At 35.5% G+C, this 144,179-nt stretch overlaps 3 protein-coding genes across 18 annotated transcripts; 2 read left to right on the top strand and 1 right to left on the bottom strand.

Annotated features, from left to right (window-relative positions):
• The first annotated feature begins 3,727 nt into the window (after positions 1 to 3,727).
• On the top strand, positions 3,728 to 59,888 carry LOC121418809 (neurogenic locus notch homolog protein 1-like). 16 transcript variants are annotated; one of them, XM_041612957.1, is made up of 46 exons: positions 3,728 to 3,832; positions 7,884 to 7,952; positions 9,020 to 9,043; positions 14,233 to 14,331; positions 15,720 to 15,818; positions 16,241 to 16,345; positions 18,908 to 19,006; positions 19,426 to 19,524; positions 20,656 to 20,757; positions 21,299 to 21,397; positions 21,817 to 21,915; positions 22,310 to 22,411; positions 22,958 to 23,056; positions 23,477 to 23,575; positions 28,010 to 28,111; positions 28,653 to 28,751; positions 29,171 to 29,269; positions 29,662 to 29,763; positions 30,328 to 30,426; positions 30,854 to 30,952; positions 31,328 to 31,429; positions 32,000 to 32,098; positions 32,514 to 32,612; positions 32,985 to 33,086; positions 35,839 to 35,937; positions 36,360 to 36,458; positions 37,840 to 37,938; positions 38,242 to 38,340; positions 39,001 to 39,099; positions 39,528 to 39,626; positions 41,377 to 41,475; positions 41,935 to 42,033; positions 44,147 to 44,245; positions 44,943 to 45,047; positions 45,799 to 45,897; positions 46,668 to 46,766; positions 47,945 to 48,043; positions 48,826 to 48,924; positions 49,927 to 50,039; positions 51,354 to 51,567; positions 52,876 to 52,923; positions 53,517 to 53,627; positions 56,282 to 56,383; positions 57,133 to 57,146; positions 58,107 to 58,220; positions 59,447 to 59,888. In XM_041612957.1, the coding sequence occupies exons 2-46, from the start codon at positions 7,904 to 7,906 to the stop codon at positions 59,699 to 59,701; spliced, it is 4,539 nt and encodes a 1,512-aa protein (XP_041468891.1). In that variant the 5' UTR covers positions 3,728 to 3,832; positions 7,884 to 7,903; the 3' UTR covers positions 59,702 to 59,888. The 16 variants fall into 16 exon arrangements, with proteins under 16 accessions (XP_041468891.1, XP_041468892.1, XP_041468895.1 ...); XM_041612958.1 differs by lacking the exon at positions 18,908 to 19,006; XM_041612961.1 differs by lacking the exon at positions 22,310 to 22,411.
• Positions 59,889 to 69,236: 9,348 nt separating this feature from the next.
• Positions 69,237 to 84,428, bottom strand: LOC121418808 (probable inactive tRNA-specific adenosine deaminase-like protein 3). Its single transcript, XM_041612955.1, has 9 exons — positions 84,084 to 84,428; positions 80,955 to 81,041; positions 78,775 to 78,829; positions 78,296 to 78,384; positions 77,289 to 77,496; positions 76,480 to 76,591; positions 74,172 to 74,334; positions 72,483 to 72,582; positions 69,237 to 69,708 (listed from the first exon to the last, which is right to left on the bottom strand). The coding sequence occupies exons 1-9, from the start codon at positions 84,235 to 84,237 to the stop codon at positions 69,534 to 69,536; spliced, it is 1,143 nt and encodes a 380-aa protein (XP_041468889.1). The 5' UTR covers positions 84,238 to 84,428; the 3' UTR covers positions 69,237 to 69,533.
• Positions 84,429 to 93,237: 8,809 nt separating this feature from the next.
• On the top strand, positions 93,238 to 123,121 carry LOC121418807. Its single transcript, XM_041612954.1, has 18 exons — positions 93,238 to 93,364; positions 99,483 to 99,573; positions 100,396 to 100,498; positions 101,202 to 101,334; positions 103,006 to 103,148; positions 105,630 to 105,896; positions 109,042 to 109,269; positions 111,255 to 111,452; positions 112,223 to 112,426; positions 113,018 to 113,668; positions 114,206 to 114,439; positions 114,933 to 114,995; positions 115,457 to 115,714; positions 117,756 to 117,965; positions 118,743 to 118,892; positions 119,503 to 119,700; positions 120,890 to 121,108; positions 121,371 to 123,121. Exons 1-18 carry the CDS (start codon positions 93,322 to 93,324, stop codon positions 122,463 to 122,465), a joined length of 4,488 nt encoding a protein of 1,495 aa, XP_041468888.1. The 5' UTR covers positions 93,238 to 93,321; the 3' UTR covers positions 122,466 to 123,121.
• Positions 123,122 to 144,179: the final 21,058 nt, after the last annotated feature.

Genomic DNA, 144,179 nt, shown 5'->3' with positions numbered 1-144,179 from the left:
ACGACATAAATCTCCATTTATATGCTCTTCTTTCTTCTCATCTTCCCCCTTATCATCCTTGTTTCCGAATTCTCCACTCCCCCATTTATTTTCACAGACTGACGGTCCCTACCCCCCCCCCCCCCGGCGCCGTCCCGGCAAATGATTTCAAAACTGATAAATACATAATTAATTAAACAACGATAATATGATAATATGGATCAGGATCAATCTCATGTTGTGGGGCAGGAGGTATTGAATAAATGCACTTAAATACAGGCTGAACAGACGATTACTGTGTTTCTGCTTTGGCAACGCTGTGATACGTAACCTTCCCGTAACATCAATGGGCACATACAACCCTTGGTACCATTTCATAAACATTAGAAAGATTCTAATTACCGACCCGCTTTCAATGACATTTACCTTTGACTGTTGATTGGCTGGTAACAATCCTGACGTGTGACAACCTGGTGTAAAGGACGGCATACCTCAAACTTTGGTGCCCCAGGGACAATTCCCTCCCACCTATACACTCTGAAAATCCCAAGTCAGTTTGATCCCTAGAGGGACTGTTGGGGGCTTTTTTTTGGGGGGGGGGGGTGACACGGAAAAGTAAGATGTGACCGATATGCTACCATTTTGACCACAATCTGCGTCTCTTCGAAGGAGAAAGTGAAATTATCGCGGGTCATTTGTTTTACCCAGATTGCAATGAATTGTCCAAAAACCTTCACTTGGCAAACTTGACATGGAATCTATTTTAAACAGTCGGTGCAGTGCGAAACGTCTCCATAACTCATGAATGATGGATTCAACATATCAAGTGGACGAAAGATGAAATCAGAGTATGATATCTCATCTTTGTTGCAAAGAGACACCAGTTATCAAAATGCAAAATGGCAGTCCCTTGGACTGGATGATTGACGAAGCACCCAAAGCGGGTCAGGTGAGTCACATAAATAAACCCACTGCGTATCAGTGTCCTCTACCCTACCATGCGTGCATCATCACATTTTGATGGGTCATACTCACCAAAAGATTAAGAAGTATACTCCATATTTTCATGTGCTGAAAAGTAATAAAAAGGTGGCATCACTTATCTCTCAAGAAACCTATAAGTCATAGTCTATGGTAATTGGATGAGTATCTTCCGGGGAGGGGGGGGGGTAGGTAAGCGGCGTATCTAGGAGAAATAGGGCCCGAAAAAGTATAAAAATTGTACCCGTTTTACTTATGGCTTCAGTAGTGACAGTACTAAGGGTAGCGCCGTAATCACGCCAGTATAAATGATAACCCTGTATTATTTGATGTTTTATCGATTTTTTCTTCCCCCTTCTCATTTTGCGTTCTGTGCATTTGGCGCCTTGGGCGTGTACAACCCTTTGCGCCATTGGCCACTGGGTGCAGAGAAAGTGTCAAGGGATTGCCCCCTTACAATTGAAATTAGCATAATACCAAAGTTAGGCCCAAATCCATTGATTTCTGCTAAAATAGTTGGAAATAAACAAGTCTTTGGACACTTATCAGTCGGAACCCAATCAAAGGCGACAGATAAAGGTTATTGTTGCGAAAAATAATGATAGCGGTTCAAAATTAAGTATAGGAACAATGATTTTCGGAAAATATGAGAAAACAATAATTTCAACGTAGGTCTCATATGCCTAAAGTACTGTTTCGCCGGACCAATATTCATTCTGCCAATGAATATATAAAACGAGATATTATGGCAATATTGCATGATGATAATCGTGATGGAAGATGGAAAGATAGGGATCAAGAGAATGTTTCAGTTGATTGCTAAAATATGTGTCTTCATGAAGGCATTTAAGATCAACGTCGGCCTGCGCTTTATGACAGTCGGGCGCCGGACCTCACTGTGGTACCACTGCGCTTTGCATATGTGTAGATCATATTGTAAGAACCAGTTTTGCTGTGACCAAGGAATTATAAATTGTTGACACCTTTTGCTTCTCATTGTTTATCATTCATCTAAATACTTATGAACCATCTGCGAAGCCATCCTGGGGCCAACATGCCACGCTGCTCTTTTATCCTTTCTTTTCAGCGTTGTTAGCCAGAGAATCGCCTTGTGTGACTTCAGCACACACCGGCAGTGCTTGTTTTATTCCATGGATCCTACTAGCATGCTTATTCTGCCCCTCTTCGAACTCTCTGACTTCAAATTCATCGACTTCCTGTATACTTCATGTATCTTTAAAGGTCAAGTCCACCCCAGAAAAATGTTGATTTGAATAAATAGAAAGAAATCAAACAAGCATTATGCTGAAAGTTTCATCAAATGAGATGAATAATAAGAAAGTTATGACATTTTAAAGTTTCGCTTATTTTCACAAAACAGTGATATGCACAACTCAAAGACATGCAAATGAAACAGTGGGTGATATCCCTCACTCTTTCTTTTGCTTTTTAAGTGTTCGAATTATACAATATTTTATTTTTTACAGATTTGACGATAATGACTAACTTGATCGAACCATATGGTATTAAACAATGCTAGTTGCACATGTTCAGGGAGGAATTAATCGTTGTTTTACACAACAGGGAGAAAATTTGAATATTTCATAGATCATATAATAAAATACAAAAGAAATAGCGAGTGAGTGATGTCATCAGTCTCCTCATTAGCATGGCTCTATACTATACATATATCAATAATCTGTTTTAAAAAATCATTTGAGGTATGCTAAAAGAGCTACGTGCATAAAGTGTGTAGCTCAAGGGCTTAAGTGCCCCGCCCGGTGCCCTGCCAAGAATTAAAACAATCTGTTGACATTTTGTTTGATTTTTGGTATATTCCCGATGAATGAATACTTTGTCAATGTAGGATTGAGATCCATGTGACTCGTGGAAAGCATTTTATCAGTTATTACAGAAACACTATATTGTGAAAATTTCACAAAGGTTTATACATAATAATGACCTAATCAGTTTCAACTACGTTGTATTTGAATCTCAGCACGCCGATATGATTAGTCCAGACAAAAGGGGGTAATGAATCCTACATACTACAGACATCCGAAGATCCCACCATACCCACAGTGGCTATAGTTTATCTTCAAATTGTGATTGCTTTAACCTTCTCAATTTTGCATTTCTTCCAGCGTTATTTCTTGAAATATTGAAATAATTTTCCTAAGATTTGGTGTATATTAGAATTGTATTAACTTTTCAATGCTGATTATAACAGAATTGTTAAAAGGGATTGGTAAAACCTAACCTGTACTAAATTTATGTGCTGGATAATAAGGGTTTGAATAAACAAAAAAAAACACGTAGATTTTGTTTCATTATAGCGACGATCGAAAAGATCAACATTTAACCAACAATCTGATTATTTCCCTCAGAGAGGGGTTGTCTCAATTTCCTGTTTTGTCCAACCCTTCCTAAGATAATATGCAGGTAACCATCCTTTGTCCCCAGCCTTATCCATTGATAATTTTCAGACTGTGTACTGAAATTACTGAAACATTCTCATGATTCCACGTATTTTTTTTTCTTCATTTTTTATGAACGTCCATTCTGCGTGCTCTGTCTCACCCTAATGAACAAATATCCTAACCGGAGGGGATGGAACATTGCACAGGTTGCTTTGCACTCATTGGTCAGTCGGCCAATAGTTGCTGAATGCTTTCCTCTTATTGGTTACTAAATGGTTGCCAATCTTGTCGCCATGGCAAAATTGATGAAGCGGTGCTCCAGTAAGTGATATATACGTGCAGAATCATGTCTTTGCTCATAAGCACGTTTTTACATATCAGGAACTTCTAAGCACGGATTCTATTGGAATTAGATTTTATACCATATATTGTACATCACCTGCATAAAGAAGGTATGGGAAGTTCTAATTACTGATTATATTTGCTTTTCCATCGTTTAAGAAATGAGGTCTTTACAAATATTAACGTTTTAATACCGTATTTACAATATTTATAGCTATCTTTAATTTATGATATAAAAACAATTTATTTACTGATTAGAGGAAAGATAAATCACTTCCGATTGAAAAAGATCTGGACCTGATGGTAATCTTTATGCTGCTTTAAAATCGTAAACTAATTCGAAATCAATATAGATTTATCTCTATTTTCCTCTCCATAGAATAATCAATTTAGCTTTTATTCTGTAATGATAGAAGTTTAGCGATAAATTTTAGTCATTTTTTGAATTGATTTCTTTCATCTCACTTGTATTCTAGTGATATAATGGCGGTACGAAGAATGTAGGGATCGAAATGCGCGCTTCTCCATTGTTTTCTGAAATGGAATCGTCCCCTAAATCTAGTCCTGTTTTGTATTGCAAGGCGATGACACTGAAGATTCCGTTCACACTAACTCCGATTGAAATCGATGACAGTAAGATTAAAACATGATTTTGTCATCCCCTACACTTAAGACCAAAAAGACACGTGAGAAGATCTGCGTTCAAAGTAATCTTAAATGGGGTCGCAAATGAACAACACATATTGCGATCGACATTGGAGATCTGGACAATGTTATTAATTAAATAATAATAGTAATAATAATAATAGTAATAATAACAACAACAACATAGGATCTATATAGCGCACGTATCCACCTTCTTAGGTGCTCAAGGCGCTCCTTGGGCTAGTCTATTCTACCAATTCCTTTTTAAATCGAGAAATACATTGAATCGCTGCATTCTCTTGCAGATGCATTCTAAACTGGCGTAAATCTAGGTGGATGGGCAATATATTCCCCACTTTTCGGAGAGGGGTGGCATGTAAAATCTCCCCCCCACACACACACCCTCACACACACGCCCACACTTTCCAAGACAGAAACGATATTCTTTTTGTCATCAAATGACTAATAATACTGTTAATGCGTGGATTCATCTGTAGCACGTTTAAGTGTCGTTAAAAGGGTTTAAATGATAAAAAATGTTCAATCTTCAATAGGCAAAATTTCTCGCACGGCCTCTCTGCTTAATCTCGAGTCAGAATTTGGCCATCGGATAGATTGCTACGTTTGGCTTTGTTGCAAATATTATATAAAATTCATTATGGGAGTATAGATCGTTTTAAGTCACAATTGGTATGATTCCGAAATTATAACTTCTATCATGAACCAATCAACACATCCCTTAAATTCACTGGAATAAATGATGAGGAGACCAGTCTTGGTACCTTCAGTCCCTTCAGTATTTTAAATATGAACAAAATTTTATTTAGAGTTTGAATCTTAGAGATTATTCAAAATCTTACCTTTCTGCAATATTTTCCATTTCCCATTTCATTTGTATCAATGAGCTTCTTGATAGATTCTAAGTTTTGGGAAGTTTTAAATTTGGTCTATGGGGCCGTATGATAATTATGATCCGATTTTTCCTATTCTTAAAGAGCCATGAAAATGATATTGATGTACGTCTTGACTATCATCACCAAACGTGATGGTGGTATCATTACGATGTTCTTGTTTTATGTAACTCCATAAGTCTATACTTGATTGATTGATTTTATTTGGCAAGTCACCATAACATATTTACAGTAGCATTAAAACAACAGGCTTGCACAGGATGACCCACGAAAGCTCAAAAGCTTATTTCCAGTGGGGTCCTGAATTAAGATAATAAAATGGTACAATTATACTATTTACATATTAAAAATGAAGAAAAAAATCAGAATATAGTATTACCAATAAATAAGATATATAGACAATAAATAAGATATATACAAGAATATAACGAAGAAGAAGAAAATAAGGAGAATTAGGAGAAGGAAGAGGAGGAACAGAAGAAGAGTGGGGACGAGGAGTAGAAGGAGACGGGAGAAACTGATAACGAAGGAAAATAAATAAGGAGAAGAACAACAACAGCAAAAATGGTGACGACAATAAAAACACGAAGAGGAGAATAGGAAGAGATAAAAGAAACACTTGAATTTTCATGAGCAATATATTGCTATCACCCCCCCCCCTCGTGCTCGGACTTGATTTACACCACTAGAGTTCGGTCACCTTTTGTGTTTTTTTGGCGTTACAACAGCAGACTCGGCAATAGCTGCAGTCTCCACCAGCTTACAGGCAATTATATTCGCTCGGTACTTCGATGCACGGGTGCAAATTTACTTCTCGAGAAAGAAGAACCTGTCCTCGGCAATAGGCAAATACTGGAAGCAATTAACTCTTATAGGCCTAATGTTTAATTACGCTGTATAAACATTCTTGCTGTTTTTATTATTTTTATTATTTATTTCATTTATTCATGTCGCTCGGGAGCGGATCCAGGATTTTCAAGGGGGGGGCACAATTTCCCAAGGAAAATTTGACAAAGAAAAAAAATGTTATCACTAAAAATTTTCACAAATGTGTTCTTGTTGTTATACATAAGGAGAATTTTAAGAGTAATTACATTAATTTATTTTAGATATTTTCTCTTTAAGCATATTCCTAGCATAGCATGATTGAAAATATTCCAGAATGTCTCAGTAAGGCTCTATGGTAAGGCTTCGTGAGGCATGTCTATTTAATATGCTGGATAATTTTTTTTATTTCTGGAATGCACCAGGAGAGACAATAATAGACTGCAACACAAATAGATTCCTAGTGGTAGTGGAAATGAACGATAGGATTAGCTATTCTGTTTACATTGTTAATTTCACTGAGGTCATTCAAGAATGTTCTAAAATTAGACTGCTTTAGAAATCGGTATACCGATATAGAATGTTCTTTATGTAGACAATACTAGAAGTTTCCAGAATAGTGAATATTTTGTCTATAAGCTGGCAGTTACTTCTATAACATTATAACATCATATCAGATCAGAACTAAGAGTTTCACGCCAGACTTTATTTATTTATGCCAGTTTATTTCCAACTGGAATACAACATTTATCTTCTGTGGAATTAATTGCATGCCATCAATGAACTGTTTGCATTTACTTTGAGAGAGGAGTTCTTAGTTCTCTTCGAGATCATCAAGCTGTTTTAATGAACGCTTTTCAACCCATGGATTGCTAAAATTGACTCTTAATCATCATCAACATCATGTTCAAGGCCATTTCAACTCGTTACAGTCACTCTTATTATTCATCGTTCTTTAACATAAATTCACCATCGCCATCATTGTGAACTTCAACTTCAGGAATCTTCGCCAACCAAATTGGATTTTATTTGGATATACTATCATAACTTTGGAAGGCACATCTGACACTTCAAGAGAGAGCTCCTGAAGACGACAACATCACACTTGTCGAAACGTCGAGTTAGGATGGGCCTTTTCGTACACTATTCTTCTTCGCCATGGAAACCTTCACAAGTTATTTGAGTGCCTATCAAAATTAAATAAAAAGAAAGGTCATTTGCAAAACGTTGCTCTATAGCAAATTACAGAATGAATCATTTTTTAATCCTTGCGACGCATGCACAGGTCAGCATTTTTTTAAATTCAAGCACGAATTAGCAGAAATAACCCACATAATGGCTGTTGGACACGCGAAGTTATACTTTGACAATCACTGGATCGTGCATTTACTTTAAATTAGGTCTATATTTATTGTAGTAAATGCAGAAAACTTCTATTTAGAAATAGTATGATAGTTTGATTTCTTAGGTAGAGAGTGGTTATGCAATTGATAACAATATACTCTTGTTCTTTTTAAAGATTCTACAACTCAGCCAATGGCATGAATGGGTGCGAATTAATTTTCAATAAACATTTACCATTGCCCGCAGTCTTTTGATGAGTATCATTTTATCATGTTAAATTTTGTCAAGTACATTTAAATACTTCAGAAGAGATAAATGATACAGAGTGACAATTCAAGAGGGAGAAATGGGAGAGGAGAGGAAAGAAGAAAAGGCGAAATTGAATGATAGGGGAGGGGATTTGGAGAAAAAATAATGTTTCTTAATTTCATTTCAGGATTTCAAAGGATAACAAGAATGCGGGTTTGCAACATGATTGGGGCGGTCCTAATCCTCATGATAATAGGTCAGTGTTCAGTTTCTTATCTGATAGTGAAATGAAAGAAAAAATACAATAACAAATTCGTATCAATTGTGTTTTCAGAAACACATTATAAGATTATGAAGATTCACAATGCGAGTTCTCTGATATTCTTATGAAAAGAAATTGACCTCTGTGTAGTATCACTGTTAAAAAACCCTGATTTTACAGAAAAATGAAAGAAGATTTTGCAAAAAGTAATAACAGAATCATACTGTAAATTCATAAAACAGGAATTTATCTGCAATTTAACAGAACAGGTCTGTTTAAAAAGGGGAATGAGTGTTTTATTAAAGGAAATTTGTAAGGTTCCATACACCAAATACCAATTTCCTGTAAGATTACAGGTGTCATCGAGACTATGCTGCAGGAACGTCTTTTATTTTAAGGATGAATTGTCTTACAGTGTAGCCTCTCAAAGCAGTATCATCCATGGACAAACAATATAACATTAATTTGATTTCTTTGAATATATGCCATTTTGAGGTCGGCATTGCCAAGTTAACAAGAATGAAATATTACCAGGAAGCAAAGAGTCCATATCTTTATTATTTAACAAATCATAAACTCTTAAAATTCATGAATTTAAAGGGAAGAAAATTCACAAGGCAACTCAAGATAATTTCCCACTTGATGAATGTCATTAGCTTTGTATATTCAGTATGAGAATAGGGCTTATGTTATATGCTCGTATCATGAATGTTTCAAGACATATGATAGTCACACGTGAACGCTTGATATAACACCTTTACATCAGTTTATTGCCTCTTTTTACATGCAAATTCCTACTGACTTTCGTCAGGCGGCGAAACAGGAATTATTCGAAACAACTTCTCTTTTTGTTTGTCAAAATAGGTCAATTAGATTAAAAAGAAAACCACATCGCCAAGATGCCTCATAGGTCAAACGATTTAACAATTAGAAATTATTATTTTGTTCTACATCAATATGATGCTTGATCTTAAAAGTAAATTGCTTCATATTTAACAGAGGATTTTGTGTTATATTCAAGACAAGATTTCCTTCCCGTTTTCTTCATCTTTTGTCCACAGGATTTGAAGGGATCGATGGTGCAGGTAATAGAACTACCATTTATTTATTCATGTGGATGTGTGTGTGGTTGGGAGTGGGTGTTTTGGTTTGTGTATACACAATTGCAACATGTCATGACTCTGTGTGTGTATATATATACATACATATATATTTATATATATACAGTTCGTATAAAAAAACGGGACAGTTTTGAAAAGTCTATTAAAAATCTGTTTCAAAATATTATATCTATATTTTGATGTTAATAGGTGCTCTTAGATTTTATCTTTTAAATGTCATTAAAAAAAAATTGTTCATGCTTTAGCAAACACGGGACATTTTTGTCGGGGGTTCAAAAAGAGGCTTGCGCCAAAATGGCAGAAATGAGAAATTTGATGATTAGACTTTTGGCTAATCAGCAGACTTTCTCTTAATCCTTTCATTATTTTGGCCATAATTTTCGATTAATGCTGTCAAATTTAATTTACAAATTCATTTTTTTACCTTAATTATTTTGTTTTTCATTTAAACTTCTTTCACCTATGAATTTTCCTTCATAAGTAAGATAAGACTTTTTGTCAACCCAAGTAAAAAGATTTGCATTATTAATTGGGAGAATTTGTAATTATTCAAATCCTTTTATTATGTGAAACAAATTATGTTATGGTACCTATAAAAGATATGAATCCCATTTTCAAGGGGTTATTGATTACTAATTGACCAAGTTTACTTGTATGCTTGACAGGACAAACAGGAAAGGATTCATGTCTTTCAATGGCAATGGTGTATTGAGTCAATTTTGAAGGAGAAGGATATAGCACATGGGGTAAAAAGTATTAAGAAGTTGTGAAACGAGCAAGCAAAAATTTCCACTTTTTTAATTAAAACATCAAATTTTGTGATTTTGACAAAATATTTAGAAAAAGAATATTTCGTTTTCTGTGTTTTCTGTTATTTTTCTTTCCACTTTTTTTCTTTGTCATTATTCTTTTTATTTCGGGGAAGGGCACCCCTAGCCCCCACCCATCAGTATGCCACTCTTCAAAGGCACCATAACCATTGTAGCACACAATGAAAGGATTTAAAAAAAAAACACGCTCTCCCATACTTCGATTAAAAAAAAAATTTCTTGCCTAAAGAAGGAATATTCAAAGCTAAAAGAGAAAATATTGAAGGGGACAACAACATAAATATTCAAGCAAATAAGTAGATTTAGACATTAGTTTTTACCGGATAATTCGAAAATTATGGCAAAGATAATGAAAAGGTTAAGAGGAAGTCTGATGATTAGCAAGAAGTCCGACCATCATATTTATCATGTTATTTTTTTCCATACTTTTGCCCCAATGGGCAAGTTTATTTACAAAAAATGAACACGTTTACAGAAGTCAAATCAGATACATTATTCAAACAAATGTTTCAACATACTCCATTTAAAATAAAAATTTTTACTTTTTCCATTCAAATCATAAATGTGACATTCATCTAAGTAATAAGTTTGTATTACCTTCTTAATCTTCTTAAAATCAGGTACAGTCTTGTTTAACCTCGAGAAATATAATTGTTGTTTTACTAAAATGATAATACAATTCAGGGCATCATTTCGCTTTTCTTTATATCCAAACAAAATATTATCTGGAGTAAATTTAAGAATAAACATAAGAGATGATATCCACGTTTCTATTTTACTCCAAATATTTCTACTAAAATTACAGAAGAAAAAAGTGTTTAATTGTTTCCTTTACAGTATAACAAAATGTACAGCACTCAGTATTGGTGATCTTAAGTTTGAATAAAATATCATTTAAAAACACAATTCTATTGAAAACTTTGTATTGGAAATACTTTATCCGAATGTCTGTTGTAAATCTGAAAATCATCCTATTAAAGTCCGATATTTTAGTGTGATCCAAAAGAATATTTGAATTCCCCCCCCCCATTTTGCTGCAATAGTTTTGGCTGAATCTTTATTTCCTATCAAAAATTTATATATACTTTTACACCCCTTTTTATCACTCATTATAGGAGAAATATAAGGCATAACAAATGGTTCACATATTTTATGGTCAGGGTTTTGAAATCTTCGATTAAACACATATCTTAGAGCCTGAGAAATTGAAAAATATTCCAAAACATTGACTTTTAAACCAAACTTAGATTCACATTCAGTTAAAGATTAAAGATAATATTTCCTTCTCGATCTATTAAATCATTAATAAATCTTATACCCTTTTCTTGCCAGTATTTTAAATAAACAGACCTTCCATCAATTTGTATTTTACTATTTTTCCATAAAGGTTGCGCTAACCAATTGATATTTTCAGATTTTTTAAATATCAAAAATAGCATTACAAAGATTACTAATCATTTCCGATATGTTATAAAAATATTCATCTCCATAAAACAGATGAAAAGGCTGTCCTAAAGAGAATCCTAATACACTTTCTACGTCATCACATTTTCTCAACAGAATTCTTCTCAACCATGTCAATTTTAATGCTTTGTTAAAACAATCTATATTTATCATTTTCAATCCCCCTTCTTCGTATGAACCAAGTTTTTGTTCCCTACTAATTTTGTCGGGTTTTCCATTTCATACAAATTGAAAAATTTAACTTGAATATTTTTCATTAGTTGAGCTGATGGACTGGGAATCGAAAGAAAAAGGTGATTGTATTGAGGCAATAAAATGGATTTAGCCACTGTAATTCTACCCAAAGGTGTAATATTTCTTTTCGACCATGAAATCATCTGTCTTTTCAATTTATCAAAAATCCTATCATAATTGAAATCTGGGATCTTGTTAATATTCACATGAAAATCTGTACCAAGATAGCGGAAATAAGTATCCTTTATCACGTTTACTTCTAATTCAATGTCTAAACTTGTCATTTTTAGGTTACCCAAACAAATTATTTGCGTCTTTTGTGAATTGAGTTTAAGTCCAGTAAATTGAGTAAAAACAGAAATCATCTCCAACACTTTTTGAAAAGACTTATAAAACTTTATTGGCAATGAAAGCATTATCTTCAGCATTATTTTGTAATATATATTTATATATATATATATATATATATATATATATATATATATATATATACAAAGGTAATTGTTGTAGTGTCGAAAATCTGTCTTTCTGACGGTCAATCGGATCTCGGTCGGCCTAGCCACTAGCCCGTCTCTGTGGTCTAGTGGTTAAGGCACCGGCGTTCAAAGCTGGGGGCCCGGGTTCGATTCCCGGCAGAGACATTTTTTCGGCATAACCAATTTTTCCAAAGGGTAGATAGCTCTGGGGAACCTTGATTTAAGCTACGTCTACCATTGTTCTCTTCATCCATTTCTTTACAATATTTAAATAAAAGAGTTGCCAAAGCTGTTGTACATGTATAGCTTCACACATTTGTACTTTCTCACATACATGTACTGTATCGAAGCAATAGCTTTGATCCAGCTGAGGCATGACGGCTTGTCATTGTTCAAAACCCACCTTCATCCGACAAAGGTAATTGTTGTAGTGTCGAAAATCTGTCTTTCTGACGGTCAATCGGATCTCGGTCGGCCTAGCCACTAGCCCGTCTCTGTGGTCTAGTGGTTAAGGCACCGGCGTTCAAAGCTGGGGCCCGGGTCTGATTCCCGGCAGAGACATTTTTCGGCATAACCAATTTTTCCAAAGGGTAGATAGCTCTGGGGAACCTTGATTTAAGCTACGTCTACCATTGTTCTCTTCATCCATTTCTTTACAATATTTAAATAAAAGAGTTGCCAAAGCTGTTGTACATGTATAGCTTCACACACACACATATATATATATATATGCAGCGATGGAAATACACATCTGAAACATGATCTCAGGTCACCTATGTGTTGTTTTACGAACAGATGTATGCATGCCAAATGTCATATTTCAAAGTCTCAAAGTGCACAAAAAGTATGAATACTTGAGATACCAAAAAAGTTTAAAAGGTTAAAAAACAGTACATGTGATAAGAGTCTTTGACATAATGGATAAGCTACTTGACCTAGGGTTGTTGATATTGTAAAATAATTGACTTGGAGTCACCACAGAAATAGGAGACCGGAATTATTAAGGATATACATGCTTTCATGGCCCCACTGATTTTTCTTTTATTTCTGGGGGTAGAGGGGCATGCATTGCATATCCATCTACAGAAATGAAACGATTCATAAATATTACGAGTAGAGTAATGTGAGAAGAAGAGTCTTTGATGTAATGGAAAATCTGGAGTCAGGTTGACATGGAGTTGTCATTATCATCAAATAATCAACCTAGAGTTAGCTGTGAATGCGAATTGTTGACTTAAAATTATTATTCCTATTTCAAAAGAACGTTCACTCATTTCGAATTGTTATAGTTGTTAAATCGTTGGTATTTGATATACTTAAATCGCATAAAAGATTAACAGGGCTTCGAATAGAATAAACAATATGGGTCTAATACCAAGGGCATTCTGGTGCCAACTTGGCCTGGAGTTATAGTTATTGCCAAATAGTTAACTTTAAGCCATTGAAAAAGGGCAGTTATTGACTTGAGGTTATGGAACAGGTTCTGCCAATTATTTCCTGTATTCTGAATTTCTGTGATGAAACTGACAAGTACACAAAAACTATGATTCTTAAAAAAAAATAAAAAGGTTAAAAGCACAACATCGGAGTCTTTAACATAATCTGTAAGCTATTTAACCTACGGTTATTTATACTGCCTAATAGTTGACTTGTAAAAGAGACGACCGGACTTGAAGTGAGAATAGGCATTCTCTAAGAGACCCTCCATTGATTTTCCTTTTTCATGGGGGGGGGTAGAGGGACATGCATTGCATATCCTTCTAGAGAAATAAAACGATTGGTAAATATTATGAGTAAAATACATGTCACAAGAATAATAGATGTAATGACAAATATGGATTCAAGTTGACCCGAAGTCGTTGTTATTTTCAAGTAATTGATTTTGGGTGCAAATGGTTGGCTTGAAGTAATAATTCCTCGGCATGTATGGGAGGTTTGTGTAGACACTGGGTGAATTGGAACAGCAGTTTCACCCTGCCTTTGGGAGCTGACGAAAAATCGAAATATGTCGTTTGTCCAGAGTCCAGGTCGAAACCGTTGTTCGATTCACCAACCCTCGACAAAGACTCCATTGTAATGTAGGACATTTGACAATATATTATTTATATATAATCCCGAAAGCGTTCTGCGTCATTATCTCTCTTTGTAGCTAACTGTACTGCCAGTAATCCTTGTCTGAACGGAAGAACATGTATGGACGAAACGTGTTCATGCGTCGATGGATTTAGTGGAGACATGTGTCAGACAGGTACTAAATCTGTACTAAATCTAATATTGATTCAAAATGCTGCGTAGCATAATATGTATATGGATATTTCTTATCGTTTAATTTTCAATTTGTTGCATCTGATACAACTATGTGAAAATAGCAGAACCTACCACAATCTGTTGTTTTGTGCTTGGACGACCACAACAGTCATTTTACTCCGGAGTTATTTTTGTATTAATTCATCATCTATAGGCGTTAGGTCAACACCTTTGGATGTTATTTTTACATTCAATGGTGTTGTGTAAAATCAATAGGATGTAATTTTAACACCTCAGGTGCGTTCCTGTTGGGAAACTAACTGGTGTCAGTTTCAACACCAAGTTCTTACAGTGTAAGATCCGAATTAGGAGGATTAGATAGAATAAACCCTACTTTGCATTAAAAAGGATATTTATATCTTTATGAATTGAAGCACATTCAGATTGAATGTATTATTTTCAATGTTAACCTCCCATAACAACAAAAGAGAATACCGAGATTTTTTTTCTCAATTATAAAACAGATTATTTCAGATATGAATTCATACTTCTTAGTGTTTCGTATAGTTTGTGTGTTTTTTACTGCTAATATTGAGGCACGGGCGCTCTCAGCACTTTTATGATAAGGACCAATATCATTTTGATGTAATAACAACTTAAAGGATGGTCCAGGCTGGATATATATATATATATATATATATATATATATATATATATATATATATATATATATATATATATATTAATATATATATATATATAAATAGAGTAAATTTCACAAAGCAAAATGCTGAAAATTTGATCAAATCCGATAACAACGAAGTTATTGAATTTTAAAGATTTGCATTTTCCGGTGAAACAGTTCTAGGCATGTATTTATGAATATTCCTTAATAGGGCTGATGATGTCATATCCCCATTTGTTTTTTGTACTCTATTATATGAAATTAGGTTTATTAAACAAAATTCTACCAAGAACTAAAACAAGTGGATTGACAACTGATTAAGTGTATTAGATATTTACTGCCGCAACTTATTTCATCATAATGGAGACCCATCATTTACACATGCATGAAAAATTAAACATTTATGATTTAATGTAATAACGTAAGAAAAAGGAAAGTGGGAATGTGACATCATCAGCCCATCGAATGAATATTCATGACGGTGTGTAAAAAACTGTTTTCACAAAATATTGATAAATTTTAGAAAATCAATAGCTTCGTTATTTGTTATCCAATTATGATGAAATTTTCCGCATTTTGCTCTGTGAATCTTATTCTATTTATTTAGTTATATTTTCAGCCCGGACCATCCCTTTTTAAACAACAAGGAAGAAGAGGTGTATTCTATTTTTACTTTTATTCGTACTATCTCTCTCTCTTTCTAGTTAACTGTACCGCTGGCAACCCATGTCTGAACGAAGGTACCTGTGAGAACGACACGTGTTCATGTTCTGCAGGATTCACTGGAGATCTTTGCGAAACAAGTATGAACTATCAACACATCGTATTAAAATCAGTGGCTATTGGTGTGTTTTTTTGTAAAGACCCAACGGATAAAAACTACTGTTTATTTGTCATTCATCAATTTGTTATTGGTTAGGTCTTAATCATTTAACCCCTGTGGAAGTGTGATATTTTTGAGGATTGAGAATGGCTTCTTTTTTTATATTGCATTACACCAAACACCCCTTAGCGCATTAATTCATAATTATGCCCCATGTAAATCATAATTCGTCTTTTTCGTGATATAAAAACTGCTATGCACTCTCAATGGTAATTGGTTAGGATCAATTTCGTTAATTTTTTTTTGTAATAACCTAGTGGGAACTATATAAAGAAACTAAAAGTTAATTTATACGGCCTTCTTTTCTGTCTCATCGTTCTTTCTCTCATTCTCTCTCTCTAGTTAACTGTACCGTTGGCAATCCTTGTATGAATGGAGTTACCTGTGAGAACGACACGTGTTCATGTTCTGCGGGATCGGGACTGACTGGAGATCTGTGTGAAACAAGTATGAAGTTCCGACACATCTTATTAAAATGAGTGGCTGTGTGTGCTTCCATATTGGTAGTGTTAGACGGATTTAATGCCATTAAAAAATGCTGCATTTAATGTCTTAATCATTTCAATTAGGCCTTAGGCTGTGTGATATTTTCGGCGATTAATGATGGCTCTCTTTTCTAATATTGCACCCCACTAAAGCACGACGTAGAACATCAAATCGTACTTAATCCCCATTTAACTTACTATGAGTCTTTTTCTGTAATACAAAAATTCATATGCACTCTCTTACAATAATTGGTTAGGATCAGTTTCCTAAATTAGGTGCAATAACTTAATGACAACTATATCATGAAATAAACAAAATATTGTTATGATCTCTCTTTCTGTCCCTCCATTTTTTCTCGCTTGTTATCTCTATTTAGGTTCTTGTACTGCTGTGCCTCATTTAATTCATAAAGCGTCTTATTTTTGTCTTTACTTATTTTGGTTTAGTACGGCCCCAACTTCCACACCTCGCGCAAATCGGACTCTAAACACGTAGTGTTGGGGCAAAAAAGGACATTCTTTATAAAACATTTTGATTTTATTTTATCATCCCCATATATTTGACCCTAAACAAGTCTATTTTTCCGAGCGAAATAGATATTTTTTTTCAATATTTTTGTGTTTCTGACATTTTTTTCAATATTTTTGTGTTTCTGACATTCTTATCACGTAACGTGCCCGATCTTGAAAGTATCCACTCGTCAATGTAAGTGCCCCCCCCCCGGAGTTAACCGTACTGCCGGAAATCCTTGTCTCAACGGAGGTACATGTGCTGCGAGTGATACCTGTACATGTATTACTGGATTCACTGGGGACACGTGTCACACGGGTACCAACTTAAATATTGATACAAAATTCTGCGTAGTATAAAAATCTTATTACGATATTTACATTTGTTTTTCTGATACAACAATGTGAATCAAGCAGAACTTAGAAAAAAATCCGCAGTTTTCATTGGTATACTGACGACCATAATCATCTTACTCTTTGTGTTCCCTTTTTAATGTTGACTCTAATAATACTAGGGGGTTGAATCAGACCCCTCAATATTTTTGATAACTCTGTAACACGAAAATCAGGAGCCACGCAGTGACTTATTCCTTCAAGTCTTGCGCAACTTTTGAGACCAAATTTGGGAATAGGATGTACACCGTCTGAAATTACACATTTCGTAAGTGCATGTCAGACCAAAAATTGCTCAAAACGTTTGTGTAAAAATCCAATGCAATTTGTGTTTTGGGGTCAAAGTTCTTGTATGAATCATTTTTGTTTCAATTGTTTAAACTATGTATGGTCAGAATAAACTCGCTAACGATTCCCATGGAAACAAAAAAGACCAAAAATTACAAAAACAAAGAAACACATTTGGAAACAATTGTGATATTGAATTTTTAAAAGTACATTTGATAGAAGTCCTAAAAAGAGTCTGCCAAGAAAATATATCACTTTGGGGGGCCTCATTTAGTTCATTAGATTTGTTTTCATTTTCCAGAAAGAATAGCGTAATTTGTAAGTATTGGGTTTTTCAGAAAAAATAGATCTTACGATTTTCTAGATTATGCCATGGGTGACGCTCGTGCTGATTGGAGTGGCGGTCGTGTGGTGGCGGCCGAGATATTAAGGGGGATGAGCCCAGTACCGCCTTCTTTAATAGGCGCAAACAAGGCTTTTTAGTGTTAGGCCATCACCTATGGGTGCTAGTACAACACTTTAGGCTGATATTTTCAATGGTGTATGTGCAATCATTAGGATGTAATTTGAACAATTCAGGGTGTGGTCCTGTAGGGAAACTGACTGATGCAAGTTTCAACACCAAGTTCTTCTTTTTATAGTGCATGATTCTAACTAATAGGATAAGATAGAATATCCCTTCATTGGGTTTAAGAAGATTTCAATCTTGATTAATTGAAGCACATACAGATTTGCTAGATTATGTTCAATTGGTCTTTTTCAAATGTTACCTTTGATAACAGAAAAGCAAATCTAGATTTGTGTTTCTCAATCATAAATATACTATTTCAAATAAGAATTCACTGTTTCATATTAGTTGGTATATGTTACTAATATTAAGTAATGAGCGCTTCAGGCACTTTAATGCTCAGGATCAATTACCTTTTAATGCAATAACAATTAAGTAGAGGTAAATTATGTATTCATGTCTCTTTCTCTATCTAGAGAGAGATGTATAAGAGTCTTCTTCAGCGATGAAGTATCTCCCTTAAATTAAATAAAAAATTAATCCTTCAAGTTCATATATTATTCCTGTAAGTTAAGCAATCCCTATTTGATTTATTGCCCTAATTTCTGCTTACTATTTTAAAACCTTATTTTCTTAGAAATTTTAGTGTACTCCGTTTAACTTATATTTCGTTTTTTTAGCTCTTTCATAGTATTAAAAGTTGTGTACAGCGTCAAAAATGATTTATTAGGTTCCATTTCTTATGGTGTAATAGCTAAATACAACAATACATTTAAAAGTTGATTGTATGATCTCTCTTTCTGTACTCTTGCTATCTCTATTTAGTTTCATGTATGGACGGCAACCCTTGTATGAATGGAGCTACCTGTGAGAACGACACGTGTACATGTTCTGAAGGATTGACTGGAGATCTGTGTGAAACAAGTATGAAGTTCCAACACATTTCATCATAATGAGTGGATGTTTGCTTTTCCATATTGGTACTGTTCGACCTAAAGGATATACAACCAGAAATGGACAGTCTGCCAATAACTTTATCAATATGTAGTCTTATTTTAGGTTTTTTCCACCATGCTAAAATTCAGTATACATGTTTCCTGCAATATGAACGACGAGGCTGAATATTAATGATATTCAATATTAGACAAATGAAAAAAAATCCTGCCTTCAAAAATCTTGTAAATATGACATACTAGATAAGTTTCCATTAAGATATTATTTTTACCACCTACTAATTTATTTTCATCATGACGATATGCAATATATATGCATACATACACACACATATTTAACTTATTTCTACCATCTATCTTTCTTGATATCATTTTTCTTTCTATCTCTAGTTTCCTGTAGTGACGGCAACCCTTGTATGAATGGAGTTACTTGTGCAAACAACACGTGTCCATGTATTGCGGGGTTGACTGGAGTTCTATGTGATACAAGTAAGTAGTTCTAATAAACCTCATTATAAAGGAGTGACTTCCTTCAGAAGCTTGACTTAAAAAAATACAATTTACAGTAGACTTAGTGCATAAAGAAATTTGAATTGTGACGACATTTATTTTCTCGTAAATTTCCTGTGGGAAACGGTTGATGGGGGCCTAATATAATACCTAATGAATGGATAATTTGCCCTATTGGAGTCAGTATATTATTTGCCTAGTAGTCATATTTTGGGTCGTATATATATATATATATATATCTATATAAATGTGTAAAGTTATACATGTACAACAGCTTTTGGCAACTCTTTTTTATTTAAATATTGTAAGAAATGGATGAAGAGAACAATGGTAGGCGTAGCTTAAATCAAGGTTCCCCAGAGCTATCTACCCTTTGGAAAAATTGGTGATGCCGAAAAAATGTCTCTGCCGGGAATCGAACCCGGGCCCCCAGCTTTGAACGCCGGTGCCTTAACCACTAGACCACAGAGACGGTTAGTAGCTAGGGCGAGCCCGATCCGATTGACCGTCAGATAGACAGATTTTCGACACTATACCAATTATATATTCCTTTGTCGGGTGAAGGTGAGTTTTGAACAATGACAAGCCGCCATGCCTCAGCTGGATCAAAGCTATTGCTTCGATACAGTACACATATGGGAGAAGAAATACAAATGTGTAAAGTTATACATGTATTGTTCAAAACTCACCTTCACCCGACAAAGGAATATATGATTGGTATAGTGTCGAAAATCTGTCTATCTGACGGTCAATCGGATCGGGCTCGCCCTAGCTACTAACCGTCTCTGTGGTCTAGTGGTTAAGGCACCGGCGTTCAAAGCTGGGGGCCCGGGTTCGATTCCCGGCAGAGACATTTTTTCGGCATCACCAATTTTTCCAAAGGGTAGATAGCTCTGGGGAACCTTGATTTAAGCTACACCTACCATTGTTCTCTTCATCCATTTCTTACTATATATATCTATATATATATATATTTAGACACACATATGAAATACGATTATATCTTTTTCTCAGTCGCAGTCTCTGTTTCTTTTTATCGACCCTCTCTCGCGCTCTGTCTCTCTTTCCCACATCCCCACACAATAACCTTTTCACTATACCTCTATGTAGTTGACTGCACTGCTGGCAACCCTTGTCTTAATGAAGGTACCTGTGAGGAGAATGATACATGTACATGTACTAGTGGATTCAATGGAGATGTGTGTCAAACAGGTACCAACTTCGTTTATTTCAATATATAAAATGACCTCTGTGAAACTAATTTTTGTCAGATCATTTGAAGTCACATATGCAAACAAAAGCAAAATTCAAAGTGTTCCCTTCAAAGGGATCTATAGTAATTGCGAGAACGAAAACGGGACAGAAGAAAAAACGACCCGAAGATACAGTGGGGAGGTTCCTAATAGTCATCTGCAGCCATGAAATATCCCCCTCAAATTAAAGACCAATTCATCCTTCAAGTTCATATATTTTTTCATTTAAGTTAAACAATAAATCCCTATTTGATTCAGTGCCCTAATTTCTGTTTACTTTTTTAAAACCTTATTTTCTTACAAATTTTACGTGTACTCTATTTAACTTATATTGCGTTATTTTTTAGCTCTTTCATAGTATCAATAGTCGTGTACAGCGTCGACAATGATTGGATAGGTTCCATTTCTTTATGGTGCAATAGCTTAAAAAACAACAATACAATGACATTAAAAGTTGATTGTATCATCTGTCTTTCTGTACTCTCGCTATCTCTTTTTAGTTTCATGTATGGACGGCAACCCTTGCATGAATGGAGCTACCTGTGAGAACGACATGTGTACATGTTCTGAAGGATTGACTGGAGATCTGTGTGAAACAAGTATGAAGTTCCAATACATTTCATCATAATGAGTGGATGTTTGCTTTTCCATATTGGTACTGTTCGACCTAAAGGATATACTAACAGAAATATAATGTCTGCCATTTATTAATAACTTTATCAATATGTAGTCTTATTAAAAAAAAATCCACCATGCTGACACTCAGCATACTTGTTTCTTGGAATATGAATTTACGAGAATGATTATTACCAATAAAGAAATATTAGAAAATTAAAAAATAATTCCTTTAAAATTCTTGTAAATATGTCATACTCAATACATTCCCATTAACATATCGTCTTTATAACCTGTTAATTCATTTTCACCATGAATATATACAATATACATGCATACATATACACCCTTAACTTTATTTCAACCATCTCTCCTTTTCGAAATTATTTTTCTCTATCTCTAGTTTCCTGTACTGACGGCAACCCTTGTATGAATGGAGTTACTTGTGCGAACAACACGTGTCCATGTTCTGTGGGGTTGACTGGAGTTCTATGTGATACAAGTAAGTAGTTCTAATAAACCTCATTAAAAAGGAGTGACTTCCTTTTTCAGGAAGCTTACCTTTAAAAAATACAATTTACAGTAGACTTAGTGCATAGAGAAAACCGAATTGTGACGACATTGGTTTTCTCGTAAATTTCCTGTGGGAAACGGTTGATGGGGGCCTAATATATTACCTAATGTATCTATAATTTGCCCTATTGGAGTCAATACATCATTTGCTTTGTAATCATATTTTGAGTCGTATATATAAACACACACACACACACACACATGAAACATGATTATATCTTTTTCTCAGTCGCAGTCTGTTTCTTTTTATCCACCCTCTCTCGCGCTCTGTCTGTCTTTCCCACATCCTCACACAATAACCTTTTCACTATTCCTCTATGTAGTTGACTGCACTGCTGGCAACCCTTGTCTTAATGAAGGTACCTGTGAGGAGAATGATACATGTACATGTACTAGTGGATTCAATGGAGATGTGTGTCAAACAGGTACCAACTTCGTTTATTTCAATATATAAAATGACCTCTGTGAAACTAATTTTTGTCAGATCATTTGAACTCACATATGCAAACAAAAGCAAAATTCAAAGTGTTCCCTTCAAAGGGATCTATAGTAATTGCGAGAACGAAAACGGGACAGAAGAAAAAACGACCCGAAGATACAGTGGGGAGGTTCCTAACAGTCATCTGCAGCCATGAAATATCCCCCTTAAATTAAAGACCAATTCATCCTTCAAGTTCATATATTTTTTCCTTTAAGTTAAACAATAAATCCCTATTTGATTCAGTGCCCTAATTTCTGCTTACTTTTTTAAAACCTTATTTTCTTACAAATTTTACGTGTACTCTATTTAACTTATATTGCGGTGTTTTTTTTTTAAGCTCTTTCATAGTATCAATAGTCGTGTACAGCGTCGACAATGATTGGATAGGTTCCATTTCTTTATGGTGCAATAGCTTAAAAAACAACAATACAATGACATTAAAAGTTGATTGTATCATCTCTCTTTCTGTACTCTCGCTATCTCTATTTAGTTTCATGTATGGACGGCAACCCTTGTATGAATGGAGGTACCTGTGAGAACGACACGTGTACATGTTCTGAAGGATTGACTGGAGATCTGTGTGAAACAAGTATGAAGTTCCAATACATTTCATTATAATGAGTGGATGTTTGCTTTTCCATATTGGTACTGTTCGACCTAAAGGATATACTAACAGAAATATAATGTCTGCCATTTATTAATAACTTTATCAATATGTAGTCTTATTTAAAAAAATTTCCACCATGCTGAAACTCAGCATACATGTTTCTTGGAATATGAATTTACGAGAATGATTATTACTAATAAAGAAATATTAGAAAATTAAAAAATCATGCCTTCAAAATTCTTGTAAATATGTCATACTCAATACATTCCCATTAACATATCGTCTTTATAACCTGTCAATTCATTTTCACCATGAATATATACAATATACATGCATACATATACACCCTTAACTTTATTTCAACCATCTCTCTTTCTCGATATTATTTTTCTCTATCTCTAGTTTCCTGTACTGACGGCAACCCTTGTATGAATGGAGTTACTTGTGCGAACAACACGTGTCCATGTTCTGCGGGGTTGACTGGAGTTCTATGTGATACAAGTAAGTAGTTCTAATAAACCTCATTAAAAAGGAGTGACTTCCTTTTTCAGGAAGCTTACCTTTAAAAAATACAATTTACAGAAGATAGATAGATAGATAAATGGTATTTATTGTGATAAAAATTCAATTAGCAGCCAAAGGCTGAATTGCATGAATTTGTACATAGTAAAATCTTAGTAAACAAACAAGCGAAACAGTAAAAAAAATAACAAAGTATGCTAGTGTATAATACTGGAAAGGGGATACAAAAAGAAAAGCATAGAGAGGGAGAAGTAATGTCAAATACAGGAATGGGGAAAGGTTAGGAGTAGACTAGATGTATATACCTTTAACATAATGCACATTTTAACATAAATATATATTTAACCAATTTTGAATGAATAACAATACATGTAGATTGAAGAGAGGATTGTATGAAATTACTTGCTTTGTAGAAAAGAAAAAAAAATAAAGCTATTAATTGGGTGGAACTGAAGGAGGAAAACATGTATAAATATTATAAATGATACAGTAATCTGGGTTGGGATTGCTCTCGACATGCTTGATAATGATTCTAAATAAACACTGTGTTGATGGTAATAATAATAGTTAAGGGAATCGGAGTAATGAATGAATTATCTCAAAAGAAATTTAAATTAAAATAAGAGGACGTGGAAGTAATATGATCTGAACCAAAATGTAGGTGTAAAGTGGGTTATAACATTAGCCAGTGATTTTTCGGAAGAGAAAGTTGAATGATTACTGCAGAAATTAACAATTAGAAAAATATTTCAAAAGTCAGTTACAGTTTAAGAGAAGCTACAAATAAAGCAACAAAGGTATAAAGACATAGTTCTTCACAGTCCATGTGAGTTTAAAAGTCTCGTAAAGAAGGGGACTGGGCTGTTCCTGTAGCGATCAGTTCTACTTCTAGGTTCGATGCATATTCTTCTTTTTCTTAGTGTCCTTGTATTTGTGTTCCTATCAAACCATGGGCACCCAGATTGAAAAGCTTTCCGAGCAAATTGTAAGCAAAGTTGATCACGTCTACTTCTCAAGGTAGGCAACTGTGCTGATTCGAGAGCATTCTCATATGAGTGATATTGAGAGCCGAGGATGATTCTGAGGGCTCTCTTCTGCACAGCTTCGATGTTTTGGCTTTGGGCTGAGGTCAGCGAACCGTGCCAAACAGGGCAAGCGTATTCAAGTAGAGGACGCACGAATCCTGTGAATACGACAATCAAGTCTCGTAGTGGAAGAGCGAACCGTTTAAGAGATCTTACCATGAACATTCGACGGTTGGCTCGCGATACGATGTCACGAATGTAAGCGTCCCACTTAAGATTTCCTTGAATGATCACCCCGAGCACTTTAATCTCGTTTGCGGCACGCAGCTCCTCATTATTGAGGTTCACTTGAGTTGGCGGAGGAAGATTTTTCTTGAAGCACACCTGCATGGTGGAGCATTTCCTCGGGTTGAGTAGCAGATGGTTATCACGGCACCATGACTCAAGGATAGAGAGCGAGTCGTGTAACACATCATCACGATCCAAGACATTGCGAGAAATTGCTATTGTCATGTCATCTACGTATTTCCAGTGAGCGACAGGCTGGTCGCGTAAAACATCATCGATTAAGGCAAGGAAAATCAAAGGACCAAGGCGTGTACCTTGGGGGACACCTGCTTTAACCACTTGCCAATCTGAAAACTTTCCTTGGTAACGGACACACGTCATGCGACTCGTCAAGAAGTCACATACCCACTGGATAATATACGGGCTTGCTCCAAGATTGATCAATTTGGTGACTGCGATTGTATGATTGACTCTGTCAAAAGCCTTGCTGAAGTCCGTACATACAATAGTAGATACATTATTAGATATTTCAGAGCTTTCAGCAAGAAAGTTGACGATGTCTACCAAGCAATGAGTGGTGGATACCCTAGGTCTGCATCCATATTGCTTGGTGTCTAGGTAAGGGTTAATGTCCATTAACAGGCGTTTCGCGATGAATAGCTCTGCAATCTTGGAAAAATGGTCTGTGAGTGAGATCGGTCTTAATTTGTCAACGGTGCTAGGTGGGGAATCCTTAGGAATAGGCACAATAATTGCTTTTTTCCATTGCGATGGCACGGAGGCTTGGGCATAGGACACATTCAGGATCTTACACAGAGGTGAAGAGAGCTCAAGAGCGAATTCTCGAATGAGACGTGCAGGGATCCCATCAGGCCCGCTTGACTTCCCAGGTTGGATCCTCCTAAGTTCCTTGTAAACTTCCCACGGTTGGATCGTAGTGGGTTTACCAGAAGGAAGGTAAGCAGGTAACTCACTCGTAGACAGTGCTGGAATATCTTCACTAACATTAGCAAAGAAGTCATTGACTGCGTTGGCTATACCACACTGGTCGTTCTTTTGGATATTTGGAACACGGATGTCGTTGTTCATTCTTTTATCCGTACCAGTCATGATTTTTATGTTCTTGTACCAACTAGATGGGTTGTCACGTTTCAGTTTCTGAACTCGATCAACGTAGAATTTAGATTTCAGAGATTTTACATTACGCGCAACCTTGTTCGAAAAGTATCTCCATCTCATTCGATCAATGTGAAAAGCAACTTGTCTTTGATGAATGAGAGATTTCAGGTAAGGCGTAATCCAAGGTTTGTCTGTAGGATGTAGCTTTATCGTCTTCAAAGGGAAATACTCATTCATCTTGTTGGTAAGTGTGTCGTAAAAATTGTCACACATCACTTGGAGGCTGTCCTCCTGGTTAACCTCGGACCAGTCGTGATTGCAAATCCACTGGCCAAAGGAACGAATATCTGACTCTCTCATAGGTCTGACAGTTCGTTTCCTGGTTGACAGACTTGTCTGGTGGGGAAGGCTCTCTCTTGGCAACCACAAGACAGCATTATGGTCAGACAGTCCAATTGGTGACGAAATGTCCGGTTCATTGTAAAAGGCTTGGAGATTAGTGATGATCTGATCAAGAATCGCCTCACCTCTTGTGGCCTTTTTGACAACTTGGAGCAACTGATTTCCAAAACACAGGGGTGTGATATCGACCCTGTTAAGATCTCCAAGGATGACTAAGGCGGCATATGGATGTCTTGTCTTGATGTCGTCAACACAATTTGTCAGGTATTGCAAGAGTTCGGCTTCCAGCTCGTTATCCGGTGGGGAGTAGACAGCTGCAATGAAAATACTGCTGACTGAGCGTGGAAGACGGTTGGGTCTGATCTGGATCCAAACTACCTCATGGGGATCAGCTACTGGTAGGAACTGGATTGGTGTCGGGTTAAGGCGTGACTTGGAGTATATCGCAACACCGCCTCCTCTGCGACCTTGTCTTGACTTTGTGAAGACCTGGTAACCTTCGACTCCATATGATGACGAAGGTTGGTCGTGAGTGAACCATGTTTCTGTTATTACACATAGATCCAGGTCATAATCCCCAGCTATAACCGAAAACTCATCTAGTTTGTTATTTAGAGATCTTGCGTTACATAAATATATAGACGGGAGGTAATACCTTGTTCTAGTTTTCTCTACCAGGTTAATGTGGATCAGATTCTCTTTTCGTGATGAAGAGGGATTGTACTCACTGTCCAAAACTTTCCGTGAGGATAATCGAACAGGAATAGAACGTCTGATGTGACTACCACCGCGGCGACCACGATGTCGGTGCCTAGCAATGCCAAGTGACCTTAGCGTATCTCTCACGTCTAATGGTAACACGTCCTTTGTAGTGTTACGTAACTTGTACAGCTCGTCTATTGTGTACTTTTGAATGGAAGTCCGTGGATTTGGCGTTGACATGTCCAGCGAAAATGAAGCACTAACCCGCCTTGTATCTAGACGGTCAGTTACGGGAAGAGTCCCCACAAATGTATGGCAGGATATAATCACAGACAGTTCAAAAAGTAACGCGTTCAGATTCATCATGAAAAACACATAACAGTTCCTATAAATCACGAAACTTACACAGTATGCATGTCAATGATTATAACTTCAGTTTTCCAAATGGAATGACCTCGGAACTTGGAAATAATCCTCAAAAAGTAGAATTTATGGGCAAGACTTAGTGCATAAAGAAAACCGAATTGTGACGACATTGGTTTTCTCGTAAATTTCCTGTTGGAAACGGTTGATGGGGGCCTAATATATTACCTAATGTATCTATAATTTGCCCTATTGGAGTCAATACATCATTTGCCTTGTAATCATATTTTGAGTCGTATATATAAACACACACACACATGAAACATGATTATATCTTTTTCTCAGTCGCAGTCTGTTTCTGAGTCGTATATATAAACACACACACACACACACATAAAACATGATTATATTTTTTCTCAGTCGCAGTCTGTTTCTTTTTATCCACCCTCTCTCGCGCTCTGTCTGTCTTTCCCACATTCTCACACAATAACCTTTTCACTATCCCTCTATGTAGTTGACTGCACTGCTGGCAACCCTTGTCTTAATGAAGGTACCTGTGAGGAGAATGATACATGTACATGTACTAGTGGATTCAATGGAGATGTGTGTCAAACAGGTACCAACTTCGTTTATTTCAATATATAAAATGACCTCTGTGAAACTAATTTTTGTCAGATCATTTGAAGTCACATATGCAAACAAAAGCAAAATTCAAAGTGTTCCCTTCAAAGGGATCTATAGTAATTGCGAGAACGAAAACGGGACAGAAGAAAAAACGACCCGAAGATACAGTGGGGAGGTTCCTAATAGTCATCTGCAGCCATGAAATATCCCCCTCAAATTAAAGACCAATTCATCCTTCAAGTTCATATATTTTTTCCTTTAAGTTAAACAATAAATCCCTATTTGATTCAGTGCCCTAATTTCTGTTTACTTTTTTAAAACCTTATTTTCTTACAAATTTTACGTGTACTCTATTTAACTTATATTGCGTTATTTTTTAGCTCTTTCATAGTATCAATAGTCGTGTACAGCGTCGACAATGATTGGATAGGTTCCATTTCTTTATGGTGCAATAGCTTAAAAAACAACAATACAATGACATTAAAAGTTGATTGTATCATCTGTCTTTCTGTACTCTCGCTATCTCTTTTTAGTTTCATGTATGGACGGCAACCCTTGCATGAATGGAGCTACCTGTGAGAACGACATGTGTACATGTTCTGAAGGATTGACTGGAGATCTGTGTGAAACAAGTATGAAGTTCCAATACATTTCATCATAATGAGTGGATGTTTGCTTTTCCATATTGGTACTGTTCGACCTAAAGGATATACTAACAGAAATATAATGTCTGCCATTTATTAATAACTTTATCAATATGTAGTCTTATTAAAAAAAATTCCACCATGCTGACACTCAGCATACATGTTTCTTGGAATATGAATTTACGAGAATGATTATTACCAATAAAAAAATATTAGAAAATTAAAAAATCATGCCTTCAAAATTCTTGTAAATATGTCATACTCAATACATTCCCATTAACATATCGTCTTTATAACCTGTTAATTCATTTTCACCATGAATATATACAATATACATGCATACATATACACCCTTAACTTTATTTCAACCATCTCTCTTTCTCGATATTATTTTTCTCTATCTCTAGTTTCCTGTACTGACGGCAACCCTTGTATGAATGGAGTTACTTGTGCGAACAACACGTGTCCATGTTCTGTGGGGTTGACTGGAGTTCTATGTGATACAAGTAAGTAGTTCTAATAAACCTCATTAAAAAGGAGTGACTTCCTTTTTCAGGAAGCTTACCTTTAAAAAATACAATTTACAGTAGACTTAGTGCATAGAGAAAACCGAATTGTGACGACATTGGTTTTCTCGTAAATTTCCTGTGGGAAACGGTTGATGGGGGCCTAATATATTACCTAATGTATCTATAATTTGCCCTATTGGAGTCAATACATCATTTGCCTTGTAATCATATTTTGAGTCGTATATATAAACACACACACACACACACATGAAACATGATTATATCTTTTTCTCAGTCGCAGTCTGTTTCTTTTTATCCACCCTCTCTCGCGCTCTGTCTGTCTTTCCCACATCCTCACACAATAACCTTTTCACTATCCCTCTATGTAGTTGACTGCACTGCTGGCAACCCTTGTCTTAATGAAGGTACCTGTGAGGAGAATGATACATGTACATGTACTAGTGGATTCAATGGAGATATGTGTCAAACAGGTACCAACTTCGTTTATTTCAATATATAAAATGACCTCTGTGACATTTGCCCCTTGACCTCGTGAAACTAATTTTTGTCAGATCTTTTGAACTCACATATGCAAAGAAAAGCAAAATTCAAAGTGTTCCCTTCAAAGGGATCTATAGTAATTGCGAGAACGAAAACGGGACAGAAGAAAAAACGACCCGAAGATACAGTGGGGAGGTGCCTAACAGTCATCTGCACCCATGAAATATCCCCATTAAATTAAAGACCAATTCATCCTTCAAATTCATATGTTTTTTCCTTTAAGTTAAACAATAAATCCCTACTTGATTCATTGCCCTAATTTCTGCTTACTTTTTTAAAACCTTATCTTCTTACAAATTCTACGTGTACTCCATTTAACTTATATTGCGTTTTTTTTTTAGTTCTTTCATAGTATCAATAGTCGTGTAGAACGTCAAAACTGATTGGATAGGTTCCATTTCTGTATGGTGCAATAGCTTAAAAAACAACAATACAATACAATTAAAAGTTGATTGTATGATCTCTCTTTCTGTACTCTCGCTATCTCTATTTAGTTTCATGTATGGACGGCAACCCTTGTATGAATGGAGGTACCTGTGAGAACGACACGTGTACATGTTCTGCAGGATTGACTGGAGATCGGTGTGAAACAAGTATGAAGTTCCAATACATTTCATCATAATGAGTGGATGTTTGCTTTTCCATATTGGTACTGTTCGACCTAAAGGATATACTAACAAAAATGGACAGTCTGACATTTATTTATTTACTTTATCACTATGTAGTATAATTATTAGTTTATTTCCACCATGCTGAAATTCAGCATACGTTTTCTGCAATGTGAATTTACGAGCCTCAATATCAATAATACTCAATATTAGATAAATTGAAAAAAAAAATCATGAATTCAAAAATCTTGTGACTATGTCATACTCAATACGTTTCCATTACGATATCATCTTTATAACCTATTAATTTATTTTCATCATGAAGATATGCAATGTACATATATACATACACACCCATCACTTTATTTTTACCATCTATCTTTCTTCATATCATTTTTCTCTCTATCTCTAGTTTCCTGTACTGACGGCAACTCTTGTATGAATGGAGTTACTTGTGCGAACGACATGTGTCCTTGTTCTGCGGGGTTGACTGGAGTTCTATGTGATACAAGTTTGTAGTTGTAACAAACCTCATTAAAATTAGTGACTTCCTTATTCAGGCAGCGTACCTTAAAAAATACAATTTACGGTAGACTTAGTGCATAAAGAATATTGAATTGTGACGACATTGATTTTCTCGTAAATTTCTTGTGGGGAAACGGTTAATGGGGGCCTAATATATGACCTCGTGAATGCATAATTTGCATCATTGGAGTCAGTATATTGTTTGCCTAGTAGTGATATTTTGGGTCCTATAAACACATGAAATATGATTATATCTTTTTCTCAGTCGCAGTCTCTGTTTCTTTTTATCCACCCTCTCTCTCACTCTGTCTCTCTTTCCCACATCCCCACACAATAACCTTTTCACTATTCCTCTATGTAGTTGACTGCACTGCTGGCAACCCTTGTCTTAATGAAGGTACCTGTGAGGAGAATGATACATGTACATGTACTAGTGGATTCAATGGAGATGTGTGTCAAACAGGTACCAACTTCGTTTATTTCAATATGTAAAATGACCTCTGTGACATTTGACCTTGTGAAACTAAGTTTTGTCAGATCATTTGAACTCACATATGCATAGAAAAGCCAAACTTAAAGTGTTCCACTCATAAGGATCTATAGTAATCGCGAGAACGAAAACGGGACAGAAGGAAAAACGACCCGAAAATATAGTGGGGAGATGCATAACAGTCTTCTGCAGCGATGAAGTATTCCCCTTAAATTAAAGACAAATTATTCTTCAAGTTCATATATTTTTCTTTAAGTTAAGCAATAAATCCATATTTCATTTGATGCCTAATTTTTGCTTACTTTTTTAAACCATATTTTCATACAAATTTTATGTGTGCTCCATTCAACTTATATTGCTCCTTTTGTTTTTGGAGCTCTTTCAGAGTATTAAAAGTCGTGTACAGCGTCAAAAATGATTGGTTAGGTTCCATTTCTTTATATAGCTAAAAACAACAATACAATGACATTAACAGCTGATTGTATCATCTCTCTTTATGTTACCATGTTCTTTCATTCTCTCTCTCTCGCTATCTCTATTTAGTTTCATGTATGGACGGCAACCCTTGTATGAATGGAGCTACCTGTGAGAACGACATGTGTACATGTTCTGAAGGATTGACTGGAGATCTGTGTGAAACAAGTATGAAGTTCCAATACATTTCATCATAATGAGTGGATGTTTGCTTTTCCATATTGGTACTGTTCGACCTAAAGGATATACTAACAGAAATGGACAGTCTGCCAATAACTTTATCAATATGTAGTCTTATTTTAGGTTTTTTCCACCATGCTGAAATTCAGCATACATGTTTCCTGCAATATGAACGACGAGGCTGAATATTAATGATATTCAATATTAGATAAATGAAAAAAATCATGCCTTAAAAAATCTTGTAAATATGTCATACTCGATAAGTTTCCATGAAGATATCATTTTTACAACCTACTAATTTATTTTCATCATGAAGATATGCAATTTACATGGATACATACACACCCATAACTTCATTTGCACCATCTATCTTTCTTGCTATCATTTTTCTCTCTATCTCTAGTTTCCTGTGCTGACGGCAACCCTTGTATGAATGGAGTTACTTGTGCGAACGACATGTGTCCATGTTCTGCGGGGTTAACTAGAGTTCTTTGTGATACAAGTACGTAGTTCTAACAAACCTCATTAAAAAGGAGTGACTTTCTTATTCAGAAAGCTTACCTTAAAAAAATACAATTTACGGTAGACTTAGTGCATAAAGAATACTGAATTGTGACGACTTTTATTTTCTCGTAAATTTCTTGTGGGAACGGTTCATGGGGGCCTAATGTATGACCTCGTGAATACATAAATTGCTATAGTGGAGTCAGTATATTGTTTGCCTAGTGGTGATTTTTTGGGTCGTATATACACATGAAATATGATATCTTTTTCTCAGTCGCAGTCTCTGTTTCTTTTTATCCACCCTCTCTCGCGCTCTGTCTCTCTTTCCCACACCCTCACACAATAATCTTTTCATTATCCCTCTATGTAGTTGACTGCACTGCTGGTAACCCTTGTCTTAATGGAGGTACTTGTGAGGCGAATGATACATGTACATGTACTAGTGGATTTAATGGAGATGTGTGTCAAACAGGTACCAACTTTGTTTAATTCAATATATAAAATGAACTCTATGACAATTGCCCTTTGACCTCGTGAAGCTAAGTTTTGTCAGATCGTTTGAACTCACATATGCAAACAAAACCAAAATTTAAAGTGTTCCCCTCAAAAGGATCTATAGTAATCCTGAGAAAGAAAACGGGACAGAAGGAAACACGAACCGAAAATATAGTGGGGAGATGCATAACAGTCTTCTGCATCCATGAAGTATCCCTCTTATATTGAATAAAAAATTCATCCTTCAAGTTCATATATTTTTCCTGTAAGTTAAGCAATCCATATATGATTCATTGCCCTAATTTCTGCTTACTTTTTTTAAACCTTATTTTCATACAAATCTTACGTGTACTCCATTTGGTAACCCGACACATGCTCCGGCGACGATTGCTCCGGTAACAAATGCTCCCCAAAATGCGACATTTGCTCCGCGACATTTGCTCCTCGACATTTGCTCCGTCGACATTTGCTCCGCCGACATTTGCTCCGCCGATATTTGCTCCGCCGACTGTTGCTCCGCCGACAGTTGCTCCGCCGACTGTTGCTCCGCCGACAGCTGCTCCGCCGACAGTTGCTCCACCGACAATTGCTCCGCCGACAGTTACTCCGCCGACAGTTGCTCCACAGACAATTGCTCCACATTTAGCGACAAATGCTCCGGCGATAAATGCTACCCGAACGACACATGCTCCGGCGACAATTGCTCCGCCAATATTTGCTCCGCATGAAGGGACAGTTGCTCCACCGACATTTGCTCCGCATGTAGGGACAAATGCTCCGCCAATAATTGCTCCGTCCACAATTGCTCCATCGACAGTTTCTCGGCATGTTGCTTTAAAAAAATAAATATAAGACCTAAAAAAATACCTGCGACAAATGCTCCTCGAATAACAATTGCTCTGCTCACGATTGCTCTACCGACAGTTACTAGGCCTAAAAGAAGACAAGACACTTGCTCTGACGAAAATATTTGTTACATCCTTTTGCGTTACATACTTTTTTGTATTGTTTTGTTTTTCCATTCAAGTTGTTGTGCCACTTTATATCATAGGCGGATCCAGGGGCGAGGGGCCCGGGTCCCCCCTATTGGCAGAGCAAAAAAAAAGAGAATAAGGGGGAAAAAGAAGAAAAAAACAGGGAAAAGAGAGAAAAAAGAAGAGGAAGACAAGTGAAAGACTTGGAAAATAAAAAGAATCTTTCATATTTCACTATATAAAATTTTCGCTCGCACTTCGTGCTCGCATTGCCTGTTTGATTTTCATAATTATCTTGTTCAATATGGAGCTTAAATATCACGTTTGGAAGTCAATATGTAAAAGATATTTCGCCGCGGATATCGAACTTTCATTATTTTGTTTGATTTACAAATTGATTGTTTTAAAGTGATTTTTAAAAATGTTAGTTTTACGATCTGAACATTAATATTTTCTGCTCGTGCTGCACGCTTGCAAATGTTAACTTATCAGTTACCTTTATTAATTTCGTGTATTCCATACAGTTTTCAAAGTATCCCTTTGCAGTTCTGATAGTCAAAACGTATCAGCTAGCACTGCACGCTCGCATTTTTATTGGCAAGTAATGTATGTCTCAATATTGATTATACAACAAGCTTCTTAAAATCCACATTTTGTGATAGTCTATCAAAAGTTTCGGCTCGCGATTTGCGCTTGCATTAATTGTTAAAATGTATTCACTCATTCATCTTATTCATAATTACCAAAGTTCTTGAAATGTCCGGTTTTCAGGCCATGATTTCGTGCCCTACTTAGGCATATTAGCTTAAGAGATAGGAGAAGATGGGAAAGGTTGTAAAAGAAATAAGGAACAGATGTCATTAATGTAGAGAGAGAGAAAAAAAATTAGTACAGGAGGAGAGAGGGACGGGGGAGAAAGTGGTTTTCAAGGAAAGAAAGGGAGAAATAATCGAGATAAAAGCGCTGATGGGAAATTTAAGTTCAGCCAAACTATTTCTTTTCGCTGAGCAATTCAATTAGGAATGTTAAAAAAGTATAGAATAATGATAAAAACCATACAGCTTTGGAAAAGAAGCGTTGTTAGTTTTACAAAAAAAAAATCAGTGGATAGCATTTTCGGCAGAGCTATTATCAGAGGAGCATTTGTCCCTACATGCGGAGCAAATGTCGGCGGAGCAACTGTCCCTACATGCGGAGCAAATATTGGCGGAGCAATTGTCGCCGGAGCATGTGTCGTTCAGGTAGCATTTGTCGCCGGAGCATTTGTCGCTAAATGTGGAGCAATTGTCGGTGGAGCAACTGTCGGCGGAGTAACCGTCGGCGGAGCAACTGTCGGCGGAGCAACTGTCGGCGGAGCAACTGTCGGCGGAGCAAATGTCGGCGGAGCAACAGTCGGCGGAGCAAATTTCGGCGGAGCAACAGTCGGCGGAGCAAATATCGGCGGAGCAAATGTCGGCGGAGCAAATGTCGGCGGAGCAAATGTCGAGGAGCAAATGTCGCGGAGCAAATGTCGCATTTTGGGGAGCATTTGTCACCGGAGCAATCGTCGCCGGAGCATGTGTCATGGATTCACTCCATTTAACCTATATTGCGTCTTTTTGAGCTCTTTCATAGTTTTTAAAGTTGTGTAAAGCCTCAAAAATGATTGGTTAGCTTCCATTTCTTTATGGTGTAATAGCTTAAAAACAACAATACAATGACATTAAAAGTTGATTGTATCATCTCTCTTTCTGTACTCTCGCTATCTCTATTTAGTTTCATGTATGGACGGCAACCCTTGTATGAATGGAGCTACCTGTGAGAACGACACGTGTACATGTTCTGAAGGATTGACTGGAGATCTGTGTGAAACAAGTATGAAGTTCCAACACATTTCATCATAATGAGTGGATGTTTGCTTTTCCATATTGGTACTGTTCGACCTAAAGGATATACTAACAGAAATATAATGTCTGCCATTTATTAATAACTTTATCAATATGTAGTCTTATTTAAAAAAATTTCCACCATGCTGAAACTCAGCATACATGTTTCTTGGAATATGAATTTACGAGAATGATTATTAGTAATAAAAAAATATTAGAAAATTAAAAAATCATGCCTTCAAAATTCTTGTAAATATGTCATACTCAATACATTCCCATTAACATATCGTCTTTATAACCTATTAATTCATTTTCACCATGAATATATACAATATACATGCATACATATACACCCTTTACTTTATTTCAACCATCTCTCTTTCTCGATATTATTTTTCTCTCTATCTCTAGTTTCCTGTACTGACGGCAACCCTTGTATGAATGGAGTTACTTGTGCGAACGACGCGTGTCCATGTTCTGCGGGATTGACTGGAGATCTGTGTGAAACAAGTATAAAATTAAAAACCATATTGAAATGAACAGCTATTTTCCGATTTTTCCTTTCTGAGAAAAATTACCTCACATGTAAACTGTTATTTCATAATACTCTTGCTGCCCATCAGAGACAGACTACCAAATGCGAAGTGTCTAGTATTCGTTAAATACTTTTCTACCGCTCTCTTTGTATTTCTTTTTGTATATGGCGATTCCACGGTCAGTCGCATTACACTTATATGTGTCTTTTATATTGCTTGGTGCTGTAAGTTTTTACTGGGTGAGGCTTATTTACTGTTAATTTAACCCGACAACCAAGGCTTCAAAAACTATATATATGTACATATGTAAAGATCCCAGGCTGTATATCACGAACTTCATGACATCTTAAAAATCGGTCAGTCATATTAAGAAAAGAACATGGCAAAAACGTGATTGACTACATTTTCATAATTCTTTCAAATTATAAAGACTATAAAAAATATTCCACTTTTTCAATGTGGAAAATTTTTCGGCCATTCTTTGTTTATTTTGTTGATATACAGTGCGTCCCACAAAAAACGAAACCGAGGTTTAGCGATGATTAATCATCACGTAATCACAAATACAATAGACAAATGACCTATTATTTTAAAGCTTAAAATCTCTTATTTCAGATTATATAAAAAACAAGATTTTCATCCACGCATGAGTTTGTAAAAAAACAATTTGAAGAAAGGATAGCAAAAAGTCATTTAGCAGGGTATCAAAATTTCAAAACAAAATCACATGCATAAGAAGTTCAATATCTGCTCTGATTTGCTTAATTTGATAGCTAAATTGCAGAAAATTGTCAAAATATGACAAAGCTATGCTTCTACAAAACAATGCTTGTACATCCATGATTTCATGAAACATACATGTTTTCACCGGTTTAACACCAAGCTATCACACGGTTAACAAAAGACTTTATGCATGGCTGATCTTCAACAAAACGGAGTCGCGTAAGTCCGAAAGCTATCCAGTATTACCTCTTCATTTTATGAAATTATTGGAATTCAAGCCTCATTTCATATAAACAGAACTTTGTTAGTTCTTAACCGTTATCTGTAATTGAAGTATCAAATCAAAGAGCAGATATTGAACGTTTAAAAATGTTATTTTCTTTTTGAAACTCAGATACTGCCAGCCAAGTGACGTTTATGGTTTCTTTTCTTTAAATTGTTTTTGCTCACTCATGCATGAATGATAAATAACCTAAGTTATTTAAAATGAAAGAGCAGACTCTCAGCTTTACAATGATAAGTCATTTGTCTATTGTATTTGTGATTAAATTATGACAAATCATCAACAACTCTTGGTTTCGTTTTTCTGGGACGCACTGTATATACATATATATATACCTCTCTCTCTCTAGTTTCCTGTACTGACGGCAACCCTTGTATGAATGGAGTTACCTGTGAGAATGACACCTGTTCATGTTCTGATGGATTGACTGGAGTTCTTTGTGAAATAAGTATGAAATTTAAAACCTGTTTATTGAAATGATCGGCTATTTTTGGATTTTACTTACTAAAAAAATGCAATATAATGTGAATTGTTAATTTATAAATAATTTCGTTGCCGTAAATGTGCGACCCATCAGAGACAGACTAGCAAAATAAAATATGAAATGTCAAATACTTGTAAAATCTCCCTATCCCACTCTCTTCGTCTCTCGTTTTATACATAATTCCATGGTCAGAAAGAATTGGAATTGGAAGATTTCGCGTGTCCTACATGTAGTCTCACTCTTTTCCCCACTTCACTCTCATTGCAGTTAGCTGCACTGATGGCAACCCATGCCTGTATGGAGGTACATGTCAGAACGATATATGTACATGTATTACTGGATTAACTGGAGATGTGTGTCAAACAGGTACCAACTTTATTCATTTCAATATATAAAATGGCTAATCATATGAATAACTTTCCTTTTTAAAATAAAGAATGAGGCTTGCAGAAATCATCTCTCAAAAATGATATATTTTCAATCCATATTCTGCCTTCATTGGTCCTGTGTTAGCAACAGTAATTATGAATGACTTTACACCCGAACACAGTTAATCGCAGCTGCTAAACGTGTCACTTTGCTCATATTCGCGTCCTATCTCCAGGCTCCCAAGTGGTGTCTCAATGATGGGGTGTCCAAACTTGGCGGACATTTGAAAATATTAATAAGTTTAAAATTCATAAATGGAATATTCACTTTTTATATGAAACCAATTAAACATAATAGCTTGGCGGACATGTGAAAATATTAAAGATCAATTAAAAATTTTCTGGTAATTTTAACCACTGTTTTCTAATCGTAGTGGAATTGGAGTTTTAGCCCTAATACAGAATTTCATCTTATCAGGGTAATCACGATATCAAAATGCTAGATATACAAATTATTTCTGGACTTATGTATTCTGATAACTAAAAACATTGCAATTCAAACCCCCCCCCCCCCCGAATTCGACTCGCAAGATTTACCTACTGTGATCACTCATTAAGACGTATAAAGGATTTTAATTTCTTCATTTCTCTCTCTTAGTGACGTGTAGTGCTGGTAATCCTTGTCAGAACGGAGTAACCTGTTCAAACGATGCGTGCCCATGCCCTTCGGGGTTAACGGGAGAACTCTGTGACACAGGTATGAAATTTATACAATTCTACACTGCTTTATACAAAAGAGTGGTTGGCGATGTGCACATATTGCAAATATCTCAGGGATGTTATAAGCATGCAAAAGAGTAAACAACGCTGATTCACTGTCCAAGAGACTGACAGGTCAAAGTACCTCAGTACCCCCAACGTCATTACGAAGTTAACTCTCAACTTGTGATGATTATCGGCCACTGGTTCTAAGTGAATGTACGAGTTTTTTATGTTGACCTCAGATTACATCCATGGGGATGAAATCCTATTAAAGCATAGATGTCATTAGAGCAGTGTTGCATATTTGAATAAGAATTTCACATCTATTTATGTGCTTAAAAATAATTATAGGCGCATTGGATTTCATAATATAAAGAAAGGCGTCGATCATTCCGTCTCTCTCACTTTTTCTATCACTCTTAGTTGACTGCAATGATGGCAACCCTTGTCTTTACGGAGGTACTTGTGAGAACGATACATGTACATGTATTTCTGGATTAACTGGAGATGTGTGTCAAACAGGTACCAACTTTTATGTGTGATCTTTCTTTGGGGGGGGGATTAAATATGTATGTATTTTTGTGTTGAAAATAATGCCCATTTTATGTAATGTGCTTGAAACTAATAGAAGGGATTAGCGAGCCAGCATTTGTTGTAACAAAATCAACAATTTTTTTCAAAACTGGAAAGATAAAAGAAGACATTGAGGTATAATAAAGAAATATGAGAAAAGTTATACGAGTATGGCAATGATCTTAAAGTATTAAAGTGACGAATGAAAATCCGTGTGATTATATATAAAAGAAATTTTCTGATTGCGACTGCAATTAATATAACTACGATAATGGTTACCTTTATAACGCATAATAGTATTGAACCTGAAATAATTGTCTCACCTGCATAGCAGAGTGAGACTATAGGCGCCGCTTTTCCGACGGCGGCGGCGTCAACATCAAATCTTAACCTGAGGTTAAGTTTTTGAAATGACATCATAACTTAAAAAGTATATGGACCAAGTTCATGAAACTTGGCCATAAGGTTATTCAAGTATTACTAAACATCCTATATGAGTTTCATGTCACATGACTAAGGTCAAAGGTCATTTAGGGTCAATGAACTTAGACCATGTTGGAGGAATCAGCATTGAAATCTTAACCTGAGGTTAAGTTTTTGAAATGTCATCATAACTTAGAAAATATATGGACCTAGTTCATGAAACTTGAACATAAGATTAATCAAGTATCACTGAACATCCTGTGCGCATTTCAGGTCACATGACCAAGGTCAAAGGTTAATGAACTTTGGCCGAATTGGGTGCATCTGTTGAATTACCATCATAACTTTGACAGTTTATAGATCTGATTCATGAAACATGGACATAATAGTAATCAAGCATCACTAAACATTTTGTGCAAGTTTCAGCTCTCATGATTAAGGTCAAAGGTCATTTAGGGTCAATGAACTTTGGCCGAATTGGGGGTATCTGTTGAATTACCATCATAACTTTGAAAGTTTATTGGTCTAGTTCGTTTAACTTGGACATTAGAGTAATCAAGTATCACTGAACATCCTGTGCGCATTTCAGGTCACATGACCAAGGTCAAAGGTTAATGAACTTTGGCCGAATTGGGTGTATCTGTTGAATTACCATCATAACTTTGACAGTTTATAGATCTGATTCAAAAATCTTGGACATAAGAGTAATCAAGCATCACTGAACATCCTGTGCGAGTTTCAAGTCACATGATCAAGGTCAAAGGTCATGTAAGGTCAATGAACTTTGGCTATGTTGGGTTTTTTGTTGAATAACCATCATATCTCTGTAAGTTTATTGGTCTAGTTCATAAAAAGTGGACATAAAAGTAACCATGTATCACTGAACATCTTGTGCGAGTTAGAGTAGTTTTCAAAGTCAGCACTGATGCTATATTGAACCGCGTGATGCAGGTGAGACGGCCAGAGGCATTCCACTTGTTTTGAAATAACAAAGCCCTTTTCCAAGAAACATGAACATAGTGGTTATCAAATCGCAACAATTGTGATAGTAGAATCGCAGGTGACTGGTTGAAAGTCAGAGGTCGCTTCAGATCAGTAAACAAAAACATGATAATAACACAGCCCCGATGCCAGAATCTATACTTCATTCAGCAATATTAATTTTATTCATATTCAAGCATTCGTTTTCATTGTTATTTATTCACTTCCCCTGTGAATGCAATAATACGGCATGCTCCCACTCCTATCTGATTCTCTTTCTACCCTCCCCCTTTAGTTACCTGTGCTGATGGTGATCCTTGTCAAAATGGAGCTACCTGTACGAACGATGCATGTCCATGCCCTGCAGGATTAACAGGAGATTTGTGTCAAACAAGTATAAACCTAATATACTTCGCAATAGTTGTATTATTAATGACAAGGACAATTGTGGATGGGTTCGACCCACAAATCGAATAACCTTGAAATTAGTTTTGTATTGAAAAGGCTCTCTTGGGTAAATGAACACGAATGGATAAACATGATAAATGGATAGGGAAACTATATTGGATGACTCAAAATGGGAGTCCAGAAAATACCCTCATGTCGCCACAACACTCCAATAAATGTGCATTATTAGTGTTGCATGATGTTACTTACACAAATATTCTAGTTGTTTGAATGGTGGAAAGATGTTCAATATTAGTTCAATTTTAAGCTGTATATTTCATTTCAAATGCACGGCGATTGTGACATTTGTGTTTTCCATTGAACACCATCATTAAAAACAAATTATAACTAGTGAATGTACGTAAAGGCCTACATGAAAACATGGTTGTGCTCTTTCTTTTCCCAGTTTCCTGTTCTGCCGGCAACCCTTGTATGAACGGAGGTTCATGTGAGAACGATGCGTGTTCGTGTTCTCCGGGATTGACTGGAAATTTGTGCCAAACAGGTAAAATTTTCAATTTTATTGATAATTCATCACCAAAAGAGGGCTTTTTCCATTAGGCTGTTCTTGTAGCTATGCGCGACACAGGGAACGACTTGTCTAATATAACTTTCCTTTTCATTTCTTTTTCCTTTTTTAAAAGTGCGCCTGGATTTCCTTTAACCTATTATTAATCTTCTGACAAGTAACAGACTCGCATTGACATTCTTGCTTACAACAATACGTTCAGTCTTCAGGGACCATGTTTTAACTTTAGCTGATTTTAATTAAAATTACTTACTCTGATTTAGCACAAAAAAACAGGTTACAATCATTATTCGAAAAGTCAAGCTTTATCTGGCTTTATGCGAAAGCCTATTGGCATTTCACAAGTCTCTGATTATAAACTTGTGCCAACCATCAATGTATAATATTCAACTTAAATTCATATTTAAATTCATATATCAGCGATTAAATTCATATCATTGTACATATTAAAAAACGGTCAATATTGGAAACAAGTTAATGGAACAGATAAGGTACTTTCTCAGATAGGAGGATAGCAATGGCGACCATTTTACAAATATTTTACTCATGGGTCAAATTTGTACGGTTTGTTTTAAATGCCTACTTGTGAATTAGCTAACCCATTCCCTACGGAAATATCAGACAAGAACGTGAAAATACTGGGCCGTATTCTGAAGTCAGGATTAACTTAGACCATGGTCTAACTCTGTGCTAGAATTATGTTGAGCCAACAAATATTTAAAAAAATCTGATTCTATTGTATATTTCTTATATTACTGTTTTGTTTCCCCTTTCTTTCATAATAAAATAAGTAATTCAGTTATCATTATGAGACAGTTATAAATGATTTGAGTATCATAAGATTCAATAACTGAACATGTATAAAAAAAAATTGGTGCCCAAATTGGCTCTCCATAGTTAAACAAGAACTTTAAACCAGGGTTTAATTTAAATCCCACTTCTGAATACGGGCCTCTGCCTTGCATTGCACATAGCATATTAAGCAACTGTTCAAAATCTTAAGCAACACTGTTTAAGCCCATTCATTATAACAGCTATAAAGGTGTTAAAAAAACCCATGTTATATAAAAAGAATAATAAACCATCATTTGCCATGATGTAGCCGACCGAGTGATGTGGTGTAAGGAAACCTCTCTATTGAGAATTACCTCTTATCAAAGATCATTTAACAATACTCATCAATTGTGCAGTTATACTTATCGTTATACTTTATACTTCAGTATCATTCAATTATTGAAAAGTGTTTTTGCATTTACATAAAAAGATATTTTGTGCGCCTGATCAAACATTTAGAATTACTAGCTCACTCCAGTAAAACACATCTTTCTTATATATCCAGCGCATGATACTTGCTTCATAACCGCACACTTATATATCACAATAAAAAAAAGTGAAACAGTGATATGTACCTATTGGGGGTTGCCAAAACGTGAAATAGATGTTGAAATGGGAATCGCTACGACTAGTAAAGCGGGTTGGTCAAGCAATAATGTGTGTAGCAATTTATATTACAACCCTTTAAGCACAGAGTAAAGAGGTTTTTAACATATTTGGGCACTATATAACCAGTTGTTCAGCTTCATTACACATCCGGTATTTTGTTTCCCATATTAGCTTTTGTCCATCTTTACGTTTAACACTGGTTTTATAGTTTTCACCCAAAAGTATTGCTTTCCCTAGTTCATGGTAAATCATGCACAGTTACATTGGGTGAATAACATTGCCTACAGAACTACAAAGTCAAATTCAATTGGTATTGGAATTTTGTAGTAAAAAATTTGCCTCTTGAAAGAACATGGAATTTTGAAGTTTTTCTCTAGTATTCATCATAATTGATGTAAGCAACATTCAGTAATTACAAAATATTCTTTCAAGTTTCTCTTTTGTTAACACAGCATTTCTCTTCATTTACGAGCTCGGTATGAGTTCTACACATATCCCATTGTAATGCAATTCAAATAAACATGTAGACATTGTAAAATGAATTATGTAATTTGCCGATCCCCTGTTATTTAACAGTTTTGATGCACGAAATGAAAGGAAGTCATGAGAGTAAACATTAATGTTTCTTCCCTATTGCTCTCTCTAGTTGATTGTAGTGTCGCCAACCCTTGCCAGAATGGAGGCAACTGTACCAACGATGCATGTACATGTCCTGCGGGATTAACTGGAGATATATGTCAAACAGGTAAAGACACAATATGGAATAGGATGTGTGTGGATTCACACAAGACGAAATGCAGAAATGTGTCATTAGTACAATAGATAAACCAAAGCGAAATAGAGGGTTTGGTGGAACGAATCCACCAAACCCAGGTAAAACATATACCATACTGACCTAAACCTAACGAGCAGCTCTTGATTAGCTGAGAAAAAAAAATCAGCTTTTTTTTCAAATTGTGACCAGACAGTTACTGCTACTTACATGACTTTGTGTACCGATTAATTTACAGTTCCCCAATAGAAATATGGATTATTATTATATTGCAAGCATATTTTTCATGAAACCAAATAGACGCACAAGCCAATTTTATTTTTTTAGTTTTCTAATACCACTCTCTCTTTGCTATGACACATTATGACATAAGTTAATCTAAATATCAATCATTTGTTATTATATACATGTATGTATTGTTATTATATATATATATGTTTATATATATATAACAATATATATATAATAATAATAAATGATTAAAATTTAGATTAACGTATGTCATACTGTGTAATAGAAAAGAAAGAGTGGTATTAGAAAATTCTAACAATGTTTATATATATTCATATATATATATATATATATTCTTAGATTTGTAGATGTCGATGATAGTATATGTATATACATATATATATTCAATCAATTTACTTATTTACTTTTTAAACCGTAGTTGACTGCAATCTGGAGAACGACCCTTGCCAGAACGAAGGTACCTGTGCGGACGGTGCATGTACATGTGCCTCGGGGTACACTGGAGTTTTGTGCAGCAATGCCAGTAAGATCCTCTATGAGTTTGTCTGTCTTGTTTTGTTTGAAGCATTTGAAACTTAAATTGGAAGATAAGTGCTATTCACCCTAATCACCCTGAGAGTTGGTGTGTTGGTGACTTCTTTGCGAACTCAGTCTTTATATTATCTCTTTGAAACAATTTTGGTTAGCATATATCTGTAGATCTCAGAGATATACTATTATGTTGGAGGAACATGGGAAGGTGGTGACGCTTTTTTTTTGGGGGGGGGGTGGTCTGGAGCAGGTATACTACGACACCACAAAGTGCCGGGGAGATAAATATGTCGCGTACGCCTCTATCACTATAAATGAGGAACCATTGTGACAGCTGAAAATACCAAGTCCCCTAAATAGATCTCTTCATACTTCTGGAGTCTGAGACTCACTTTAATGGCTTGGAGAACTTCGGTCTAAGGACAGAAGTCTGGGGGATTGTAAATGAGAGAAACATGAATATGCTTGCTGGCAAATTTAAATGCCATACCTTTGACAGTACCTGGTCGAAAAATTCGTGTTAAAAAAGCTATTGAATATATCTGTGTCCTACAATGATATGTGAACATAAAAATACCTAAAAATTGCAAACGCTCACCACAGAAATGCATGAAATTTAATAACGAATTATTTCGTGAAAGTAGCTAATCAAAATTTCAAATTTTCTCAAATACATTGTCTTTATACTTATTTTCATATGTGCAAGTTTCGTTTCTTACAGAATTATTCACTTCACTTTTCAGTTGATTGTGCTGATGATGACCCGTGCCAGAACGGAGGTACCTGCGAGAACAATGCATGCACATGCACTTCTCCATATATTGGATCCGTGTGTGATACAGGTATGGGGATATATTTTTCGTTTGTTCATTTGTTTGCTTTTATTTCTGCGTTCAAAATAATGAAATACAAAATAGTCCATTATTTTGACAGTCATAATGCACAATGAATACTAAATAATGATGTTAGCACACCACCTTTAATTTACAACAAATTGATATGTAATTGATTAACGGAATTAAGCTTGAAAATGATGGCGGCCTCATAAAAATATTGCACATTCTTAATGAAATTTGGGCAATTGAATGGCCAAGGTAGACAACATAACAAGCTCAAATTCATTTATTAAAACCAATGTTAGATATAAATCAATCATAAAACATAATGTATCATGAGATGGTTAGGACCAAAATGAAACCGTTAATACAACTATAAATCTGTAATGTTGATCATATTCGACTGCATAGAAATGTAACATCCTTCATCTTAAAAGTGTATTGTATTTTCTTTTTCATTTTAATTATTCAGTTTGTATTTTTCATGCAATGGTTAAATAAAGTCTACCAGTCCTACTGGTAGACAGAAGTATCTTGGTCGGAGTAAATCTGTCCAGATGGGTACTACTCCGACAATTCCTCCGACTGGGTTTCCTCAGACACTCCCTCTGACCAAAACATCCTACATTTTGGTCGTGATCAGATTAATATCATTGGAATCTTAATCCATTCATGATAAAGATTTTACTCCCACTAGGATCCCACGTCTGAACGAGGCTATTAAAACCTTAAAAACAGGTAGATAACTGATAGCCTGTGTTCTCTGTTAACTGCAGTCGACTGTAGCGGTGCAAACCCTTGTGTAAATGGAGGCACATGTCAAGACGGCGCTTGTTCGTGCACGGATAATTTTAATGGAATTCTCTGTGGTTCAGGTATGAAGAAGAAAAGTGATAAAAACATTTACCTTGAAATCAAGGTATTCTTAGCTGTAAATAATTCACAATGTAAGACTGATGACTTGAACAGGTTGATGATCTTGATAAGAACTGATGATTCCTTTTATTCAAAATAACTGTAGTTTATTGATGGTGTGCAAGTAATTCCACAGAAGTTAATGTTGTATTCCAGGTGGAGATAAACCATGCTCTGACATAAAGACTGCCTTGAAACTCTTAGTTCTGATCTGATATTGTCCTTGAAGAAACTGTCAGCTTAAATAAATAAATTTGCACTATTCTGGAAGCTTCTAGTATTATCTTTTAAAGGAGCATTCCGCTTCTTTCTTGAACAATTAATTTCTTTGATATTCTACAAGACTCTTGAATGACCTCGGTAAAATTAACAATCTAAACAGCATAGCTAAACCTATCGTTCTTTTTCTTATTGTCTGCCAAGAATGATTGTACATTACAAAAATATCAGATATTGCTCTGCCTCATTTAATATGCGTAAAAAGCAAAGTTTAGCTGAGACATTCTGGAATATTCCCTAATCATAGGCAATAAATATCGTTAGAGAGGAAATAAGTAAATGAACGAATATACATGTGATTATATATAACACTTTATTATTTTTTTCATTTCTATTTTCTACTTTATTTCATTTATTATCAGTATTATAATTGTTATTTTATTTATTCTTTTTTGGGGGGATAGATTTGTATGGGCTATGGGGGAATGGGCTAGTTTTGCCTGATGCAGTTACATTTTACGAAAATTATTTGCAAGATAATATAGTTTATTCAGCCTCTTTTCTCATGAACTTTATTAAGATCGAACGATTTTTCTGCACAAAGGCTGTGGAAATTACGATGTGAAAGAATAAGCCTTTTATTTTTTGTAAAAATTTTGGGAAGCGAGTCTTTTGGAAGTTACTAAATTACGGGCATCGTGATTAATAAATGACCACTTTTGATTAGTTTCGGTATCGTAAGTAAATTTCGTGAGTTAATACATTAGAATTTAATGCATTAGTGAATAAAAATGGTAATTTTAGTGTAGCATTTCAGCATCATCATGTGGATCTCAGCAGTGAGTTTATCTTAGGGATGACTTTTTGCATCATAAAACATCTCTGTTTAAATAAGAAACGATTTTTCTTCTCTCCGTAGTCGACTGTTCTGGTACAAACCCTTGCATGAATGAAGGTACATGTGGGGATCGTTCATGTACATGTGTTGCAGGATTTACTGGAGTCTTGTGTGATACAGGTATGACAATGTGACATATATATATATATATTTTTTTTGGGGGGGGGTTCATGCTGATATTCTTAATATTAATTTTTTAATGGAATGAACTATTCTATTCTTTGTTTTCCTCAGAGATGCTGTCTGGTGCAGTTAACACAAAATGAATAGGAGTGCCCTTGAGACAGGGTCGATATAGGATATTTTGTCAATACATTTTGATTACATTGAAAATGTAACGCTTTTATTTTCCATTCTGTTATAAAACTGGCATTGCTGATATCGAAACCTAGGTGATTAAAATATATATTAAAGGCACTTTGCTATTCTATTAGCTCTTTGATATGATTGATTCTAAGGCCATTTTATTAATTTTCAGTACTTATATCAAAGATATAAGAGGATATCAAGTATAGATGAGTTACGTCAAAATAATCAATTTATTTCCGTTTAAGCTGGAGTTGCTTGTAAAGGCAGAGTTTTAATTTCCTTTGTAATCATGTTATAAAATGTGTTAAGATCAGGAAAAGGGCAACCCTGGTGGCACAAATTAATGCCTCCATAGTAGTAAATGTTTTATTGGTGATTTTTGCAATCGTTTTGATCCTAAAATGTGAGGATTTATTCAATTAAATACCCATCAGCAGTTATTTACGTTGCCCCACACCTCACCTTTCCACGTAATCTCTTCATCTCAGAGACAAAATTTAATTCGATTTTGTGTCAGATAGACCACAATTCCTTTTGTAATGTTTATCTTGCAAAGATTTGACGTTGTTGTTGACACGTTTTATATCCTGCAGTTGACTGTTCAGGTGACAACCCCTGTAGGAATGGAGGTACATGTGGGAACAATACATGCACATGTGCAACTGGATATACTGGAATTGTGTGCCAGTCAGGTAAGTCCAATCTATCAAAATATAATATGATATGCATGAATGCCCAAGACACATTTGCCGATGTTTCTACATCCCAGGTCCATAACATACTATTACTTCACCGCAGAATTTACACGGCCATGCATTGCATTTTTTTTTTAATTTTAAGAGAAGGAGAAGTGGCATAATGAGTCTAATAGGGGCAATACATGGCATACAGGGCAAATCGTTTTGAAAAGCTGCGAGCGAGTAAAAATTCCCTTTTTGTCTTGCTTACATAGCAGAGCGAGACCATAGGCGCCGCTTTTCCGACGGCGGTGGCTGCGTCGTCAACATTAAGTTTTGAAATGACATATCTTAGAAAGTACATGGACCTAGTTCATGAAAATTGTGCATAGGGGTAATCAAGTATTACTGAACATCCTGCCTCGGTTTCAGGTCAAATGACTCAGGGGTGTGAGTGGTCACAAAAACAAATCTGAAGAGTGTTGAAAAAGTCTGAAAAAGAAAGAGCTCCCATACTTTTTGCTCAGAGGAAAGCAAAAATAAGCTGAACAAAATCTGAACTCTCACACCCCTGATGACTAAGGTCAAATTTCATTTAGGGTCAATGAACTTTGGCCATGTTGGGGTATTTGTTGAATTACCATCGTAACTTTGAATGTTTATGGATCTAGTTCATAAAACTTGAACATAAGAGTAATCAAGTATCACTGAACATCCTGTGCGAGTTTCAGGTCACATGACTAAGGTCAAAGGTCATTTAGAATTATTTTTGAGTAAATTGTCTTTAGCTAAAAAGTTATGCTATTTAAAATAAAAGAAAACAAGGGTTACGTTTGTATATAAATTCTAACGGATTTCACACATTGAAAGAAAGACGGAAAATGAAGAAGACCCACAGAAAATGTTATGGAGACTATTTAAGGAGTGAATGAATGCACTGGGGAAAATTTACAGGTGCAGGCATTTATTTAGTATTTTTGTGACCTTTCTAAAAAATGATTTTAAAATCCATTTCAGAGGTAATTCAGATAAGGATAGATGCGGTATTCAGTGGAGAAACTTTTTCAGAAGTCTTGGGAAACACCTCTTCAGCTGAGTTTATGGCAGCTGCTGCAAGCTGGGAAGGAACGGCAAGTATATCTATATATACATTTACATTTTGCTCCTTATGTGATAGAATCGATAAATCCCTCTACCCACTAACTTGATCTAAGAGTCATTCTAGTCATTTGAACAGTTATTTATGATTTTATATCAAATCAAATGTGTAGACTGTCATGGTTCTCTGTTATGTTGACAAGTTTTTTTCTCTTTAAGTTAGTTTAGAGGAATATCAATTGGCTTCAGGCTGTCAAAAAATATGAATTGATCAATGAACCGGAATCATAGCAAACGCAAAAGGAATATTCCCATGGTCTCTGCAGTGTAAAACAAATCAAAAGCTTCTCGAGTTAGGCATGTAAAGTGTACCTGAACAGTGACCATGTCTAATTGACTGCTCTTACCAACTCACCACTGGTCATTGACCAATCGGGTACCAAAGAATTTTTTCAATGATGCCTTAAAATTTCAAAATTATGAAGTTTAGAAATAGACCTTAATTTGGCTAGGTATGAGGTGGTGTAGATGGAATCTTATTTATTTCATTTTTGTTTGGCTTTGGTAAAGGCAGCTTCATGTAAGAAGCAACACACTACTAGTTAAGCCTAGATATGTTAATGTACATGTATTAGAAATGGGGTTCGATGTTAATAATGACACAATTCATACCCTTGTAATGAATAGATTATCAAATACTTATCTTTCTTTTTATGGGGGGGGTAGAACATGTAGAGTTTTCCGCTTTATTTTTTTTGTGGTAGAATGTCTGTAGGCTAATCCAGAATACTCTGAAACTTGGCTGCAGCAATACTATAGTAGTAATATGTATTGATGTGCAACTATATATCAAATGATCAGACAAAACTGCTTCATTGGACTTATCTGAAGAAGTTAAAGTCCCAGTTCTCAGATGTGCATCATCTTTCTTCGTGTCGACTTATAATGGGAACTGATGGTGTGCGGCCTTCAGTCTCAGAAGGGCTAGAGTAGACTACTGACACCCACAGTATCTGTGATCGTTGGATATGGGACGCTAGTTATACACAAAACAATGAAAAAAAAGATGGTTTACTATGGACATTAACCTCTCATGATATACAACACATATAATAACATGCGGTACCCTAGACCCGCTTTTTACTACGCACGATAGAGCATAGTTCTCAAGACTATTTATTTTACACAAGGTAGTCAGGTTCTTTGAACTCTATTAAAGTTACACCCACATTTCAGGGATCCCCCTCCCCCCCGCACATTCCCATCAAAATAATACTAAGCCAGACTGTAACAATTAGCGATACCTATTTACGCCAAAATTCTAATATTAATTTTTGTTCTTACAGCTCACAACAAGTTACTGTGAAGACCAAGGATACTCGGAATCTGAATGCCCATTCACGATAAAGGTAGTCGGATTCAGCAATGGATCTTTGGTAGTAAATTACGATGTCTTATACTCAAGCTCCGATGGAGTGGCTGATAATTTCAATCCTACAGAGGTCGTGATTATGGACAACAGTGGATCTACCATCCCTTCTACGTTTAATCTGTTATCTCGTGAGTATTTCACTTCTTAATTTTTTCACAGAAAGATCTTATCTTAAATGAAACATGAAACAATCAATCAAGATATTTCACATAAATTCAACAAAGCAAATCTAAACTGTAATCATCATGATGAAATGAATCCAATATATTTGATGAAGAAGCTGCATTTCACAATGTGCACCCCAAAATAATTTCAAACAGCTCTTGAATAATAAAACATTGAGTGCCAGGCCAACTAAATCTTAAAAAATATTTTATTGAAATGCATATCATAGTTTAAGGGTGAGCTTCGAGAATTGCTTAGTTAAAGGACAGTCTCCAGTTGGAAAATACTTTAACAAAGAAAATCCAAAATATGAACAGATTACATTCAAACAAGCCCAGATACTATAACAAAGATCATAGATATTTCTTAACCCAAATAATCAATGGAAAATTTCAAATTGAAAGTAACATTCAATTGAAAGGTAACGTTTTAAAGAGAATCACATTCAGTCTCCTGCCATGCAAAAAAATAACAAAAAATAATTTGCATAGCAAGAGCCTTTGTGTGACTTTGCACTTTGTATCCCTGATAAAGACGCCAGCAAAGATGTTAGGTTTGTGTCAAAAATTTGGAGAACACTTGGAAATAAACTTTGTTGGAACTGCAAGGCATTACTTTTTTGTCTCCTTAAATATATACACACACATAAAACTGAAATTTTGTAAATGAACTTGTTACATACTTCAAAACCCAAGAATATTGCAAATCATTTTAAAGCTTAAATTTTTCTCATTCTGTTGGTATAACTCTTCTTCTCTATAATTCTTCATTCGGGCATGAGTGAGCAAAAACAATTTGAAGGAGACCAAAAAATTCACTTGGTGGTTGGCATCCGAGTTTCAAAAAGAACATCATGTCCAAAGCGTTTAATATCTGCTTTTCAGTTTGATTCCTTTTCTATGTACTCAAAAAATGTTTGTCCATGCATAATTCATACCAAAATAACAGAAAGGTAAACATAAAATATGAAGCCCACCTTGAATAGAGTCTCCAATAGTGATGGGTATGGGTTCAGAGTACCCTTTCTAAGAATAAAAAAAGTATAATAAAATTGGAAGAAAAGCATGTTGATAAGCTTTATCTGTTCTTTATTGCAACATTGAAAACTTGTTTACCTTTCTTTGAAGCAGTTACAGCAAAATAGGTCTTTCCACCAGAGTGCCCACGAGGTGACCAATGTGCAGACAATACACTTGGGCCAAACTTTGTTCTACTATTTTGTAATTTATATCATTGAATCCTTTGTTTAACCATTACTCTTTTTCTTTCAGTTATCTGTGGTGGGGTTGTATGTGATGGCTGTGAATCGTGTCCCATCGGTAAGATCTTGTTTATGAAAAGTTGTTGTGCATTAGTGAATGTAAACAGCTCTTATTTATGTGGGTCAAAACACATTTCAAGGTCTTCTATTACATTATATAAAACATTTAAATAAGACTTAACACAGTTTCTAAGCCCTGCATACTATTACCCCCACTAATCAAGTACTCAATCATTCAACGAATTCCTTCCCATCAGGTACCCATTTACTACACTTGGTAATTTGAAGTCATATTACACTGATAAAACATACTGCATTTTGTATGAGAAATATAATATGATATTGGCTATTACAACGATTTGAAGTTAGTAAAAAAGAATACTATAAAGAATACCTTTAAGAAAGAAAGATGTAAATTTCACAATTACAAAAAAAGTATTTTTTGAAAGAATGAAATTTTAGCCAATTTATGTACTAGAGTAAATGGAAGAGTAGTCCTCACCTACCTACTTGTCTGGCATTTTTCGTTATCTGATAATTGTTGCTCATTTTACTATGACAAAACATGTCAAATGTGGTTACCTATTGTACAATGACATCAGTTTCATATCTTTTCTGACAAATATTACTATGTTTCCTTTTTCAATCCAGTTGAGGCTCAATGCGACTCCTCACAGACTCCTTGTCAGAACGAAGGTATCTGCGTGTTCGGAGAATGTGTATGTGCCGTGGGGTACACTGGAGTTTTGTGCGCCAATACCAGTAAGATCTCCTATGATTTTGTTGTTGCTTAAATCGGGGATTCATGTAGGCTAACATAATCCTACAAGCATATTTTGACAACAGTATTTAAAGGCTAAACATCCAAACTTAAAAATTATAGTATATATTTAATAGATTTTGTATAGGCCTACAAATTACTGTATGTAACCCCTACACCTCCTCCACCAAACCCACCTTCTGAGTTGCCTAGGTTGTCGAACTGTTTCAGTGGCTCAATGATATAGCTCAAAGCGAAGAGGCGCTATCTTTTACAGTGCGTATTGAGTATAGCAAAGTTTGCTTGCGCTTGCGAAATTTCTTCTATCCAATTAACTGCCTTATATTTGTCAAATCTCCTAAAATATTAAGCCTTTACTACTAAAAATAATAAAAACAAGCACATCAATGATGTGGAGCTCATCCCGCATCTCGCAACAAAATTTAACACAATTTTAATTTCAGCCCAGTTGACACTGTAGTGAATTATATTGGTGACATAAATTGAGGATATAGAATTGAAATTGATCAAGAAATGACATAGAAGCATTTTTTGTGATCTATGAATAAATTTCATATAAATTAAAGGGGAATCCAGCCTTGGCCATAAAATGTTGTGTTGGCCAAGAGAAAAATAGATTAAACAGAATGGTGAAAGTTTGAAAGAAATCGGACAAGCAATAAGAAAGTTATAGCTGCTTTAAAATTGAGATCACTAATACTATGTAGATTTCAAATTGGCAACTGGGTAAGTAAATTATGACAAGGGGCAAGGACAACTTTCCCATAGGCCATGTACTTTATTATCAGGGATTTGTGGTTTTCTCCTAAGTACCAATTCCCCTGGGGAAGTAATCTAAATATAACCCAGGTAGTATGTTGTTTTATGTCCTCATGAAAGAAAAATTCAATTTGAAATAAAACTTTGGGACAAAATGACATTTTAGCCATAATATGTATTGGAGTACATGGAAGAGTAGTCCTTGCCTTACATCACTATGACATCACTTGTGCGGCCAATTTGAAGTCTCCATGGGTATAGTGGTTACTAATATTTACAACTTTAAAAAATTCATAGTTTCTTGTTGTTTTTCCGATATTGTTCAAACTTTCACCTATCAACTTGTCTGACATTTCTTTTCCTTATAAAAACAAGTTTTTATTTGGGTTGGATTCCCCTTTAAGCATAAATAACTTTCTAGTCAAAATTTCTTAACTCTGTATAGAACCTTGGTGAACCTCATGTAGCTCTCAGATGGAAAAAAATTAATCAAAATCAATTAACAAATAAATAAGTAATTTTTTGGAAGTTTTGAAAAATATATAACTAAATTAGCATATTCAATGAATTATGTGTTGAAATTTTATACCATCTCGAGCTATTATATTAAGCAAACAAAATTGAAATTGATCAACAAATAAAGAAGAGGCATTTTCTGTGATTTATGAATAAATTTTGCATAAATTAGCATAAATAATTTTCTACTGAATATTTCAAAATTCTGTGAAGTTTTGTGAACCTTATGAAGTTCTACCAGATAGAAGAAAAGAAAATCAAAATAGGTCAACAAATAAAGAAGAAGAGGCATTTTCTGTGATTTATGAATAAATTTTGCATAAATTAGCATAAATAATTTTCTACTGAATATTTCAAAATTCTGTGTAGAAGTTTTGTGAACCTTATGAAGTTCTACCAGATAGAAGAAAAGAAAATCAAAATAGGTCAACAAATAAAGAAGAAGAGGCATTTTCTGTGATTTCTGAATAAATTTCGCATAAATTAGCATAAATAATTTTCTACTGAAAATTTCAAAATTCTGTGTAAAAAAATTGTGAACCGCATGAAGTTCTACCAGATGGAAGAAAAAAATCAAAATCGGTCAACAAATAAAGAAGAAGCATTTTATGTGAAATTTTAAAAATTTGCATAAATTAATTTCGCATAAATTAGCATAAAAATTGTTGTGGTCAAAATTTCAAATTTCTGTGTAGAAGTTTGGTGAACCTCATGAAGCTCTACCAGATGGAAGCAAAAAATTCAAAATCAGTCAACAAATAAAGAAGAAGCATTTTTTGTGAAATTTGAAAAATGTGCATAAATTAGCATATTTAATGAATTCAAAAATTCTGTGTAGAAGTTTTGAATCCTCCACCTAGTGCTATCATATAAAGCAAACAGAATTGAAATCGGACTTAAAATGGCGAAGAAGTAGCATTTGGAAATTGTGGACAGACGACGGACGCCACGGCATAAGCTCATCTTGCACTTCGGGCCAATGAGCTAATAAAAACATAATAGTGAATGATATGAATAATTTTGAATGGAGCATATATTCCTTTTTGAATGAGAGCGCCGTTAAAACAGCAACAAAAACCCCTCCCCCATTCAGGTTTTGAAATCCTCATAGTGATTAGTATTATGTAAAACAAAATCATCAACCTATAAAAATGTCAACTGTAAAATGTACAACTTATAGGTATGCAGGTAGGGAAGAGGGGTGCAAGGGCACAATTTACCATATTAAAATACCATAATAATTTCCCACTTTTCTCAAAAGATCCATCAAAGAACATGCCCATCCATTTTACATTAACATTGTTATATTTGTATATATGCATACGTACATAAATGCATATACTTTCTTTTAATTTCAAAGTCATCTGCAGTTCAGAGACCCCCTGTCAGAATGAAGGTACCTGTGTGGAGGGTGCATGTACATGTGGCTCCGGGTACACTGGAGATTTGTGCAATGAAACTGGTGAGATCCTTTGTTTTTATATTTCTTTTACTCTGGCTTGAAATACATAATGTAGGCTTACATAATCCTAACCTATTTTGATGATAGTAGTGAAATACAATACCCCAAGGATGCTGACTATTAACAAAATATTTATGTCATAAATCAAGGAAGGTGGGGAAGACATTTCCAGTCCATGTCAGATACTTTGACATCTCTATCAGTGACAAGGCTCTTTTTATTTTCTGTCATGGAGGTATCTCCACAATCATTAACAAAGTTAAAATAGAGTTTTAAAAGTTCAAAATTTATGGTATTAACACAGTGGCATAAGTCTACAATTTATTTCAAAATATCCATCAATTAACTTCATGGGGATTTTTGGTCATTTTTACAGCTGATTTCATAGTTCTCTTTCTTCAACAAATGCACTGATTTCTTACCCCATGAACCTGACTTTGAAGTATCATATTGTGTTCAGTCAATGGCTTAATAGTTAATTAAATGACTTTCGCTCCCATGAGTATCTAAATATATGCAATATTCTTTGTTTTTTAACATTTCATCATTTGCTTTTGTTTCTATTGTGTTAAATTGCTTCGAAAATAATGTGCTTTAACTAATCAACTTGGTTTTTATTATTTCTAAAAGACAACTCAATCAACCAATAGACTTTAATAAAGGAAATAACAAAATTAATAGCCCTGCAGTATTGCTGAATGTTTAATTAATTATATCTTTTCTGCATTTCCATACTTTCATTATTACAGTGAGGACTCAAGGGGTAAGTGAAATTAATCAAGTTAATGATTGATCAGGGAAGAATTACAATATTTTTCTTTCTCATCGAAAAAAAAAATGAGTAGAGCTGAGCTATAAATATTTCAAGGTAGTTTAGAAAAGAAATTTCTTTAAAAATCATCAATGTTATTAATAGAAAAATACCCATGGAAACTGCTAACTTGGGGTATGCAGATGTTCAAAAAATTGGCATATTCCACGGTGGAGTACAGCAAAATATGCAATTATGTAACATGAATTTAGACAAAGTGATGTTTTACAAAATACATACTAGATTATGTGACTACAAGAGAGACCAACCAATTTAAATATGATTGGCATGAATATGAATAGTAGCACTGTCACTTTTCAAAAGTCACAAGAGTCATGCTAACGTCACTATACTGTCATTAAATTCTCCCAGTTAACTTGGGATTTATAAATTCAGGTTGTCATTACGAAGAATGTTCTCTAAACAGTAGTGCAATAAATAAAGATTCTATATTCAACAAATTGCGACCATAACTGATTTTGTATGTCACATACACTGGATTCATCTGGATTGACAAAGTGACAAATAGCCTTTGTGTGTGCTCACTAAAATGCATTCCTTGACATTTCACTAAAAAGTCTGTCAGATTAAATTGCTAACATATTTTGAATAACAGTTATTATATCTCAGTTAAGAGGAACTTACTATTGCCATTGTCTATAACCATGTCTTTCATTCTCTTGTCAGTAAAGCCCATCTTTGCTTCCCTCATAGAGGTTTTAGTTCTAACTAAATATATAACTAAATAAGTACAATTCATAACAACAAATTGTACTTAAGTTTTAATTCTATTTTAGCCCAGAACACAACAGGGATATAAACACTTATGCCTCATTGGCAGACACGCTGACCATATCCTAAAGTAATAAATCTGTTTTTAATCTCACGCTGTAATAACATCATTCATTGCAGGATCTGCAATGCTACACTTGTTCTGCCAGTAATGTAACAGATGATTGTTCTGCAGCAATTGGAACTGATTCTGAAGTCACAGCCACGACATGCTATGAGAACCAGCGATGTTGGGTATTAGATACTTCACATTTTATTGTTATGCTTACATCTTATAAGTGAAAATAAAATGCATGTCATTTGAGGACCTCTAAAAGTTAATTGTATTTATTGAAAAAAGTTTCCATTGCTTTTGTTAATTTGTAACAAATAATTGATGACTGAATCTATGTGTATTTAGAATGTTTTGACATACCTGTCTTAATTAGCGGTAAAAGAAGTAAAAAATTCAGTCCCCAGCCCTACCCTCTTATACACAAAAGTTATTCAGGATAAAAACAACGAAATACAGAATTGTATTATGTCAGAAGTTAGACTTCCAGTACCCCTTAACCACCCTCATTCTATTTTTCATCATTTCAAATGTAGTGTCAAAAATTTACTGCACATGTATGAGCCGATACTTGTATTCACCTTTAAAATGACAATTAGTTTCATGACAATACCTCTCCATCCAACCATATCACATCATGTGTTCTTCTCTGAAAAGTTATTTTTATACAAAGCCATCCAAGGTCTTTATTTTATCATCTATAATCAGTATCAAACCAATCATTTTAAGCTATAAATGAGACCAAAATTGAATCTCTAGCCCCATGTATACCAACATTTTTCATGTCATTTCATGAATTGCATAGATTTCTACTATAATTCCACCTCAATCCCCTCACACTTTTTCATTCTATTAATCACGTCACAAATATGTGTGCCAAAATGCTTGTATTAACAGACATGATAAGAGTACATATTCAGTTTTCAAATGACATAAATTTCATGAAAATTCTACTATGTTCAACAAAGATATTATGTTGAAGGTGGTACCCTGGGTTGAAATTTGAAAATAATTATATAAAGTGCTGAAAACCTCATAAAATTCAGATAACAAAGTTACTGAATTTTAAAGTTAGCAATATCTAGTAAAAAAACCCAATTGTATGCACACTAACGTGAATATGCAATAGCTGGGCTGATGATTTCATGTTGCCACTTTCATTTTTCTTATATTATTACATGAAATCATTATCATTTCATATTTTTCCTGATTTACTTTAAATCAGTTGAAATCATATTATTTTCAGCTTGAAGTATGCCTTTAAACACAATAAATTTCAGGTAGCATAACAAAGCCACCTCTTAGTGGGCCAAGAACAAATATGAAAACAAGAACATTCATGAAAACTTGCAAACCTCTTATGAGAGTTCAAGTCAAATAACTATGAAACTTCTAATGTTCCTTGCAGACCGAGCATTACGAGAACTCAACACATACCAACATTTGGCGTGGATGTACAGATTCGGCATGCAGTACCGAGAACAGTAAAGGACCTTCTTGCCGGTCGACAGGGGATGGAAACATCCTATGTGTTTTCTGCTGCGAGGAATCTTTGTGCAACGATGACCCAAGCTCTGGCAACACCATTTCAAGTTCTGTCACTAATACTTGGTTGGCATTCCTTATTTCTTTGATCATCATGTATGCTACTTTTAGAACCTAACCGAATAAACTGAAAATAAAATACAAGCTATATTTCCTATCTATACTCCCCAGTCATAGTGATAGATCCAGTCAGACTGGATACAATACCACTGCAGGGCCAGCATTGTTTAGTGCACATTAGTCTGACTTTTCTATACTTGTGTCTTATCCGGCTAGATCAGGGCATGATACTACCTAGCCAAAATGTATATTAGTCAGGTCCAGATTTGAGAAAAGTAGACTGCCTTAGGCAAATCGTGTTAATGCTGAATTGAGAAGTGTTTTAACATAATTTGAGGGCGCTGAGTCCAAATTTGCTGTTTGCCAACCTTGATTTTGATGTTAAAATCCTCAAATTGGCAAAAACAAAATGGCCGCCATTCTACACCCATTTTTACTCTATTCTGACCCCCAAAACTTGTAACAAAAATGTTTGTCAACGGTTTTTGGTATTATTTGATCTCAAAAATAACATACTAAAAATCCACCAAAGTCCGTATCCGGGAAAGTGGTTATTTTTATGATGACGTCTAAGATGGCCGCCATGAACTGAAAAATTAAAACGACTGGCACTTTATCTACCCTAGACACCTTTTTCGGTGCATACATGTATTCAATGTGGAGGGCGAAAAAGGAAAGAGTGAACATAAGCACTCCAGGGTACCTGAAAATCCAAGATTGCGTAAAAATGGCTGCCATGGCCTAAAAATTCATAATTCGTCTTTTACGTATTTTATTGTCTTTTATTTGGGTTGTATTCATTGGTGATTTCAAGGGTCAAGAAGTAAACTGGGACAAGTTACAAGGACAGTCAACAGTCCACTATGTCCAAAAATCCAAGATGGCTTTTAAAAATTGGAGTCTAAAATAGCTGTTGTTATCTAAAAACCCCCAAACCCGACATAGTTTGTTTAATACCTGCCTTGGGCATATGATAGTGGTGTCTAACCCATGGTTTAATGGGTCAAGAAATACGTTAGGACAAGTAAAAAAAGACAGTCTATGGTCCTCCATGTCCAAAAATCCAGGATGGTTTGTAAAAATGGAGTATAAAATGTCTCTCGTTAATTACAAAACGACAAAGTTTGTTTAATGACCGCCTGGAGAATGTGATTTTTAGTATAACGCATGGTTTAAAGGGTCAAGTATTAGATTGGGACAAGTTACAAGGACAGTTAGTGGTTCCATTATGTCCAAAAATCCATAATGGCTTCCAAAAATGGAGTCTATATAGGCCGTTCTCACCGAAAAACTGACATAGTTTGTTTAGTATCAGCCCGGGGTATATGATTTTGGTGTTTAACCCATGGTTTAAAGGGTCAAGTAATAAATAAGGACAAGTTACAAGGACAGTCAGAGGTCCAGCATGTCCAAGAATCCAAAAAGGCTTCCAAAATTGGAGTCTAAAATGGCTATTGTTAACTAAAAACTGTCATAGTTTGTTTAATATCCGCCTGGGTATATGACTATGTTGTGTTAAGGAGTCTAAAATCTAAAAATGTTGTTAAGGAGTCTAAAATGGCTACTGATACTCAAAAATTGACATAATCTATTTAAAATCCACTAGGGAAATATGATGTTGGTGTCTACACTATAGTTTAAAGGGTTGAATAATACTTTTGGATTAGTTACAATGGTATGAAGCAGTCAATTTTGCCTATTATTTAAAGTTGGCTTTCAAAGTGAGTCTTAAAATACTTCCATCAGCTAAACATAGTCATAATTAGGTGAACAAAATTTTCACTACATGCATTGTGGTTTGAAGGCTGAAATAATAAATCGGAACAAATAAAAAAGATGGTCAGTTTCCTTTTCGTCGTAAAAAGTCCAAAGCGACATCTAAAATTGCGTGAAAATGACTGCTGTCCCCTAATCATGAAACCAAAGGATAGTCCTGAGCACAAAAATGACGTGTCTTGAAATACTTATCAGTGAATTATGGAAATTTTGAGGTGAAAGTCTACCTTATTTTTTAAAGTTTGTTTTTGGATGTTTATTTATTGTTGCACCACCACCTAATTATGTCACTAATTCTTGTAAAACATATTTTCATGAGTCTTAGAAACAGAGACACCAAAATAGTGGCACTAGATGAGATATGAAGTATTGTCATTTTTGTAACAATGGTAGCCAATTTGAATGTAATTTTTGGAGCGTTCTTCAATTTTTTGACAAAATGGACAACAGTGGTTCCCTGTAATCTGTCTTCACCTACATGTATATCATATGACCCTCATGAGAAAGGCACAAAAATGTTCTTACATTGTAGGTAGATAGTATATGAACTTTGCAGCCAGATTTTTAAGAAATAGCAACTATTTTTTTAACCATCATTATTTTTTTTTTTTGGGGGGGGGGCAAAACTGCACCACAGATAAATCTTGAAATTTTTCCAATGTAATTTTTCCCTTTGGAATAATGATTTTTTTATATGTTTTATTTTATTATCGGTAGACCCAAAGTTATTTCTACCAGGAGGATATTATATGAATTTGGACCATTTCAAAGTTATAGACGCCATTTTGGAAGGTAATCTTGAATTCTCTGACATACTCACTATCTTGTAAACATGTCCTGATTCATTATTTGCCTTGAAAGCTTTTTGATGATTTTGATTTTGAGGATTTACTTTATTTTTGGAGTTGATAGTACAACGACTGCCGTTGTGGACGCTATCTTGTTGGATTTCGCGGTAACCTTGACAACGTTTTGTAACTATGACCTGTGTCAATAGACTTTGTTTAATCCTAACATGCCTAAGTTTCATGAAATAAGACATCTAAACCCTAAACTTATGAAATTTCAAAAACTTAACCTCGGTTAAGATTTGATGTTGACTTCGCCGCCGCCGTCGGAAAAGCGACGTCCATGTCTTGATTCTGCTATGCAGGCGAGGAAAAAATGGCGGACATTATCGACTGACTCACCTAGATATCCAATGTGAATATGCCAGCATTGCACCCAAATTATAAAATATTTCGCCATATTATTTATCAAATCAGCAACTGTGAATCATGGCAGCCATCTTGGAATTAAAGATGGCTGACGAATCAATCGGACACATTATGTTTGCAACCCTGGGTATCAAAAATAACGCATAGATCCCAATTTTTAAATACAATCACCCATAGAAATCGTTTAATATGGAAAACTGCATTAAAATGCCGCCATTTTGTTTTTTGCCAATTCAAGGATGAAAACCTCGGAATCAAGTTTGGCAAACAGCATTTTTGGGTTCAGCACCCCTGAATTACCTTAAAACAATTGATAAATCAGCATTAACACAAAATGCCTCAAGTACTTTTTCTGAGCACATTTTTTAAAATCTGGACCTGACTATATAGGCATCTCTGCCCCAAAATGAATCTCATGGGAACTGCAGAAGAAATATGGATTTAATTATGATTAGAAGATATTTTAGTGTATGGTGTGAGAATGCATTCAATGTACGTAATTTTTAGAGGTAGACATAACTGTACTTTTGAAGCTATCATAATTTTGTATTTGAGAAATTACTAACAGCAGAATTATAATATTCATATATCAATGACAAAAGCTAAAAAGAATATTTTAATCAGCCACATAAAAAACAAGTAACAGAAATTTTCTTACTATTTTTTTTCTTTAAATCAAGAAAGATCAGTCAAATACTATATATAACATAATGTAAGTTACTCATATATGCTTCAGAATACCGGTATTCTAAAAGGAAATTAAATGAAACAATAAATCTTGTTTACCATAATTAATGGGTGCCTTAGATTCTGAATCATATATACGTTTGTAAGTTGAGATTTTACAAATAACAGGGTTACGAATGTGTACAAGAATTAAAATACATGTAAAGGAGAATATGATGATAGCACCAGTTATTTGTATTTCAAAACAATTGGGTATAGATACTAAAAATAAGTTTAAATAATTGCAGTGAATTATTATTTCTCAGAAAAGAAATATTTATTTTTTATCATTTATCATATTTCTTCTATTGTATAAATGTATAATACAAATTTTGAGTGCTTATGATTTACTCCTAAAATAAGAATGGTTATCAACTCCGTCCTGATATTTTTCAAATTAAAAAAAAATCATTAACATAATTCTACGTTCATGTCTATTATAGTATATATTTTGAAAGGAAATGTAAAGAAACATAAATGAATGAGAAAAGCACCCTTGTAACATGACATTAGTAACTTCTCATTGTATAATTATACTTTAGAAATTAAGATGCAGAATCAATACAAATTATTCATTTGGTTGAGTGTCTTTATTTGTTTATACAAAATACATTTGAGAGGAAATATATCAAGAGAAATACATTCTAATCGAAGAACAAATGCAATTCATGGTGCAATATTTTATTGAATTAAAATTTCCAACATTCACTATGTAACATGATTATCCAGTAATAATGCATTTTCCACTACTTTTAATAACCCCTTTAGTTTCATGTTTGATATTGCATCCAAGATTGTATGGAGTGGAGGGGGGGGGGGTAATTATTTCCATTTTCTTCTTTTTATTAAAACAAAATATTTTTTCAATCAATATGTGAAGAATACATTGCTATTCAAATCTACTTTTTTCAAAAGGGTGTAAATCCCTTTATAAACCTATCATAAGAAAGAAAATGCAAATATCCAAAATTTTAATTTGCACTCTCTCAATTAACCATGGGCAAAGTCATCATGATTGTTTGGCAAATATTATCTACAGAGTAATCAATTACACAATTTTGTATAACTTTTCCATCTGTAAGCATGTGAAAAGCTAGCATAATACCACCGCATGTTGAGAGCTAGGTTTGATGTGTCTTAGGAATGTGTAATAATCAATAACCCTGGATGTATGGTTAAACAAAACATGCTTTTTATTTCGAAGTGGTTGCAATGACATGATGTATATATATAAATACAGTAACGATTAGAGGGGGATCCAGCCTTGGCCATAAAATGTTGTGTTGGGAAGGAGAAAAATAAATGAGACAGAATGGTGCAAGTTTGAAAGAAATCGGACAAGCAATAAGAAAATTATAGCTGCTTTAGAATTGAGATCACTAAAACTATGTAGATTTCAAATTGGCAACTAGGTAAGTAGTAGGTAAGTAGGTAAAGGGGCAAGGACAACTTTCCCATAGGCCATATACTTTATTATCAGGGATTTGTGGTTTTCTCCCAAGTACCCATTCCCCTGGGGCAGTAATCTAAATCTAACCCAGGTAGTATATTGTTTTATGTCCTCATGAAAGAAAAATACAATTTGAATTAAAACTTTTGGGAAAATGACATTTTAGCCATAATATGTATTGGAGTACATGGAAGAGGAGTCCTTGCCTTACATCACTATGACATCCCATTTGTGGCCAATTTGAAGTATCCATGAGTATAGTGATTACCAATATTTACAACTTTTAAAAATTCATAACTTTGTTGTTTGTCCAATATTGTTAAAAATTTCACCTATCAACTTGTCTGATATTCCTTTTTCTTATAAAAACAAGTTTTTATTTGGATTGGATTCCCCTTTAAGAAATTCTGTTGAATATGGAAGAGACAAAGAACTTATTTTCAAGGTAATGCATTCAGCTCCAACAAACTTTAATAATTCAAATGAAATTCAAATAATTTCAGACAGAACAGTCTTCTTCAGAATTATGATAAACAAATAATCATGGTTCATTTATCATGTATAATAATATGAATATATTTTGTTAGAGCTTACTGCATTACCTCATCAATATTTACTTTTTTGTATGTTCAGTATGTGTAGAGATATTTAATCTTAAAATCTCATCATATATATACTTCTTGTATGTACAGTATGTTTACTGATATTTAGTCTTAAAATCAATATGTTGTAATAATACATAATTCTTTACTTCTTACCAAATCTTTCATATTTCATGCTCTATCACCTTGATTTATTTTCTGTCTAGATTTGTGCGGCATGTACGTTAGAAAAATATTTGTAAATACTTCACATTATGCGCATACTGTGTATGATAGATTAAAGGCAATTACAGAATTACTTGTGGCTTTTTAAAACCATAAACGTTAAATGGAATCGTTGCAGTGTTTGCCCTGATCATGTCATTTTCATAAAGCGGTTTGTAAGGTACACATGTCTTTATAGATGGAAGGTGACCTGTTTTAATGCTTGCGAGATTTCCCCTTGGGCTGATATTCTGTTAATCCTAAACAAATTCTGACAAATAATTAGCTTTGTATTCAGATGCTTGTTAATGACAAAAATTTAATCCACAAAAAATTGGTTTCAAGATTAGGAATCTAATTTTGCAATCAAGAACATGCTTTATGAATCACCTATCAGAGCTCTGAGGTTGATAGATTTCAATTAAATTCACAATAAATATGAAATATTTTAGGGTTGGCTCATAGTGATGTCAAAATCACGTTGCACTGAATGTTTTGTCTTGTACTGTCTGTTTTCATTGAAACAAATGCATTGTACTTCACTAATAGAAATCAATTCATAAAAGCACTAGAACTGAACTTAGTTAAATTGAAAGAAAAAGACAATCCCAGAATTAAGTAAATTTCTCATTTGTTTTAAAAATTTGTCTTTTTCCTTGAAAGTGTGTCTCGTTTTTTTCTGCATATTACTTCTTTTTAGATTTAGAATATAAAGTAAATAATCTCCTTTGCGTTAAGGTACAGAGTCATATTATCATTCCTCAGTGATATGAAGGTATTGGCTATTTTTCTTCAGTTCAGCTGAAGAAAGATAGCTTCATCTAGATTGCCTTGGAAATAATATTTTGTCTCATTACCTACACCATAGAGAAGTTACTTACTTTAAGATGTTATTGATTCTTTCACTTAATTCGACTACAAGCAAGAGCGGCTTCAAATCTTGATTGTATATAATATAGATATGTTATATCAGAAATCATGAAAAATTGCTATGTGTTCTTCGCAACTGATGTACATATTCTGTGATAAATAAATTGTTATATTTTATATGTAATGTCAGCTCATATTTCTTTAATATTCTCATTAAAATTTGGATTGAAGTGTATATAATCAATTACTTAATGTTCATTTACTTGGATTGGAGTGTTGATATTGTTGATATGTGTTATATTTAGTATTGTTTATATGGTTAAAAACATACAGGAAGAAACAAATAATTTGGGAAGACCTGGGCCCCGTCTTACAAAGAGTTACGATTATTCCGATCAAGCATAGCTCTATGGAAATCCATCAGTGTCAAAAAAATGTGCAAAATGTCCTTTGTAAAGGAAGGAGAACAAACAGAACTGTCAAAAGATTAATGAATTCATGGGTATACATTCATATCTTGAAAATCTTTTTAACAAACATGCATTTTATGTTTGACTTTGCTGGCTTTCAATAGATGCGATTGATTGAATCAATCTCAACTCTTTGTAAGACGGGCCCCTGTTCAAGATATCTGAGACTGACTGATTCAAATTTTCATTACTCTGCAGGGACAATATGTTGTATACAGAATGTAAAATATGGGATGGCATTCCTGGGCCCATTGCATAAAGCTGCTAGTATGGTAACTTTGTCATCCAATGGTAACTACCATGGTAACAATGCTCATCAACCAATCAAAATCAAGGATTCCATGTTAGTTACCATTGCATGGCAAACTGACCATAATAATAATAGTAATACCAACATGCTTATATAGCGCATATCACTGCCAAATGCATCCCTATGCGCTTAATTGGATATTATTACCCTGGCTTTAGCCTCGCAGCCATTTACAGCGCGATGGCGTTTCAAGGAATAAATTCCTGCCAGGTACCCATTTACCTCACCTGGTAGTAATAGTAACTTTTATACAACAGGACTCGGGTTATTTGTACATTTTTACTAAATGCCTTTCAGATTCATTTTTTTAGGACTTCAGTTTTACAATATAAGACAACAGTTGGAACTTACAGATGTCAAATCAATAAATCAGATTAGGGTTTATTGGTTATTTATTCTTTACATTCTTTACAGAGTGAATAAAAAAGTTATGAATATGTATAATTTTGAATTTATTACAAACATAAGTACATAAACATATACAAATATATATACAGGTGTACATGTAAATATTTAGAGAAATAAAAATGTAAAATTAAATAGAGTTCAAGGTAAAATTGAAAATCATGAAACAATGCTCAAAAGTCAATCAAATTAAATTATCATTGGATGACGGAGTTACTATATTATAAACTTGAATGCAATTGGGCCCTGGTGTATTTGAAATTTCAAAAGTGCATTTATGAAAAAAAATCAAGATATCAAATTGCAAATGTTATAGGGAAGATTCTTTTTCATATTTATGGTAGATGTTTTCAATATCACGGGCAAATAGTTGTGTAATGTGTACACAATCAGTCTGTATAATTCTATACAGTCACCCTGCCATCTGAATTGAGCTGAAACTTGCCATATTGTAGCCAACTTTGTAGTTCTCAAACATACATGTACATATTGCAACAAGAATAATCATGATATTAACAATTCTTGCACAGAGTTTTCTTTTCAAAATAACCTTTAATGTGAGAATCATAATCCATGTCTATATTTGGCAAATTATTAAGCATTAGTCATCTTATAAGCCATTCCATTTCATACCTTGGACTTTTGAATACATCATCGATACGATAAGTAATACGTACGCTATTTCTGTAAGTTTGTCCAATTTGAATTTTAGTTTGTGATAATAAGTAAAACTGGAATCAGAATTATAATATATAGAGTGCAAGGCAAAGAATATACCTTGGATTTCCGCAGGTACTTAAAAACTTTGTGATTAAATTCTGATGCTCATTCACTTGAGGTTTAAAATGGAAATCCCACTCGATCTCAAGTCCTTTAGAAGTCAACTTCACATACCACACAATTGACCTGGGCTGGTATTCAATTCCATATGTAAGTAAGAAGTTTCAGTATTTTACTCAGTATTCTACTTAAGTACAATAATTAACCATCTTTGTTATTTTACTTCTTTTTGGCAAGTAGTTTGTTTAAACCTATTTCAGCCCCCTACTTGGCAAGTCTGGCTTGCATGTAGTTTACAAACGCACAAATACGTGTAGTAGTACATAGATTCAGTTTCATATTTAAACTGATGGGGAAAAATGATTGAGAATCTGATGGCACTTGCATGTAAGAACAAACCATTAGTAATGTGCAAAGTCATGCACAAATTGCGAACATCTTGCCTAACAGCATACATGTAGGCAAAACAATGGCAGATCAAAAAAACTACAGAGAAGTTTTGCATGTAGCAAAGCAGATATATCATATGCATCTTTCATAAAGGTGCCTCATCTGGTGACACAACATTTGCTCCTGCGACAATTGCTCCAAGCTCAATTTCATCTAAGATGTAGGGTTAGGGTTGCAATAGGGTTTTATGTTAGGTTTAGGGTAGGGTATAGCTTTAAACCAAAGGTTGAAGTTGGTCGTTCGATCAGTGTGTGGAATTTAGAGCGGAGCAATAGTCACCGGGCCGGGGCAAATGTCATGGAACCCCTGACCCGAGCGAGAGGTGTTTAATTGCACAAACCATCCACATTGAAAGCTTGGCGTCTATGATTACGAGATATTTCTGTACGAGGCTGATGAATGCATCTTCCTATCGTTAAGGTACCTGACATCAAGCTGTTGCTCATTGCACAAACCATCCACCTTGAAAGCTTGGTATCTATGATTAAGAGATGTTTCGGTACGATGATGATGAATGCATCTTTTGTTAAGGTACCAAATCACAAAGCTACCTGACATCAAGCTGTCTATGATTAAGAGATGTTTCGGTATGAAGCTGATGAATGCATCTTTCGTTTACTGATCCCAATGCTACCTGACATCGAGCTGTTGCTCACTGCACAAACCGTTCACCTTGAAAGCTTGGTATCTATGATTAAGAGATGTTTCTGTATGAAGCTTGTACATGCTTCCCAAAGCCCCATCAGGGTGACTGTTTGTATAGAAGACACGATGTATGCGAGAATGGACCAGGGCCATAGCACACCTATATACGACATCAAAATATTTTTTATATTATTTGATAGAAGTGACCCTTCCAAGATATGAATTCAATAGTATTGTGTTCATGACATGTTTCTTTTATTCAAATGGATATTTATTAGTTTTAATCAATCTGTATAAGTTTGATTGATTGGTGGTGATTTTTTACCTGATTGCTAAGAAAGCATGAATGCTTGTAAGCAAGCAACCAGCAACCATAATGACCTTTTGACCTTGATATCCCCAATTAGATCAATGTCACTCTCATATATGCATACTTAGATGAAGTTTGAAGGTGAATCATCAAACGTATTTAAAGTTCAGTTATCACAAAAATGAACAAAAGTACGGACAGCCTTCCACAAAAGGATGAAAATTGTCTCCAAAAACATTATTTTACAAAACGGAAAATGCCTTTTACATTATTTGTAAAAGATTTAACGTAAAAATAATTTTAAATCCAGAGCTCTATTTCTGATCATTAAAAAAAAAGAAATGTAAAATAAAGTTGAAAGACTCATTGGAAAAAATGTGAATTTGTGAAGTCATCTCCCAAAATATAGAGGGATGAATTCATGAATCATAACCTTAATGGAAATGTGAATCTTTTTTTCCTTGAAACTAACACACTGCCCACCAAATGAATTATTATTCAAATGTTTAACAACTCATGCAGAAAGTATGCATTGAAAAAGTAACATTAAACAGAATTGCAGGATCTATTGAAAGTGTGTTGTATTTTCTCTTTATATATCATAAAGGGTTAAGTAATATTCAGTTAAGATAGACCATTGATGACTCTGGATTGTTTGGATTTTTTTCTCAGACTTTCTGCATACATTCAATGGCTGATACTTGAATTTAAACTCTGCATGATGCCCTTTGTGGTTTCAGTGCTCAACCGCCCAATGAGAGAAACTACGCTAAAGCCAAGGAAATAGTAGGTAGCACTAAGAAACAATACATTCAGCACTATACAGTGAGTCCCAAAAAAAATATACACTTTTGAAATGGCTGCCAAATAAAAAGTATATCAGTTTTGGGGAAGAAAACTTATATATATGGAAAGCCAATAAAGTCATCTTTCAAATGACACCAAAATGTTGGAAAACTATTCATGCTTGAGTGAGCACTACCCACTTAAACAAAGTCCCTTGGAACTTGCAAACTTGAGGGTGTTGTGATGAATTAATGGTCATTCATTATCAACTTAAATTGTTAGAGCAAATTTCATGAATTATCAAACTGAAATTCCATGCATGAGTGAGCGGCAATTGCAATCTTTAGTGCAGTATTTTAACTTTACAATGTGGGTCTCAGCAGTGTGTTCATTGGAGTCAGGAGAATAGGGGTAATATTGTACTTCAGTGGGTGAAGTAAGCTGATGGTAAAAGGGTCAACAGAACGTTTAGCCTCCCTCCTACAGGTCCGTCCCTCCCCCTCCTGTTGAGATTGAGACTGATTGCTATTACATGTACGAATTAAGTGCAAAGCAGACTGTCAATCTGATAATAAATTCTGAAAATGTACCTATCGATCATTCAATCAACAATCTGATAGTAACTCAACTCAATCAATGTGATCAATCAAATATTCACCTTTTCAATAAATTATCAATAAAACATTCAGCTTTTTCAATAAATCATTTCATAAATCATCATAATTAGTCAAGTTTTTAATAATCATTCAATGGAAAAGAAAGATCCATCAACCATAAGTCACTTGGCATTTCAATATTAAATCCATGAGAAAAGGGTGGAGGGTGGAGGTGAGTACATGACATGTAATTTGGAAAAGAAAAGTCTTACCCTATCTCACCCCCTTGCATGTAACAGGTACCATCACATTACTCTGACTCTTACAAGCACACTTGCTAAGATCCACATAATAAACTAAAAATGCTACACTGAAATTACAATTCCTGTTTACTCATGCATTACATTTCAATTTAGTACCTCATTCAATTTGCTTAAGAAACCAAAACTGATCTCAATTCATCAGTAATTTAGCATAACACCCTTAACTTTGCAAGTTCCAAAGGACTCACCTAAAAAAAAAAAAAAAAAAAGCTGGAAGGCTAATTCCTGCTCACCCCAGCAAAGGCTAGTTTCACAGGAGGGGTGAAAGGGGTAGAGAGAGAGAGAGAGAGGGGGGGGGTTAAGTGTTCTGTTGACCCATTACCCATCAATGTACTTCCCCCACCTAAGTCCTATCCCTATTCTGACTTCCATGACACATTGCTGAGATCCATTTGAAAAAGTGAAAAATTGTATTTCATGTTCACTCATGCATTAAATTTCAATTTATTAATTCTTAAAATTTGTTATAAAAACCTAAATTGATGATGATGATCATTGATTTATCAAAACACCCTCAACTTTGCAAGTTCCAAGGGACTCGCCTCTCAAAAACTGAAAGAAACTGGCAGGCTAATTCCTGCCCACCCTAATTTTCATGCCCTTTGTTTACGTGGGCAGTGCTCGCTCAAGCATGAATAGTTTTCCAAAATTATGGTGTCATTTGCAAGATGACTTTATTGGCTTTCCATATATGTAAGTATTTCCCCACAAAGTGATATACTTTTAATTTGGCAGCCATTTCAAAAGTGTATAGTTTTGGGGGGACGCACTGTATAAATGATGCATATTGTTATTATCTAACACTAACTTTTCCATTCCTTGTTGGATTTCAACACCAATTTGATCTTCTTTTTGTTGTCTTTTGGTTGATTTTATCATAAGTTTTTTTTCTCAAGGATACAATGAAATTGTTACTTACATTATACATGGTTCTTGTGTAACATACAGGTCAAATCCTGTGCACAGATATGGTGTTTCATCAGAGTTGCATGTACTATCCAGTGAAACATAATGGCTCTCTATTAGGAAAAGTAATGAAATTAGCAGTAGTAGTAGTAGTAGTAGTAGTAGTAGTAGTAGTAGTAGTAGTAGTAGTAGTAGTAGTATAGGGGATAAAAGGATACAAAAAATAAATTACACAGCCATTCATTCAAATATATGCATTGAGAAAAAGAGGAGAATAACTCATTCAAATAGAAAGTGAAATCATGAATATAGATTAAAGGCATTAAGTAAAGATTTGACTTCCAAAGATCAGAGCTGCAAGGCCCCACTTGTCACCTGTATCTATGATATACTATTAACTTGAAGCCAAAGTAAAATGCCACTTGAAAATCATTAAAGTGCTCAAAAAAGTGAAATATAAAGAAAGTACACAAACACCGTCTTCCTTTCATCCCATACACTAAACATGTGTTATATTAACCTCCATTGGAAATATAGTAAATGATGGATTTCCAGTCTATTATGAAAAGTTAAGATATCTTGAAAGTATATGCACGAATTCAATTTTTTATTTCATTCCAGGTGTTTTTTCATCCATATGAACAGTATCAACTACAACATGAATCAAAGTAATTTGTAAACCAATACCATTGAGAAAGAGAAGTGGCAACTATGTTTTCACCCAGATAAATGTACTGTGTTGAAGATTGGAAGAAGTAGTTCTGACTCTGAGTATCATATGACCAAAGGTTCACAATCGGTTGTTCTACGTGAATGTGAGAGTGAGAGAGATTTAGGAGTTCAGGTAGACTCACGTCTTTCTTTCAAGGAGCACATTTCTAAAGTGGTGTCAAAGTCTAATAGACTGCTTGGTATTATAAGAAGAACTTTTGTACATTTGGATAAGACCTCTATTAAGCTTTTGTTTAAGGGTATTATTCGCCCTATCTTAGAGTATGGCCAGGCTGCGTGGTCACCGTATAAGCTGGGTGAGCAGAGGCGGTTAGAAAGTGTCCAACGTAGAGCTACTAAATTGATCCCAGGTATTAAGCACCTATCATACTCTGAACGTCTTCGCCTCCTGAAATTGCCATCACTCAGTCACCGACGTAAAAGAGGTGACATGATTGATGTGTACAAATATCTGCATGGTTACTATGATTCAAGTTCTGAGCTTTTCTATCTGAGACATGGTGGTAAAACACGTGGTCATTCCTTAAAGCTAGAGAAAAGATATTCGCGTCTTGATGTGCGTAAGTTTTTCTTTGCTAACCGAGTGATAGATGTGTGGAACAGTCTCCCAGAAGATGTAGTTACTGCTTGTTCAGTGATTGCTTTTAAGAATAGACTGGATAAGCATTGGGAGAAGATTGCCTATGACTTTGAGTAATTTTCGTTTCTTGTGTGTTTCCATGGAATTTTTCACTGTCTACGATACCCCTGCCACCCCTCCATGCCAACATAAGTAGCGCATCTAATTTTGTCTGAAGGAGAGCAGCAATAGACATTTCTACTTTGATCGATGAACAGGCTTCGTCCTACAACATCGTTGGAGTAAACTAAACTAAAGTAACCATTAACTTGTTGGATGATTCATAAGAGTTTCGACATTGAATTTTCCATAATAGAAGTGGGATAAAAAGTGTATAGGAATAAATATTACCTTGACAAATGGACCAGGCTCCACCACCTTGACTATGAGCCACAAGGTCAATGCACTTCATGACAGCATGCTGGAGAGGGTTTTCCCCCTTACCCGGTATGGATGATGTCATTGCCAGAGTGGTATTAGATGTTGGGTCTACAATCAATGCACCTATAGCTTCCTACAATGAACACACAAACAAAACAATAACTTACAAACCTTGGCTTTAGATTATTCACAATGCATATTGTGATATGATAAGAATGTGAACTCCAAATTATTAGTGAGAATGCTCTTGACTCTGGGTTTTGTTCGCACCATTATACACCCATAGACATGTTTCATTCGCTTTTTGTAGCACAACCACATATTTCCGATATGATGTCCCTTTGCCCTGTAATGACTGTGGGGTTTCCAGTATTTCATTTTTTTTAAATTCCAATACTAGGCATGTGAAGTTCTGCATGTACGTGACATGATTAAATTGAATGGTTGAATATACATTCATTCCATATTTTTTTAACCTTTCAGGTAGAAAGGGCTAGATATCATGGTTCGTTCATCTATTTTACATTCACTGTATCTGATTTACACATGATTTGGGATACTTAATGTAAGCCTATTGGTTCTTCAAAGTAAAAAAACTCAATGTATCCTCAAAAAGATAACTCAGATACCCAGGAAGTCAATTGAAAGAGAGAGAGAGGGTAAAAATCAATAACCCTTCCTCATGGGCGGGGTCGGGACAACTCGGACCACGGGACATCTCGGACCGCGGGCCGAGTTGTCCCACCCATTACGAGATTTTTTTTCTCACAAATTTGCGTCTATTTTTCTGTCATTTCGAAATTTCTTGTAAAGATTTTCTAGAGATGTGGTCTGATGGTAATGTTCTTACCCTCTTTTCTTTTATTGTATGGAGTTTTCTAGTCAGATTATCAAGATTTTGTAGGAGTGGAAAGCTGGTCTCATTATCAGTGCAAGTAAACATACATGAAGTATGCAATAAACATAATAACAAAATATATAGGGCTAAATGCTTTGTTGCAAATGAGTAAAAAAGGTATTGGAGACAGGACACTAGTATTCCAATGGACTTTAAAATGTTTAAAAACTTCATTAAAATACTCAATTATTGGTTAACAACATTTTGTTTCAGAATGTAGCCCCCTACATAACAGGCTCTACCCTGAAGAATGGTTTGTTGCTGAAATAATTTAACAAACTGCACAAAGAATTGAATGAGCCTTGTGCCTGAGATAACCCTTGCTATGGTCTGAAGGAAATGTGTATTACATTGATATCAAATTATGACCAAAGGGTTACAAAATCCAAACCGAAATTCAATGTATCAGTATATTTATCTCACCAAATGACTATCACAAGATAATGACAATAATCAGCTTTTATACAGCGTTTAATAGATCGGAATGACGTCTGTAAAATGTTTTGCAGTACCGGTAAAGTGGGGCGAGAAAGAGAAATCAATGAACGAAAAACAGGCTTCTAAAAAAAACAAGCTCTGGCTTATAAATGAAGATATAAAGCAATGTAGCAGAGTGATGTAATTTTCATCACACATTTAAGAAAAAAAAAGGACAGCATGATATACATGTACGACTTATGTAATTGCACTTCTGCTCAGCCTGCTTCTGCTCATTCATAAATTCCAAATTTCAAATCCCAGATCTCATTTTACATATATATGAAAAGGGAGGGGTGGTACACTGTCATGACCAGATCCGTTAACCCGAACAGGACTAAGAGATAATGCCCTTCCCCCACCGACACCTTGCATGATCATTCAGAAACAGACAAAGACAGCGCCGCTGAAAAAAATTCTTTGAAGTCTCATGCAACTTTTGAGACCATTATCGGGACATTCAGGTAAAGCATTGTGACACCTCATGACTTTTTATGAGATGTCATGCCAAATATGGCTTATTTATGTACAAATTCAATGGGATATGAAATTCTTAAAAAGGTGATTACTTTACTTTCTAATAGGTCTGCTTAACTAGTTCAAGGCTATGTTTATTTGGTAAATGGTCAGTGATGATTCTAATTGAAAAAAAAAGATGAAAACACAAGTATATAATTAAGAAATTCTAAAAACTAATCGGGACAAAAATTGGCTTTCACACTTAGCTGTTAAACTCCATATATAAGAGTTCAAAGATGACTTTTGATTTTGGCAAGATTGTGTGAACTGCAGCCGAGATCAGAAGTCGGGGTACATCTCAAATAGAGCAGTCCTTTTAGGCTTAAGGTTGACTAAAGACTGCAAATACTGAATTATGATTCAAATAAATTTGATCTTTCCTACCTTTCCATTTATTGTAGCTTCGTCAGCTTTTCCTATAACTGTTAGAATGTTTTTGTAAACATTTTTCCTGTCTGATGACGAAAAGTTTTCTCCAGAAACAAGCCTGCTGAGTCTGTAAGAAATCATTAAAAGACGTATCAAAATGAAGATCAATGGCATCATTTTCACAAAATTATCACAACATAGTACCACTTTTAGTACTGCTTGAATTTCAAAGGTGAAATTAAAGAGCTTAAAATGAGGTTAGTTATTAGATTTACAGGTATATCATTCTGAGTTCAGGAATTCATCTTGACTAAATATGAAATACAGAAAGTAAACTGTCTTGATGAAAATCAAATTTTTATACAGTTTTACTGGTCAAATGGACTTGGCTATTACAGGAATCATTTCACAAAACATTAATTCTCAGAAAACCGGTGTTGTCATAATGTACTAACTTCATGTTAACTGTAATTCTGGTAAAAGCCGTTTGTAATCATCAGCACGAGCTTGTACTCAGGATCAAAGAAGTGGGCAGGGGTAGCTTGTACTTGAAACTTTTTATAATAAGGAGTTCTTTGGTAAAAGTTGTACTTGGAATGAGAAAAGAAAGGCTGTGTTACTGTTTTTAGGCCAATATACACACCCATACATATGTATTTTGTACAAAATCGAGATAAATATTGACTGATAATTTATGTGAAACACCAGTAAAAAGGGGGTCAAACAATGGGTTCCTGATCAATCATTGTTGCAGCTTTGAATATAGAGTGGCAACATAGGATCAGGAACATACCAACCATTGTTGAGTGAAGGAAATCACTTACTCTTTGTCTTCATGATATGCAGTGGGCCAGTATTTGGATGCCTCTGCATATTGAGCTTTGGTCTGAGGAGCAACTCCAGGAACGTATGCAATAAATGGGTCTCCTAAAAGTTCTTTGTCGATCTCGCCATCCACAATCACTGAAGAGGATTTATCTATGATGGGTAATGTGACCTTATTGCTCTCACAAAGGATGATCTGTAACTCATCTGGGATGGAAACAAATTGTAATCATATTTTACTTTTTTTTAGATTTAGGTACATGAAAGTATAATCTACTTCATTCAATCTATATTCTTGATAAAATAAGTAGAATAACAATTCAATGAGCCAACAATTCATTGGTCTCCTAAAGGACGATCTGTAACTACCTGAAACTCAATGTTTTCAATGATGTTTTCCACTTACAATGTACTTCTAAAGTAAAATTTATCATTCTACTTTGCAAGAATTAACCCCCTAAATAATAATGCATAGTTTAATTCTAATCAAGTGTTCTAATGAGTGTTACTTTATTACAAATATAATTTTCAGTTTAATTCATATTTCTTGAAGATATAGTATAATAGGTTAATGAGACACGTTGAAGTTCACCCATCAAAAGGCTAAATGACTTCTAAAAATTCTTTTTCTAACTTACTAACCCAAAACATTTGACCTTGATACCCCACGACCAAGCAGATTATTTTCCTTCCATCATACTACAGGAATTGAGTTTAAAGTTGATCCATCACATAGATTTTAAGTTATCACAAGAACATATTCAGATAGCTAAATGAAGGAAAAGTCAAAGGGAACTCTGATCTTGTTTGTTTGCTTGTATTACTACATTCAAAATAATCAAAATAAAATGTGACATAATTATACGCAATATACAAAATAATCCATAACATAAACAATACAAAATAATGATGCGAGCATAAACTTGACTTTTCAATGATGAACACATGAGATAGACATTGTGAGATCTAAAGAAGTGCCTTGGCAGATTAACTATGACACATTTACCTTTATCCTCACTTCCATTCTTGATTGTCTGCTTGCGTACTCGTTTGATGTGTGACAGACCCTCTAAAGGATATACATCTGAAAGTTTCCTAGATAATGATAATTAAAGAATAATCAACATTGTTCTTGTTCATGGTCAAACGACATATTCATTTGGGTGCCGATTAATGATTGGTCTCTAGTGGGTTTTGACAGTTTTGTCTCCTTTAGTTTTCAGTTTTTTGAAAAGTTGCCTTGCCCAAAAATCATTGTAATCTAAGGCCGGGACATAAACCTACTAAAGCTATGTCTTGGAATTCAGTATGTATAGTGCACATATGAGGAGAGTATAAATTATTACAGGAAAGTATGAAAGTAGAATTACAAGTGGAGATCAAAGGCCCACAGTCAGTAGGACCAAAAGGTAAAAAAATAATTATAGAATAAAAGAAGAGCATTCTTAATTAATAAAACCAAAAAATTAATAATGAAAGCAATACCTGAGTATAAAGCTTGTCTTTTTCTTGTCTAGAATGGCTGCAGCATACACAGAAACTGTAGTATCATAGGAATGATAGAAGAAAAAAAGAGATACATTAATTCACAATTAGGCTGATCTTATAATTGTAAGGGCTGCTAATTTCAAAAAAAAGGTTGACATCCTACATTTATATTCTGAGCTGTAGACAGGAGCATACCAAGGTCGATGAATACTTCGGACAGTTCATTAAACATAGCTGCATGTTTTAAAAGAAAAGTGTAACATTTTTTCCTCAAATTCACGAAGGAATTGGTATGTAATGCTGGCTTAAACTTCACTTTGAATACTTAATGGAATAGCCCATTGTGGGGAAAACAGAAGTAAAAAAGACAGTGAACTTCCATTAAACAAGTGGAATGCCTCTGGCCGTCTCACCTGCATCACGCGGTTCAATATAGCAGCAGTGCTGACTTTGAATACTACTCTAACTCGCACAAGATGTTCAGTGATACATGGTTACTCTTATGTCCACTTTTTATGAACTAGACCAATAAACTTACAGAGATTCACAAAAAAACCCCAACATGGCCAAAGTTCATTGACCTTACATGACCTTTGACCTTGATCATGTGACCTGAAACTCAAACAGGATATTCAGTGATACTTGATTACTCTTATGTACAAGTTTCATGAATCAGATCCATAAACTTTCAAAGTTATGATGGTAATTCAACAGATACACCCAATTCGGCCAAAGTTCATTGACCTTTGACCTTGGTCATGTGACCTGAAACGTGCACAGGATGTTCAGTGATACTTGATTACTCTAATGTCCAAGTTTAATGAACTAGACCAATAAACTATCAAAGTTATGATGGTAATTCAACAGATACCCCCGATTCGGCCAAAGTTCATTGACCCTAAATGACCTTTGACCTTAATCATGAGACCTGAAACTTGCACAAAATTTTCAGTGATGCTTGATGACTATTATGTCTAAGTTTCATGAATCAGATCCATAAACTTTCAAAGTTATGATGGGAATTCAACAGATATCCCCAGTTCGGCCAAAGTTCATTGACCCTAAATGACCTTTGACCTTGGTCATGTGACGTGAAACTCATGCAGGATGTTCAGTGATACTTGATTAACCTTATGTCCAAGTTTCATGGACTAGGTCCATATATTTTCTAAGTTATGATGACATTTCAAAAACTTAACCACAGGTTAAGATTTCGATGTTGATTCCTCCAACATGGTCTAAGTTCATTGACCCTAAATGACCTTTGACCTTGGTCATGTGACATGAAACTCTAATAGGATGTTCAGTAATACTTGATTAACCTTATGGCCAAGTTTCATGAACTAGGTCCATATACTTTCTAAGTTATGATGTCATTTCAAAAACTTAACCTCAGGTTAAGATTTGATGTTGACGCCGCCGCCGCCGCCGCCGCCGTCGGAAAAGCGGCGCCTATAGTCTCACTTTGCTTCGCAGGTGAGACAAAAATTATTACTTAAAGGACAAGTCCACCCCAACAAAAACTTGATTTGAATAAAAAGAGAAAAATTCAACAAGCATAACACTGAAAATGTCATCAAAATCGGATGTAAAATAAGAAAGTTATGGCATTTTAAAGTTTCGCTTATTTTCAACAAAATAGTTATATGAACAAGCCAGTTACATCCAAATGAGAGAGTTGATGACATCACTCACTATTTCTTTTGTATTTTATTATATGTAATATGAAATATTTTTATTTTCTCATCATTGTCATGTGAAATGAAGTTTCATTCCTCCCTAAACACGTGGAATTCCATTATGTTAACATTTTGTGCTTCAGGCAAAGAGGTCCTAATCGTCAAATTCGTAAAAATTGACATATTGACAATGTAATTCAAACAATAAAAAACAATAGTGAGTGAGTGACATCATTGACTCTCTCATTTGGATGTAACTGGCTCGTTCATTTTGTTGAACTATTTTGTTGAAAATAAGTGAAACTTTGAAATGTCATAACTTTCTTATTTTACATTTGCTTTTGATGAAATTTTCAGCATTGTGCTTGTCTGATTTTTCTCTATTGATTCAAATCAACATTTTTCTGAGGTGGACTTGACCTTTAAGAAAAAATATTCTACAACATTGTTTGTAAGTACTGCATATGAATGGATAAAATGACATGGATTGATAGATACCCAAGGGAACTGGTGCTGAAACATGATCAGGTAAAACTGGTATAATCCTCATGTTTTCATCCTCCTGATTGCTTTTCAGTCTTGAATCTGTACAAAAAAATGATAAACAAAGTACACATGACATTGTTGGCTTCATAATTGGAATACATTTCCATCAAGATTTGAAACTCTAGTTGACTTCCTTTGGATGGAAGATATTTTCGATTTAATAAACTGAAGGTACTTATGTCAGTAAAGAAGTAACGCAAGTGGATTTGTTATACATGTAGTTTTATTTAGTACCATTTGGTGTCAGTGTCAACTTAGATTTTTTTTTTTAATACTTGCATCAGCCGATAAATATCATGAATCGTAAAATACTTGCATCAGCCGATAAATATGAATCGTAAAATACTTGCATCAGCCGATAAATATCATGAATCGTAAAATACTTGCATCGGCTGATTAATATCATGAATCGTAAAATACTTGCATCAGCCGATAAATATCATGAATCGTAAAATACTTGCATCAGCCGATAAATATCATGAATCGTAAAATACTTGCATCAGCCGATAAATATCATGAATCGTAAAATACTTGCATCAGCCGATAAATATCATGAATCGTAAAATACTTGCATCAGCCGATAAATATCATGAATCGTAAAATACTTGCATCGGCTGATTAATATCATAAATCGTAAAATACTTGCATCGGAAATCTGAAAATTATAATCTTACTTAATCAATCATAGAGGTTGAAATAACATCGCAAAACAAGTGGGGTAATTCATTTAATGATTGTAATACAAAGAAACTATAAAAACTGTTGGTAAAACAAAACCATTTATTTTGAAATAGTAAAATAATTTAATTGATAATTAAGATTCTACCACATCAGGCCATCCATAACTGTACTCGTATTTGTCGTTTTGAGACTACTATTAAATAACATTGGGATAAATTATCTCTAATTTATGCATAACGTTAGAATTCATCAAATCGTATGTTTTGGTATCAAAGATTTAAAAGTTTATGTTAAACTATATTTTGATGACGTTTGGAATCATAAAAGACTGTATGATTATCATCATTTTACAAAGAAAACCATTATAGTTTACTTTCGTAAACTATATTAAAATTGGATATCCCAGCATTTTCGAGGGTACCAATCTCCCGGGGGGGGGGGGGGCACTCAGTATATAATGCATAGTGGGTATGTGCCGCGGAGGGGACCCCCATTTTTACACCCAAATTTCTGTTCCAAGGCATAGCATTTTTGTCTTATTGAGAAAAAAAACAAAGAAAGCCGCTCCAAGGCATAGCATTTTGTTCTTATCGAGAAAAAAGAAGAAATCCGCTCCAAAGCTTCGCATATTTTTCGTTCTGCCGTTCCGGTCGCTTTGATCTGCTGCAATTTTGGTGAAAAGCGGCCGCCGAGTGCTGTCCGACCATCGTCTCTGGGCGAGCGCACCTGGCGGAGGCCGCGCTAGCTGCATCATGCACGCATACCCGTTCCATAGGGGTGCATACGCACGTACTCACACGCTGGCGATCCGTTCCAAGGACCCCCGTTTTCACAAAATTGTAGTTCCGAAGCCCGTTCCGAGGACCCTCCTTTTTACAATAAGCCCGCTCCAAGGCCCCCGTTTTTTGTCTCGCCCGCGGCTAGACCAAAAGCTTCAGTCTCTGTATTTTGGTTGTTCCGCTGAACTACGTTGGCTCCATTCATCATACATAGACTGAAGAGCGTAGGGGCCCGTGGCTACAGACAACGTATAGTGAACTAGCGTTTTATAGATCGCGATTTAAAACTGTTTTCCTTTAGCGAAATTTATTTTTATGGTTTCCATTATCAGGGAAATATAAATAACTTAAGTAATTGCATACCTTGGACAGGAGTTATTGAAAGAAAATCCACTGGATTGAGAAATCTGACATTTTCTCCTGACCTGACGGTTTTTCTTGCAAGTTGCCAACTTGAATGACGTCATTATCGTTAATGTCTCGATATATCGTGATTATAACTGGTATCGTTTGTCTTCGTGTAGTGTAATGTATCGTATTATTGTACCGGTATTGCCTTGTGTGCTGGTGGAATGCAATATCGATATCACATTCATAAATTGTTGACGCCCTCTCCGTTTGTAAATATTTCATAGTTTGGCTGCCATTTTGATCGATTTCGATGTGCTTTTCCCAACTTAACATCGGTAAAAGTATAATTTTTATGCATTTTCATCTATATATCGTTTAAACTACTCTTATTTTAAATAGTTCTATATTTTCAATTTGTAGTTTATATGTAACCTCGATGTGTTATTTAGCCCCAAACTTTGGACTCTGGTCTGACAAAAGTGCTGGTGTTATAACAAATGGGAGCCCACACGGACACTTTACCGTCGGTGAATGGGGATTACAGTAAAATGTCAGAAATTGTTGAATAAATCCCCAGAAACGACGGTTATTCCTGTCTAGCCCGCGGCACACCCCTACCACTTTATTGGTCGAGTGCCCCCCCCCCCCCGGGACCAATCTCAACGTCCACATGTGCAGAGCTACCAAGTCTCACGCATTTATGCCTGAGACTCATTTTGGACTCTGGTTCATCCCCTCAAATCTCTGTCTCACGCAACTATCACAGCCTATCCCCATATACATTGTACACAATGTCTGTGATCTCACTCAGATTCACAGAAAATCTCACGCATAGCTGGTCTTTGAACTTGGCATTTCTGCATGTGACTTTTTACTTTAGTCATGAAATGAATTATTCATAATTTGCATAATTTACCTGTGCTGTTAATTTGAAAAGATGTATTTCCCAAATCATTTCACAGTATTTGCAATTTTTTCATATTTTTCTTTTTGAAAATTATGTTATTTTGATTTTTTGTGACCATCAGGCATCACCAAGTCGAAGACAGGCTCCGTCTCGTTTGCTCTATCAGTATCATTCTATCAATATTCCAGTTAGGAAGCCTTTCGTGAAAGGCAGTGAAACAGGATTAATAAGATTGGAACTATTAACTCCTTGGTTGGAGGATAAAGATATGACTAAATTGTTCAAGTGTTGAGGAATGGGCCCCATACAGTAGGAGAGTCCACTCAGCTACCCCCCCCCCCCCCCCCCATCATCGTTTCATACCATCTTCGGATTCGTCGATCCCGGCGTCGACCTTCATGACCTTGTGTTTGGATTCACACACTTTTCTCTTCTTAATTATTGGATGATAATGATGATCATGATGTGAAATCGTTACTGATGATCGAATCGATCCAGGGCCTCCATTGGCCTCCATACCAAATATTACAAGCTGCAGCAGTAAGCTACATGTAGTTGCACTTGCAGCGCAACGTTAGCTACATGTAGCTGACTCGTACTCCCTACCGGATCAGCGAGGAGTACGATTAGCCGCACGGGTACGGCCGGCGCGGCGGGGCGCCCCTGCCCGGTCGCGTCGCGTCATCGGCTAGGCCAGCGCCAGGGTGCGCTGGGCTCGCATTCAAATTCAACGAGGGATCTTCGAGGTACCGGTATACGTGCAAGCAATATTTGGTTGACGCGCGTGCATAAAACTGAACATGACGAACAAAAAGACTACGATATAAGATATGGGTGGATTCATGACACAAAATATTGGGGGACTGTTTTGTTTCGATAGCTAGTGGGACAGCATACCAGATATTCGTTTCCCCCATTCATTTCCGTTAAAATTGTGGCCCAAATAGGCATTAGGCACCTTTCGCAAATCTCTACAACGCGAGATTAGAGTCGGGTAACTCAAAAGTTGACGATCAATCATAGACTCGAATTTCTAGATTGATTATACATTACAGTCAATACAATCAAACGTAGAAAACTGTTTTACAATCATTGCCAAGCTTTGTGTTACAGGCCCTATAGATCTTGCTTTTCGTGTGCAAAGCTCTTTCATACGATACCAGCATGCCATGCCATGCCATTTGCCTGCCGAAGCTCGCGGCGGGACTGTACCTGTGTCATGGCTATGACTCCAGCTGGCTGGAGACATGCGAAATGTAGATTATGACATGGATAAGAAAGTGGTTTTTCAAACAAATCGAGTACATATTGAGTAAGTAAAAGCTTACCGAATAAAGGTTTGGATATAGATCATTACAGTCCATCGAATCGATAATGCATCTAATGTGCATTATTTGTGGATCACTGGCAATTGATTCCATGATTCAGATCACCTCTCAGGCCGAATCATTTCCCATGCGTTGACATGTACACATCATGCAACAGGCCATAAACCGTCTAAATTTGCGGAGTTTTTTTTCTTTTGCCTGCACCTCCTACATAAACGATATGGCTCTAGCACACGATGTAATGGGCAGTATGTTTTACTTTTCCGCGGAAATGGGGGGTTTGCCGGGGGGTACACTTCCATTGATGAGTGGGTACCCGGCGCGACCATTGGGTTTCCAAAAGTACCATAAACAAGGGAAGGTCTTTTCCAGATTATGAAAATGCATCTCTCAACAAGTTGTGACACCCTACAAGTAATGGAAATATATCCCTTTTCAGTATTTTAATTATTGTTTCTCACACCCTCATAACGCTACATAGGCCTATACGTATACCCACTCTTTCCCTTTTTACGTATGGTCGCGCCTGGTATCCACCATTCAATGGAAGTGGGTCCCCCGGGCGGCCTCTCGAGCTCTGGGAGGAAGCAAATTTGGATTTGGAAAGTCGTCCTAAATCAGATATATCGCTGTTACCATAGTAGCAACCAGAATTTTGCACACGAAACGCAAATTGAATGTTTCCGTTCCAGATGCGAAACGAAAAAAAAATCCCATGTCACACAATTTGCATTACAAGACGGAGTTTTACGACCATGACGACCGGCCCAAAAGTCTCTCCCAAAATGAATTACCGTTCTAAATAAGCGTACGCGTCCTCAAACGAAAGGTCGGGATTATCGTGATATTGGGAACCACCGTTCACGTCATACAGCAACGCTTTATTCAGTCACGATCACACGCACGGTTCCCTATTTCCACCTCTATTCACTTTGTACACAAATGCGAGTACAAATGCGAGTGGTTCCCAAAACCACGATTTGGCCACAAATTAAAGGTCCACGTCATTATTCGCCACCCCCATTTCGACAATTATGTATTTTAATTGGATAGAATGTTTCATAACCAGGCGCAGATGGGGGGTGGGGGCGTGGGGCTGAAGGTGCGCTATACCACGTAGGGATTTTAAAAGAAATAAAAATAGAGAGACACTTGTGAAATATAGATGAAAATCTTCTTTCTTTGCTTGTAAAATTTCCAAAGGGTAAAGTACGTGTGCCACGTACCCCCTTTTAAAAATCCTGGATCCTGTAGAAACCCGTAAAATTTCTCGATTTGCGCCTGATAATTGGTAGAAGACAAAATCGAGAAGTCCTTGGACATACTGAACTGGAGGATAGTGATGAGTGGCGTGCCCCATAGGGATCAATCCTCTTGCCCGGCCTCGGGCATCAATATAAACTTTTAGTCATATTATATCCTCAGGCTGTTGATGATTACAAAATGTGCTATGTCTATTTTCAAGGTCGGAATATAAAAAAATAGCTCGCACTTCGCGCTAGCATTTTTTTCCTTTTTAAATCAGGACTTTGATGTAAACACCCGGGGGGCCACTTCCATTCACGAGTGGATACCATGCGCGACCATGGGGTCTCGAAAAGCACCCTAAACACGTAATGCACCCCTTAACGAGTATTGGCGTGTGAAACCCTACCCTTAATAAGTATTGGAAACAAAACGATACTCTTGGCAAATATTCCCTGAAATGAACCCCTAAACCATACAGGAATGTTTTATTGTTACGGGTCCTTCGGTCGTCGGCTTTACCTTATTCGGTTTATACGACCCCAGCTTCTACACCTCGCGCAAATCGGACTCTAAACACGAAGTGTTGGGGGCAAAAAGGACATCCTTTATAAAACATTTTAATTTTGTTTCATCATCCCCGTAAATTTGACACGTAATTTTCCTAGCGAAATATTTTTTTTCATTATTTTTGTGTTTTTGACAAGGCTTATCAGCAGTAGCGGACCGTGCGCCGGAGCGGAGGAGACAAAGCATTGGGGGGGGGGGGGCACTGCACTGTCTGTGAACAATGCTGTGCCCCCCCCCCAATGCTTTGTCTCCTCTGGATCACGGTCCGCCACTGCTTATCACGTTACGTACGTAACGTGCCCTATCGTGAAAAAGACATCCTTTTTACGTGTTTTTTTGGTCGCGCATGGTATCCACTCGTCAATGTAAGTGCCCCCCCCCCCCGGGTGTAAACAGCAAGTAAGCTGATCTGTTACCTTGTATAAATATTTTTGCTAAATAGATAAAATGAATAAATTTAATTGTTGAAATATTTCTCGTCTTCGTGACTAACTGCAAACAGTCCTTCCCTTTTCGAGCAGAGCCCAGAACGCATATTTAAAATTTCTGCTCTCGCTTCGCTTTCGGCGCAATATTTAAGTAGGACTTACGAGACCAAAAATATATTTATGTAGTTTTAAAATAATAAAGCTATAAAAGTGACTTTATAGGACTACCCTTACAATCTAATCTTACAAGATTTGGCGATCACAAATCCCTGCGTTTAGTTCATTGCAAATGTTATATCCCCTGCTTTTCATGAGAGTATGCATAAGTCCATCTATGAATTGTATGATACACTGATTTTTTTAAAATATGGTTATAACTGATCATGACCCGATCAAAAATCCTTTGAATATACACTGGCGTGAATGTTGGGGAAGTTTTACTATCCTAGCATCTTTTTGGAAGCGAGGGATTTTGTACAAAAATATAGGCGAAATCAATGTCGTTTATGAAACACAGAGGCAAGTTAGGACACTGGCATTAACAAAAAACCTACAATATTTCATCCTTTTATTGGAGAACTAAAATCTCATCAATTCCATAACAATCTAATAAATATTTCAAATATCAATTTTATTCCAAAATTTGAATCTTGCATCATCTCCCAATATCTTTTATGCGATATACATTTTTTTAATTTGCATGATTATGGTATTTCCACCTTATTGGAAGTTTATAGTTTTGCCTGTAATACCTATAATCATAAAGCACCCTTTCTCCCGATTCATGATCCCATCTTTTCATTCGCATCTCATCTTTAACCAGTGAGCAAGTGAGTTTTCATTGAACAAAATATTGACAGTAACTGTTTACTACTTACTATTTACTTCTACGCTCACTCGTTGCATTTCTCCCATTATTACACACCCCTTCATTGAAAGACGATTTTGTTCATCATTCTGCCTTCCAACTATTAAAAAAAAATTCACTCGCTTCTCAGTATTGATATTTACTGCAATTCATTATATATTCGAACAAATCCATTACAATAAAGCCATTGAAAAAAATCACGATAGGCCTTTAACTGAAATATGGTAATGTACATTTACAGTATTATATGTAGGCTACACATTGCCCGTGATGTGATAATTACACACCACTCAATGATAGAATTAAGCGGGACCCATGGTAAGTTTTGGTCGGTGGCACAGGTTTTCGAAATATTTTCTACTTTATCTTAAATTAATAACTTTTTCTTTCTCTTTTATATTGCTCTTTCTCCTGTTCTCTCACTTTCTTCGCTTTTCCTGTTTTGTTTTGTTCAGCGGCGCCTTCTGCATCATGAAAAATGGGGGGGGGGGGGCTTGCTACAGAAACCGCGCAGTAGTGGGCGCCGAATTACCAAGGGGCGCTGATATGATGTTTTACCTAGGGGGGGGGGGGCGCCAAATTTATGTTTTACTAAGGGGCGCCAAATTGATCTTCAACCTAGGGGTGCCAAACTGATGTCGACCTAGGAGGTCCAAATTAATGTTCTGTTGAAGTTTGATATAGGGAGCGCCGAATTTATGTCCGACCTAGGGGCGCGCCAAATTTATGTTCGACATAGGAGCACCAATTCGATGTTTGTCCTGGGGCGCCTAAATTCATGTTCAACCTAGGGAGGGGCGCCAAATTCAGATTCGACCATTTAGGCGCCAATTTGATGTTTGACCGGGGGCGCCAATGATCATGTTTCACATGAGTTTGGCGTTCGCGCTCGTATCAAATGCATAGTTTGATGCCCATCCTGTTCATGATTACCAAAAATTGCTTAGAAAGTCCAATTTAAAGGCCAGAATATCAATAATTTTCAGCTCGCGCTTCACACTCGTATCAATTTTTTTTTATATAAAAATAAACATCCTGTTCATGATTACACTTTACAAGCTTTGCTTTTTAGTGGATCCCCCTCATTTCCATTTATGCTCTATATTATACTGTTTTTTGTGTTGTTGTTGTCTGTTTTACGAAGTAAGAATGCCCTTCTGTAAAATTGTACTTGATTTGTATTGCTTTATATTACTTTGTATTATGTTTTGAATGGAAATGAAATAAAAGAATTGAATTGAAAAATTGAATTGAATGTGCTTAGAATGTTCAGGTTTGGGTCGGAAATTCAAAAATTTTCAGCTCGCGTTTTGCACTCGCATAAACTGTTGAGATAAATACGATCCATTTTCGATTAACAAATGTGCTTACAAACTTTCCAAATTTGAGGTCAGAATATCAAAAATTTTCAGCTCGCGTTTCGCGCTCGCATCAATAACAATTATTGAGATACCCATCATGTTCACGGTTATAATTCAAAAAGTGCTTAGAATATCCGATCGGGAAACATACAATTTTGTAGATGAAATAACTTCCACTCCCCCCACCCTCCTCCTGAAAAAATAAACGAAAGCTGGATCCGCCCCTGGTAAATAAATGTCAGTTCCCGCTCACAGTAGGGAATGCTCTGATGAGAAGTAGAAACCCCAAAATGCTTAACATTCTATGCTTTCAGGGGGCTGTTTCATAAAGCTAATCGGAAGTTAAGATCGAGCGACTTTAATAACTATTAGTGATCCTTTCTTTTTAGAGCTTAAGAAAGGTTCACCAGTCGTTCTTAAAGTCGCTCTTAACTTACGAACAGCTTTATGAAACACCCACCCGGTCAATTTCTTTTTCTAAAAGTGGTATGACAACATATTCATGGATATTTTTTCACGAACACATTAAAAAAGAGTTATTTGATTGCCCCTTTTCAAGTGATTATGGCATAAGATAATTTAACATGCGTTTAAAGGCACCTTTATTTGCCTGGCGCATAGAGATGTATATAATTGCCTGGCGACAGTGCTCCCCCACCCCCATCGGCTGGCCCAAAAAAGGGGGAAATTTTTCACAACTTTATGAAATATTATTTTTTAGGACCTATGTGTTCATCATTGCCGGTGCTCGCATTGTCTGTTTAATGAGGTAATCCTATTTTACTTAAGATCCAGTTTTCAAGTCCATACACCAAATATATTTCCTCGCACTTCGAGTTATTATTGTTTTATGTTTTGGCATATGCTTCTTTTTTCTGACTAATTTAAGTGATTGCCATCTTTTATGGTCTGAATATAAATCATTTCCAGTCCTTATTTATACGTTCGCATTAGTGGATTAGTGAGATGTGTCTGCTGTCCATTAATTCCTATACTATCAAAATATATGAAGAAAAAATGTTCAGCTCGCACATCGCGCTCGCATCATTTGGTTGGTGAATTAAGTATGGCCTTAGTGAATTTCTAAGGACAAGACTAAAGGCCTGGTCACACCGCCCGAGCGTTGTTGGAGCGGTCGTGGAGCGGAGAGAAAAAAAAATCATCACCGCTCGCCACCGTTCACCATTTTCGATTTCGATTGTTTTTATTTTGTTTTCGATTTTTTCCCCAATATTGTGAGCGAAATTCGGCCCTCTTTCCCTACCGCTTCAGGACCGCTCCAACAACGCTTGGGCGGTGTGACCATGCCTTTAATGCAATTTTGTTCCTACAATTTTGTTTCCACAAATTTATCACATATTAGAATTCAGCATACATAAAACTTGTTTTAATACAGAATAAAGGAGCACGGTCAGTTACACGGGCGGAAGTCACAGGGGGGACGTGCCCCCCCCCCCACTCAAAATAGTAGGGGGCATTGGCGGCGGAGCAGAGGATTATCTTTTGTGTTTATGTTTATGTTTATTGAATTTCCAGGAACACATAACATAATAACATAACAAATTCTCATATGAAACTTAACAATATACATAATAACATAAACAACAACCAATGCCTGGGGATTACCTAAAAGAAATAATAATTTCTGTATAAAGGCTCTCCTCAATGGTTGTTGTCATAAAATTCATACAAACACAATGGTCAGCAAGTACGCGAAGAGTGTAATAAAAAGAAAGGAAAATATAAAAGGACAAGCCTAAGGCATTAATTCGCCTGGAGACCATTAGATTATAACTGAAATCTTCAATATGCATTAATAATTTGGGGCATATCAAACAAAATACTACATAAAGCATTTAAAAATGGCCAAACAGAAACATCAAGACATAAATCACAAGTAGAACGGGGGAGCGTATACAAGCATGTAAACTTCAAACAATTGGTTCTAGCAAATTCATGAGTAAAAGTAAGAAAGTGAGTCCTTCTAAAACTAAGCTTTGGTAAAATGGTACAAGGAATATCATTAAGGCAATGCAAACTCTTTACAACAAAACAAACAGAAAGATAAATCATTCTATTATATAAAGGCGGCAGGTCCAAAATAACTAAACGTTCATGATATGAAAGAGAATTTGCTCTTTCGAAAGAAAAACAAAAACGAGTGAAGCGTCTTTGTACTGCCTCAAGTGATTGAATATGGTTCTTTTGGTAGGGCATGCAACCAGACAGGGATACCGTATTCTAAAATTGGGCGGCAAAGTGAACAAAATAATTTCTTTAAAACTAACGGATTTCTAGACATAATAACTCTACGTATAAATCCACATAATCTTGAACATTTAGTGACAACACTTCTTACATGATGAGTCCAACTAAGATCATAAGAAATGATAAAACCTAAATACTGATAAGTGTTGACTTTTTCAAGACTGGTTGAGAATCTATATTATAAGTGACATTAATTAATTTTCTAAATCGGGTTATGTGCATTACTTTACATTTAGAAATGTTAAGGGACATGTGATTATTTTGACACCATAGAATGATATTGGATAGATCAGATTGTAAAATGGCAACATCATTTGAATTAATAATTGAACGATATATTACAGTGTCATTGGCATACTGCCGAATAGGTGAATCAACAAACTCAGGCAAGTCAGCAACGTATAAATTAAAAAGGATTGGGCCAATCACTGACCCTTGAGGAACGCTCGAACTGACTGGTACCCAGTCGGATCTAGCGCCCTCAAACAACACACTTTGTTTTCGGTTTAAAAGAAAAGATTTAATCCAAAAAAGTACTCCACCACAAATACCGTAATTATGCAATTTGGTCAGCAGTAAATAATGATCAACTTTGTCAAAAGCTTTCGCCCAATCCAAGAAAATAACATCAATTCTGGGTGGATTAGGACGATCTAAAAGTTTTGCCCAATCAAAAAACATACTGACAGCCTGGGTATTACAAGAACGTGGGGGGGGGGGGACGGCTATTGTTGCGTCCCCCAAACACAAATTGTAATTGTGTATGATGTAATCGATGATGTTTTCACCTAATTAATCTATGTGTGCACCTTTATTGTCACTTTCACTTTATCACATGGCCCTTGAATGTCAGTATTTACTCTACTATAAATGTTTTTGCGTAAAAAAATGACAATGTTGATATTGATCTGATCGATTTGACATAAATTTGCACCTGCGGAATTTAAATTAAGTTCTACGAGGTATTGGATAGAGCGCCCCTGCTCACGTTTGAGAGACATAGGGAATACAATTTTTTGTACTCCTGAGACGCCCTTGAAATGCACCTCGAGCGGGCTTGTCAGGATAACGTATATACAGGGCGGCAGGAGAGGTGGTCTTGCACGATTTCCTGAGAACTTTTCTTTCCTTTCTTTCTTTCACTTTTCGAACTGACATAATTTGAACAAAGAAATTATCATACTTTGGAAAAAAAGTATATTCATAAGGCAACAATAGTAAAAACTGACTAGTTTACCGAAATAACAACAACAACAACAACAAAAGATAATCCTCTGCTCCTCCGCCAATGGTAGGGGGACGCGTAATCAAATGTCTCCCCGCGGGTCCCCCTCAGGATTAGGGATGATAACCTTTTTTTTTAATTAATCAACTTTTTAGCCTGATAACTTGTCCACAATTTCAGTTCACTCCGATCCGCGCGCCCTGCTGTATAGCGCGTAATGTATATGTATGCAGCTGTACTGTACTGTAGGGCCGGCGGACAGCATAGAGGCCTGACAAATGACTGTAAATTCTTAAAATTTGTCAAAAATGAGGACAATAATTCAACGAGTCACCAAAGCTAGTGTCACTGGTAAGTTCATTTGTTTTCAAATAAATGATATAATCATGCCCTAAATCCTGTAAGTGTTACGTTACTGATGTCGAACAATATTAGTTCATGTTGTTGTAATGTGAAACTGGAACTAAATAAAGGAAGTGCTGTGTGTGTTTGTGTAGACTGCCTAACGGTACGCGCTGGGGCCTGTTACTTAGTGTTGCATGAAACTGTCTTTTGTTCATCGTATATCGCTCAGCTCAGACCACGGGGGGCAGCAGAGGCTCCTAGAGTGTGAATATCATTCACTAATAGTAATGTCATGAATGTGAGCTTACTCTAGCTCTCCACGGCAGAGGCCTCGATTATGGGGGGGGGGATCGCCCCACCAATTGGGGGGGCGGGGGGGGCAAACATCGTTTTGCCCCCCAATAATTCCGCATGTGCTAAAAATAAAATAAGATTGTAATGTTACACAGAAATCAGCAAGCGAGATTGCAGATACATAACTCGTTCTTCTAAAATCGTGCTCAAAATGTCCTCTTTTCAGATTGGAATATCAAAAATTTCCAGCTCGCACTTCGCGCTCTCATCATTTCTGTAACAAAACCCATACTCTCCATGATAGATAGGTGAATATGGTCCCTCTTCAGTTCTAAACCTCAAAAGAACTCCTACTTCGATTTGCAATAATCTTTTGTTGGATATATATATATCTTGTTTTTTATTAAAAATGTCCAAAACTCATTTTTTTTCAGATCGAAATATCAAAATTTTTAGCTCGCGCTTCGCGCTCGCATTAATCTGCTGGTGATGTATATATATGTGTGTGTGTGTGTGAGTTTGTTTGTTTTGTGTGATCGAGCGCCTTTGGAAAATTGATTCATGATTTTGCCCCCCCCCATCTGAAAAATGGATCAACGCCCCTGCTCCACGGACTAGACGGAGTCAGGGATTGCTCCCATTTATGTGCGTGCAATAACGTTACTTGTTAGACAGCTGGTAGCCGTTTCGAGGAGTTTTTTTGTTCTTTTTTTTTCAAAAATTTCTCCTCGTACACAGACGGCTCACTATCGTGTAGCCACCATTACGGGACTAACAACAATGCTAAATGCTCCCGTCGGGGCTCTTCAGTTTTTGTCTTTAATGAATCAAACTTTTGAAAATTAACGCGACCGAATTGCAAATTAATATTCCCTCTTGGCATTAATTGCCCCAAAACGGGGAAAAAATGAAGTTAAAAGGAACAGAAATAGTGACTTACCTCGGCTGTCACGCAACTTCACTTCCCTGTTTTGTTTTATCCGGACCAGAGCTACAAGTCTCACACATTATGCGTGAGAGTGAGACTCAAGCATTTTGGACTCTTGTTCATCCCCTCAAATCTCTGTCTCACGCAACGATCACAGCCTATTCCCATATTGTACACAATGTCTGTGATCTCACTCAGATTCACAGAAAATCTCACGCACAGCTGGTCTTTGAACTTGACATCTGTTTATCTGAACTTACATGTAGTACATAAACATATGGCCATTGAGTCCCTTGTACAGATCGCGCAAGAACTTCGGTCTCTGTATTTGGTGAGTGAAGCCAACGGAGTTCAGCTTAACAACCAACATAACAGAGACCGCAGGTTTTGGTCTAGTGCGTGTACTGCAAAAAACCCTGAAATTTTTGCCCCCGAGATTTCCACTTTCCGTCTAACACTAAAATCTAGATCTGGATTTCTAGATCTAGACCCTAGGTAACGTTAGCTCTAGGGCCAATTGCACGAAAGGGAAATTACAAGAACTGTCTTTCGTGTCACCCATTTATTATGATGCGCAATGTGAAACGCATTTTAGATAAATACCTGCAAACCTATTTCATACATCCGTTAAAGTAAACAAAATAGAATGATGTCCCGGAGGAGGGGGGTCACTCTCCACATGACCTGCTACGCACCTGCGTCCAGAAAAAGTGTCGAAAACGACGAAAAGGGTCCTGTTTCAGGCACTTGGGCGGCGTCTACGTCTTTGACAAAAAGGGTTGCATTTCAGGACCATTTGCTGGTAAATCACCGTCTAGGATAGACTTCACTCTCTCGTCACGCCATTTAGGGTTGCTAATTTGGTTATGAAGATTACGCCATTGAGGGTTCCAAATAAGAATAGATCTGTGCCATTTCCCAGCATTTAGGGTTGCAAATTTGAGAAGATTTGGGAGCAGACCTACACCATGAAGGGCGTGATTTTAACGGATACAAAATACTGTAATCCTTGCACACACCAGCCAGCGCATCATTTATGAGAGAATAATAATAATAATATGTCCATTTATATAGCGCAGTTTTTACATGTATATGCATATATACTCAACTGCGCTTTGATACTTGGTATCATATTATTACCCCTGCTGTAGCTGTAGCTGAGCCGCTATATTAATAGGCGCTAAAGCGTTCAAGGAATAAATCCTACCGGGTACCCATTCACCTCACCTGGGTCGAGTGCGGCACACTGTGAATACCCCCGTACAGTATAGTCTCTAATTCAGGGGTGTGAGAGTTCAGATTTTTATCTGAATTCAGCAATTGGCTTCCTCTGTACAAAAAGTATGGGAGCTCTTTCTATTTCAGATTTTTTCAATATTCTTCAGCTTTTTCCAGATCTTTTTATTTGTGACCACTCACACCCCTGCTAATTGGTCTCTAGTCTTACACCCGGCTCTATGCTTGGCAGCATGCCTACATGTAGGGTTTTGGCCTTTAGTCTACCAATTTGTTTGATTCATACTGGGGATTCCTATATTGATTTGTTTTTATTATCAATAAAAAAAGGAGAAGATACAGGTTTAATTAATATATGTATTTTATAGCACATTAACTGGTGTGGATTAAATTTTTTCAAGTTTTGATGAAAATTTCATGAAATTGGTAAAACGAATGGTAAGTCAAGGCAAGCAACATCTTCCACTTGCATTCATTAGTTTAGGCTAAAAGATGGCTATTCAAAGTGGCTAAGAGAGATGTCATTGAGAGAAAATTATGCTGGCCTTACTTGCAATAACTTTAAAATAATGCGGGGAATTAATACCTGTTGTATGTAACATCAATTTAACATCAGTAATCAGTATGGTATCAAATTAATCGATTTTGATATGTTACACCACTTAGGGTATCGAATTAGGGGCTTTTCCCTGTCAATGTCACTTAGGGTGACTTTTTTTACGCCATTTAGGGTTGCAAATTTAGTTAATGTACATGTAGTAGCAGTCCATGTGGAGAGTGACCCCCTCGGGAATGATGTGATCATGAAATTGTATACAAATTAATTTAAATGCTGGCTAACGAATTTGATTTGTCTATCATACATTTCAGAAATATCCCGCATACAGCACATCATAAAAGATGGGCGGTACGAAGATGGTGGTGGGTATGTGCCATAGAGGGGACCCCCATTTTTACATTCAAATTTCTGTTCCAAGGCATAATATTTTATCTAATTGAGAAAAAGAATAAAGAAAGCCTCTCCAAAGCATAGCATTTTCTTGTTATCGAGAAAAAAGAAGAAAGAAATCCATTTCAAACCTTTGCGTATTTTTTGTTATGCTGTTCCGGCCCCATTGGTCCACTACAATGAGCTGCATTTTGGTAAAAAGTGGCTGCAGAGCACTTTCCGACCATCGCCTCTGCATGGGCGCACCCATGCCGCCGTGCTAGCTGCAATGCATGCACATGCCCGTTCTATAGGGATGCATGTACGCACTCACACGCTGGAGACTAGTCCCAAGGACTCCTGTTTTCACAAAAAATTGTAGCCTGTTCCAAGGACCTCCCTTTTTACAATAAGCCTGCTCCAATGCCTCCGTTTTTCGTCTCGCCCGCGACGCATACCTACCACTTTTTTGGTTGAGTACCCCCCTCCCCTCACCTGGGAGATTCTAGCAGCGAATACAACTTTATTTCCGACATTTCTACAATATTGATTTCATTTTTAAACAAGAATTCATTTAAAAACAAGAAAAATATTATGTTTAGACTGGGAAAACTTGCCGCAATCTTTACGTCGCCATCTTGTTTTCTTTGTTTTTTTTGCCAAGATACAAGACGCATGCATATCACGATATGAAGATAAAGAAGATATTGAAAAAAAATTGTTGGTATTAAGTTGATTAATGAAACAAAATAATATCTGCAGTAACAAAATAACTAAATATGAATTCAAAGTAGATCTATAGGTTTGTAGCTTATAAATCCATCACAAATGAAGTTAAAAGAAAATCATATTAAGTTCATTCTACCTAAAGAAAGGGTTAAATTGGAAAGTCCATACAAATATCTAGCATTTTAAACCATAGATTATACATGTACCTTGTTAAAGCAATAAATTGTTTAGCTTGTGGTACAAATGCAAATGGGGGCTGAATATCAAACATTTGTACCATTGCACATGTACCATCCAAAATGTACCGTCCATTATGTACTGCTACATGATCAGGAACAAGGTGACGTCATAAAAATTATGATGCATTGCGCTTTAATAGTAAATGCAGTCCTGTGCAAAATGAGCAGGGCATAGTAGGGCTTACTGGCTAAACATGCATTGCTGCTGCAGATCAGATGTGCATTTTGGGGATTTTGGTTCTCGCTTTCATAATTTTCTTGTTTATTTTCACAGATTAACGTAAGAAATATATTGATTATTCATATTTTTGCTAACTTTTGAGGTGCTTACAACATATTTGTATTCTTGCAATGGTGTGACATTTCGCATTCAGTGAAAAGAGACACACCATTCAACTCCACTATGCCTAGTTGAAAAGAGCATTAAGGTCAATAAACTTTGGCCATGTTGGAGGTAATTATTAAATTGCTGTCATAACTTTCAAAGTTTACGGATATAGTTTATGAATTGTGGACATAGGGGTAATCAAGTATCACTGACAAGTCTTAGGTCACATGATCAAGGTCAAATGTAATTTAGGGTCAATGCACGTAGTATTGTATCATTATATGTTTTTTTTGTGAATAATTATTTCTTAGTAGTTTTCAAAGTCAGCGCTGCTGCTATATAGCGTAATGCAGTTGAGACTGCCAGTGGCGCTCCACTTGTTAATGTTTTTCTTATTCTTCGGGCCACCAAACTTTAATATCGAGCCACCAAAAATATTATATGAAGGTTTTGGTAGCCCAAATGGGCCACCACCAAAAAAAGTTAATGTGGAGCCTTGACTTATGTGAAATCTCGCACCTTCGCACTCATGCCTATTCACTATTTATATAATATCTCGACTCATGAAAGGTTTAACATATTTTTTTTAATATTTTTTATATTCTTGAAGCTTATATAAACTTCTGTAACAGAATGAAATAAAGCTATCTCTAGTCTCATGTGCATTCCTGTTTACAATAAAGTCAATCACTAAATCTCTCCTATTAGTATTAAACATATAATAAAAACCTAACGGAAGAAGGTGAACACATAACTCAGATGTAAAAAAAGACGAATTCCAGGTCGGCACTCACTTTACTTTTCTAAAAATCACATGTCCCAATGCACTCTATTAAATCATTAATCAACTCAACTTGTCAAATAAAAGAAAAGTGGTATAGACCATTTAAAAACTGAACTAGCCCTATTAAAAAATAAGAACCAATTAAAGCAAAGAGGGGTGATCATGAGATGGAACTGAATGAGAACTAAACAAATAAGGCCATGTGGAGTAGAAAAGCAATGGAAAACTAGGAAGCATGACTGAGGGCAAATGATTTAGAGAATGAGATGCAATGAACCTGGTGAAAAGCCGTTGCTATGACAGATGAACAATGTTAGTGGAGATGGAATGAAGGATGAGATAAGAACAAAATAATGTATGTCAAATTTGAAGATGGAACGAAGGATGAATTCCTGACTTGGGATGTAAATTAACAAATTTATGATTTTATGAATATTTTTCATTCTGTAATAAAAGATCCAATTGATGAAGAAGACTAAAAATATTTTGCTGATACTATCGATATCAAACAATGTCGTGGACTTGGAGAAAAAAATTGCCTCGATATGTGGTCTACATAATTATGTAGTTAAATTATACATTTTGCATGCTGGTTCAACTCTGATGGCACTCTGTTTTGTAACTTTTTTATGTTCTTTCACTGCATCACTTTCTACAGTTGGTGATGAATTGATAAGTAGCATCGGAAGAGGGCTTTGTATTCTTGTTGGAATATCAAAAGATGACACTCCTAAAGAAAGAGAATACATGTGAGTATAGTTAGGTTCTTCTTTTAAGCCAAACCTACATCGCCAGGGGTATCACCACAGGTTAAAAATGTCTTCCTGGAAAATACACCTATACAATGTTTCATCTTTTGCAGATTTTTTTTTCAAGGAAACTCTAATTGAATGATGATATACATGTACATTTAGGTTTAAAAAGTTGTAATGCAACATGCAGAGAGCCAAGTATTTTGAATATTTTATCTTTCATATATCATCTGCATACAACTAGTATGTGTTTGTAACCTTTTTTCAATTTTTGATAACAAAATCTCAGAATTTGAAGCTTTTATTTTGCATCTAAATGTAATTTCAGGAAATTTCAATTTTAAGCTCGTTTGGTTATTAATTTTTTTTTTCATTAAAATCAACTTTTCTGTATTCTGACTTAAGTATGTGTCAGAAAAAATGTATCTTCTTCCTCCTCCGAACAGTGACAGTGACCAACAGCTCTCAGCTGTAAGAAAAGGCAAATCTAAGTACAGGTCATACATGTAGGTGCATGGATATTGTTTTTTGTTGAAAAAAGTTCAGTTCTGGGGTATAGCTGCATGAAAATAGGGTTTGGAGAACCCTATAACAAAGTTGGAAGGACATGGTTTGGGAGGAGGATGAAGTGTTAGAAGGCAAGTGGGTAGGCTTTCTTTTTAAAGGCAGACTGTTAAGGTAGAAGAAGAGGAAGTAAAGTGATGGGCATATCATTTGTCACACTGAAGTATGTATATTAAAAAACAGTTATTAAGATTAAGGCATAAATCACAGCCAGTTGTTAATTCTTTTGAAATTATTTGTATTTTTTCCCCTCAGAGTCAGGAAGATTTTAAACCTGAGATTGTTTGATGATGAAAATGACAAAAGATGGGCAAAGAGTGTCAGAGACAAACAACTGGAAATCCTGTGTGTGAGTCAGGTATGTTGGATTCATTTTTAATTCTATTGTCATTAGGGCTACAGTGTATATAAACATTTAAACTTTTTGCAGTCTTTTTTCATATTGCATTGTCTGAGTTTTTGGAGATGAACATAGCCTGTTGCCATTACCTTTGCCATGCATCGCAGTTATGACCATGATTTGTGTAAAGCTGTTTAAGCCAAATTAATCACTTCAGGCATTTTTACTCTGATCAATGGATAGGCAGGAATGAAGATCAGAGATTAATCTTGTATTTTTGAAATGGAAGTTGAATTTCAGAAAAATCATTTCTTCAAAGAATTTTTTTGTTAGTTTCAAGGAACTGGATTTCTAAAATGCCCCTTGGCTTTAATTAGACAGTGAAAAGATATTCATTCATTTGTAGGTCATTATTATTTTGAATGAAGGATAATTATGATGCACAATTTCCTTCTTAATCTTTGCTATGATTGATATTTTCCATTTAAACGTTATGCTGTTAGAGATTAAAAAAAATCATATATTCCAATTGTTTTGTTATCAACGCTATAATAATAATAATATTCGCTTTGTGTAGGCAAGCATACATGTATAATGGCAATTCAATGCCCTTTTTACAATGTAGATTTGAAAAATGATCCTTCTAAATTTCAGTGATTCATGTTTCATAGCTCTTTTGCATTTATTTATGTTTGCATTTATCTATTGTTTTATATTTCAGTTTACACTATACTCTATACTGAAGGGTAATAAACCAGATTTTCATCAGGCAATGCCAGGTGATCAGTCACAAATATACTACAATGAATTTCTTGATATGTTGAGAGAGGATTATCACCCTGATAAGATTAAAGGTAAGCTTGTCTTTTTGCATTATCAGTTGAGCAGCAATTCTAACTAATTTTATCATTATAAATGAGTATTGTTTATTGACATGTCATCACTAGACACTACATGTACATGTATATTGATAAAATGATGGCTGAGTCATTAGAAATATAATTTTCTTGATGCCTATGCCATCTTTCCTGGACAGAATTCACTATTTTGATAGATGGAATTTGAGACGAAATTTTAACACTTGAAAACCGGTAGAAAAACAATAAAGAATATTGGGATTTCAATGTTCCTCAGAGCCATTATTTTGTATCTAATATGATTATGGAATGAAATTGATTTCTGAAATTGATTAGTGAAATCAGGCCCGTTTTATGAAGACTTACAAATGTTGTAACTTTGCTACTATGGCAACTACCATGGCAACAGGGCTCAGCAGCCAATCAAAATCAAGGTTACCATGGTAGTTGCCATAATGGCAAAGTTACAACAGTTGCAACTTTTTATGAAACTGGCCCCTGAAGTGCTCTGGAGACAAGTATTTGTGTAATCTACAATTGGTGTACACATGCATGTATAAATTTTGGATGTCATGACCTTATGTTAACACATTGATAATCTATTTGAAAATAATCATGGACTTTCCTAATCTTCAGATCTTAAATTCTTATGTTGCAGTGTATGTAACAAAGTAAATTTCTGAACCATAACCATTGGGATCACAGGCAGAATGTTGAAGCATGTCACACCTTCTCAACATTTCCTTCTAAAAATTGCAGTTAAATGTTCATGATGTCTCCTTGAGGAGGCAATGCCTAGATACATCTTGCACCATTTGTCACATTGAATTGATGACATGCAGTACAGTAGAGATATGAATGTATATGTTCAACCCACTGTGATGGAAAGAGTGCAAGGCAGTGATGCACAAGACAGTGATGCACCTGGACAAGAAAATTACAAAATAGATATTGCAAATCCTACTTCTATAATTTAATTTCACAGATTTTTAAGGTTTGAATTTGAATGTGAATATTGTGTTTTACATCCAGGCAGAATTAAATAGCACAAATTAGGATGCCATCACTTGTTACCTCAGAACACCATAATTTGACAGGAGTCATGGTGGCTCAAACTTTGTATGATTGATGGGTCCATTGGCCTTGTTCGTAAGAGTTTGGAACTCACTTGAGATTATTGTCATTTAGTCCAATGCCCACATGGTCTTATCCTAGCTCATCTTCAACCAGTTTGTCTTTTAAAAGATAGCCAGTTTAACCATTTTCCCAATTTCCAATCAAGATAATGTATACATGCATGTACAATGTATACTACTTAATTTATGCCTATTTTGCCAAATGTCAGATGTTAGAACTTGATTACGAACCAAATTATCATTGATGATGTGCAAAAAAGTATGTTGACAGTGACACTAGGACTACAGAGTGGACATTAGACCAATTGATAGTTACTTAGCCCTAGTGAGTATGTGGTGATGGTTGGACTAATTGGCAATCAGATCAAATTGAAAGACCAAGTTGGTTTAGCCATGATGGTGTTACATGTAGATGATATTCTGCCCAATATACATACGTGTAGTTGACAAAGTGAATACGAACCCTGTCATGAAGGTGTGCACGTTCACATATTTACTGTGTAGAGTGACTTTCTCATACTTAAATTGGCAGATGGTCAATTTGGAGCACACATGCAAGTTCATATACAGAACGATGGACCTGTCACCATACAGCTAGACTCACCACCAGACTCTGGCATGAGCGCGGGCCTGGAGTCTGCAGGCAATGCCGATCTTCTAAGGCACTCCAGACAGGTGAGTTGGAAGTATGCGGTGAAGGGTGTTTTTTTCTCAAGTAAAATGGCAATTGTATTTGTGTGATGTGAATAGAGCAGGCCTTAAAATTTTGATATGATATTGTGAGGGCGAGGTCATGTTGCTATGGGGCACTATACTGTATCTCTATATTGCAGTACAAAAAAGGAACAACAAATATCCGAGGCTGATGAGAGGGGCATTGAGGCCAATCAATAGACCATCAGAGGTCGTGGCCTTGGTGACCTTGGATTAATTCATGCCCTGATAGAGTGTATAGATGTGGATACCTTAGTACCTAATTATGATTTCTAGAGGATGTAGAGGGGGAAAAAATAGAGAGACATACAGAGAGAAAGAAAGAGATGGGGCATGATTTAGAGTATAAGGGGGAAGAATGCAATGAAAATGAAGAGTACACTACACCTAACATGTGTATTTATGTTTACGATAGGTGCAAATCTTATCAAAGAGAGGCGAGAATCAGAGAATACATCGTGTTTGATATTTTTAAGCATTTATATGCATCTCTATTGACATTCATTAAAAATAATGATTTTTTAGTGATGATGAACTATTGTACCATAAATCAATATGCCAATCTTTCTACTTTAAACTGTGTCAACAGTCATTTTGACTGCACTTGTAGCAATCGCAATAAGCAATATTTTCCTTGGTTATATTATTAGTATGTGATGTTGTCTGTAATAATGCAAAAATTTGATACAGCCTGTAATGGTGTTCATTACAGCTTGCCCAATTTTGAAACTATTCTTCACAGATTTGCATGTGTCCAGCAGTTTTCAGTGCATGAGATTTGAATACAAATGATGTACCACATATTGTAATGTTGAAATAAAAAAATCTGACATTTTGCTACAAAAGAAGTGGAACCTATTTTGACAGTTACTACATGTACAACTGGTTAGATTTCAAACTCCTTTGTTCTTAATTCTTACATGTACTGTAGATGTGTCTGTACTGTATGCCCTCATTGTCTTAATAAAAAAAGAAAACCCAAATGCATCAGATCATGTTAGTACAGTACTTCTAAATAAGATATTCACCATCTTCAAATCATATTTTCCTGAGCCTTTGAGAATTGTTGCTTTTTATTATGGTATTTAATGATGTGTCTTAGACTCTGTACATGCATTACTGTTATAGTGTACATTGGCCAGACAAAAAAAAATATAGGGCCTATGTTCTAACCATGTTGTCCAAGAGAATTTTCCAGTACAGTTTGGACTGATAGTACATAGAGTTCATTAGGCTTGAGTCATGTTTATTTGAAAAATAAACATTTATTGCCATCAATAAACTGGTGGTTGGGGTTAACTGGCAGTAGGGGGGGGGGAAGTTTTCCAAAAGTTACAAAATTTTCACAATAACTGAATAAAAATAATTTCAAGGAAATATGGAAAATGGATGGCCATTTCATGACTGTATAGATGTGAAATATTGTATAAATGACTCAGCTATAGAGTGCACAAGTCTAGTGTTATGTCCCAAAATGATGAAGCAATTATCAAAAATATGTGTACAAGTTGTGTTCATATACTTGTGTGGTTTTCAGAGGAAAATATTCTAAAAGAACATACAAATGAAAAAAAAACCCTTGCTTGTGATTAGTTATTTCTGAAATGAACCATATGCAGACATAATATTGAGTGATCTATATGATCAAACCAGGTGCAATTTAATCTTGTTTTATTGGGAAAAAAAGGAAAGCAATAACAAATGAAATCATTTGCCACAAGCATTTAAAATGCCACGAGCAACTCTACCTTAAGCTTGCATGTTGCCTGCACGAGCTGCCACCCGACAACGATTTACCATTTATTACTAAGGTTAGTGTATTGTAATTATGATTTACCATTGTAATGTTTCAAATTGTTTGTCATAAATTACATTATGCACTATGTAAAGTACATGTAGATAAGTCCCACATTATAGAAAATTTGAAATATACTTCATTTCATTTTTTTTGTTTAGCTTACATGTGAAATAATACTTAGTCCTTTATTCATATACATGTATGCAATAACACATTATGTACATTTTTTATTTTTAGTAATTTAATCTAAGCACACATATGTCAATTTTAAATAGTTGTATCATAAAGTTGTTAATTTTTTTTTCATAAGAAACTGTCAAAATGGTTGTCCCTTCTTGTAGCAATATGATTTTTTTTTACAAGATGTGTACACGTATTTAATACATACATACAGGAGCATACAGTATTTACTAATAAAAAAATCACAATCTAGGCTAGATAGTGCAGAGTATTTAAAGAGCTAGAACTAGTCTATAGTTAGCTGCTTGTTGTAGGATCTTGTGAACTGTGTTTGATTATTTCCCCAAGTATGTGACATCGAAAGTGATTAGTTAGATAAATAAATTACTATTGTGAAGTTTTTGATGAAAGCAAGCAAGCATGTGATCTTCAAACACGATTCTCCCATGATTGCTCCGACACAGGATTTGGTTAACCTCAAGCGAAAGTATACGGAATTGCCAGCCAACGCCGCAGAGTTTGCACCATCGCACTCTGAAAATGTTCAGTTGGAGAATTCAGATGGATATCTTGCCTGTTGTGTATGCAGCAGTGGCCTCTCTCACGTGGATGGACGACATTTGACAGGTACCCTGTGCAGGGGCTGTGGCCGTGGGCTCCATCAAAAATGTGCTTTGCTTCATCAGTGTGAGCTCAGTGCTGATACACATGGAATCACTAACAACATCAAGGTGATTGATCCCTTTGATGGCCTCAAGGCCAATTTATGCTTTCATTGTACAAGTTGTGCAAAAATAATGTATATGTAGCAAAGATTCATTCCTACAGTGTGTACATACTATAGGCCTACATGTACATATACATGCCCAAGTTACAACTTAGGTAATGGATAGTGATGTGGACATGTACATGTAAATTATATGAAATTATTATATCTATTTACCATGAATGAAATAAATAAAATTGAACACAACAAGGTTTTGATATATACTACATTATATTCTAAAATGAAGAGATTCATAGGCTTCAAAATTACAAGGTAGCGGTACCCTACATTTGAACAGAAATAGCATTGAACAAAAACTGATATTAATTAACAATGCAATTCATTATGCATTTGGTATTTTTCAACAATTCTGTTTGTACCCATTCCCCTTTCATTTGTGTTCCAAATTTTGTACATATTAGGGTTCCCTTGCTAATTATCAGGTCTGACATGACTTCCTGTTATTACCCTGAGGCCCTGCAATGGGGCCCCTCTACTTAGCCTGTGGGTGCCAGGAAATTGAATATGAAAAAAATTCTGCCTGCGCTGTAGAGTCGTGAACACTTTATGTAGGAAAGGCCCATAAAACACAAACCATACGTTCCCTTGTGCACTGTACAAATGATAATTTATAGTGCTGGCTGCAGTTTGAAGACATTTCTGATTTTATTTTTCTTTTGGATCAAATCTACCGGTACTTGAGTATATGCTTTGGGTAGAACCAGTAAAAAGTAGGGCCTTCTTGATGATACTGCACCCAAAGAATTCAATCAATGTGCAACATTTTCATTTACATGTACATGAACATGCACATAAAATTTACAAGTAGTAGGACAAGAAAATGTGAAAGAATATCTATTGAGCATTGTTCGTTCATACAGTGTATGTGTGAGGAGCGTATGAAGTGGTCTGTTCCTAACATGTCTTCTTTTGTTCTGACTCTATAATCTCTTGAGGAGCCAAATATTATTTTGACTCTTGACACTGCAACAATGAAAAAAATAAATCCAGAAATTACATGCATATGTGAAGCAATCCCCCATTATTATAACTTCTTAACTAGATGATTCTGAGCCAAATAATTTGACGGGACTCAGAATAATTATCCTGGTATCGCATCACAATTCTCTCCAAATTTTTTTTATGTACTGCTACACAAAAACTTAAACACATCGGAATGTCCAGAGCTTTAGTTAAGACCATTTCTTTTATAACTCAAAATGCTATTAAGTTTGGTAATCAAAATCATTCCTTTGAACTACATGTATTCTGATGCTCATAAATTTCTCTGTAATTATAATTGGTCCATGAAGCCCATGTATGTACTGAATGCAAAAATGTCTTGTTTCACAAGTCAAAAAGAGTCATTGATGGATATATATAATATACATGTAGACACCCTTGCAGCAAATACAGGTACCTCCAGAGTCCCGACACTTATACCCAGTTGTTGTGTATCCGGACGGGTTGTGTGTCCAGACGATCAATTTTAGAATGTCATTTGGAAAAAATTACAAGCGAAGTTTCATCAATTTTTAGTACAAAATGTTAGGAAATATTATAAAAAACAAAACAGATAATGATTACAAGTAGTGAATTCGTATTTTTAGTGTAATCCACAGACAAAAAAGAAGGCTTCAAAAAGATTAAGTGTCCGGACACCCGACCCCCCATCCTACATGTAGGCCTATCATATTTACAGTTCAGTTGCTTAATATAATTGATTTTTCATTTTTCTCCATTTTATTGACAAATTAAAATCCAATTTTCATGAGCAAAATAAATGTATTTGTTTGCTGTACAAACTATTAAACAAAGCTGTACATATACATGCAGTCATGTCATGGTGCAAACTTTTACAGGTAAAGCAAGAAATTGTATTACATTGTATTTGCTGATTATTTTGGCATTTAAAAATGAATCAGTGTCACTTTTGAAAATTAAAATTCTGCACTTAATGCATACTCACTGTAGATAATGAGTGTACTGTAGGAACTATTCCTGCCATATTATTTAGATAAAACTTAAGTAAGGGAGAGTTACATGTATTTTTTTAATTATTGAAATGCTTCCCTGAATGATGTTTGAAGTTATAGAATTTCAAATCTTATGGATAAATGATTTATTAAAATATTACTGACAGATATCATTATTATGTACATTGATCAGTCATGGATAAAGCAAAAAAAGGAAGAGATTTTGAAAAGGGCCAGTCTTTTTTTCCTTTTTTTGTGGGGGGGTGGGCATTGTTTTTAGCCTGGCATGCACTACAACTCAGCATCTTTTGTTTTGTTTAACATAACACAGATGATATGTAAAAAAGATAAATAAATAAAAAAATAAAGAAAATTAAAGAATGCCATAGACTATCTCAGCAAATAAGATGGGCATTGAGGCCTGTCAACAGGGAATGATAAACCATGGCCCTTTTTTGTCTTTGCTTTAATACTCTTATAAATAAGAAAGGAAAATGATTGATGATATATCAATTGATTGATGATATATCAATGTTACAAAGTCAACATTGCTACAATAAATGCAGACGAGACTGCCAGGGGCATTCTACTTGTTTTGTGATGTCATTGCTTAAATAGTACTCTATTACATTACTGAAAATTGTATGAATGTCACTAGTCTAATTGAAACAATACAAAAACTATGAATGGACAAGGCATGATTGATCAAAGAAAGGTATAGAAATGACATAAATGCGCCCAGTTGGCCATTTCCTTGTTTTCGTGATGATTTTGGTTTGTAATGTTGGTCAAATGAAAGATATTGAGAGTATTAGTATTTTCCCATACATGTAGTTTTAAATGCATTGGTGATGTTGAAATATTCCATTATTTTTCAGAAAAGAAATTTTGTTAAGTTACAATACACTGTGAATGGACTACAAGTAGTACAAAGCATAGAACTGCTGAAATGGTTTTTAAGCCCAGCTTTTATAGTGTAAATATCATCTTTTTTGGAAGTGTACTTGTATTTTTTTAATTAAATGTATTTAGTTTGGTATGTGTTGTGCAACTTGCAATTAGAATGATGGTGGGAGCAGACTTATTTCCCCTGTACATAATGCATTCTTGCTTTTTCATTTCTTCCTATTCTAGAATAATGATGTAAACAACATCATGATACATTCTCCTGCTAGAGTGTGCATTGAATGTCATCAAGGTGGTGGTCAGATGTCTATGTGTGTTGGATGTGACCATAATCTCCATGAGATTTGTCGGGCCGACCATGACTGCGCTGGCCTTACTCAACCCAAACACCCCACACTCAGTCAGCTTTTACACAAGAAGTATTCCAAATATGGACACCGCCCAAAGCCGCCGCAGGTACGGACAATGATGATGATGAAAATATCTGTAAGCCAGGGTATTCACTTTAGCTGTTCTCCAATTGGATCCATTCATAGCATAATTTATTAGTATCCCCCTTCTCCAAATTAAATACATGTAGAGCTGAGTATATGTACATTACAATGTACCTGGAAGCCGGAAGGTCCGATTTTAAGTCTGTTGTGTGAGTAGGATGGGATTTGAAGTTTTGAACCCATGACTTTCTATTCAGGAGGAGGGTGCTCATACCACTGAGCCTACAAGCCTAGTCAAGAAGGGTTTGTATTACAACCATTGCACTCAATAGCTTGATACTGTTTGATGTTTAAATAAAATTACACTGCTAATTGAGTGTTTGTTCTTGCTAATCACAAATCATATACAGGTAAATCCCGTAATTGTTATTAGAAATGTCTTATTTGAGAGTGCAAGTTACTCCAACCCATCTTTATCCTTTATGCTATTGACGCAAGGCAAGTTGTAGAATTTTGTCTATGAAGGCTACATGTAGTAGCTAAACAAGATCTAGATATTTGTTAAAATTGAAAAAACAGCTTTGGTTAACTAGAGATACATTGGCCCTTAACCCTATCCAGGCCGGGGGGGGGGGGCCTCGGAGGCCCCCCCTCAACGAATCGCGCGATATTTTCGCCGTGCGGAATTTTTTTACCGCACCGCTCACTGACTTTTTACTTTCAAGTCTTGCGCAACTTTTGAGACCAATTTTGCATCACCGGGTACGTGGTTCCGAAATAACGCAACATTATGTAAGTGCATGTCAGACCAAAAATTGCTCAAAAACATGATTTTGTGTACAAAGTCAATGCAAATTGTGTTTTCAACCAAAATTCATAAATGTATGATTATTTATTGTTTTTCTAGTCTAAATGTATTCATTTTATGCTTTTTATGATCACAGAAGAGTCCCCAACAAATTTCATTGAAAAAACAATGAAAAACAAAAGGTCCAAAAAACAAAGAAATACATAAGAAATTGCAAAAAACAATATAATACATAAGAAAATGATTTGATATCACAATTCTTTTCATGTACGCTTGCTAAGGACACCACAAAGAGTTTCTATACCAAAAATTAGTACATTTAGAGCTTTATTTAGGGAGTTAGAGGGAATCGTATGATTTCGCATACTAATTACGCATAAATTAGCATAATCACTTAATAGCGATTCGCATGAAATAAATTACTATACAATCTTGTAGATTATGCCCCAGGCAACCCGCGTGCCAATTTTCGGCGCGGTCGACGGCCGAGATCTTAGGGGGGGCCTGGGAGGCCCCCCCCCCCGGCCATAGGAACTCCCAAAATACCCCGGCCTAGATAGGGTTAATCTGAAATCAGGTTTAAGTTAGACCAAGGTCTAACTTTGTGCTAAACTTATGGGAAGCAACAAGTGTCAAAATTTTATTTCAGTGTATGTTTTATATGTTTACTGTGCTCTTTCCTGATTGTTTGATGGTGAAGAAAATTACATTGATTATCTTATTTATACTTCCTAGAATATTTGAGAATGATCTGAGAGTCAAATGAGCTAAAATACATGTATTGCATCTCTACTGTTAGTGATTAAAGTCACAATTGGCTATCCATTCTCAAATCACAACTTTAAACCCGAGTTTAATTTAAACCCAACTTCAGAATACGGGCTATTATGTCTCAGCTAGCTTAAAGACCACAGTTTTATTGTGTGCTAATCCGTTCACTTTACAAGTACAGATTATCCTAATCCTACTGAAATGAGTCCAAAAGATAATTTTGCAATGTAATGATAAGGAAGAGAATTAGGTGTAAATGAAAGTCTAAATTAATTTTTGTAGTATTGTTATAGCCTTTTCCAAGAATATTGAAAAGAAGATGAAATATAGCATTCCTGTTATAGTCTAGGGTTTACTAATAAGAATACCACCAAGGTTTGCTATTGTACCGACCAGTCTATTTTTGACCATTTCTGTTATTTCTCTAGGCACTGCTGCCCAAGAAATCATTCCGATTGGAGAGATACAAATTGCAGAAGGATTGCTGTGTGTGTTCTAATAGAGGTGCTGGCGGTGATCGTGTCAGGCGTAGATCACAAACAGTGTGTTACTACTGTAAAAGAGGGTTGCATTGGCAGTGCAGATTTAATCACAATTGCGAGCTTATGTCAATAGAGCCAGTTCAGGTAAACTTTTTTAAGTGCTTGATAAAAACATGATTTATTGGCTAATTTTGATTTTCATTAATTTTATCAATCAGTTGATAGTTTGATTTGATTTAATTCATTTATTCTTAGCTGACTTTTAATGCACACCTGGATCTTGTCACAGAAAGAAAATGGAAATTGAACACAATAAAAAGAAAACAAATTCAAGACCCAAATGAGCTGTTCCAACATACTTTACTTAAGTTCCAAGTAGAGGGTTAGATCATCAACCCATTCCATTATTTCCTAACTTTCCAAAAGTTTGTACCTTTTGTAATTAATTGTACAATGGGGTATTGTAGCCTTAAAAAATGAAATTTTGGTAGTTGGCATTCATCCTGGAATTTTATTTATGCCTCGCATCATCTGTTAATTTTATTTTCTTTCGGTATGTTGTATGTTTTTGTTCATAATGAAAAATCTTATTTTTTTACATGGCAGTGGATGCCCATGTACACAAAATATTAATTAAGCATGTTTGTTCAATGCATTCCAGGTAATAATTTTACTTCTCAAATTTGATTAGCATTTGTGGTTGTTAGAGAAAAGCTTTCAACTATGTTCTGTACAGTTCTATGTAAATATTAGCTACACAAGTGACATTTTGTTTAGCAGTCATAGATTTATGTGAAGCAAATTGCGATGCGATACCAGGAAAAATATTCCCTGCATTCTTGATGTCAAATGTTTGAATTGTATTATATTTCGAAGTCACTAACACTTAATGTGATATTATTTTCTGTATACAGTCCACTACTGGGGGTAGTAATGTGGTGCTTTTGACAGGGGGTAGCAGAAAAAGAAGAGATTGTGTTGTCTGCTCAGTACGAAGATTGGGTCAGCGACACAGGTCCAGGACTATATGCAAGTTTTGCAAAAAAGGCCTTCATCGAAAATGTGAGCATAGACACTTGTGTCCCTGGATGAAAACAGGAGAAGAAGTCCCGGAAAAGGTAAGGAATTATGAAGTACATAATGGCAGTCCTTAGGTCTAAATGTTGCTAGATCAGACTCTCAATCATTTTAATTCCTATCAATTAAAGCTTGAAATCGAGTCTTGGTAGATTTCAAAAAATATATCTAAATGGAAAGTTTACAGTATGATGCAAAAATTTGCAGGGGTGTAGAAAATTCAGTTCCACTTCTTTGAAAAGCAAAGGAATATTTTGGGCATTTAATTTAAGAATAGAGCATGTAACCAGGAATCAAAATAGCCCAGTCTTTGGTAACCAGTGCCTGCATGCTGAGGAAGTGACAGTTTCTGTCATCAACTAAATCAAAATGGTGGCTATTTGCTTTACAATCCATATTGGAAACAATGAATTGTAAAAAGAAAAGGAAGCATACTTCACTATGAAAATTACCGGTACACCTTAATTGATATGGTCCATTTGGTAAGCCAAGAATTTTAATCTTTATATTCCTTTTATTTGTATTCTCTTTTTGCTCTAGAATTGAACTTGAATTTCAAGTGTTCAATTGCTTGAATTTCCTTGTGAATTGTTGAAAAATTAAAAAAAATCTTTATTATTCATGTTCTGTAGGAACCCCGCACCCTTGAAGGCAGCCAAGAAAAGAGGAGAAAGACAGATTCTGATTCTGAAAACACATTAGATCACAGAAGCAATCAAGTGCTTATATCAAATGCGACACCTATGTATAGTCGTAACAAGACCACCTCCAATGCAACTCATCAACTCAATGCTCCAACACAGCTCAACTCTCACATGCAACTCAATTTTCATATTCAACTCAATCCTCACACACAACTCAACCCTCACACACAAGTCAATCCTCACACACAACTCAATTCTCCTACGCAACTCAACTCTCATACACAACTCAACTCTCATACACAACTCAATTCTCATTCACAGCTCAGTTCTCATGCACATCATACTCAACTTGGCTCTCATACACAGCTCAACTCTCACACACAGCTCAACTCTCACACACAGCTCAACTCTCACACACAACTCAACTCTCACACACAACTCAATTCGCACATACAACTCCAAACTCAAGAAGGTTTGCTGTCACGATTGCAGCTGAGGCCACACAAGACTAAAAAACAGACTCACCAGAATATTCCTCCTGAGACATCTATCACCAGAGTGAAAGTAGAAAACATTGAATCTGATTTAGATGAAACCAACATTCCTGAATTTGACTCAACTCATGGATGTATCTCACAAGTGAGTTTGATTAATGATCCAATCTTTAGTTTATCTGGGTTATCAGCTCATGGATAGATATTAGCTGAAATTAGAAAGGCTACCAATTGCCCCATCATTTAAAGTTGCTTGTTCTCGCTATAAGGTAATACAGCATAAATGAAGCCTTTCTTGAGCTTTGATGAATGTTCAAGAATGTGTTCTTGAGCTTTGATGAATGTTCAAGAATGTGAATTATTCTTTAGTGTCATGATTTTCGGAAATTGAAATGGCATTGGAACAGTTTTCATCTATTGGTTATTTGTAAAATTCTGAATTTTCTCCCTTGCGGATGTCTGTTGGAATTTTTGTTTTATTTTAAAGCTGTGGGGGCCATTTGAACACTTTTCTTAACAAATATAAGAAATTGCATATCAGCTAGCCACAGAGATAATATCCTGAAATTTGAAGCAAAAAACCCCACCAAACTAAAATGTTGTTAGATAAAGATATTTTGCATTTCATGAATAAGAAAAAAAATGTGTTAATGAATTTCATTACCTTTCATTGAATTAAAAGGAGGAAGATGTGGTAAGAAAGGAGGGAATTGTTGAGAGAGAGGTATTGCCCCCTCTTGTGAAGATTCCAGGAAATGGCATTAGAGATGGAAGAAAGGACTGCATTGTGTGCTCTAGTCGTGCCAGTTTTGGAAGACGCAAAAGGGCGTACACTATGTGTAATCTGTGCAAAAGAGGTTTACATCAGAGATGTCAACAGTACCATACCTGTGGTCTTGGCAAACGACATCAAAAGGTATTCACAGATGTTGCATGCAGTTCTCTTTTGATATTTGGTGATTCATAGTAAAGAATGTTCATTCCTAAACAGTTGCTAATTTTCTTTTAATCATGTTCGGAAGGCAAATTGATATACATGAAATGAAATAGTGTTTCATCAGAAAAATATTGGGTATTATTTTTGTGTGGCATTTCTGTCAGACCTTTAGAGTCCCTTTAATGATGTCTCCTCGCTCATCCAAGTGTGTAAAAACAAAATGGTCCTTATCATCTGGGACGAAATACACATTCTTATGACATAAAAAAATTTGCTTTTCATAAATTATTTATGAAATAATCAGCAATTGTTTTAATGTCAATTTTCTTACTCACCTTGCAAATGTTAAGTATATATATAAGTAGAACTTTTGTGACCATTTTTTATATGCAAGATGATAATTCCAATAGGATTATGAGTGTTTTAGTCTTTGTCATTTTACTCTTTTTTAAAAATCATTTGTGTATATTAGCATGATGTTCCGACCAAGAGATCTCCTGTGAAGAAGACACCGGTGTATACATGGATTAACAAGGTAAGGTACCAACTTAAGACACAAAAGAGAAAAATAGTTTTCTTCATTTTTATGTGTTTTTTGTGTGAAATTATCAACGTCCTGTATCTTGTTGTGAATCAGTGGAAAGCTTTAATATGTAATATTGAGTGTGCATCATGAACAATCCCTCATTTGTAGATCACCAATGATGTACGTATCATGGTGGTGTGAAACGGTTCAAATGAAACATCAAAATTCCATGACTATATTTTTCATCCCATTTTATTTGTGCAATCAACATATGTTGATATGGTCTTGGCCTGTGATAAATGAACTAATCTTGATACAAATTTGCTATCAGCCAATGAAAAGACTAGCATTTCCTTACATTTTTCACAGCCATGTTAATTTCAATGTTAAAACATGCATATGAAAAGGGACCCAGATTCATGCAAATAAAGTATTAGAATGCCGTTTCTTGTGATTATTTGGTCTTCCAGCCTGATGGTGTGGCAGAAGAAGCCAGCCTACCGAATGAAAGCTATTCACAAGAACCTAATCAAGAAGGAACACCAATGCTGGTGAAGTGTGTACCACAAACATTGATAGACTGCAAGGAGTGTGCCTACCATGACGGAAACAAGAAGTTTACCCATCTCATGTGCAACATCTGTAAAGAAGGTGTCCACAAGAAGTGCTTATATCGCCACAAGTGCCACAGAGATAAGGAGAACACAGATTCCCAGGATTCTAGCATGGTAATTTTGTTACAGGGATTCCTTAGATATAACCTAGTAATTCATGGAGATCATTCAGAATTTAAGTACTATATTACTTCTTTATTCTTAGTGCAGTTTTATCATATATTTCCATGTGATTGAAGATATTTGATACTGAGAAATCATTTTTAACTCATTGAGTGCTTCGTGCACGCTACGTATCCTACTATTACATGCCACACTCGTGCTCGCACGCCTACTATTGATTGCTTTGTGCTTGCATTGTTTCCTACCCTCTCCTGCTTCGTGCATGACTGCGCACATTCGGAATTACAATCATTGTTACGCCGTTTTGCATTGTATTGCGCATCGCATGCACGCCGTAATTAGCACTATTGTGTGCAGTGCGAACTCTGCTTTCTGACAGATCAACTTACGCGGTTTACATTGGACTTTTTCGAGTATTTCTACATTTTTTTACAAGATGTGGCTCCGCCTCTGAGAGGGAAGAGACCTAGGTTTTTATCCATACATAACACTCCACAAAATGGAAATACTTGATACAACTCATATTTTAGCAGTAAAGATAATAACCAATCCATATAATGAGGACACCATTATAAGGAGTATGAAATTTCCTACAACTTTACTACACAATAATTTGTGGATAAACTAATCGTTAGAGAGTTACAAGCAATTGTAATCATGACTATTGGAAGGAGTGAATACGGCTCGCGATCCCCAAATCAATGTGGCACAGGGGGGTTTTGTGGCTGGCACAGGGGATTAGCATCGGATTAGCACTGTGGCATTGGGTTAGTAGTGTGCGTGGCATGTTAAGAGTTAAAAAGATAAAATCTAGGTATTTTGTAGAAAGCATGGGTTTGAACAGATCTTTTTTATTGACCAATTCACAACTCACTCTTGTTTGCATTCAATATCTATGTAATCACTCTAAAATATTGAGTAAGGCCCTGTGAATTGGCATGCTCTTGCAAATGCAGTGTGCCATGTAGTTGTATTGAGGTTCTTTACAGTGTCACTTACAGTAACACACTCAACATTTGGGGTTTGAGTGGGGAATTTGTTTTTTATGCTTGCCTTACAAATTAAACCTGCATGCTCCCTGAAATTAGGATGTGCAGAGCTGCCAACCATTGTGCTTTTGCTGTAATTATAACGTTTATGCAACCAAATTGTGGCATTACTTTTTTTCTCTCTAAAATATTATCTAAAAAGAAAATGGAGACAAAAATCTTGTCTCTATATATCTCTGTTTCATAAAATTTCAACAAGTAAAATAAGGTTATTGGATGAATGCAATTCCAGGTAACAAGGCAAAGTTCAAAGGTCATTGGGGTCAATACTGGCAGGTCTGGTTTCAACTCCAAGATTGAGAGGAGGGACATCATGACTCCCCTCCCCTTCAATGCTTTGCATGAATTTTCAGGAACACACAAAGACAGCGCTGCAAATTTCCTTTGAATTCTCTTGGCAGCTCTGGGGTGTTACTCCCTCTACGATGCCCCTGAACTTGATTTCAGTGTCTGCATCTGCAGGAACATAGAAAACTCACAGAATAATCTTTTTTTTTTGTATCTTTAAAGATATTACATGTACACACTGAATACTATTTAGTCATGTACTTGAAACAAAGGAGACCCTAGCCTTACAAGCCCTGCTTTTTCAGGGGTTCTCCTTGTCTTTCTCTCAATACGTAATTAGTTATTTGCTGTGTTTCTTTTTTCCTACTGTAACAATGATTTATGGTTAATTGATTTTGTAGAATGTGAAATCACACTTGTAAGATAAAATGTATGTGCAGACAGAAAGACGAATAAATATCTTATCTTATAAATGAATTCTTGTGACTAATGACAAGAATAGAGTTAAGGAGAACCCGCTACTCCAAACTGTGGATTAATCTTGAAAAGGTGACTTTGTTTTTCTTCTTGAAAAAGAGGAATTATGATGTCCAATTCATACTTTTTTTAAAGTTTGCATGTGTGAAGTTGCATCATGAGCAGTGTGACTTGTATCAAATCTGATGAGTATACATTTTGTTTTGAAAACTACACAGAACACAGGAACCTTTGTTGGAGAGAGACCATCGGTGATTAGGATAGAGAGCCACGAGGTCAAAGATGGGAGGAAGTCTTGCGATGTATGTTCTGGAAAGATTCGGGATGGGAAGAGACACAGATCAAGAACTCAGTGTGCAGTTTGCAGAAGAGGTTTACACTTCCGATGCCTTTCCCAACATATCTGTCCTGGAATGAGCATTATACCTGTAAGTTTCACATTACGATCATTTATTTAGTTCCTTTTAAGATGGTTATTATGACAAAACATCATTGAACTCATCAAGCAACATCGTTGTGTTTATCCTCATCCTATTCTTGATGGAAGGTATTGCAGACTAATTTAAGCTTTAATTGGCCTTTTCAGACTTTTTTTTGCGGCATGATTTAATCTTTGAACTTGGCTTTTTCAGACCATGTTTTTTTTAAGGGGAGGGGGAGTAACATTTCAGTGAAATTAGTAATTCAATGGAATTATGAAGGTACATGTATATTGAATATAGGAAGTAAATTAACTTCCAACTGTCACACTGCAGCAGAACTTGCAGAGCTGAAGTGCCATGATCTGAAGGGTTACAAATGTGCAACCACAAAAGTACACAGTACTATTCTATCTAGTTGCCATGGAAGCTTCTCAAAGTGACAGTTAAACTAAATGACAATTTGCTCAGCAATTTGCTGTGTTCATTACTTTATGCCCCTTTGAAAATTGCTTGTAAGTCCAGAACCATTTATGTGTGTAAGTGCAAGGAAGGTCCAGTTAAGAACGTGTATGACACATTATCATATGTATTTATCTGTGTCATATATGTATTGTCCGTTTTATAGAATACTTTCATTAGTTTCATATCACTGTAAATCACCCTTCCTGAATACAAAGAATGTTAAGAAGCCAACTCTAATCTTTTGAAAGTCAATTTATTTGAAATCTAATTCTATTCCGAGGTATGATTGTATCTGTTTGATTGTATTTTCATTTCATGCAGGATGCAATATATGGTAACTTACCCAACGGCCCTATGTTAATGAGTATTCCAAATAACAGTGAGGTAGATGATGTGATAGAGACAGGATTACATGAACCTCATCACCAGCATCTTTCGACACCTTCCACATCGAATCTAAGCTTTACTGATGTAAGTTGAAATGAGACGGGGACATATTTCTACATGATAACTCGGCTCTAAACCCACCATGAATCAGTGAAAGCCTCATAAAAATATTTTTTTTTAAGTCAGTGACAGCCATTTATAGTTTTGAAAACAATTTGATGAAGCAGATCCAGACTATTGTAATGCAGTGGATAAGTCTCCAGAGTTTGAATTTGAACAACGGAACAGGGATACCTGGATAATTTATAATAATAGTAATAACGTAATCATTTCCGTTGTTATTGTTGCCATCGTCATTGTTTATTGTTATTGTTATGATTATCATATTTAGTAGTGCTAGTAGTAGTAGTATTTTCAACCACTTACAAAATGAGCTTTGTAAATGATGTGAATGAATATACTGCTGCAAACTAATATCTTTGATTTTTTTAGTGTATGTATCAAGGTACATTTGAATTAATTTTACTGCTAATGCTAAACATCTGTTGCTTGTGGTGATTTTTTTTTTTTTTTTTTGGGGGGGGGGAGGGGAAGGGAGGATGGTTTAATTCGTAAATATGTTTGTTCACATCAATGCTAAATCATGTCCTTGTACCTATATCAATATTTTTTATAATTTATTTTCTTGCAATAGGGTAATTCTCCAATTGAGAAAGAAGAGAGGAATAAGGATTCTAAACTCCTTAAAACAGGCCAAGACAAATTCTGTTCGGTATGCCCTTCTGGCCAGAAAACCAGGATGGCTTGCCGTGTATGTAAAGAAAGTGTTCATCCTAGGTGTGAATGGCGGCACTTCTGCAAGGTCAAGGAGGCTTTGAAAAGCAGCACACCGGTAAGAATTAATTTGAATTATGAGATTCCTATCTGGTATCCAAATAAATTGCTTTTATAAATATCCATGGTTCCCACAGTCATGGAAAATACTGGAAAAATTTGTGGTCACGGAAAGTCAGGGAATTTGGAAAATTTGTGAAAAGTCATGGAATTGCATTTATGGTACCTATACGCTATGGCAGCTTTCCAATTTGTCATGTCTCGCAACTCTCATACTCTGCTATTATGATTGGTGTTCATGATTTCCATACTCTGCTTTTATCAGTTTTGTGACATCCCAAATTCTACATAACTCCTCGGACGTCACAGGAAGTCATTGAAAGCAGCAATTTAGTCATGGAAAAGTCATAGAATTCTGTTGTCAAATTTTTGTGGGAACCCTGATATCTGTTCCAGTGGCAGAGTAACAGTCTGAGTGCATTGAAGATCAAACAGGCGAGATGTGAATTTTCCCTTGAAAAAATTGTTATTTTCATTCCTAAAAAGACTGGGATATTTTTATTCCTGAAAAAAAACTTGGATACTTTTTCCATAAAAGACTGGGTTGAATGATTCATCCCTTCTACCCTTAAGATCTCAGTCAAATTTAGTATGCATGTATTGTTAACCTTGAGAATTTGATTTGATATCTTATCTGATTTTAAATTTGATTTAAAGTAATCATAATAATATGCATCTTATAGAATCATTTTTGCATCTTCATTTTCCACCTTATTTCCAAGTCTTCTTTTTTTTAATGTAGGTATCTTACGTCATGATTTATGAATTGAATTATCTAATTTTTTTTATTATAAAATCTGTGCAGATTTTAGCCTAATATTTGAATTTCCTTTTTTTTTGGGGGGGGGGGGTGGTTTTCCTAGATATATGTATGTACATGAAATGTATTTGTTTTGTTATTTGATAGGAGTTCTCTGTTGCAATTGTTTGACGCATATACAAGTGTTTTTTAATATAATGACTAACTCTTTGATCAGATGGGGGGAAATGGTTTGAAAACACTATTCTTTTACTACAATCACATGATGTAAGTACAAAGCAATGGGGAAATTAAGCCTTTTCTCTGTGATGGGCATCACAAAATAACTGAAACAGTATCCGTGATCACAACTTTGTTGTTTTATCTCAACAAAATGATTACTTTAACCATTTACTACATTGTTCCATCAATTATTCTCATTCTCAAGGTAACAAGAGGTGGACGTTTCACTGGAGAGGTGGTTAAAATCCTGAAGAGTGATGTGAAGACAAAAAAGAAAGACTGTGCAGTGTGTTCCAATCGGAAAGCTGGGAGGCGCAGTCGATCCAGTACAATGTGTCCTCATTGTAAGAGAGGGTTGCATAGGATCTGTGCTCCTTCACACATGTGTCCAATGCTCCCCCCTCCTCAAGAGCTTCCTGAGATGGTATGTCCTGGGAGCTTGAATGCTGCCTTATTGTTTCTACAATGTGAATGAAAAACAAAAGAGAAGTATGAACTAGATGAAGGACATTATACTAGTATTTTGTTCAGTAACGTGATAAACTACTATGATGGTACAATACATTTTGCTATTTTTGGTTCATAAATCAAGTATAGTCATAAGTGAATGGAAGGGTTGTTTGGCTTTTTTTTCTGTTTTGTAGTGATAGTCTTAAATATTTGTTTTTTTTAATTTTCTATTCCAGGACACTTCAAGTGATCAAGGCCCATTCGAAAAAAATGAAGAAGAAATAGAAGAAGAGGTTGACGATGATGATGATGACATGGGATATGTAGAGATCAGTGATGGTATAACCCGTTACTGTTGTGTCTGTTCTACATCAAGAAAGTCACGGATCACCCGTACAGCATGTTCATCATGCGATCGCGGCCTCCATCCGCAGTGTGTTCTGCTGCACAATTGTCACAGTATGGTCCCAAGGAGAATGCAAGCTGTAGCATTCCAGAAACCTGTGTGTGAGGAGAGTGTCATGCAAGATGTAGAGATAGTGCGCTCCACCACTTCTCTTATGGAAGAAGTCGAGGCTTCCGACCATCCAAACGATGGTCTTCTTGTAGTGACAGGCGGTGAATATGTAGATCAAACAAGTGAAGTTCCTCAAACATCTGAAGGATTTGACACAGGCATGACATCTGTAAAGTTACTTGATGAAAGAAGGGACATGTCTGGTGAGATTAAAAAATACCTGCTAATTACAGAGGACAGTTCAGACGAAATCTCTGAGGATGGAGAGGCGACATTGGTTGAGAATCCTGATGTAGGGGATACAGAGGAGATGGTGCATGAAGTGACTGAGAGCAAAGACCAGATAGATGGTTTAAACAAAGAGTCTGCAGAAGGTGAAAATTCTCAGCAGCAGCAACATTCTGAGGCAACGGACAACATGGAACCACCTTCAGAATGTTCAGATTCACCATACCCTGATATCCAGAGTGGCAGTTCTGATACACATCCCATTGACAGGGGAGATGAGCCAATGGATAGGAATCAAGATCTCCATGATGGCGATACCCCACAATCCGGAGATGTTGTGCATCCAGCCCTTGCACATACAGGACTGATTTTAGAATGTAGTGATAGCCAAGATGATATTGAGATTGGGTGTTTCAGCACCTTACAAGACAACCAGATGCACACTGGTCAATCTAACCAAGAACTGGATGATATCGTAGCCCAAATCAGGGAAGAGTTGCACCAGGTGGTAGGAGTTCCAGATCAAATGATTGACCTTAACCAGTTAGAGGGGGAAGTTCTTGCCATTCAGCCAGATTGCATATAGAGCTATCAACAGTAGCATACACATTACCTATTGTAACATTCTTTTTTTAACTCAAAAGTACATGATTCAATTGAAAACTAATCCGTGTAACTGATGGCAATTTTGAAAATACAGTTGTGTGCTATTTATTATTGAGAAAGAGGTGTGTACCTCTGACTTGCACCTTGTTTGTCAAAATCAATGGAAATATCAAGATCACAGAAATATGAGAGCAGGGGCCTGTAACACAAAGCTTAGCAATGATCGTAAAACATTTTTCTACGATTGATTAAGTTGACTACAATGTACAATCAATCCTGAAAATCAAGCGTACAATTAATTGCTAATTTTTGTGTTAACGGGGCCCAGATATCATTATATTCATTACATGTATATCCTGATTATGATTGGTCACAGTGTTATGTGTTATGTAATTGTCAAAATGTGCAATTATTATGATTAACCAATGTGATCATGCATCAATTTCTAATAAATGTAAACCAGCTCTTTGGAAAGGTATGGTGTAAGATTTATAGAAAATGATATTGTGATTCGGGCTTTGATGATTATGTGCCATTGCCCTTGCCATTCCATATTAAGAACTTCTTTAATGATTTTTTTGTCTCAACTGCATAGCAATGTGAGACTATAGGCGCCGCTTTTCCGACGGCGGCGGCGTCAAAACCAAATCTTAACCGAAGGTTAAGTTTTTGAAATGACAGCATAACTTATAAAGTATATGGACCTAGTTCATGAAACTTAGCCATAAGGTTAATCAAGTATTACTGAACATCCTGCATGAGTTTCACGTCACATGACCAAGGTCAAAGGTCTTTTAGGGTCAATGAACTTTGGCCGAATTGGGGGTATCTGTTGAATTACTATCATAACTTTGAAAGTTTATGGATCTAATTCATGAAACTTGGACATAATAGTAATCAGGTATCAGTGAACATCCTGCATGGGTTTCATGTCACATGACCAAGGTCAAAGGTCATTTTGAGTCAATGAACTTTGGCCGAATTGTTTTTTTTTTGGTTGAATTATCATCATATCTCTAAGTGTATTGGTCCAGTTCATAAAACGTGGACATAAGAGTAACCAAGTATCACTGAACATCTTGTGCGAGTTATAGAAGTTTTCAAAGTCAGCACTGCTGCTATATTGAATCGCATGATGCAGGTGAGACGGCCAGAGGCATTCCACTTGTTCTGGCTCTAAGGCTCTACATTTAGGGATAATAGAAGTTCAACATTTTGCAACAACTATTTTACTGCTAGTGTCATTCATTGTAAATTAAGTTTGGCACGGTTGCTAATGTAGCCAAATAATCATTAAATTAGGGTATTTGACTCGTGCAACACAAGTTGTGCAAGTTAGACTAAGCAAAGATGCACATATACCATCATTAAAATTCATAGTGTTTGCACTTTAAATACTAGTGTGAAATTATTCATGTGTTTTGGAGGACCTTACAGTGTAAATATTTTTGTTTTTATTATATCTTTCTCCTTTTTTACTTTGATATTTATAAAGTGTACATGTAAATTTTGCACTAAAGGATGTTTATACAATTTCAGTGATAGATGCTTGGTAGCCTTTGAATGTATTGTCTTGACAGTATGTCACTTATATTATTAAACTTTGTCACCTATAACATGTACGTTATTTAAATGGTGCTATATAATTATTCACAGATTTTATGGTTCAGTTTTGCCTTTCAATGTATTTCTTGTCTTATATGTTTAGTTCTTGTTATGCTATGACTTGGAAATATAAGTATACATGAATGGATGTTGATACCCCTGAAATAGATATTTTTTCATATTCAGAATACATAATATTTTACCCCCTGTATATTAGTCTGTGATACTTCGTTGCAAAGTAATTTACTCCCTAACCTTAGTATAATGTATTTTTAATTATTTCTTGGCCCCCAACAATCACAACTATTTTTTTTCATACAGTTTATGTGCAATAACATGAAATAGAATCATGTTGATGATGCCAACCTTGACTAAGTCATTCTTAAAGATACATGTAAGTACTCTTTGTGTGATGTGATAAAAACTTGGGGAAATATTCTGAAATCCATTAAAAAAAGAATATTATCTTTAAAAGACATTTGTATTCTGAGATCACTTTTTATCTTTTAAGATATGAAATTTTATCTGAGATAAGTTTTTATATTGTGTGTCTAGACATGATACGCAGCAGAGCAGTGCCTGTGTAGACATATCCATGGCGTATCAAATCATTGTAATGCAGATGACGTGCTTGCGCCCGTGTATATTTGAAGGGGTATGGGAGTAGTTTACTTCTGAACAAGATGAGGGTGCTATTAAACAGCCTTTCTCATTAGACATTGCTATTCAGAGATAAAATTGTTCTCAGAATACCAATTCAGAGAGATTTAAAGGCAAATGGTATTTTATCTCACTGATATTAACAGATATATATTTTTATCTAAGATAAAATGGATCTCAGAATACCACCCATGAAGAACCTGTGAATTATTTTATAAATGTTATTGATAGAGAAACCTGCTTGATTCATAAAAAGGCTTAAGAACTCATTTGTGTTCACACATAGTTCATCTACAAAAATCATCTTCTGTTTAAATTTTGACCAACTCATTCATTATATCATCAAAGGTTGTCAGTTTTCAATCAGTCTCATAAATTGTGTTTAATTTGGAAGTTGGTATTGTTGATTATTCACATTGATGAGAATCAATTAAAATTAAATCTTGAAACTCAGAAAGAAATTTAATTTATTCATCAAAGTACAGAATGTAATGAAAATGAAACAAACAGTGGTGGATCGAGGGGGGGGGGGCATGCTCATCCCCCACCCCCCTTTTGAGAGCTATGATAAAATGTTTAATGTTAATACGCCTTTCTTACACAAGTGTGCCCGCCCCCCTAATTGAAAGTCACAGCATGTATTTTTAATGGGAACATGTTGTTCATACACAAGTGAGGACCTTTTTCTTTTCTTTTTTTTAACATTTACATGGATAAAATGACCTTCAATTTTAGGTGAAAATGTGCCCCCCCCCCCCTGGGAATTCCTGGATCCGCCCCTGGATACAAATTATTTACCAGTAATAACTTGCCAATAATTAAATGTTTTTAGATACGGTGCCTGAATAAGTGAGTATACGCAAGTTTAGTTGCAATGCATAATTGAGGTAGATATGATCAAATTGGTTAACTCTTGCAAATGAATGATCTCTAATTATGGCTCAAATGTTTGAAGAATTTTAACCTTGATTTTGGTGGGCTGTTAAAAAGTTATTCCTGCTGATCCCCGTATGCAAAGAAAAGTAAGAGTACTGAAATTTATATGCCAGATTGGTATGTGATACCAATAAGGGAATTTATATTGTGTATATACCAGGGTGGCCCTGGTATATTGAGAATTTTTCATGAAATATTAGATTTAAATCAACTAACTCCACAGAATATACAAATTCCTCCGACTTGCCAAGCTTATGTAATGACCCACTGATCTGTTTCTTACATTCTTTATGTAAATCTGTCTTGCGATTGATACGATAAATTTGCCACTCTGAGTTTGCCAGTTCCTTCTTGCCTTAGCCATGCCTATCTTTGTTAGAAATGTTTTGATACTGTAAGGTTATGCCACACATGTAAACCTATTTATAAAAGATGTGCTTGTTTGATGCAGTATTTACATCGTGTACTTATCATAACTTTGAGCATAAAGAAAAATACATGTATATGTTCAGGTGCATATTTGATCGGACTCAAGTCGGTCAAACAGAGAGAAAGAGAGTTCCACTTATCAGGGAAGATATGGCTGTATTAGCTATATTAACTTATGAGGTAATTTGACTAATTTCAGCCTTTGCATTCCTTTTATCCCCCTCCTTGGGCACTAACTTGCATTTGTGTCTTCTTTAATGAAAATTGCTCTCCCAGAACTGATATTTTTTTCTTGTTTGTGTGTTGATTTTTTTTGGGGGGGTATTCTTATCCAGAGACAATTTATTCATTGAAAAACAAATGTTTTCTCCTGAAATATGATAAGATACATATCACTTTAATAAACATTTTCCTTGAAAAGAAAACATCATTATGATGATATATCTATGGTGTATCTTGTGACTATGTTTGTTTGTTATTGCTTTTATATATTGTATGTGATTTGATTTTTACTGACTGAACTGATAGTGATATCAAAATATAGGATGCAGCATTTTAGATAATATAAAATGTAATAGATAAGTGAGCTATATTTTGAGCAGAGCATGTTATTAAGTTATTTCTAGGTACGGGTGTTAAATGGGAAAATCATAAACTGGAATGTATTTATCAATCATGGATGGTACTCTCCTAGCAATGGTTTAGTTTGCCCATGGTTAAGTTGATCACGCTTCTAATGAGTGCCAGTGCCATCTTGTTTACCAAGTACAAATTATTATATTCCCTCAGTAAAATGTTAAACAATATTATTTTGTTATGAGATTTGAAGAATAGGATGATATGAGTACAGTATCCATTGAATTTCAATGAGTTTCATGAATTTGGTATAATGTTTTTGTCATGAATATCTGTGAATGAGATGAAATCTAGTAGTCCATGATAGTATGAACTAAAATTAATGCTTAGTATTGAGTTTGGGGCGTCATGGTGTCGTGGTTACAACTCTCGTCTTCCAATCAGAGGGACAAAGGTTCGAATCCCAGCCATGATGTGTTTTCCTTCAGCAAGAAAATTACCCTTGTTGTGCTGCACTTAACCCAGGCGAGGTGAATGGGTACCCATTATGATTATTTTTTATTATATTATTATTATAAACCAGAGTTGAATTATACTAGAAAGTTTGTATCTGCCTGTTCCTATTTTAATTGTGTACTGGGTTTATTACATTGCAATGTACAGTATTCACTGTTACTTTTTAATAGATGAAGAATTGAAAATTTGTATAAATTGATCCGTAATTTAGTCAGTTACCATGACAATAGTTATCAATCATGTTATCCATTGTAGTTTTTTTTTTCAAGGATGAAGAGACATATTTATGTAGTCTGTGTATTATGAGAATGAGAAACAGAAATTATTGATATGAAGGAATCATGTGTATAAATTTGAAATAAAGCATCACAGGTATGTGATATTTTCTACATCAAAACTCAAAACAATCATTCCCTTTAATTTTTTTTTAGCTTAGTGTACCTAATAATATTCATGTTTTGATTATTATTTGAAAATTCTCTAAATGTGCAAGAGAGTCAAACTAATGACGAGTGGTATATTTTGTAATGATAGAGGGGGTTGGAAAGGTTGTAGAGAGGCTGAGAGAGGGAGAGTGGGGGAGAGAGAATAGGCAGAGTAAACCTTTTTTTTTCTTTCATGGAAAATTTTTATTGTTGATGTAGATAATGTTAACAGCTAGAATTCCTATTGTTTCTCATATGACATATTTTGGTTGACTGTTGATGTATTCATAACATTCTTTCATTTTTGTCTCACCTGCGAAGCAAAGTGAGACTATAGGCGCCGCTTTTCCGACGGCGACGGCGGCGGCGGCGTCAACATCAAATCTTAACCTGAGGTTAAGTTTTTGAAATTACGTCATAACTTAGAAAGTATATGGACCTAGTTAATAAAACTTGGCCATAAGGTTAATCAAGTATTACTGAAAATCCTATAAGAGTTTCATGTCACATGACCAAGGTCAAAGGTCATTTAGGGTCAATGAACTTAGACCATGTTGGAGGAATCAACATCAAAATCTTAACCTGAGGTTAAGTTTTTGAAATGTCATCATAACTTAGAAAATATATGGACCTAGTTCATGAAACTTGGACATAAGGTTAATCAAGTGTCACTGAACATCCTGCATGAGTTTCACGTCACATGACCAAGGTCAAAGGTCATTTAGGGTCAATGAACTTTGGCCGAATTGGGGGTATCTGTTGAATTCCCATCATAACTTTGAATATTTATGGATCTGATTCATGAAACTTGGACATAATTGTAATCAAGCATCACTGAACATTTTGTGCAAGTTTCAGGTCTCATGATTAAGGTCAAAGGTCATTTAGGGTCAATGAACTTTGGCCGAATCGGGGGTATCTGTTGAATTACCATCATAACTTTGAAAGTTTATTGGTCTAGTTCGTTAAACTTGGACATTAGAGTAATCAAGTATCACTGAACATCCTGTGCGCATTTCAGGTCACATGACCAAGGTCAAAGGTCAATGAACTTTGGCCGAATTGGGTGTATCTGTTGAATTACCATCATAACTTTAAAATTTTATGGATCTGATTCATGAAACTTGTACATAAGAGTAATCAAGTATCACTGAACATCCTGTGCGAGTTTCAGGTCACATGATCAAGGTCAAAGGTCATGTAAGGTCAATGAACTTTGGCCATGTTGGGGTTTTGTGTTGAATAACCATCATATCTCTGTAAGTTTATTGGTCTAGTTCATAAAAAGTGGACGTAAGAGTAACCATGTATCACTGAACATCTTGTGCGAGTTAGAGTAGTTTTCAAAGTCAGTACTGCTGCTATATTGAATCGCGTGATGCAGGTGAGACGGCCAGAGGCATTCCACTTGTTTATTATCTGTATTTAATCTTTTATCTTCTGCAATTTGATACATTAAGACTTTCACTTACACGGATTCAAAGTATAATTGATGAATAGATGGAAAGTATTACTGATCACATAACATATAATTGCAGCATTAATTGATTACATAACACAAACCTAAAGTTTACCAATATGATTTAAAGGCTGGAAAGTCCATGCCACTAGCATGTCGATTTTAAATGGAAGGAAAATTCATAACATTAAACATCAATTAGAAAACCTGGTGAAATACGAATTCTTTGGTATTCTGAAAGATTGCATTATTTCATTGCATAACTCGTTATGACAACGAGGGAGCCAATATGCAATAAGACAAATCTCTTTTCTTGTTAAAACAAGTGTTTTGACTGCTTAATAAAAATTGCTATGATCGTAACTTGTGATTACATCAAGGCATTTTTATTATCAAGTATACAAAAATGAAATATATAATTTTGAAAAAAGTTATCGCCCTTGCTGTGCAATTGTACCATATGAAATTCTAAAAACTCTTCATTATTCCAACTTTCTTATTTGACAACGATTTAGATAAATGTGTTATGCTTAATTAATTTCATTTTGAAATGCTAAACCACGTATGTGGGCGAAGCTTTCACCTTAAAGAGATATGCCTAATCATCGGTTTATGATCACTTATTGTCCTCTTCTTGTTTATCAGTCTGGATCCAAGACACCCGTTGCTGTTGTTAAGGCGCAACCAAAAGACAAGAAGGTCGAGAAAGCAACTAAATATGTGTCGAACTTTCACGAGGCCTTTCAAGATCAACCGGATGTTCGGATACAGTTTGTTGATTCGATTAGTAAAGGGAGACATGGAAGGTAAGATTTGTACGGGTTTACCACAATCATAGCTACTATTATTATTAATGAAATATTGGTATCAGTCGATTAAAGCTTAATTCATACACTTTTGTTATATCACTGGTGACTAGGTCCCTTCTCGCGGACTCTCCCCGCTCGTCCCCTCCCCAATAAAAATAATTATAAGAAGGGAAGAGAAAAGATGGAAAATAAAGCAATTACTAACGTGATTTAAAAAAAAGGAGTGGAAGACGGTGAAACGAAGTAGAATAACGAGATAATTGAAAAATGAGGAGGAGAAGACTAAGAAGAAAACTGAGAAGCAGAAGAACTCGGAAAAAACGAAGAAGAACGCGGATAAGGAGAAGAAGAAGATGAATGAAAAGAAGAAGAGGAAGTTAAACGATACGGGAGGGTGTGTGAAGCGGTCGTGCCCCATCCCGGACGAATCGGCGGCGAAAAAAGAAGTGGGAAGGAAGAATAACGAAGAGGAATTGCTCATCCTCTTCATGATTACAAAAAAAATACTTATGAAGAAATGTTGTTCGCGCTTGCATTGATACCTATCTTCATGGTAATAATTAGTGATAAGAATGTCAAGTTTTAAGGAATGTGAAAAAAAAATCACACTCGCATTACTTGATTGGCGAGCTATGTGCCCTCTTCATGAGTCTCTGCAAACGGTCCTTAATTAATTTTGAATAGGTCCCTTTTTAATTTAAAAAATCAACTCACGCTTCCCGCTCACATTAATGGTTTGGTTAGATAGGCATCTTGTTTACAATTACAAAAACTGCTCAGAGTGTTCCATTTTCAGGTCTGAATCCGTGATATATATTTTCTAAAAAAGAGAAAGAGAGAGATATTTTGTCTATAATAATCCCAATAATAAAGCTAAGATGTACTCAAAACTTCATTAATTAGGTTGAACTACCCCCTCAATAAACAACAAACCTCCGGTTACTCAACTTAAAGGACAAGTCCACCCCAACAAAAAGTTTATTTGAATAAATAAAAAAAAAGCCAACAAGCATAACACTGGAAATTTCATAAAAATCGGATGTAAAGTAAGAAAGTTATAGCATTTCATTTTTTGCTTAATTTCACAATTATATGCACATCCTGGTTGGTATGCAAATGAGGAGACTGATGATGTCATCCACTCACTATTTCTTATGTATTCTATTATATGAAATTTGCAATTTTCGAATTTTCTCCTCATTATCAAGTGAAACAACAATTAATTCCTCTCTGATCATGTGGAATTAACATTGTTTTATAATGATATGGTTCAGTCAAGTTGGTCTTTATTGTCAAATATGTAAACAAGAAATTGAAATATTGTATAATTCAAACAATGTAAACAAAATAAATAGTGAGTGAAGGACATCATCGACTGTCTCATTTGCATGTCACTGAATTGTGCATATCACTGTTTTGTGAAATATAAGCGAAATTTTAAAAAGCCATAACTTTCTTAATTTACACCCAATTTTGATGAAATTGTCAGCGTTATGCTAGTTTTATCTTTCTCTATTTATTCAAGTCAACATTTTCTGTGGTGGACTTGACCTTTAATAACCTGAAGCCATCGATTGACCGAGTAAATCGAAGCGAAACGAAACTGGCGACCAGTAACCTAACAATCATATTTCAGAATATTTTCAAAATATCTTGCATTCTCTTGCTTCCTCTGAGGGTGGGGATAAATATCTATGATGACAAGAAAAAGAATGGTATCTGACCCTTATTTCATCACCTCTCCCTCCTAGCATCAGTGTAGCGGAGATGATGCTATCAGTCACCGGTCTTCTATTGGGTCAAAGAGAGCTGTTATGTAGTCTCACTGGATTTCTTCCTCCCGGTCATACGATCGGCATCATGAACAATGACCCTACACAGGTCATCGTACGCATACCAGGTCAAAGGTCAGCTTTAAACAGAGACGAGTTGACACAGTTTGTCGACTCGATCAGGGTAGGTCTGAAAATTTTTCTTTTGTTTTCTCATTTACAGTGATTTGAATATCGATTTGACTCATTGTTAAAGCGGAAATAGCCAAGAGCTTTTCTAATTCTCCACTTGTCCAGGTTCTTGTATGTTCTTTTTAAAAAACCAAAGCTAAGGCATTTGTATGGTTATCTTCAAAGCTGACACTATTCAAATGGATAGAATTATATATAATTATATTATGATTCCCAAACGGATCATTGTATCGTAGAGAAATTATATCTTAGACTTTGTGTTTACTTGGTTTTACAAGTATCTTGTAATTTCACTTTGTAAAAATATATTGCCAGCTCTTTTATTACATGTCTTTTGAATGGTCTTATTTCTTCCTTTGATAATAACTGCTAAACAAACATGCACATTTTGCCACAAAATTGTTACTTTTTTTCTTAAAAGAAATGTGTTCGGATAACAGTTTTAATCAGTTCGTTTAAAAAAAATTAAACTCATTTTAGACAACTCAACACAATCTCATTGTTTTCCAGAGTAACTCAGCATCTGCTGTTCCAGACGATCAGAGGGCGCCCCCAGACATTACGTCAGGGTTGAGTGAACTTATAGCCCAGTTTGACAAACTCTCAACGACACAATCATAGGTGTTTGCTCCTAGGGGCAATGCAGTCTTTTAAATTCGATAGTTGTAGTAGTGAGCATTGTGTAAATAATGTTACGACGTTTGAAAGATAATGTGCTTGTATTGAAAACATTTTGATGTCAGTAATTGATATCTGAGGTCAAGTGAGAGTCAGTAAAGCAGATCCAATGCTGGTTGTATTCTCATTGTGTTGTTCATGTGCATTATTATATTCTTTGATTAATAGTGTTCTGAATGTCCAAGATTGATGTCATATGCCTCTCGTGTGATTCCATAACTATGTTCACTTGAGTTTAACACAATTTGTCTCATTTGAGATAACCTAATTAGTTGTACCAAGATAGATGACATTTTGTTGTCTCTCTTGTCTCTAATTTTGTTCATGAAGTATGAACATTAAAATGTAGATTGTGCACTTGTTTTGTCCAATATCCGGAAAATACTCATGGCATACGTAGACCAAGATGAAATTAAGCAATATATAATGATCATAATTAACTTCACAATTGTATGTGATAGGTCGTGACGATATTGAACCACTACGAACTTTTTATGACCTTCGCCGAGTTAATTCGGGCCCGATCTTGGCACCTTCATACTTTCTACAAAAGTATGACGTAAATGAGGAAATAGGCCTTAGTCATTATGGAAAGTACTAAGAATAGGCCTACCATGTCATTTTCCGTAGTATGTTTCTTTTACTTACCTTAAGGTACAACACATTATTTTTCATGTCGCTGATTAAGTCGTTTTCATACGATTTGGGGAATATCGCAGCTGGCGATGTATGTGATTACGTTATTTGCGAGCTTTAAACGATATCTTTCTGAACCCGAGGGATTTGTCGTAAAGAGGCTGTTAAGAGATCATACGGAAACCGATCAATATTTCCATTCGGCTCCACGGCCTCCCTGCATAAATCGTACAACATCGTTCAGAGATCGTATTAAGTGTAAGTGGCCGTAAAGAAATCGTACAACGAGTTATAGCGGTACCCATACGATTTGTGTTATCCAGCATGCCTAATTTTCTGTTTACTCACTACTCCCTTATTCTATCATCGCGTGTTTGATAGGCCTTTGTGATTAATATAGTACAAACTCCTGGAGTTTCACTATAAAACCATTACTGAGGTTTCCATGTATCCCTTTCCGCTGGCTGATATTTATTTCACTATTTGCTCATGTTAGCTGGCCCTTGTATTTATATTATACTTTACCAACAAATCCTTATTGTTTTAAATTTGTATTCAGAATCATCGGTAAAAGCAGACAGTCTTGCACAAATGCCTAACCAAAGTCTGCGATCAATATACGATATGGTACGATCAACGCATAGAAGCTGAGGAGACCGCAAAGGCCCATATACGACGTCCAAAGGTCCCGTACGACCAACTCCTTAGGGTTCGGAAAAGAAACAGCACGATGCATTCGATATTATAAATACATGCGTCGCAAACTGTAGCAATCTTTACGATGCCCTTCATCTCAATGAAAAGTCGGAGATAAAGTTATGATTATAACCGTATACGTCCGCGAGTAAGTGTAGCTGTGGATTGTGGTCTAAGTATTCAATGGGAAAGACCATGAAAACGTAGGGCAAATACCCCTACGAATCATTTCCTATCAAGATGTTAATCGAGTTGCACAGAGACCTATTTTAAAAGGTGGTTTAATCTTCAAATATCTGCAAATGAGGTGCTATATGTGTATTCGATTACTTTGTCCATCAAAATGAAGAATAAACCCAATAATTCAACCAACAGATGTGTAATTGTGAATAATGTTAATTATGCCTGTCCCATCCCGACTGACCAATCAGTTGCTGTAGAATTGCCAAAAATACTTCAATCGCTGGTTTCATTTCCCGTTCTGTTATTTTAAGCACATTATTCACACTGTACCACATACTTTTCGAAGTGTATTAATACAAATGTCCCTTCATTAATATCCAGGCTGATGAGGCGTGGGCACATTGAAGCATGTTCCCTTTATCAAAATGTTAAATATTTTATTTATTATTGTTTGTCTTCATTAAAAAAAAGAAAATTAAAGGCACTTCTGATGTATTTTGCATTTTTTGTATACATTACATGCAGATCAACCAAGATCATTGTATTTGCTTCACCATTCTTGTTTTAAAAAATTCTATAAGAAAATTATATCAGCCAATCTGAATGGTATAGCATCTTCTAGCTTCTAGCTGTAAACGTAAATTGTGTTATTTCTACAAATTTTTTGTTCGTACTTGTCACGGAATACTGGATCACTAGCAAAACTCAAAAGTATTTGGATAATCTTGCACAGGAATTCGGGTGTATAGATTCAGATATACTTGGCGTGTATGGAAACAAGAAGTTTACAAGGTGATTCATTAAATTTGATTAATGTATGGCGAGTTTGGAGAACTAAACCAAAGTAGGTCAGGAAACTAACGACCCGTAACTATTGACTTCAAACCAAATTGGTAGTTACGTCAGACATCACATAAATGAGACAGCCGCTATGACTGGCATTCTTCAATAGTTTCTGAAAACTTTTTTCCTACGGAACAGCATCATAATATTTTTTACTCTGCATGATAGAGTCTCTCAAAAATAACATCCCTTTGTTCAGCAGAGCGTGACAAACATGAAAATCAAATTGCATTAGCCTCGCAGGTGGAAATGATTTTAATCATACCTCCTCCCCACCATCATGTTCTATCTAAACTTTAGAGTCAGTGCTGAATAGCTCCTATCTTTTCTCAGACTCTTTTCCCTTTAATTACTATTTCACGATATTTGCCTTTTTAATTCAACAAAGCAATGGTGTCTGATAAAAAAAAACATTTAGACGATCGTAATAATACGTGGACGAGCTGTTTGGACCCTTATTTATGTAAAGCCAAGTATATAGCCTATTCAGCCCCCGTCCTGGCCATGTTGATGATTATTATTTGCAATTTTACATAAATCACTTCACATTGGAACATTCGCGCGGGAAGCCCGGGGGAAAGTATCTCCAAGGATATTTTTGATTAGTGTATTCCGTGCTCAAGGATCATACATAATTATTATTTTTGTTTGCAGTCAGAAGGTAGAGGAAATTGGAAAATGTATACAATAAAGGGAATACCAGACAAAATGACATCTCAGAATATTGAATTTATTTGATGGATTTCCAGGTTGTATTGTTTTCACATCAAGCTTGCCAAGTTCGAAGACAAGGGACCTTTTTCCACTACCCTTGGATTTTTATAATACAAAAACATGCAGGGACGTACATTATACCCGCATCATCCCCAAGCTATAATTGGCTCTTGATGTCACCTGTAGAAACGAATAATGGTTATATTAAATGTTAGAAAGAAAATAATAATTCTACCTGCGAGGTAGAATCCGAAAAGTGTTGCATCATCGTTGTTTTCATCCGTTAATGTGCACATCATGTTTGTGCCAGGCCGCTTGTGTTTTCATTAGATTTCATATTTGGTTTGATGAGAACGAGCAAAACGTACGACGAAAGCATCTTTCATGTCCATAATATATATTTTTTTCCTCTAAACCATACTGCATTTTTAGGGAAGGAAACAGGCCCTTTGTCGTGGACACGTTGGAAGCTTTATCATTTGCCTTTGCAAACGAGGCATTCGACCGACTGGGAAAAATAAAGCGTACATCCCTCACCAAATAACAGGATAAGCCTTTATGACATACACCTGCCCATAAAAACATGAAGGATATATGAACATGTCGTCAAAATTGTATATTCGGATCCGATTCGGATATTGTACAGCTTTTCAAAATATTTCTTGATTTTATGAACCGGTGCAGCAATCGATTGAGGACGATATTTTGAGGACGGATACTAATGTATTGCTATCATTTTGTTTATGGTTTAAATAAAATGTAGGTATCGTCCTGTCTAATATATTGAATAAATGGGCGGTGCCACGGGGGGGGGGCAAGGGCGACCGCCCCTATTTTTCAAGTAGTAAATTGGAAAAACGGAGAAAATGAAGGGTGATAAGGAAAATAAAAGACTATTAATAAAAAGAGTTTATGGGTTGTAAGAATATATAATATTCCTATCATTCAAATGAGAAAAAAAGGACATCTCATTTGTCCCCTATCAAAAGACCATTGCGCCGCTCCTTATATGCCTATGTTAATGAACAGATTCTTGTTTCCTGAAATCCACCTGCCTAAGTTATCAAAATTAGAAGAAATACTAATATTACGATTAACAATATAACACAAAAATTATCAGTTTCAAGACTAAAACAAAGAATGATGATTGTTCAGGATGAAAATAAAAATGAATGTACGAGAGCGAAGTGTGCTATACAGGGCTTTATTTTATTTTTATTATATTTTTCTCTTCTTTTCTCCCCCCCCCCCTCTCTCTCTCTCTCTATTATCACCTCTGTGGCTTTTTCTTTTCACTTTGTTTCACAATTCCACTTCTCTCGAGCTCCGTTTCCCCCTTTTCTTGACCAACGGCCGTTGCAATCTTACCGATATAGGAACAGTATGGTTTGGAAAATATTTCGTGAATATTGCAACATTAAGTAAATTATAAAAATCTAACAATTTTTTGAAAAGTTTTTAATGCGAAAATAAAATTGTACTGCATAAAAGTATAAGTTATTTCTGAAAGAAAGTGTGTTAAACGTTTAGCCTGAGCTTCATCAGGTCTGTTCTCTTGGCATGATTGATATACGGTCTCATTAGTGAACTTATGTGTATAGATCGCAGATTGCTCTTCATTTAGTGATAAAAAAAAACCCCAACTCATTCTTGTCACTTGAGTAGAACCAGCATTGTCTATCGAAACATAAAATCCGGTAAGCTTGTTTGACGTAATGGTTGCTATGGTTTTCTGAAGTACAAGATACAAAGAGGATATAAAAAAAACCCGAGGGTTCGCATGCAGCGCAAAGCGATAGACCAAACATGAACAATGAACTCGGCTCTATTTATATGCAAATTCCAAATTGATCATCATGGATATCGATCTACCATCAAGGTCATAGTGTCATGGGATTCTTGACAAGTTAACTTTTTTTGCCAACTGCCTTACAACCCTCAAATATATATTGTCATTACCGTGACCTCAAATACGCCCATCCATGTCTCGTGCATTAATCGTTGATCCTCAGTTTGTCAGAAGAGATCCGTTGGTGCAAGCAAAATATAGTCTGGGCGAATCCATGAATAAAAAAAACACACAAAAATATTTGTAATAATTGTGATAGAATTCCAATGCAAAACAGTTAAGATTCGACCGCCCCCACCAAAAATCTCACCTCTATCTCTTTTTTTTCCCAATATATCTTTCGTCGTTATCAATAATTTCCTGTACTCCATATCATTCATCACCATTCGCCTCATAATTATCTACCTTTTTACCATTATTATGTTTTCATTTATACATACAAATCGGTAGCGTAATGAGTCAAAACTTTTGAGGGGGCTCGATATGGCGAATTAGGTAAAATTAATTGTTAAAAAAGTTTCGAGCGAAGCGAGCGAGCAAAAATTTCAACATTTTTATTAAAAATCCAAGTTTGTGATAGATTTGACATAATATTCATATCATATTTCACACTCATTCATTTTCTTGTCTCTTTCTAGGCGTAAAAAAATGTTAGGGGGCAAGAGCCCCCAAGCCTCCCCCCCCATCTGTACGCCAGTGATACAAATGTCATGAACAAAATGCGAGACCCATCAACCATATTTTGATTCTGTACACTGTTTCCGGATTGAGGATGAGACATGATAATCAATTTCGCATGCAAAATAAACCCCATCTTCTGACCGAGGGTATATGGATTATGCAAATATTGACGTAATTTCATCCTGTACTCGACTTGACCTACTTTAAACGCGATAATTATCAAGAAGATTTCATTATAATGTTAATCGTGGATATATGAGTAGGCATGAAGGTTTATTAATGGCAAATTAACACATGCAACGAATAGAGTTCCATGAAATTTAGTAGCTGAAAAACAGCTGATTTCGTCTTAAAGATAAGCATGTAATCCGTGAAAATGATGTATTTATCATCCAACTGTTCGAAAATGTTATCATACTTGTATGTGAAGGTTAATGTTCTCCCTGTTTCCCCTGTGTATATACTTGTATCATCATTCGCTCAAAGGAGATAAAGGAAGATCAGTTCAATCCACTTTCACACACATTAATTTACAATTAACTGTTTTTTCTCAACTGATTTTTTTTTTATAACTTTAGTTGTCACATACTGCACTAATAGTGTAAGAATGATGCCCTTTACTTCTCATTGTATAAATGTGACTGTGAAGATGTGTTCATGAGAATTCGATTTAAGCCTCAAGTCAGTTTCATCCGATTTACAAGATCATTTTGAATAAAAAGACAATCAAAACATGAAACAAGTATAAATTTAATCAACGTTATGACATTTTAAGTTTTGTTTGATATCAGAGAGAAGTTATATTTACATGGGAGGTAAGCTATAGCGTATGAAGAGGTCTGTGATATCACTCACACTCACTTCTTTCTTTTACTGCTGGTCCAGTGTTCGGAATGCTTCATGAAATATGATATTTCGTGCAAGGAAAACTATGGTTTCACTGACGTAAAATAGCTATTAGTTTTTTGTCTCACCTGCGAAGCAAAGTGAGACTATAGGCGCCGCTTTTCCGACGGCGACGGCGACGGCGGCGGCGGCGGCGTCAACATCAAATCTTAACCTGAGGTTAAGTTTTTGAAATGATGTCATAACTTAGAAAGTATATGGACCTAGTTAATAAAACTTGGCCATAAGGTTAATCAAGTATTACTGAACATCCTATCAGAGTTTCATGTCACATGACCAAGGTCAAAGGTCATTTAGGGTCAATGAACTTAGACCATGTTGGAGGAATCAACATCGAAATCTTAACCTGAGGTTAAGTTTTTGAAATGTCATCATAACTTAGAAAATATATGGACCTAGTTCATGAAACTTGGACATAAGGTTAATCAAGTATCACTGAACATCCTGCATGAGTTTCATGTCACATGACCAAGGTCAAAGGTCATTTAGGGTCAATGAACTTTGGCCGAATTGGGGATATCTGTTGAATTCCCATCATAACTTTGAAAGTTTATGGATCTGATTCATGAAACTTGGACATAATAGTAATCAAGCATCACTGAAAATTTTGTGCAAGTTTCAGGTCTCATGATTAAGGTCAAAGGTCATTTCGGGTCAATGAACTTTGGCCGAATCGGGGGTATCTGTTGAATTACCATCATAACTTTGAAAGTTTATGGATCTGATTCATGAAACTTGTACATAAGAGTAATCAAGTATCACTGAACATCCTGTGCGCGTTTCAGGTCACATGACCAAGGTCAAAGGTCAATGAACTTTGGCCGAATTGGGTGTATCTGTTGAATTACCATCATAACTTTGAAAGTTTATGGATCTGATTCATGAAACTTGTACATAAGAGTAATCAAGTATCACTGAACATCCTGTTCGAGTTTCAGGTCACATGATCAAGGTCAAAGGTCATGTAAGGTCAATGAACTTTGGCCATGTTGGGGTTTTTTGTTGAATAACCATCATATCTCTGTAAGTTTATTGGTCTAGTTCATAAAAAAGGGAAATAAGAGTAACCATGTATCACTGAACATCTTGTGCAAGTTAGAGTAGTATTCAAAGTGAGCACTGCTGCTATGTTGAACCGCGTGATGCAGGTGAGACGGCCAGAGGCATTCCACTTGTATAGCAATTTAGTATGATTTAGTATAGAACTCTTTTAATACCACACTCACCATGATTTTAACAATTTATGTTGATTTTTTTTGATAGGCAGAAAAGGAGAAAAAGTATATGCATGACCAATTTGCATGCACCCGGTGTTGTGCATACATCTCTACACCCGGTTTTTTTTATTAATCAAAACCTTCAAATGTCAAATCTTAATGCATTTTACCTCCGATTTTGATGAAATTTTTAAGGTTGTGCTCGTTTTGGTTTCTCTCTTTATTCACATTTACATGATGTTGAGTGGAATTGACCTTAGGCATGTTATAATTATAGGACAGAAAAATAAACCATCTCGATTCGGTTTCAATTCCATATGCGGATATGCCCTCATAATAGTACCAGTGACGAAATAGTAATTCGAGAAGAGAGAAGTTAGAGAATATATTCGATTGAAGAATGAAAGGAGAGATAGTGTGTGTGTGTGTAAGGGTGAGTGGGTGTGTGTGTGTGTGTGAAGGGGAAGGGAGGGGTAGATAGCTTGAGGAGGGGGGGGGGGCGAGATGGAGAGTGTAAGAGAGAGAAGGATCACTGTCAACAGTAATGACAATCCGAGACATGAATGAAGAAAGCATACAGGGATTTGTTGGCCAAGATGGCGTCCTTTAAGACGAGTACACGCGAGCCAACTCGGCCTTCTTCTTACAGTGGCACTTTGCCAGTACTGTCTTAAACTTATCTCTCATTCTTCTTCATTCATCTGTAGTTTACTAATCATTCAAACCGGATTAATCAATTACCTCCTTGTTGACAATGAAAGTGAAACATATAGTCAGGAAAAGGAGTAATCATTTGCGAGCCTATATAAGCATGATAAGTGGAAAGGTAATCTTTAAGTTGACGATGATCACATTGTGAGAAAATGCATGATGTGAACAGTAAATAATTTCAAAATGTCATTAACAATTTTGAATGCTATATAGGGAGTATGATATCTATACTAAATGGGAGAGGAGAATATATCGTAAACTAATATGATGAAAGTGTCTTCAAGTTCTTCAGTTTTGGAGAGAAAAAAAGTCCACCATACGTAGCTATTAGTCTTTAATCCTTATTCAAGCTTATCACTACGATATTTTCCAATTGTATACAGTAAGTTATTATGGAGGTGATATGAAATAAAACATGTTATGCTGAGAGTGTTTTGTGATCTTACATGAAAATTTATTTTGGTAGTGATCTCGACCAAAATAAAAAGGAAATAACTGTGCATATTTCTTTTTATTTTGGTATAAAACATATTCATAGAATGTTCTAACAATTTCAAGATATAACGTTTCGGTAGCTTTTTGATATGTAATCACAAAATTTATAAGATAATAATTGTTTCAAAGTGTATTTAAAAGCACATCACCGGGAAAGGGCGGTAATATTCTTTAAGTGTAATTCACGCCCTTTACAAGGAATCGACGACTATGAAAAATATTAGACGGTTTGTCAGATTGCCACTATAACACGTTACTCCACACTCATTAACTTTTTACCGATGCTTTTAGAATGGATTTAATTGGTCAAATTAATACGCATGATATAGCCATTCTGCATAAAATATTGCAATCAAACGCAGCGAGTGAAAACAGAAAACCGTTTTTAACAGTAGACGTTTTCATTCATATGTATATGATTATGCATATCGGTCATTCAAACATCTGTAAATCATTCAGAACCATGTATAATCTGACACATAATTTATAGTCATAGAATATGTTTACCCTCCAAAAACTTACTGTCTTTACCAACTGCATTGTCATATTTTGGCGCCCCACTTGTAATTAATTTTCTCTCATCCTCTCTCTTTCTTTAATCTTGCCTGGCGTTACATACTTGTCAATAATTATGTTGAATGTGTTTTTATTGAGTTTTAATTACATGTAATTGCATATACCGGAATGTGCAATACTTTATCAATGGGTTTTTTGTGAGGGCTCGCATGCCTCTGGGTAACAGTAATGAATTTTACTATTGCGAGCCCTGGCCCATGGAAAAAAAAATTCTTGCTCTCTTCTTCTTTTCTCTCAATTTTACTTATTCATATTTAAATATTTAATTTCAAACTGTATTTTGGTCTTTACATTGTACATTTTTTGTATTTTTTAAGGCCAAATAAATAATGATAATAATAAAATAATAAAAGTAGTAATTTAATGATTGTCCAAAATAGCATCCATCTCATTAGTACGATCGAGCGCGGCGAGCGAGCTGACTAATTTGTGGTAGAATAATGCCGGGTGTAATGAACCAAAGAAACATAGATACATTTTCTACTACATACTAGATCTGTTTGCTGAATATCGAATATTACTCAAGGCGGGCACCTAGATGAACGTTCAAAATATACGTCTACAATGAATCGAGACAAAGGCCCGTATTCTGAAGTCAGGTTTAACTTAAACTCAGGTTTAAAGTTGTGGTTTATGTATGGACAGCCGATTGTTAGGCCTACATAATCACTAACAGTAGAGATATCATACTTCAGCTCATTCGGCTCTCAAATCATTCATAATGTGTAGGAAGTATAAATGATATGAAGTATAAATATATATATACAGTACGATATCGGACAATCCTTGTCACTTGATAAAGAGTTGCAGCGGCACTCGAAAGCTCGTGAACTTGTAAGCTAGTGAACACTTTTTGCGAGAGTGATCACGAATTTCCTAGAAAGCCAGTGAACACTTTTTGCGAGAGTGATCACGAATTTCCTTGTTGGTATTCATTTGTTGACAAATGAATACCCTCTAGCGATTATTTCAATCCGCAATAATGAACCTATTTAGTATAAATATATGATTTGTCTTCACCATCGATGAATCAGGAAAGAGCACAGTAAACATAGGTATACTATACAACTTAAACAAAATTTTGATACTTTTGGCTTCCCATACTGAAACCACAACTACCTGAGTTTAAGTTAAACCTGATATCAGAATACGGGCCAAAGTGTGCATCCTGTCGTCAGGACAGCGTATAATACATGGATGCAAATAAAGAGTGAATGCAATCGGGGTAGTTATGTTTCTTCAATTAATGTGTGATTGAGGAAAATCAAATTTTGTGAAAAACAATCACGCATTTCTAAATTGCTTAGAAGATTAATTTTCCTTTTCTTTCACTTACCCCCCCCCCCCCCCTCATTCCCATCAGCCGATGCAAGTCAATAGTGTTCGAAATCGAATCCTGGGAGAAATATCTTTGGTTTCAGAAAAAAAAAATCCGTAGGGAGGCTACTGTAACGATTCAACAGGAAACCAAGAAAGTTCACCTAATCGGTATATTCAGAAGTAAAAACATCCCATATCCCAGGGTCGCATCCGGAATGGATATGGACCTTGATTATAATCGAGGTCCATTTAGCGTGACAATAGCACGATCAATTTTTAACGCTACAGAAATAGGCTGAGCTGGTTTCAGCTTTCCTCACAAACCTAGTCTTTGACTGTTCATTCTGAAACATGGCGAATTATCAAAGCATTATTTTTTATCATAAATAGCCTATACCTGGATATCCGACGTTTAGTATGTGATACGAACGCGACACCAAAGTGTGTTCGTTGTGGTGTCTGTAACGTCTGCTCTGACAGTGTCACATGCCTGCCCACATTGACGTCATCAGGGGGTTCTCCGGTAACCCATGGCAACGTAGTCAGCTCACTCATTGGACTGTTGTGCGATTATTGGTGGGGAACGACCGAGAGCGTGACAGCAATGTTTTGAATGCTCTCTCTTTCCCTCTCTTTCTCTTTCTCTCTCTTTTACTCAGTGGCTTGTATTGTTATGCCGCTTCTTCATTTTGTTACGAGTCGCTCGTGTTAACTCTGATTCAGTTTCTGTAAAAATAAAAGTTGTGCGTTGACTGCAGCAGGCTTGAGCTAGGAGCAGTGCATAAGAATCACGGCAACATTTGATGCATG

This window comes from Lytechinus variegatus, chromosome 7 (assembly GCF_018143015.1).
Source record: "Lytechinus variegatus isolate NC3 chromosome 7, Lvar_3.0, whole genome shotgun sequence".
Classification (NCBI taxonomy): Eukaryota; Metazoa; Echinodermata; class Echinoidea; order Temnopleuroida; family Toxopneustidae; genus Lytechinus; species Lytechinus variegatus.
This window is presented reverse-complemented; position numbering and strand designations above follow the sequence as displayed.

Bases quoted from the DNA above. Each gene is read 5' to 3' on its own strand.
- LOC121418809 (XM_041612957.1), top strand. From the start codon at position 7,904: ATGCGGGTTTGCAACATGATTGGGGCGGTCCTAATCCTCATGATAATA. The intron at 15,819-16,240 runs GTATGAACTATC...CTCTCTCTCTAG, and splicing joins TGGAGATCTTTGCGAAACAA to TTAACTGTACCGTTGGCAAT. The intron at 31,430-31,999 runs GTACCAACTTCG...ATCTCTATTTAG, and splicing joins TGGAGATGTGTGTCAAACAG to TTTCATGTATGGACGGCAAC.
- LOC121418807 (XM_041612954.1), top strand. From the start codon at position 93,322: ATGAGGACAATAATTCAACGAGTCACCAAAGCTAGTGTCACTG. The intron at 112,427-113,017 runs GTAAGGAATTAT...CATGTTCTGTAG, and splicing joins GAGAAGAAGTCCCGGAAAAG to GAACCCCGCACCCTTGAAGG. The intron at 121,109-121,370 runs GTATGTCCTGGG...TTTCTATTCCAG, and splicing joins CTCAAGAGCTTCCTGAGATG to GACACTTCAAGTGATCAAGG.
- LOC121418808 (XM_041612955.1), bottom strand. From the start codon at position 84,237: ATGGAGGCCAATGGAGGCCCTGGATCGATTCGATCATCAGTAACGATT. The intron at 78,830-80,954 runs GTATCTATCAAT...ATGATACTACAG, and splicing joins TTCAGCACCAGTTCCCTTGG to TTTCTGTGTATGCTGCAGCC. The intron at 69,709-72,482 runs GTAAGTAACAAT...TGTCGTATATAG, and splicing joins ACACAAGAACCATGTATAAT to GTGTGCTATGGCCCTGGTCC.